General features: G+C 46.7%; 1 protein-coding gene and 2 non-coding genes across 3 annotated transcripts; 2 read left to right on the top strand and 1 right to left on the bottom strand.

The window, feature by feature from the left end:
- Positions 1–29,912: 29,912 nt before the first annotated feature.
- Positions 29,913–143,572, bottom strand: LOC135396155 (guanylate cyclase soluble subunit beta-1-like). Its single transcript, XM_064627185.1, has 13 exons — positions 143,509–143,572; positions 78,027–78,130; positions 68,903–69,131; positions 67,007–67,160; positions 62,085–62,273; positions 57,876–58,079; positions 55,111–55,398; positions 52,377–52,643; positions 43,547–43,693; positions 34,282–34,436; positions 33,106–33,382; positions 31,641–31,761; positions 29,913–31,187 (listed from the first exon to the last, which is right to left on the bottom strand). Exons 2-13 carry the CDS (start codon positions 78,088–78,090, stop codon positions 30,289–30,291), a joined length of 2,994 nt encoding a protein of 997 aa, XP_064483255.1. The 5' UTR covers positions 78,091–78,130; positions 143,509–143,572; the 3' UTR covers positions 29,913–30,288.
- Positions 99,283–99,355, top strand: Trnat-ggu (transfer RNA threonine (anticodon GGU)). The gene has a single exon. It is a non-coding gene; the product is annotated as a tRNA-Thr (tRNA).
- On the top strand, positions 114,584–114,656 carry Trnat-ggu (transfer RNA threonine (anticodon GGU)). The gene has a single exon. It is a non-coding gene; the product is annotated as a tRNA-Thr (tRNA).
- Positions 143,573–144,179: the final 607 nt, after the last annotated feature.

The raw sequence follows: 144,179 nt of genomic DNA, 5'->3' as shown, positions 1-144,179 counted from the left end.
TGCGCGGGGCCTATGCAAGCGCGGGGGTCGCCTTACTCGCCTCCCCCCCCCCCCTATCGCCGGCCCTGCCTCCGGTATGCTTGTGGGAGAATCTGCCTCGGGACTGGGATTGCCGTCGATATGGCTGGAGAAGGGTATGTGTTTTTTTATTAGAAGGGTAGCCAGTTTTCCCCTGTTCTTTTTGTTTGTTTGTTTCATCTTGTGTTTTCCTATTGCCAATCTTCCGTACCTGGCAGACCGCATACCATTACATGGTTGCGGCATCCCGAGTTATACCTACAGTCCGGTGGTCTGGGAAAAGCCATGTCCTGTTATCCAGGCCCTTGCAGCACAAATGTGGCAGGATTGGTTGCTAAAGGTACCTACAGTGCCCTGTGAGCTTGTCGAATCGGCACCCCGACCCGAGATAACAAGGGGAGCGTACCGAAGTTGCTGTGGATCGTATCCCATTGGCGCCTCGATAGTTGCCTGCCTATTCGATAGGACGCCCTACGTTCCCGTCCCGCTCCCGAGCTTACCTCTAACTTTCCGGGCTCGTTCCTTGCAGGACCCGAGCATACCACGAAAGGGAACCGCGTCTGGCGTGTTCATCGGGATTTTCCCCGGTTGAGTGGCCGCTTATCGCTGGACTGGAGTAGTTGTCACTGCCCTTGTTACGGTCCATCGCATTCCGCGAAGGTCGAGCAACAGGCACGAGTCATCTCTGACTCGACGTGTCCAACAAAGGTCAGGTAGTTTTCACCCCATGCCCTGTATGATGCCATTACACGTCGCCCACACCTGCTTTCCGCGGGCGATGCGCGTAATGGCATATCCATAGTCACTATTTCCTAGTGCTCTACATTTTTCCTTAGCTGCTCGTGCCCTTTCCGTCTTCACGGTCGCCCACGGTAGCTAAGCGATCAGAGGGCTGGACATACCCTCTTGGTAGGGAGAGTCCTCCCCACCATTTTCTGATTTTTCCCCCCAAGTCATTTGGTCATGCCCAGAGGTGGGCAAAACTCCTCACGGTCTTTGCCCTCACCTCGATTTTCCTGGACGGAGCTTTGTCCTCACCTCACCTCACCTCAACTACTTTTCGGAGAAGTTCCCTCACCTCACCTCACCTAAAAAAATTCAGAGATTTTTCCGCGCCTGCCCTCACCTCAAATAATTTTTCAGAAAATTTTCCTCGCCTCACCTCACCTCAAAACATTATCCGAAAAATGTCCTCACCTCACCTCACCTCAGCCTTTCCTGAAAAAATCTTTCCTCACCTCACCTCACCTCAAAACCTTTTCAGAGAATTTCCCTCACCTCACCTCAAATTCCGTGAGGTGAGGGGGTTCAAGGCGCCCTCACCTCACTTGCAGTTAGGAGGGTGCCCCTCCCTGCTCAAGGTCGACGCTTCTCACTTTTTTAAATTACGAAAGTACGCAGCGTAAAGCAAGTATCGAGACTAAAGCATCAGGTCCCGACTCTCTGCTTCAGCGGTAGATTGTGACTGTAGGTGTTTGTGGCGCAAGCGCAACAAAGGCCAGAAAGCGCCACGACTGCGGTGAGTACCTGATGAATGGCGATGATAGCTAAAATTATTTACGGATCATGTCCTACGCATTATATCATGGCCGCTCGCCATCAGCTAGTGGGATGGCAGGTGCATTGCTAATTGTCTCGTTCACCGCCTTCGCATGGCATCCGATAGGTTGAGCGCTACAGTGGTGGTCGAATCGAAGCGCAGCTTTGTGAATCATAATCGTATGAGTGTCACGTCATCAGTGCACCCAATGTCGTGCCCCCTACTTTTTGTGAGATGTGCAGCCAGAGTCTCTAGACCCATCGTCAGGACTCAGGACCAGCCAATAAGCAGCGATTATTGATAGTGAAGTGCAACGGCTCGCGTCGTTTGGTTTACAACAGTCACTGAAAAAACAAATAAAGTAAAGAAGACAGCCCTAACAACTACCTTTTGCCAACTTGCCTCATATCACCTAAAAATTTTCGGACAAATTTTCCCTTTTCTTCTCTCGACACACGAAAAAAAGTCCTCACTTCACATGAAAAAGGAATCCTCACCTCAGAAAATTTTAACAAAATTTTCCTCACCTCACCTCACCTCAAAAATTTTTCAGAAAATGTATCTCATCCCACCTCACCTCAGGCTTTCTGGAGAAAAAATTTCCTCACCTCAAAAAGTTTTTCAGAAAATTTTCCTCACCTCACCTCAACCATTGCTCCAAAAGATGCTCCTCACCTCACCTCACCTCAAATTCCGTGAGGTGAGGGTGAGGGAGCCCTCACCCTCACAAGCCCTCGCGAGGGTGCCCACCTCTGGATGCCTCAGCAACGCGGAAAGCGATCGGCGAGTAGCCGCGCAGGATTGACATGGAAGAGCGTCGGCAGGCCCCGAACACCGGCATCCAGAAACGAGGGCTCAGCTGGCCTTGGGAGGGCCCTGAACGTCAGGTTGTCGGGACTTGGACCGTCGTGGAATCTGGTCGTCCGATATTTTGGGCATCGCGCTCGAAGTGATCATCACAACCTCGCCCGCTCAGACAGGAGATGATCCACAACAGGTTCCGCCGCCATTTCAGGGACTCACGCTTCAAGATCGCCATCCCGCGGACCCCGTCATACTCTATACAGAGGATGAGAATCGCCTTTTGTGCCCAGTTTGTCTGGTTCCAGAGTTTCACCGAGGAGCTCATCGTCGCGGTTCCCTGCATCGCGCCAAAGCAGAAGATGCCAGAGCGCCTAGGCTGGCGGAAGGCGACGTTGCAGCCGCTCTCGCTCTTCTCCAAAGAGAAAGCCCGGAACTTCTCCGAGCCCCTGTGGAAGTGTGAGATCTCCTCATTGACACCGACCCGGAGGAGCTCTGAACTGTGCCATGCTTTGTGAATTGGACTGGCAACAGTCTGTGCCTGGTGCACCTACCGAACTCTTTTCCCGCGGGGCGCTTCTTGCTTACCTAAGTTTACCTTTTTACCTAAGTTTACCTTACCTTTTCGGCGATTATATTGCAAATTTGCTCTATCGACGTGGCCACAGAACCTATCGCTACGACCATTGAGAGAATTGATTGCCTATTGTCGCACATCCGATCTTCACGACCGCAAACGCTGGTTGTATTCTCCAGTGTTCCACCTAGATTACCATCCTTCTACACAACCCGTGACCAGAGCCAGTTCCTACGGAATGTGAACCGCAACATCAGTCTCCTCAACCACCATTTCTGGTACTTATCCTTGCTAAACTCCGGAGTGGGAAGCATCCAGCACTTGCGGATGGACCAGTCACCTTGGAATTTCCTGGCTCTGGACGGCCACCACTTGAACCTTCGGGGCGCGAGGTGTTTGGCTTCCCACTACCGTAACTGCATCCTCACGCACATCTTGCAAGACCTCCCACCCCCAGCTGTGACGTCTTCCCCCTTTGAGCTGCGTCTGAAAGATTTCCCCCCCCTTCCCCGTCGATCAGAGACCATCCACTTCTACAACCGACGCCACGACTGCGCGCTATGCCGACGTTCTTGCTCCACTTAACTCGTGCAACGACCAACCAGCCCCTTCTGCTTCCCATCCTGCGTTGGTTCCTACAACCCCTGTGCCCAAGACCTCTTCTCCACAAGCTCCAGCTTCACCCATCAACAGCAGACTTGTGCCCGTTACCGAAAAAAAGGAACTAAATACCGTTACCCGTTACTTCAGAAAAAAGTAACTAAATACGTTACTCGTTACCAACATACAAAAGTAACGAGTTCTCGTTACTCACAAGTAACGAGTTACTTTTACGTTACCGCAGCATAGTTAAAGGAGCCAACAAACACGCCGTCACTTGCCTTCAACTCTTTATTAATGAGGAATTGCACTGTGAAGGAGGACTGTGAAGGAGGACTGATTCAGGAGGAGCTGATACTCGAAATTTGTCGTCCGTTCTTCGTGTTCCGTGTCTCTCGGCCCGTTACCATGAATCTATATCAGTTTGCCTGGACCTTCTCCCTTGTTTCCGAAGTGGGGGTGATCGGAGATTACGAAAACACAATAAAAAAAACACTGGTTTTCGTGCCACAGATCACCAACGGTTCCCCAAAACAGACGAGGGGCTGCGTCATAATTTAGAGCGCTCAGAAGCTTAGCAAAGATAAGAAAAGTCGAAACGCGTTTTTTGTAGCCATAGCACAAGTGGTGGCCATTCTTGGGAAGGAGTGATGGCCGGAGATTACGGAAACAAGAGAAAGGACAACAACACATCCAGTGAGGGACTGCAATAATACTTTGAGTCACACGTCACGCAGGTCAAATCTGCAGGCATTGGGCCACACGGAATGCCGAAATGTGCTCCCCGTGCTCAAGAAAAGGAACGAGTAACGTCAGTAACGAGTTACCAATTTTTGTAACTGATTCCGTTACTATTACAATTTTTTAAAAAGTAACTGAATGGTTACTTCGTTACCAAAAAAAGTAACCGTTACCAAGTAACGAGTTACTTGTAACGAGTTAGGCACAACTCTGATCAACAGTCCCCCGGCCTCTTCTCCAGCCGCTGACAACGTAATCAGCTTCTCTCCTGCGGAGTGTGTTAACCATAGTGCCGGAGTCCACCTGCGATCCCCACTTCACCCCGATGCATCTCCAGGGGTGTCTGACTGTGTGAACGTGGGTTCTTCACCAACTTTTTCTACTTCGCGTGGTGCGTCTGCTCAAGTACGCTCTTCTCCTCCAGCCAGGGCACAGAGGAGAGTTAGCCGTCGCTTCCCTATGACAACACGTAAGCAGTCTAGACAACGCAGGTCCGGCCGGACACAATGACTTGTACAGAACAATGAACGTCATTCAGTGCCCTTCTTGAAAGCGCGTAAACTTTTGGCTAGGAAAGCTAGATTCCTGTCTAATTTTAGTTTTTATACAGATTGTATATCTCAACGTATAATTCCCAAAGGTTTATCATTGTCCATCACGCCGTCTTTTAAGTTCCATTCCCCCTTGAGCTCTACAAAGTGGGCTACCGCTCTCAATAATGCGTCGCTCCAACTAGTTAACATTCTCAGACAGGAAAGTTCTTACGTCTTGAAAGATATTGATAACCAGCTCAAACAGCTTGCGAACCAACTCTCTCAACATGAAGTTCTTAATCTCTCTGAATTCACTGCCAATAAGCTGAAGAAAATTCACGAAATCAAAACCAAAAAATCGAAACGTGATGATCTTATTCTATCTCCCATTTTAGCGCATGGCATTTGTGACGTGATAAATTCTGAATCATCTTCCACGAAGGCTGGCCATAACACCGTCTTTAATCTTTCTGATGTGACCCTCGACGAGGCTGAACTTGGTGTTCTCTCAAAAGGTCTCAGTTTTGTACCTACGGAGCGTAATATTGATGAATTTGAAATTCTGCACGATCTGCACAACTTAGGTAGGAGAATGCACCTGAAAACCTTCTTTCACGATAAACCTAGCTCAGATGCTGCGCCCTTCCGAAACCCCTCTAGCTGGACGCCGGACTCCTCTAGAACTAGCCCCCTTATTGACAATTACATCAAGGCCGTTCACAAGGATATCAAGACAAATTATTCGAAATCTATTGTACACACTGATAACTTGTCTAATTGTGAGAAAGTAGCGCTACGAAATCTTAAAGCCCGTAATGACATTATTATCAGACCAGCGGACAAGGGTGGCGGTATAGTTGTTCTCAATACATCCGACTACATCGCGGAAGCAGACATTGATGACATGTCATTGACATGAGCGACCGCTCATTCTACAGAGCTATCGATCAGGATCCAACCCCTTCCTTTTGTCTTCTTATTAATAAGAAAATTGATGAACTCGTCACTAGTAAACTTATCCCGTCCCATATTTCCAAATTCTTGCGTCCTAAGAACGTTACACCAGGTAATTTTTATCTTTTGATCAAAGTTCATAAACCCAATAACCATGGGAGACCCATTATTTCAGGAATAAACACACCGACAGAGAAATTATCCTTAGTTGCTGACCACTGCATCAAACACATCCCACCCCTTCTCCCATCCTTTGTCAAAGACACAAACGATTTCCTTTCCAAAATTAACGCTGTCCATGACCATTTCAGTAACCATGCTGACATTTTGTTGGCAACAATGGATGTCGTTTCGCTATACACTAACATTCCCAATGACGAAGGTCTCTCTGCTGTTGAACACTTCCTTAATTCTCACCCTTCCGATATTCTTCCCATGCCCGCTATCATCCCCCTTTTAGAACTAGTTCTTAGCTGTAATAACTTCGTATTCAACGATCAACACTTCGTCCAAATTCATGGCGCTGCCATGGGCTCCCGGGTTTCACCTAATTATGCCAATTTATTCGTGGGTCGTTTTGAAAACTCAGCCCTCAATTCTTTCCACCTTAAGCCACTTATATATCTCAGGTTCATCGACGACATTTTTGTCCTCTGGTCTGGTGATGAGGCATCTCTGCAGTCATTTTTTGATCACTTCAATTCTCTGCATAGCAAAATTAAATTTACCTGTAACTATTCAAGGTCATCCATCAACTTCCTTGATGTGACAGTGTCATGTAAATCTGGTAGGCTGACCACTGAACTATACAAGAAACCAACGGACAAGCGCCAGTATCTCCACTATGAAAGCTATCATCCCAATCACCAGAAAAGGAGTATTCCATATGGTCAGTTCTTGCGCCTGAAACGAATCTGCTCAGATCAGACTGATTTTGTAAAACATGCTCAGCAAATGGTATCTGATTTCGAAAAAAGAAATTACCCATTTGAACTCATCCATGACTCGTTTGCCAAATCATCTAGCCTATCCAGGGAGTCCTTATTCACCCCGAAACGCAAAGAGGACTTAAGTAATGTAGTTTTATCCACCACATATCATAAATCACTTGTCAATACCAATTCCATTCTTAGACGCCACCTCAATATATTACATGCTGACGAGCAATTAAAGGAAATTTTTCCCACTCCCCCATTAGTAGCATTCCGTAGATCGAAAAATTTGCGCGACATCCTCACGTCATCATGCATGATGAAGCGCTCGCCGGGTTGTTATCCCTGTGGTAGTACACGGTGCCAGACCTGTAAATTTATCGCGCCGTCCACCATTGCCCGTAGCACTTTGGGTGACTTCTGTATGAAAATTCGTCATTCACTCCACTGTAATTCACCCAATATTTGTTACTTGATATTCTGCAGCAAGTGCAATTCACAATACATCGGTGAAACCTCCAACACAATGAGAAAAAGATTTTATGGCCACAAATTTGATATCCTAAATGCCCGCCAAACTCCTGTCGCCATTCACTTCAATCAACCTAATCACGATTTTGAAACTGATTTGAAAATTATATTGCTAGAATCTGGGTTCCGCACCGACATTAAACGTAAGAATAGAGAGTCCTACTTAATTTCGCAATTCAAGTGTCTCACACCAAATGGTCTGAATCTTAGTCCTGGCTCGTTATATCCGCTTATGTAAATTTAGTAGCTATATATCTATATTTATTTGTGCACAATTCTTGAATCCCCACTTTCAGTCATCGTCTGGTACTCCGTTAGATAATCCGTAACCTTCCCTTTTGTCCATTCTGGGTCACTCGTTTTCCATACTCCTGACCCCCCTTCCGCGAAACTGGGTTGGCGAGCCTTTTTGTTCACAACAACACCTTTTAATGTTCTTAAACGGTTAGAGGTCACCTATCCGTCTGCCCAGCTATTCATTGTACACAGACATGTGGCACCATATCTCCTTTCCTCTTCCCTTTCTTTGTACAGCAGTGTATATGTCTATACTATATATACTTATGTGTGTCACCACTTCACTTTGTACCTGAGGAAGCGTGGACCTCCACGCGAAAGCTTGTACAAATTAAACTTAAACAAAAATCTTCAGTGTCGGCTTCTGTATTTTGTTTATGTGATCTACAGGACTTGACTCCCCTCTTCGTATACGCATCTGTTACCTAAGTTCCTTAGACGCGTCCTGCGTCTGTGCCTTGTGTTTTGATGCATTTCTTGCTTTTTTAAGTTTTGTCTACAATATCTACTAGCATGCTTTCCCCGGTTATTATTTGAACTGTACATTGTTTTTGGGCGGGGGGGGGGAAATGTGGGGAAAACGTGTGAACGATTATCTAATCGCACGCCCGACGACACTACCCAAGCAGCGCAATGTACTGAAAGTCGAGTGCAATAGGGGTGGACGGTATGTGTCTTATCGGTGTTCTGTAGTTTCACGAATCTGTTCAAGGCCTTTCACCTACCCGTCCACCCCTATTGCACTCGACTTTCAGTGCATTTTGCTGCTTGGGATATGATCTGCGCACTGTTGATGTCCGTGACTAAGGGTACCTGTTTCCAGTTGATATCGGTGCCACGTGTTGGCAAAGGGGGCGGTGTCTTACTGCTTAAAAACGGTGACGCGTTAGGCAGAAGGGCTTTTGTCCTCGCGACGTTGCTAGGAGCGGACTGCCTTTCTCTAGCACGGAAAACGGTTTCTTGTACTCGGCATTCTGATGGTATATTACTAAATGAATGTTGGTATGATCAGAATTTGGTTTATTTCACCAGCAGACGGATTCCCATAGAGTGTAGGTACATATTTCGTGTGCTTCAATGAATATACTTCGAATTAAACCGTCAATCATGATATGTCGAGTGATATAACTATTTCTTACTCTGTGTGGGTGGAAAATTGCTAAGTTAGGTAAGTTATATAGCCTTATGTCATCAAGTACACAAAGAGCACATATTTACGTGGACTGTTGCATTCAGGATACCATTAATTTGCGAAGTTCAGTGAGTTTCCGGTTCAGGGGACTGAAATGGGGAGTATTCGCAGTCTAGGGAACTAGAAGCTGCAATTACTCCCCACTTTACTCCCTTTGTTTTCTTAGAGTGATGGTTTACTGTATAAACCATGAACTTCCTGCGTAAACAGCATTATTTTTTTCGCAATAAAGTGTGTTCCAGAGCGCTCGCACGCACACGAATTGCGCCTCATTCGTCTTTTCAAGACCAGCAATAAATATCGACGTTACCTGTTGACCTCACGTGGAAGGAATAAAGTTGAGTGAGCACTTGGAAGTGCCGAGACGTACTACCTCCCTTTGAAGAAAGGTTGGGAATACAAGTCACGTATTTGTCCCTCGGTAGAAAATCACACGATGTTCTATATTCTGCTGCTGGTTCCGAAGTTCCCTGTTTCCAGGCTATCGATTTCAATTTCATTTGATCCGCATGCTTTCTTCGGAGGAATGTCTGCCACCATTGCTGTTTTGGCGCCCGTCTGTGGGTGCGACCCGGACGGGAGGTGTGGGTGCGTCCATGTGGCCTTGGTGGGCTCAGAATTTCAGCACTGCACGATGCAAAATGAAGACACGTTTCTCCACGTGGTCTTTTCAGCACTGAAAGTTGCACACTTTAAAGGAGCAGTCTAGAGGCCCACAACTTTGTTTCTGTTTTTGGTCAGTATGGAATGTTAGGCGGCCGAAAACAGTTTTCCCACAATTAGTGCAACCGTAGCGAAATTGGGACGCCTGCAATAGCTCCTTGAACCTCCCGTGCGCGAAACACCTTCCTTCGCCTTCTCGATAGGCACGTGATGACTGATGAGCGCCACCACGCGCGTCACTATGTGACGCGAGTGGTAAGACGCTCCTCATTGGACCTGGGATCACGTGATCGAGGTGAGCAACATCGTGCAGGCCGGAGCGTCTGCTACCGCTTCGGAGACGCCATGCGTTCTCCGGCTACGTGATGTCCGAAACGGAGGGTTTGAAGGCTGTCCACGACACAACCACGATTTTTTGGGACCGCAGACACCAGGGGAAGAACGAGTGGTGCAGCCCGAAATTAACTGCGCTTGTACAGCGAAAACCCCGTGCTTCCCGACAGTGCGCAGCCTGTCCGACCGCTTTCACCGCGTAGTTGGTTCAGTGGCTAACAGGTGGCGCCACAATACCGCCGCCATCGCTTGCTTTCTGCTACTGTGAATTCTGAGATAGCACAGAAGGCATGGATATATTAATTTTGTGATCGTAATCTTGTTTTCTCAGGCTGCATATATGCTTTTTTTTTTTTTTTTAGAAAACGTGATATAAATCATATACAGAATAGGAGTTAACAACAAACAGCTCGCAATGTTCGTAGCAGACGGTTTTTCCTACGAACGAATGAGGGGCTCTCTACCACCAACGTCACAGTAGAGTCGGTGTGGTCTGCAGTTGGAGCGCTCCGGCCTGTCACCGCGGCAGCGATTTTCCAAATTAATTGCACCGTGGTGAAACAACTGGACAGAAATATTTTGTGGGAATGCTTTTCACATACTGCTTTACAAGATGACAGCAGTTGTTGGCCATGTTAGACACCACTTTAATGCTCCTTTAAAGGGACTATCGCATCCGGGAACGTATGTATGATACTGACAGGGTAATGTTCCTCATCGCTTTAGAGTCCACTTTGCCAAATTTCTCTTCCGAAAACACCTTACATATTAAGTAAACGAGTTTTAAAGGTCCGCATTCCATCTGCAGCCAACACGATGATGACGTAAGCCAGGCGCACGAATGGGAGCGCAGCGCTGGCGATTGTCTCCGAGATCGTCTGCTTGGCGTTCGCATCGCACTATACTAACTGAAAAGTCCTCGGTAAATACGCTGACTTTCGCTTACCAGTGTGAGTGCAGACGTAACCATGTTACGTGAAACACGGCGTTACGCTCCTGGCTGTACGGACACGTTCAACGTTAACCAGAAACAACATTCCGCGAGCCGGTAACAGAGAAGACGCCGTCCCTAGCGTTCCGCCTCGCCCGCCCGCCTGTCGGTCGGTTGCCAAGGCTACCAAGGTCCCTCCGGCCGCTCCGTGATTGGTATTCTCTATGTCAAAGGGCGCGCAGTGATTGGCCTCGTCCGCGTGGCGTTTCCAGAAAAGGAATCCAGGAATGCGTCGTCTGCTCTTGCCAAGTTTTATATCAAACTACACAGGAACGACGCTGCCAATTCGCGTCGGATTTTCGGCGTTATTATCAGTGATGAACGCGGAATGAAAAAGCACTACAGTTTCGGAATCGACCGGGACGGATGCGATAGTCCCTTTAACCGAAGCGAAATTGCTTGCGCAGTGTGTACGGGTTTGCGTACTCCAATGCACCACTTAAACAAAACGAGGCGCTGACAGAGCTGAGCTATGTGTAGTGTAGCTTCATAAGAGTTTTTTTCGTTACTCGAAGCAGTAATGGAAACGAAGGAAAAGTCTGCATAGATGGAAAAATGGAAAGTAAAATACTCGTATCGGAGTAACGGTAGTGGAAAACGATTGCGAAAATACGACCTTTCTCCTTACTTAAATAAAAGCGATATAATACTATACTAAATAAATACTATAAAAGCGACTCTTCATCGACTAGCTCAGCTCTATAGCCTATCATTTATCATAGTTTATAGTTCACAGTTCGTAGTTCATCCCTAGTCCATAGATGGTCATAGATGCGCCATAAACCATCAACACATCATAATCTTTCTTACATTAGAGCTGCCCGTGGTATTCTTTTCCCACCAAAGGATGAGGGGGATAAATTTATTAGAACGAAGGAATAAAAAGGGAGGAAAGGCCCAACCAAATGGGACGTCGGCTTGCTATTCCGCAAAGAAACCACCAAAGGATTTTTTGGTGTACTTTGAGGTTGAGGCATAAACACATTAAACACGCGACGGACACGGCTCATATAATCCTCTTTTTCCTCATCTTTCATCACAGGCCAACAATGGCGCAGAAGTGCTGCCTGTCAGCGTTACCCTCACCTATCAAAATGATCCCGCCTCGGATCTATTTCCCGTTGATCTTAGAATATTTTCACATTCGTTTTACGCGACGTGTCGTCGTTTACGATTTTGTGTCGTCTCGGACTTCATTTACTCCACCTCGGAAACTTGGAATACAATCACAAGCTTAGACTTTTTTTTTTCTGTCCCGCTCGCGCTTACCCTGATAAGTCACGAGCGTTTTTCAGCCCAAACCTAGGTAAAAAAAATGCTTATTTCCATATTTCGTCACTGCCAAGCTTCCCACTAACTCCCGTTTTTGGCACGATGTGATGCAGCTTTCTTTTCTTTCCTTTTTTTTTTTTTTTGTCTTATCTGACAGATCCCCTCTTCTTCCTTTAACTCTCCTTCGCTTTCTTTTCTTCGGCACGAAATCAAAAAGAAAAGTCGAAGAAGAAGAGGAAAAAGTGAAGCAGCGAGAAAAGAAAGGCGAGAAAGTTGAAGTTTGCTCAACTGAATCCTCGTCAGAAAAATGTAGCTTTTTCGTATCTCTATCCTTCTTCGGGAAACTGTGTTATCACGCGAAACGTCATGCGCTCGGTCCCTTTTAATAAAGGCACTTCAATTTTAGTCGCGTCAACGTGTCACACACGGGCCCCGCTCCTCAGGCCGCGTTGTGCGAATGGAAATACTGACACAGGAAGGCACTCTCAGGGAGGTATCGCATTAAACAAGCGAATATCTCGAGTGGAACCTCTCGGTATATTGACGTTTCCATTTTGCTGTTCTGCTCTTATAGGATCATGGTCTGTACACATTTTGACGCCGGTGCCAAGTACCTTTTTAACAGTCGGCCCTTTTATGATGCTTTTGACGTGTAACGAATTTAAAAGCGACGGACGCGATAGCTGATGCGTTTGTTAAAATTAAAAGTCAGGATCCAGAGGCGTTATCATGTGTCATGCCGCTGTCACTCGACGAAAATTGTGAAGGGAAGAAGAAGAAGAAACTATGTAGCTTTCGGCTAGGGTGAGAATCCCATCCTTTTTTTTTTTTTTTTCACTTCGTGTCGGAGCAGCGAAGCAAACTGTGGCTATGAGCGGGGCACAGACGTGGACAGGTGGAGAGAGGACAGCAGTAAGGAGTGGAGGACAAAGGGGATTTGTATGCGTCCTGGACCGACTTCAGAGGGAACTGTGCCGACATTCGCCTGGAAAGTCTGCCGTAAAATCCAAGAAAAACCCCAGACAGCACAACTGGTGCGAGTATTCGAAAATACGTCACCTCCGCGTTAACCGCGTACGATGGGCGCCCGTACTTCCAAATAGTGTTCAACCTCTCCTTATCCAATCCAATCCAAAGGTGTCCAGGTATTCTAAACTCACACGAATATCTTATACTTGTATCGCGGTCACAGGGACACGAACAAAGACCCCAAGCAGCACAATGTACTGAAAGTCGAGGGCAATGGGGATGGACGGTATGTGTCTTATCAATGTTCTTTAGTTTCACGGTTCTGTTCAAAGCCTTCCACCTACCCGTCCACCCGCATTGCACTAGACTTTCAGCACATTGTGCTGCCTGGGACAAGGTGCCACGAAACAACTAAGCAGTTGTCCTTGTTTCACCGTGTCTTTGTCCGTGTACCTTTTTGGCTGCGATACGAGTATGAGTCGATTTTATGAGTCGTTATTTTATTCTTCCGTTTCTCGGTTTCCAGCCCTGACAAGTGTCGGTAACCGCCCCGCCTTTATCCTTTATTGCATCCACGTACAGATTCCGATATTAGGTGCGCGTTTAGTGCGTACGAGATTAGCGCCACGACAGTCATTGGAGTCTGTTCTTAGTAGTAGTAGTAGTGTTTGTTTGTAGTATGGAGTAGTATGCAAAACTAGCGCGCATTGTGTTGATAAAAATGTCGAGATTAACGATGAAGGACCAAATGCTTCATTATTATATGCGCCAAAGTGTCCGTCACGCACTTTAGCTCGTTAGGATATTTAATATAACCAAGTAAACTTGTGTAGTACAAGTTCAATACAGTTCCAATATAATGTAGCACAAACTAATTACACAAAATGCTTACACAACAGAAGTCACACTCTAAGACAAGCTAAAACAAGTGTAGTGTTCCCAAAGAATCCCACAAAAGAACGCCACTAAAGGAGCCAGTGGAAATTCAAGGAGACACGGCTGCGGCGGACACTAATGTACCCTGTCGACCATCTTCGGAGGAACTCTGTCTCTCCAAGTGTAACAAACTGAATCTCCAAGAAAATGACTACCTGCTTGTGGAGCGACATGAGGAGAGGGTACTGAACGCGAAGTCGCCTGCTTTGAGCTACCGCTCTGCATCTGTTCTTCCACAAGACGTACCTTGCCACTGCAACGAGCAGAAGAACAAACCTGTCCCTGATCCGGTGCACTAAACGGTAGCGGAACGGGAAAACCCGGCAAACGAGAGTCCAAAACGTCCTTGCTACAACGCAGTCATCTAACACGTGAGACACAGATTCAATGTTGGGACAATTCGGACAAAGGGAGGTATTGGTAACACCCCATCGATTTAAGCGATCACGCGTAGGTAGAACTCCCCAGGCCGCCTTCCACAAAAAGTCACAGACTTCGCGTGGGAAATTGTCGGGCCGAATATCACCCCACCATAGACCCAGGTTTCTCAAGTTATCCGATCGGGGTTCATCCAAGAGACATAGCAATTCGTAGATTCGTGATGCAGGGACTGATCGAGGATCGACCTGTATGTCGCAAAATCTCTCTGCGATACGTCGATAAAACAGGGACGGGGAAGTGGCTTCAGGGTACCTGTTCCCTGGTCCGCGAGGAACGAAAGTGGCCCATCCAGTACAATGCAAGCGCATGCGCTGAACGCTCAGTATCATCAAGAACACGAAGGACAGCCCGAAGGGCAAGCAGTGTACAAAAAGTAGAAATGCACGGGAGGCTCCAGCCTCCCTGAGATCGCGGCTGTTGTAGGACCGCGCGTCTAACAAGAGCTGTTCTTCCTCCCCAAAAGAAGCAGAAAATCACTGAAGAAACCCTAGTGCATACAGCACGGGGCGGTATAGCAACCCGGGAAACGAACCACAGCTTACTACATAGCACATTCTTGATTAGATATGCACTCTCCTGAAAAGGTAGGTCAAAACCTACTGGCTATTGGAACCTTGCGTTCAACGTCCTGAAGCAGGGAATCCCAGTTTTCTCGTGCCACGCCCCGTTGGTCAAACACTACCCCCAGGATTCGAAGGGATAAGCACTGCTCTATACCGTCCAAGAAGTTGCCACTAAAACCAGCAACTGGCAATGCCTTACTTTTTGCCGGGCACCAGAAACACACGAATACTCGCCAAAAATCTGAAGCCAGGCTACCACTGTCCCTGAGAAAGAGTGTAATGTCCATCATACACAGATAGCACCACCGAACCGCCGCAGGGGAGCGGAAACCCCCGAATACGAGGGCAAGCAGCAAGCCTACGTAACGGTGGGTCTATGCACAAGACGAACAGCATTGGGGATAACGGGCACCCCTGACGAACCCCATGTGTTATTGAAAACGGCTGCGCGATGTTGCTGTTAACGACGTCTCCACTGCCTTTCAACTTACGGGTAAGCCAGTCTGCGATGAGGTTCAAATATGCGCCACAAGGCTTCTAATTAATATTGGATGCCGATTGTGCTGTGTCATAAGACCGTGATTGACGACACTTTAAGCGCCATCACCATACGCTGTTGTGACGGCCCCTGTCTGGAAACGGCCGTCTAATCCCTTCAAGCCCCGCTGTTACTCTATAAGCTTTCGCGGTGCTTCGATAAAGAGCCGGAGTGATTGCACGCACAGACAATGCATTTCAAATGAGGCCAGTTATTCGACGGCAATTCGAGAATCGGGGATTTCTGTGAAATCTCATCTCAGTGGTGTGTGTGTGTGTGGGATAACTTAATTTCATAGCTTGAGTCATAAAAAAATGCCTTTGGTGCATACGAATGACGGCAACAAACGCATGAACGTATTGTGAGTACTTTGTCCTTCGGCCAACTCATCGTTACAGCGTCTAGACACCGTGATATGTCAATGCTGATTTGGGTATGTCATAGCGCTCTGCGAATATTCGGACTTTTCCAATACCGAAACGAACAATTGTATACTCAATTCAAATTCCAAATCGAATATATAATTCTCGTGTATTTCTATATTCAAACGTCGAATCGAAGCGATGTCTTTTCGAAGCCGAATGTATTCGAATAGTAGCCAAGCTGCACTCCTATAGCCCAAAAACACCAATACAGAATATGTAAAACGATGTGAGAGGGGCTTCAGTTCAGATGAAATTCCGTATGCACATATTACATATACATGGTGTTTATTTGCATCCGTTATGTGTATTTTATATTTAAAAAAGGTATGATGATGATGATTCGGGTTTTACGGCTATTATAGCAACACAAAATAATGTTTTTGCAGTCGGGGTTTACGACCAGGCAGACTTCCTGTCGGAAAGCGTATGCAACTATTGGACGACTATAGTCGTGTTCAACTTAAGGAGGAAGAGAAATCTAGTCCGTCAGCTCTCGAAATATTACTGCGCCGCGGGTAGGATGGCAGGGCACAGAAAGGACACCCTCCCTGCTTGCGCCAGATAATGTAATCCATCATACTCACTCTGCATGACCACTACGTTGCGGCGGAAAGTGCGCTCCCCTACTGATGGCGCATAGTGGGGCTGCGGTATTCCTCCTGGCGCGCTACTTTTCCTTATCTCCATCTACTACGGCTATTTTTCCGGTTTTTCTTATCTCCAACGGCGTATGTTTGACGGAGTAGATTTCTTTTCCTTCTTAAGTTGAACACGACTATGATTAACTAAAATTCATTCACTTTTAATGAGGTATTTAACTATCGTGAAACGAGCCTTGAGATATGAATTGCTAAATGTTGCTATGCAAATGAGCCGAAACTGAAACCCGAGCAGGCTCTTTTCGAGCGCAGAAGGAGCGACGGACGTTTGCGTCGTTAAGTCACGCGCTTTGTAGCGATGGAGCCGGTTGGAATAGTTCTGGGCTCGGCTCATTCGCATATCAAAATTTGGCGATTTTTATCTCAAGGTACGTGCTCAAGATTTTTTGAGGCGATTCAAAGAGAGCGGATTCAAATAATGATTGGCCGCCGATTCTGCTGTCTCCTATTTCCCGAAAGACCGCGGAAAGACCGCACTAGTGCACCTCTCATCCACAGTGCACCTCCGTCCCATCAGTTGAGAACATCGACACCTGTTGTCAACGGCTGTTCGATAAAATGCGCGGTGCTCGATGCGCGATCTACAGGCGCAAGCGTTACGCGACGGTCCTGCATTGTACTTTGTATCAGTATCATGCATTGTACTGCAACGGTCCAGTATTCATTTAATGACATATATTGTATGCAGCGACCCATTGTGCACTATTTTTCAGTAGCCGGAGAAGCATGGTTTTTGCTGAATTTATACTGTAACGGTGCTGAATTTATTAAACATACTACAAATAGCGATCAGGCTTTATCACTGCAAGCAAATGTTAGACAAGGATCTCATCACAGGTTCTATCTCACATTTCAAGTTCAAGACAGGCGGGATACCCTTGTCACTACTTCAAACACACCCACCCACACATAAATGGGATGATGATGTGGTGGGTCATTCTCCGCCGTTATGGCGGTACACTGGTACACTACCTCATTGCGCTTGTGGAAGGGATGAGAAAGTGATGATCATTGAAAGGTGTCTGGTTAGAGTTCGTCCATTAGTCTTGCGCCGGAGAGGACCTCAGCAACAGCTCGTAGGCCTTGCATCAGATGTGAGGGGTCCGACCATGGCCCGAGAATTTTGGCTAAGTTGAACTGGCGTTACTCGACGCGTTGGAGAGCAGTTTCCATGAGGGCGCGATCGCAATCGCACTCTCCACAGACCAGGAAGACGTGATGGACGTCACCACGCACACCACACGTGAAACAGAGGCTGGACGCGCCGACACCGAACTTCAAACAATCTACAATGACACATCTTTAAAATGCACTGACAGCTGCAGCTCCTATAAAGGAAAGTCACAAGTCTGAAAGTTTTACATTGAACTGAAACACTAGCGTAACATTACGTCACTACTGAAAGTTTTACATTTGAGTGTGGCAAAAAACAAAAGTGCTGCGCCATGGTTGGTGTAGACGTCGTTAGACAGCTCAGGGTGGACGACACTCGCTGGCTACCACGGAGGCTACGCAGCTGCAGCGGCGGCGACAGGCGACAATTATTTTCCCTGACACTAAATCAGGGAAGAGGCTAACACGACTTCCACTGCTCAAAACTACGATGTGCACGACTTGACAGCCGGGACCGTTACTCGTAAATTGGGAATGAAGGCGGAGAATTCCGAGGAACTGCTGCTGTCAAAATTTAAACCAGTCCAACCAGGGGCTGATGCAGTTTGATCCAGGGCTGCCGGATTGGCTATCCCAAGTTAAGGTTGTGGCCCAAGTTGTCACCCTTTTAAGGCGAGGCAGAGGCTGTGAAGGGGGATCTGAGGTGGACAACGGAGCCGAAAAATCACGTTACTCGACTTTCCTCCGTCATGTGTTATATTTGACTCTTCTAAATATAAGTTGTAAATAAATCCCTCGTACATCACGGGAACTTCAGTCTCGGCTCCAGTGCAGTGAAAACAGATAAGAGGGCAGCAACACCGGGAACGACGATTGGAAAGATATCACCAACGACTCCTCCAGGTTTATCATCGTCGGGGACTCCGGCTGGCGAACATCACATCAGAAAATGGTCATCATCCCATTTCTACTGTTGGGGTGGCGTGCTGTTTCTGAGCGGTCTGCCTACCTTCATGTTGCTCGGGGGGATCTCGCGTCCTGGGCCGACTTCACAGGGAACCGTGCCAACATTTGTCTTAAAGCGTCTGAGGAAATCACACTTTGCCACTAAGCACACCGTTGCCACTAAGCCACTAGATCATTTTTTAAAGCCACGGGACCATGGGAGGTATCCGTCGACGCGCTCGAAATCTCCATGAAGTATAAAGTCGGGCTACCCAGTAGTGCTTCAATGGGGCATATGTATCAAAAAAGGTTTGAAGCATTAATGGCTAAAGTGGCTTAGGAGGCTTTAAAAAAGGTGCTTAAGAACACCTATTTTCACTGTCTAATATTCTGATGCTGATGTAAACATTGTGCTCCACTACCACAGGTCATTTTCCTGTGTTTAGTCTAGTCCAGTAGTCGTGTCTTTCATTACATATAGAATAAAGTATGTAACGAAACGAATTTAATTCAGTATAACTCAATTTCTTTTTATAGTTAACTGTAGTTGTAACTGAGCTACAATTCTCCTTTTGTAATCGTAACTAACATAATTACTCTATGAAAATGTTGTAATCGTAATTGAATTATTTTCGTAAAAGTAATTTTTACAAGCCAGTGAGTAATCTAGTAATTATATACTCTGTGTGAGAGAATGTCCACTCTATCATCTATGCTGCTCTCAGTTTTTATTTTATTTTAAAATTATGTAACTAATAAAAAAAACATCCAATACGTGCATTCCTTACTTCAGCTCTTGTTTAGTCTCCTTTTTATACATATAATAATTTTGTTACTACGCTCTGAGAAAAACAGGTAGTTAATTGGGAAGCAATTACAGCTTCTTGTCTAGCATGTTGCCATTACTCCCTATATTAGTCTCCTGACCCTGAAATTAGCTCCCCAGCATTGCACGTGGACCCTAAGCTTCCCACGAACGTCTGTGCATGTAGTCCCGAATAGGAGGAATGGTTGCATTTCGTCACCAAACGAACTAAAGTTACTCCTTTTTCCCTTAAAATATGTTGTTGATAATACGATAAACTAGTACACGAACCTCGAGTCGTCTTGTTACCAACGTCCCAATCTTGCACCATAACGTCGCCATGTCGTTCCAAAAATTCGGCGAACGATTAATCTGAAAGCCCTAAGTGCCTTCGAACTTCCTCCTTGTTCTATACCAGCCTTACGTGAAAAATTATCTCGTTTCGACGAAGAATTATTTTTCAACTTGTATCGGAATGACAAAACCGTACATTTGTCTTCGGAAGAAACGGACTATTCGTCTTGCCTTTCGGTTCGTTTCTCTGAAGAAAGAAAAAGTCGGAAGTTTGGACATAATAATAATGTCCTTGAAGCTTCAACAGGGAGGTTGATGGAATGGAGGACGAAAAAACAAAAACAACCAGGACGTTTGTTTCGATAAACCGGACGCCCTACTTGTAGCAGGCGAAGTACAGCTGTAAAGTGAGTCTTTCGAAGGAACGAAAACGTGAAGGAAAACTGGTGCAATGATTCGGTGCTAGGCAGGCCAGCGATCAAGGTCTTTGGTGATAGAAGTTTTCTTTATGCCGATAAATGGTCGCCGAATGTAGCGTGAAATATACTGAAATGTGTAACAGGGATTGAACAACTGCTGGGTCATTATCGTTCTTGGTTCGTGCACCTGGCGAAAGTGATTTCACATACCGAGAAAGCAGACCACAAAACAATCGTCTTGCATTATGTTCGTCTATGTGCTACACCTTCATCGTTGCGTTCGATGTTCGTTCTTTCTCATTCCGCATTGTATGCATCCAGTTTCTGCGAACCGTAGTACCATATAGGTACCTTGCCGTACGTACCGCAGTACGTCGTATGTGCCGTAAGCATGTTGCCAGAAGCGGAATGGTGAGAGCCAGATAAAATACAGGAAAATATAGTTTTACAATGCATTCAACGGAAGTACTGCTGACGTTACTATAGTTTTACAACTCAGGGCGATCTTCGCTCGCTCACAAGCTATTGGTATGCCCAACTTCTGAAAGAAATTGCATAAGGTTCTCGCGGCTACGACGCACCCGTGTGTGATATCTCATTTGCTTGTGTCATGTGTGTGTGTGCGTGTGTATATGCCTCATATTTTTTCATCGTCATACCATTCATATATTATCCGACATGCACTGAGGTATGGTACCGCAATTGTTGCGCTGAAACACCTCATCTCATCATCATGCATGTAGTTGTTGTTGTTTCCCGTAGCTGTTCAAAGACACCTGTAAAGCCGGCACAAGGTGCACGTGCGGCAGGTCAGTCTAGCGATATCTTTCTCCTCCAGCAGTCTTGTTTTGGTTTGTGGGAGATTAAATTGAGTCCCACAAGTCGAATGGATAGTAGTTGCTTACTCGCTGATCAGCCCCGAATACCCAGCTCGTAGCACTGGAGCTCACGCCTGTATCGTGCGTCCTCTTCATTCGTTGTTCAGGATCACTGATTGGTACACGTTCATTCTGGTTCGTTGTTGCGCACCGGAAGATATCGACGAGCATCTCCACTGCTTTCAAGGGACCTTCGCTCGAGTAGCTTGCTGTACGCTGTTCAGATGGTCCATTATCGTGTCCCGGCGCCTGTATTCGACTGCTTTGTCTCGTACGGGGCAATACAACATATTGCCGCCTTTGTGGAACTGGTTCCTTGCGAATGCGCGCGCGAGCGCAAACTGCGTGAAGTCCCCCACCGGGGAGCACGGTGTTGTTCTCTTGTAGTTTAATTATTGGCTGCTACTAAGTACTAACCGATGGAAAGAGTGGCGAAGAAATATTCTAAGATCCATGGTGAAGTGGGGGGGGGGCACCATTTTCGTCCCTAAGCACGAAGAAAGTTCACGTCATTCATAAATTAAAATAAGATTAGTAATACTGTGTAACTGGTTAAATTCGCGGGCTCAATAATTCGAGGAGCCAGAATCGGGCAATAATTCACGGAACCTCAATTTTGCGGTACCACGGAGCGTCGACTGCGCAACAAGTGTATTAGGAGCGTTCAACATTGAAATTCCGGGAAGAAGTTAACAAAATGTATCACCACAACTGGGTAGTAACCCGTTGGATTTGTCTTCGTTTTGAGCCATTCTTACTCAGAAGGCTGCGATAAACCGCGTACATAAGTTGCCTCAGCGTCCTGGACCAAATTTATTACGTATTTCGTTCTCGTATTTTTATCTCATTGGTTCGAATGTTTCCCGGAACTTTAAATTCGCGACGGAAAGGACGCTCGCGAATTTCGCAAAATTATACAGATGGCGAAAATTACTACTTTGCAATTTTTCGTTTGAAATATGAAATACGCCTTTCTCTCTTCTGTTTACAGCGGCAGCTGTTAAAGGGAAGGTTCCAGGAGATTGCCGTGTCCGTGTGCAAAAATGCGCGCCCAGTGTGCAAAGAGGGCAAACGGCGCTACAGAGCGGTATCTGCTTGCGGGGCAGGGGAATCTAAAAGAAGCCTAGAGTAGGTAATTTTGGACATATCAGAAGCGTTAAACGAAACCGAAAAAGAAAGAAAAAGAGGGGGAGGGGGGTAATGGCAGGATAGGCTCGCCGTTGTTGGCCGCTCAGAACTGGGCGTCGTCACGACTATAGCAAAAAAAAGAAAAAAAGGAAAGAAAAAGAACACAGAACGCAAAGAAAGGACGGACGGATGGAGGATAGAGGAGGATGAAGGATGGGGATGTGGTGAGGGGGGGGGGGAGAAAGAAAAAGAAAAAGAAACAAACAAAAAGCTATCAAATCCAAGACGAGCAACGTGATGTCAGCCACTGCAAAGGAATAGGGTGCTTGGCGTACCCTGTTTACGTAACTGTTATCGTAAAGACGTTCCAAACTTCCCTTTCAGTAAAAGTTCCCTACTAGTAATTATTGGAAAAACCGTTGTACTCTTTGATGCACTGCCAAACGCTTAACAAACGCGATAGCATTGCGGTCCTTGCGCTGTGACTGTACATGATTTACGTGGTTCGCAACCGCGAACCCGACCATATAGGTCGGCATGGGCCTCGTCCAGACGATGTGTGCGACATCACGTGACATGCGCTATGCAGCCACACTGAGTGATCAGTGGCATGGCTGAATGGCGTCCGCTCGTTGGTGGTAGCCAAGGTCGTCCGCAAGATTTGGTTTGGATCCTGCACCGGCTGTACTGTCTAAGGGTTTCCCTGGGTTTTGTGACAGACTTCCCAGAGGAATGATGGCGCAGTTTCCCTTGAAGTCAGCCCAGGACGTACACCAAAAGCCCCTGTGGCCCCCACTCCTTCCTGCTGTCCTCTCTCCATCTGTCCACGTCTGTACGCTTCCTTCGAGGCGCTAACACGGAATTAAAAGAAATCACGCATTAAGGTGCTTTAGCACATCGAACGCGTTCCACAGAAACAGAACAAATACATAGGTACTGAAATGAAGAAATTAGCTTGAAACATGTCGAAAAGCCTTCCCAGTGTTAATCATCCTTCTACAAACGTATCGGAAACATACGTATCGGAAACACTTTACAAAGAGAGTTGCAAACGCCGTCCTGGCAAGTGTTGCGACACTTAGCGGCAATCTCAAATTTATCGTCAGCGTCAGCGAAAGCGGCTAGCAGTTGCGGCTGGAAATTGCAACACCTTCCGTAGTCGTCTGTTTTTTCTTTCTATTTTTTTTTTTTTTGTGTGTGACTCAAATAGTAACGACAAGTTTCCCTGTGCGGAACATAACACTGTGATTAATGGTGATACCACTACCGCTTCCGACACCACCATGCGGACCAACCGGCCGCACGACCGAGTGGAGGATTAGCTCGCTGGTGCCGCCCACAGAGTCATGCTGAAGAAAGCTGGTGGGTTAGAATGCTAAAACCACGCAGCTGTGCTGTCTTCGGTTTTTTCCCGGAGTTTTTCGGCAGACCTTCCAGGCACAGTTCGCCCGAAGTCGTCCCAGTACACATACTAAACATCCTCTGTCCTCTACTATTTCCTGCTATATTCTCTATATCTGTTCTTTCGTGTCTGCACGGCGCACATAATCACAGTTGCTTCACGCTGCTAACACAGACTCATGACCCGTATGAAACAAATCGAAGATAAACAAGGGACAAAATACGGACAAACAAAGAAACAAAAACTGAGTTTGTCACTTGTGGAAGGTGCATTAATCCCATCAAACACGTCAGATGAACTGCGACGTACGACGTGCCGCGCGTTAAATATTTGTGGCAAGCATCCGTCATGTACAGAGGGTATACATTAGTGACATACATCATAAATTAAACATATCATAATAATATTACACCGAACCGAGCCATTGTTATTAAGTTTCTGTTTGCGTACCGCACGCGCGCGCGCGCGCGGTCAATGTCAGCAACATTAACATTGCAGAGCAAAAAGCGAAAGTGTTTTCTTCGTTTTCCTCATATCCCTGATGGACATCCATGAAAATGAACGCGTAAAAAATTCATCTCGGCGAGCAGCTTGCTTGGCCAGTAAGCCCCGGAAACGGGTAGCGATGGTCGAGTCGCTAAGCCTAGAGATGAGCCATGTCGTTAAAGTTGCTTGGCGGGAAGTGAGTTGGAGCAACAGAAAAAGAGCATGCATCAAGTACCCTTGAGCTGCTGCCGAGCATGTGATGATCGCGTACTGGCTGCGTATATATGTGTGTGGATAATCCCTGCCGGCTTTCGAGTAGTTGTCTTTGTTGTTCCAGTCATCTGGGCCACGTGGAAGGGGTTATGTAGTGGAGTATAGGCAGGATCCTGTCCACGAATTGCTCCTCACTGCCAAGTTACAAAATTTATCAACGTATAAGACAGTCATGGATAGGTGTGCACATTGTTATGACTCATCACGAAACATCGAATCGACGATTTTGAAAAGATGTGCGCGCCACCAAGCGAGCAGCATGGGAACATGCAGCAGAGCAGCATTGGAACTTTGAGGGATACTGCTCTGTCGTCTGCTTCGGCTATGGTTTACCCCGGCCGACGCTGCTGCTGCGCACACTGGGAATGTTGTTGTTCTTCCTCTACCTCCGCCTCTGGCAGTCTCCTAATGCTTCAAGGCGCTCTAAGTTCCCATGAGCCCTCACGTGCCGAGGTGGCGCATTCTTTTTTAAAAAGGTCTATTGGGTCCATCCTACAGTTGGCGATACAAGGTCTATTGGGCTTCGGACAAGCAATGCCGAATTAGTGTGATGGACAAAGAAATTGCGAATTACAAAATGTTACTGGAATCGACCCACCCAATACACATGTGCCTTCTTCAGTGACGTCGCGAACAAATACAAAAGTGTATATGTGTGTGGAGAAACAAAGCGTAAAGAACAAACACAAAAGTGTTTGTTCGTGACGTCATTGGAACAACGAAAATGAGCAGCGAGGCAACATATCAAAATGGTTCAGTCTATGCGTTACATATGTTTAGGATCCTAAGACAAGTTAACTGTGATGAATTTCGAGTATGTTTTCCTTCTTTGTTTGTTTGTTTTTCTTTTTCTTCTTCTTTGTTTCTTTTTTGCTGGGAATAGCAAGCCGCCGTAGCGCAGGCTAACCTTTCTCTCCTATTTCTTTTTTTTTTTACAATAAACATATATTTCAAACCCCTCCCTCAACACAAGTGCAATATTACATTGCAGTCCCATTCAGTCCCGGTATAAACATATTCATTAATTACCCCTAAAGCGTCTTTCTTGTGCGCGTATTCGTCAAATTGGTTCTTCGGGCTTCTTTCCACATCTTGGTAAGTGAGTATCAAGTTTTAGAAAAGCTTTCTCCACTACGCCCACCCTGTGGCTTTCTAGACCTATCGCAGCAAAGAGGACCGTTTATTTTTACAATTATTGCGTAACCATTGCGATTTGTGCCTGATACGCTTGTGTGCTCCTTGCTAACAATAATAGAAGGAGAATGATAAAATAGATAAAATGCAAGCGAGCTCGTGACACATATCCACGACGAAAACCCCCCGAGACAAGGGAACAAAAAGAGGGCGCGGTTTGTGTACGCGTGCCTCTCTTTTTGTTCCCCAGTCGCGTGGGTTTTGGTCATGGACTTAATGGAACATTTTCTCCAAATACTGGAAACACTGAAGAGTGCCTACACTTCGCGCAACACTGCGTTTGATTAAAATTTATTTGCATATACGGATCGAGACTAGTTTTAGTAATTTTTGTCTCTTCCAGCGTTCTTTTTGAATCCAGTATTTCTCCCATAAATAATACCAAATAAATACCCACTAAAAATAACATCGTTTTGGGACACCATCGCACTTCACGTCCCCTGCTTCAAAATGAGTTTTTAATCCCTTTTAAATGACGTCTCGCGTAACGCACTTCCTTGTGAAGCGAATAGGCTTTCACAAGATATGAGTTTGAGACGCATATCCAAGGGGAAGCGTAGAAAGGGAACCGAAAAAGCGAAAGGAATTAAGCTGATGTCGGGTGTTCCGTCTATCTTGGCAAGAGCTTAGAAAATGGGATGTCTGCATTTAGGAAAAGCGATACAATTTACCTGGTATTCGCCATGATGTTTTCCTGTAGACATGTAATTGCCAGCGCTGTGGCGCTGCGTGGCATTACAACGTGGATCATGACGCTCATAGAAGAATACGATCGTATAGGATAGGACTTACTTGTCTTGGCCACACAGGTGGATGAATTGTTGTCTGGTTTCGTATTGTGAAGAATGACTTTTATGTGTTAATTAATACATACAAGTTGTTTTGTTCCTTGCTCCTTTCCACAGTCTTCCAATGGCAACATTTGCGCGCAGGTCGAACAATGTTTCTATTGGGGTGGCTGGAGCTCGTTCGCGCTCTTTCTTTGCAAGTTTTTACAATGTGGGCGATGCAGGTGATGTTAGTACAATCTTTCCAGAAGGGATGTTTTTAACGTCAGTTGCACGTGTGCCAGCATCATAAGCAGGGGAGGATCCAGAATTTTTCTGAGAGGGGGGACCAGCCTTGACCAGCATGGCAATTACACGATTTGGGTCTATTACACATATGTAAAGACAGAAATTGAGGAGGGGGTCACGACATCCTGACCCCCCCTCCCCCCCCCCCCCCCCCATCTCTAGATCCGCCCTTGATCATAAGTAAACACGTAAACAGCGTGAATTGGCGGACTCAGACCACTGTTAGGGACGACACAGATACGTAAGCCTCAAACGGTTTGGTTGTTTGGATTGAGTTGTTTGAATTGGTACAGAAGTAGACTAGTCCATTAAAAGTGTTAACAGTGGGGGGCATATGTTTATTATTAAAAAAAAAAGGAGGGCAAGGTTAGCCTGCGTTACGGCCAGTACACGTGTGAAAGTGCCGGTACACGTGTCCAAAGTACTTGGTCCATGGAGCTCCCCAGCGCATCAGTGCCGGGCTCTCCGCTCCCATTCTGCTTTCATACAAGCCACTGGACTGCTCGAAGGGCTCTAAACAGAACTCCGACCTGTCGTCGCTTCGCGTTCACTATAATTCATCCTCTCATATTAACCTCTGTGAAGCGGGGTAGGATCCTGTGGCTACAACGGGGAAGCATCCGATGTCATCATCACTTCTCCTTCATTTATTGTTATTGTTGTTGTTGCGCTACGGTGGCTTGCTATCCCCAGCAAAGAAAGAAAAAGAAGAAAAAACAAAAAAAAAAAGTGGATCCTATACGTGAGAAGCTCCAATGAGCACTACCATTTTCAAATGTCAGCGGACGATATTCCGATGTAATCGGAAACAGTCTTGCTTCGTCTATCACCAGTTACGATCGTGAACAGTCTACCATTGCCAATCATTGTGGGTCACGCGGGTACTGATCACCGGGTGCAGCGTCTGCGGGCGCATAAGTGCCGGGCAGACGTGAGGTTCGACTCTGTCTGGCCAACTATACGGGTTGCCCAAGATGTGCGTCGTACGGGCAGGTTAGGGCAAAAGGCGTTCAAGGACGTAGATAGAAAAATATAGGAACAGGTCTGTGCTTCAACGTTTGCCTTTTCACGGTCGTGCGAACAGGCCTTTTCACGGTCTGGAGGGTTGCACGGAGGAAGCTACTTCGGCCCACTGAGAACTCTGTCAATGTGCAACACAGAGAAGGAAGTGGCTCGTGAGCTCCGCCATAGCCATGTCAGGAATCATCGTGAGTCATATACAGAGGACTTCGAGGCAGCGAAACTTCCACGAACATGTCTTGCAGATGCAGAGTACTATTAGGCTGGCTAATACTCTGAGCGACCCTGACATGGAAACACAGCTCTCATGTTGGATGACCTCAAGAGTGCTATTGCGCTCTCGTGAAAGAAGTCGATCGTCTCGTGGTCAGGACATATTCAATTACCGTATACGGCTTATACGACTATCCGAAACCTTAACGACAGATGTCTTCAGGAACTATAGTAGAGGTGTACAAGAGAGACGTTCTTTTGCCAGATCCACATCAACGTCCCGTATGTCCGATGGTTTTTGCTTAATGGTGAGAGGGCTGACGCTGTAGATTGTTCAGTATGTAGAACAGTGGAGAATACGAGACATATCGTTATACTTCGCACAATATACGTACCCGAAAAGGGTTAAATTGAGATCTCCCATCTACCATTTGGGCAACTAAAAATTTTGATATCGTGAATGTGGCGTTTGGGAACCCAGCGACAGTGCTTTTTCGGCACTTGCAAACTTTATAGTGAGTTGTGCTGTGGAGACGGTCTATTTAGGATCGTGTACAAGGCGTGTGCTATTGAGTTTCTTCTGCTTTCCACATTTTAGTTTTTTATCATCACATTTTCGTTGCACTTGAAGCAGTTCGGGTAGTCATATGCGTGAGGGTTCGAGGGGCCGTGTTCGGATAACTTTGTAACTTTTTAAAGGAAGATTCACAGCTCAGTTAAAGAGCGGGAGTAGGCGGCACCGTTGTACTAACGTTTGAAAGTACGGTGGATGTGGTGAGCCTCAGTTTCAGGGTCAGATATGAGATGGCGCCTTTGTTCAGCCTTTGGGATCAAAAGGGCTACAAAAGTCAATATTACTTTACAAGCACGCTGCGCCTCACAGCGGAGAGTATTGGAAATTAGATGTCGAGAAGACGCCGCGGGAAGGTTCAACAGGCTGTGTCGCGTCACAAAGGGCGGAGGGTGAATTTAGCAAGCGTCACCAGATTTGGATCATAGACGGGTACAAGAATACAAGACGGGTCTCATTGACCTCAAACTTTGCAGGCTGAATGGCATTTGTCCGAAATTTCTTCTACTTTTTTGTTTCTGCGAAAGTTAGTCTGTTGAAATAAAACTAAAAATCAATACAGATGTGCAGTCAAAAGCATTTCTGAGTCTGACAACCTATCTCGATCGAAAGTCGCTTTTTTTTTTCTTTCCTTTTCTGTTTCTGCTTCAGTTTCAAATCACCGCACCCAACTCAACGCTCAGCAGGAGAACGTTAGTGGATATTGGCTTTCCCTTTGTAACGGGTGGTGGCGTTGCGCCACCTAGTAAAAACAAGTCAATTACTATGAGTCTATCCTGTTTTTGCCCTCCCAATCCCCGGCTGGTTAAGGTGTGTTTTAGCTCTCCCGACATCCTCCTCATCTATGTCCCCACCTTCATTTGCGAAACCCAACGCTCTCCATAGCTCAGTGCCCTCATTTGGGTGTAACTCAAGACCTTTTTGTAGTGTAGAATCACATGTTCGGCTGTTCGACTGTCTCCCCCCCCCCTCCCCGTACACCAGTCACACATTGCATGGACACCCTGTTGAAATTTCGCATAGTGTGACTTAGTTCGCATACGACCGTTCGTGCCTCAAACAGCAGGGCGCTTTCGTGCGAGTTGTCAAATAGTCCTTCTCTCGCAATGTGGTTCTTTCTCTCCCCGTACATTTCCAGTGCTGGTTTCCCCTGCATTCTTTGCCCTAATGCTGTGCCTTTCCTCTTCTTTTGTGCATGTTAGATATATGGCAGAAAGTTCACGGGTTTGTTTTCTTCAACGCGTGTCAATGTTATAGAGGTAGATGTATGTTAAAAATGAGGTGAGCATGCTGCAGCACCACCTGTGTGCCGTGATGTAAGTCCTCTTTCGAGGCACAAGTCAACTAGGCATAGTTTGAAGGTGCACTTACCCTTATAGTAAACCGTAAATAGGCTTATGAGAATAATGTTAGACCCTATTTCAAACTGCAAATAAAGCACTGGGTATTAGCGTGCAAATCGCAAGACAGGCGATAACACAAGGTATGCATCTTTATTTTGAGTGTTATCATCTCGGTATATATGTGATTATAAAAAGGATACTTCTCAGGCAATGTACAATGTAGACGAGGTTATGTACATTTTCAGTGCAAAACATTACATGTACTGGAAAGTGTCCACTATACACATCGTACAGTCTCTTACAAAAATTAGTTCGCCTTAGTTATGCATTTTTTTATCGTTATTTCTTCTGTGTGGCGTCTTGTACATTGAGATAAAATGGTTGTTTCTTGAGAAACGATCCTCTGGACCAAAATGAACGAAATAGCAAATAAATAAATAGGTACTAATAAGTAACGGTAATGAAGTTGTTCAAAACAGCTGAAATCAAATAAATAAAACAATATAAATAAGCCACCTACGTAGGTGATGTTCCACCTGAAATTAGGACATTTGTCTCGGGATCAGGGTCAATGTTCCTTGTACATTACTTTACATAAAATATCTCGCAACTACATTCAACACTATCTCGAGGAGGGCAAGGCAACACGACTAAAGATACTGCTCTTCGATAAACTGTGTCCGATTTTGGGGAAGTGCAGGTTGAAGTGAGGCAGTCCAAATCGCGTCGTCGACTTCTTTTTCACCGCGGCAACGTGCCTGTCTTCCAACGTGTTGAACGAATAACAACTTTGTGTCCTGTTACCCGGCGACGATAAGGCATTGTCACCGAAGCTCGTGGTCGTCATCACTTCCGCAAGTACCTTCTGCATGGGACACCCCGGCGTAGCCGGCAAACTTAATCCATCCTTGGAACTCCTCCTCTTGGATGTCAAATGCAAATCTAGATTAAGACTACTGGTTTTATCGCTTCTCTTATGCCTCCGCATTAATTTTCTCCATCCGCTGATACAGCGTGACTTTGCCGTTTCTTCCGTCGGCGTTGTAGTCGGTACGTTACATAAGGCACTGGTAAGTGTAATCGTGGTCGTTGGATCATTTGCAGCAGCCGTGCTTGAAACGTTCGCGTCGCCTGCTTCATGTTTTGACTCGCACGTCTCTGTTATCGCTATCTCGAGGTACTCCTGGAGGTTTCTGTTCATATCTTGAGCGGTGAACGGACAGACGTTGGAAGACGGATTGTCCCAGTGGCACACTAGACGCGGTTCCGCCGCGTGCCCCGGTGATGCGGTGAAGCTGCATAGGCGTTCCACACTCTTGCGGAGGTCATTGAGATCTTCCTTGGCTATATCAGGCTGGTCGTACCGCGGTGAGTCAACGGTTGACGGAGTCGTCTTGTTGACAGTCCTCTGTTCGACGCAAGGTGACGTCCTCGATGACAGAGTTCCACTGCTTAGCGATGGTTCGTGACTGCTCGCTGATTCGACTTGGATGACACATAAGGCAGGGTCGGTGAAAAGTTCTGCGAAAACGTTCAAAAGTGAATGTATGTTCAAGAACATCTGTAAATTTAAGAGGGCTGTATTCTTATTAAACTATCCTCGGCTCGATCCTCCACTGTAGTTCGAGGCCTGGGAGACCAGGATCTGCGCTTTAAAAATCGACCTTGACTCGAAACGCAGCGGAGGAAGTCCTCCGGGCTTTCCTCGGACTCTACACTCTATCGTCGTTATCTACTTAGTAAAGTCACTGGATTGGGGACTCCAGGTGTCTTCGTACTTCGTGTGTCGCGTAATGCGGAAGGGTCCTTGGTATAAAGTCTTGTTACTTCCAATCCAGTGACATTTCCAACTTTAAGCCCAATGGATCATCTAGTTGAGGAACGCTCGCCTCCTCCGCTCACTGGAGTCGAGGCGGGCAGGGTGTCGAGTGGAGGATCGTCTAAGAATACGGCCATTAGTGATAAGAAAATCACCGTCGGTTTCTGTTCCTTCAGAAGGGCAGGGGAAGGTTGGGCTTGGAGTGTCCACGGGAGGAAAGTTGAAGGCGCGCCGTATTTTTCGTCGTAAGCTCGATAATGTTGAACAGGTACCAGACTGCAAAGAAAGAACGGCTGTATCAGAATAATGCATGCAATCGGCATTTGCTGAAAGTTGCCGAAAAACACCCGCCCAATATATATATTTTTAAATTCCGCATGTTCCGAAAAACTGCGAATTATACACTTGCGTATGGTGCTACATGCCGAAAATGCCGGCACTCGATTGTACTTTTTTCCTCTGGTCCATCACATTTTCTTTTCTTTTTTTCCTTTGCCTCGTTTCCAGGTGGAATGCGGGGAATACCGCCCTGCGGAGCTGCTGGCCTCTAGTTCAGCGGAAAACCTTCCTCTGAAACACTTTGATTAGTGGGTCACGAGGGTTCAGGTATACATGGAACCCTTCAACAAAGGAAAGGAAATTATTTGCGTTCTTAATGTCCTCTACCAAGCTGCTCTCATTCCATATAGTCCTCCTCCATAGTGATTATAGCTGCTGTTTTTCGGCATCTACTTTTGGCGGAAACGTTTTAAATTGCCAAAAATATCCGAATTTGACGAAACATATAAACGCCGAAAAACACCCGCTGAATCTCCGCGGGAATAAATGCCGAAAATGCGGAGCTCAAGCTGTAGTGTCAAGAAAAAATTGACATCATAGATACCCAGCTAGAGAGTCGAGGAAGATTCATTCGTATAGTGCGATCACACACACACACACTTGTTTAATGTGCACGCTTAGACGTGAGCTCTTTGAGGAGTTCGGTTATTTGGGTGGGTTTTATACCTGCGCTGACCGACATTGTGGAATGGCTTTTACTTTTTCTCAATTCCCCCTTAGATGGACCGGAGGCACTCAACGAAAACATTATGATAGAAGAACCTGTCGGGCTCAATTTTAGTTGATCGGAAGCTCTCTATAAAGACGATACGACAAGGGATCGAGTCTGCCAAGCCAAGGACGAGCAGCGTGATGTCAGCCACTACAAAGGAATAAGGCGGTTGCCTTATCACTTTCTCTGAACCATTACCATTGTCGTGAATATATTCCGATCTGTTAGGACTACTACTGCTACTTTCTTCGTTAACATTGCTTCATTAATTCTACATGACAAGCACGAGAGTTTGTGCCATGGCATCCTCACACTTGTGGAAACGAAAATACTTCAGTCATAGGCACACTTCTATAACGTGTTTGTGTCGCTGCTGTTCAGTTTAGATCTGAAACCCTTAATTTTTTTTACGTCGCAATCCTTCTTCTTTGCCACTGTTTCGGATGAAAACAAATGTGAGCATACACCTAGGACAGATAACATAATAGCTTATCACTGTGAACAGCGAAGGCAATCGAAGGGACAAATTTTGCCCCCCTGAGCAGCCGGCACGTTGGACGTGAACTTACAGCAGTAACCAGGTCAGGATTAAGAGGCGACACGATGGGAGAAGAACTGTGAGTTGAAGAGCTTCGGGATCCCACGGGTGTCGGCCTTTCGGAGTGTACAGGAGACCCAGTAGGTGACCGGAAATGGCCACCTCCTCCGTATAGGGCCACACCCAGTGTCGCTGGGTCGCTGACGGACGAATCCGAGTCTGAGGGACGGGTGACGTAGTAACATTTCACTTCCAGGTCTCCAATGTCAGCGTTTTCCGTAAACTGGTAGCCATCTTTGATAAGGTAGCTGTAATGAAGGACGATAGAGTCCTGATGATGATGATGGCAGTAGAAAAAATATCGAGATGTGAGCCCGCCTACCGCGGGACAAGCTACTGAAGAGTTCTGAGTCTTGTACTTGTCTTGTGGCTGTGTAACTGAATGGAACTCGGTTTCGCGAGAAAAATATGAATGGGGACGCTTATGCAATTGACGCGGTCTACTCCACGTACAAATGGCATGCATAGAAAGGGAAAAATGTCAGATCATGCCAGGAGCAACCTGATTGGCACTTCTCTGGGCGTCACGGGCCGACGTCAACCTGACGTCATTCTGTCATTGGACAGCCCATGGTGGATTCATGGTGGAAAGTATGGTATAGTCGAAGTCGTGCACGTTCCAGGTGAGCTATGCTCAGTGTTCTTGTGTAAGAAGCCGCTATATTTGTAGTACAACGTGTTAGAACCAAAAACGAAATATTTATGGAGGGGGCTTGCACTGCTCCGCCCTGAAAGCATTTTTAAGGTTTTTGTACACCATAGGACGTCGATCCTCACTGTGAGACGACCCATTATTCCATTTCACCACATCACCACCAGCAATGGGGTAGAGTATCGCCCCTGGCAATGAAACCCCCCACTCATCATCATCATTCAAATAAAGTTGTTGTTTTGCACTGCTCCTTTAAATGCTGACTACGCTCGTTCTTTGTACCATTTAGTACTGCGGCGATTTTCTTAAATTAATATAAGTCTCCTATAAAAGCTTCCAGGTCGTTAACTTCGAAACCGCTCAGTTCCATACGTTCGTAACCTTCAGGAAGACGACTCGTCATTGTTAGGTAGCTAGGAAATAAAAAGAGTCGTATGATTGCGTAATGATGAAGGAAATTATTATTTAATCAGGAATTAAAATGCAGTGTCCTACCTCTTTGTTGTTTCGCTTATGTTCACGTGACTTGACAGGCCTCTGCTTTCGATCTTGTTCGCCAACGTAACAGTGTGGCCGAAGAGACAATACCGCGGCATTTGTACGCCAACGACCCCCGCCATTGCTGGTCCTGAATGAATGCCCGTGCGAATCTGTAAAATAAATACAATATCAACAGGAAGCAGCATTTGAACATCGATTTCTGAGTCACGAGTAGGTTATTGTTAGGGAGGAAATAAAATTACTGCAATATCCCCCTCCCCCGGCCGCATCGATTCCGACATTTTACATTCACTTGGTCGACACTTTTGAACTACATGTTGAACTCCATCATTTTAACTCTCTCTCATCTCTTTGCACTTTCTGTATGTAAGCGCACTCGGGTAGCCAGTTCGACTTCGTCGTAACTCACTCCCCATTTTTTCTTTATCGCATCACCATCACTGCAATATCATAACGACGTCCGTGAAGTCCACCAGGTCAGAAGCTGCAATGTTACGAGCAGGGGCCAGATGCTGAACTGAACATACCGTTCGCTATCGTTATTATTTAAAGTTGGCGCGCTCCAAGCGTCACATGACGGCACGTGAAAACTGTTCCGGTAGGCTGGGATTTCAAAGAAACGACACAACCGGTCATCGCGCGAGAGCTCGTGACGAATCATAGCGGCTCTGCTGTCTGGGGTTTTTCCTGGGTTTTCCTCGGGCACTTTCAGACATATGTCGGCACAGTTCCCTTAGAAGTCAGCCCAGGACGCACATTCCCCAAGGGCGTTAGTCGTGACGTTGCCCACCTCTGTGAGGCCGACAACGGCGAGTCCTTTCACCACCACCACCACCAGTTACCGCGCGGTAGAGAATAAAGAAAAGTTGAGCATCGAGCCCCGGGTGACTTTTTAGAGATCGTGAGATGTAGAACTTATCAAGAGATAGATAGAGAGAGAAATACATGATGACGATGATATGGGGAAGACTTCCGCTCATTGAGCAGAATGCTACCCCATTACTATTGGGGAAAAATGAGAGGATGGTGATGAGGATGATGCTGACGACGCTGACAGGGTTTTAGAGAGAGTCGATCAGGCCGGTAGTTTGCAGGAATTTGATGAAGGGTCGCAAGACGGACATCTCCTTTCGTGTGTCCCATGGTCCCAAAAAGAGTCTCAGGTCAAGGCGTCGGGCGTCAATCCGCGCAAAGTCGTTTGCCAACAAGTGACGCTCCCTCCTATAAGTGGCACATGCGATGATCAAATGGTCTGCGGTCGCTGGCACACCACACTCCGGGCACAAGGCACTACTGGCACACCCTATCTGGTAACGGTAGTACGGGGTAAAGGCAACATTCAACCGTAAGCGACGTAGGAGGGACTTAATGACGCGCGATAAAGATGTCGGTAAGAGACACGAGAATGTTGGGTCTACAGTTCCCAGTATGGTACTGGCCGGGACATGCCGACGCCATTGTTCGACGGATGAGGATGCAGCCCAGTCACGAAGAAGGGACCGTCTGTCCCCCCTTGGGAGAACAATCGGGACACACTTGCCCTGGTGGTGAGCGGCCGCTGCCGCAGCGTCGGCAACGTGGTTGCCAGAGATTCCGCAATGACCCGGAATCCATTGAAAAGCGATGGTGTGGCCGTGGGCAGTTATGGACTTCAGTAGGCGTAGAATGTTTATCACTAGTGTGGCCAGTGAGCCGCGGAGACCTGAGGTTTTCAGGCATCGAAGAGCTGACTTGGAGTCCGTACAGACTACCCATCGCCGTGGATCGCAAGTGGCCGCATATTGTAAAAACAGCAGGATTCCGTACAGCTCGGCTGAGGTCGAAGAGGTGCGATGGGACGACCGGCAACCCCGGGTGAGTGGTATCGAGGGTACCACAAAAGATGGGGATGACGAAGTTTTCGTTGAGGAGCCATCCGTGAAGACCGTGCAGAACCCGTCATATGCGGTGCCGATGAAATCCATAGTCAGTTGCTGTAGTACGAGGTCGGGGTAGCTCCTTTTGTTGTCCGTGATCCCTGGGACAGAGGCGGTGACGCTTGGCGACGGAACTGTCCACGGGGCAGTGCTTTCAGCGGCGGGGCTGATCACGAATTTCGGAACGCGGGATTTGAATGACATTATACATCCGTGGAACGGCGTGCTGCGCCTTGCCCGAAGTTTCCGGATGAGCGGGTGGTGGCGATGGTGTGCAATCAGGCGGAGATACTGGCGTACAGTTTCTGTGTTTCGGAGAACTTCAAGGATGTCACGGGCTTCCGCAACCACTAGCCTTGTCTCGGCCCCGCGGGGGACACCGAGGCACACCCGTAGGCTCCGTGCCAGCATAGCGCGGATCCTCTGTGCTAAGATGCTGGGGAGATCGTGAAGCAAAGGCAGACTGTAGGCGACTGTGGCACGAATCAAGGCGTTATGCAGCATCAGGGGGTTCTTCTCATCACGTACCCACCTCATTCCAGCGAAGAGACGGATGACAGCGGTCCAGCGCTGAACTTTCTTCTCCATGCCATCGATGTGACGTTTCCAAGAGAGGCTAGTGGTTAGAGTTACGCCGAGGAACTTGTGGTGCTGGACATTTATAAGTGGCCTGTCCCCAATGTGCAGACGGCATCGCTGCTTGGATTTGCGGGAGAAGGCGAGTGCCGCACCTTTCTCCGCTGATATTTCCATCCCTGCTCGGAGCAGGTAAGTGTGAATGTCGTCCAATGTAGCCTGGAGGCGCTGTCGAATGGCAGGGCGAGATGTACCCGTGGACCAGATGCATATGTCGTCGGCGTAAAGGGACAAGTTGACCTTCCTTCGAATGCAACTCTTAATGCCCACCATTACAACATTAAACAGCGGACTCAGGACGCTTCCTTGTGGAATACCCTGAGGGACCGGGAACAAGTCGGTGTCGCCTTGTGATGTGCGGACGAAGACGGACCGTTGTTGGAGAAAGTCCTGAAGCCAACATAGTGTACGATGCGAAAGACCGGCTTGGTACACATCATGCAAGATAGATACGTGACTGACAGTGTCATACGCCCTTTTGACATCAAGAAAAACGGCGACGTATCAAGAGATAAACGTTGCAGCTGTTCCGTAGTTCTACACCTTGCGATGGCCAAACTTTGCAAAATGACAAGTTTTTGCTATAATTTCAGCGGCGAAAGTCTAACTATCTCGTAAAGCAACTACGGCAAGTCTGCCTTCTGAGCTGTACGTATTTATTATGGGCAATATCATACAACGAATGTCGGCCACAGCATCGGCCATATGTGTTCCCGTGAAGTTCTGCTAGAGACGTACCCAAGTTTCCGTTACCCTCGATTTCGTTGTGGTTTGCGAACAGCATGGGACTGGATGGACAACCGAGCGAAAGCTTATCCGCACAAAGCCACGAGCGGAGGTTTTCGAACAGTTTTGCCGTTTGGCCCATATCGGGCACGTGTGCAGCTCAGAAGTTACGCCTTTACTGCTTTACGAGGCACCGATGCACACGTTGTGTTTCTGCCATTAAAATTAGATAAAAAAACCTTGTGCTGAGCTTGACCGTAGAAGGGCACGGAAACGTTGAAGGAAGAGCTGGAACAACTGGATCGGTTTAGTTGTAGACACCTGTACTTCAGTGAAAATTCGCCCACAAATCTACCGACTGGCCATATGTCGCAAGGTTGATTGTGTACAGGAGTGCTTCAATTGAAAATGCTGTGATGAGTGGCAGATGTCAGTGTAGCTGCTAACAAACATTCAGCAATGCCTACTTCGAGAAAAGTGCTGAAGCGGTTCAGAAACTGATGCCGTGTTCACGATTTTGTCGAAATAAGAACCAAGTGTCACTTTGGAATGCCACGCAAACATTCCCTGCATTTCATACGAGGAGAGTTTAGTATGACCAATCCTCAAACACTGTCCTGTTTTGTTTTCAGAATGCTACCGCACAGAAGGTGTCGGAAGAAAGTTTACGTCTGCTGGAGGCTTGCTGCTTCTCCGGATAAAGTTGCTTATAGCGCATTAGTCTGCGCATCACGTCACCGGAAAGTAGGAAATGTCATGTTGTCCCGTGCGACGCACAGAAAAGCATGCACATTGGAGGGGGAGGGATATATTTATTAGAACAAAGAAAAAAGGGAGGAAAGGTCAGCCAAACGGTATGTCGACTTGCTTTTCCGCAAAAAATTAAAGAAAAAAACAGTCAACAGAAAATAACTATGAAATAAGGATAAACTAACAAAAGATGAAAGAAGGTGTCCTCGAGGGGGGGGGGGTATATTTAATAGAATAAAAAGAAAGAAGAAAGTGGAAATGTCAGTCAGGCTAATGCCGGCTTGCTAGTCCAAAAAAAGAAAGAAACTCAAAATAAACAACAACAACAACAAAGAAAGAAAGAAAGGGCTATTCTGCTGTAATCACCAGTATCGGGAAACTGCAGGTTGGCGGGTTCTGTTTCTAAAATTGAATGATGGCAGTCGACGAATCTTTCCATTGCTAATGTTGTGTCAGCTGACGTCAGTCACCATCGATGCAGATAACTACATACTCGTTAGTAGAGCTCTGACTCGCATTACTCAACGGTATAACATGCCGCAATCGCATTCAGCAGAAGCTCTCCTTTGCGGATGCTCTTAGTTGTCGCTTATTCGACGCCACACACACACACACACATACATTGGATGGTGATGAGGTGGGCGATTCGACGCCAGATTTCAATAGTGAATGTGTGTTATCGAAGCCCACTCACTTCACAGGTTCCTAATATATTGTTAATATATCACACTTAATTACACGCTAAATCACTAATGACGCAGCGAAGACAAGCCGGCGGTAATGTTGCTATGTGCAAACTACGAAATATATGCACAAATTGTCATTTGTACATAAACATATCAGACAAGGCTAAAACGTGATGCTCGCAATGCGGTAAAATAAAGTTCTTATTATTTACACTGCTTACATGATCGCAATGGCACTGCGTCCTCAAAGCAACGTACAAATGAGGTTCCTCAAAGCAACGTACCCATCATATAGGTGGGCGTTTTCCTGCGGCCTCACTCATCCTCACCTCACGAAGCACAGACTTTATCGGTCTGACTCACCCTCACCAAATTTCCCTCACCAGTAACTTAGCCTCAGTCGCCCCCGCCCTCACATTCCATTTTAAATTTTACCCTCACAAACCTCACCTCAGGGCATTGGGATCCTGAAAGGCCTTACGATCCTCATCCTCGCATGCCTTCACCTCATGAGGCTATTCACAACCCTCATGGCCTCACGTATCTTCACCTCATGAGGGTCCTCACGCTCACGTCTCCATGAGGGCCCTCATGGCCTCATGAGTCCTCATCCTCACATGCCCTCACCTCGTGAGGGCCCTCATGTCCTCACGGCGCCTCACGTACTTTCGCCTAATGAGGACCTACATGGCCTCACGAAAGGCCTCATGGCCTCACGAAAGGCCTCATGGCCTCATCCGTGAGGTTCCTCACGAAAGACTTTAAGAATGTGTACCGCTTGGACCGCTGATGCAGGAACTCCTGCTAAACTCGCGAGACGGTTTGCAAGGTAGTCACGAAGCAAGTGCATGACGATTGTGAGCCTGTGGTGGTGGTGATGGTGGTGGTGGTGGTAGTATGATGTTCTAAGGAAGAGGAGTGAGGTCTGCCTGCTCAGACAAGGCGGAAAGTTCCACTCCTTTGTGAAAGGGGAAGGCGAGAATGGGGAGTAAAACAGAAAGGATAGAGGAAAGGATACGTTTCTAATTTCTAATTTCTTTTAATTTACGATTGTGAGCCTCGATGCATGGCCCGGATACACCGATTCTGAGCTAAAGCGCGACGTCAGGACTTCCAGAACACGTATGAAGCAGTGATTACGATGAAGTCATCGAAATTGCTTCGTGCGCTCAGTGCAACGTTTCAAATCACGAAGAAATAATCGAACATAGCGTATATAGACCAAACATATCGAAGGAGTGAAAAACGATAGCGAGAGCAAATCCCTCGGAACGGAATGAAAGAAGCATCGCCCACGTAGTATATTTCCCTTTAAAGCTACTGTTTTTGTGGTTGTTTTTTTCTCGCTCCGAACGAACGAAATGGTTAAAAAGCAATCCACATTGTTGACAACAGAAAAATTCAGTACAGGTGCTCTTTCTATTATGTCTCCGTTGATGCCGTATCCGTGTTCAGATGAAAGGGTACTTTCTTCTGAGTATTGTTGTTCAGGAAGAAAGCTTTGCTGAAAGCTAATGGAATCCTAATGTTTGTTCGATGGGTACCAGTGTATATTCGGTCTATTTTAACCGCCGGTGCCGAGTTCAGACTCCAGAGGATGCCCTCTATTTGACGCAAGGATATCGATGTTGGGGGTTGGTAGGAACGGTACGACAGAGGATGTCACGGAAGAGCGTATGAAACAAGCCAACTGGAAATAATAGAAGAGTGTACTAATTACGTGCGTTCCAGTTTGACCGAACTGATCAGACATCCGAAGAAGTCTCAGTTTTTTACAGCCAGTTACGTTTTAAGTCGATAACGAAACGTACTAACAGGGTTGCTATCTAGATTAATTTCGATTATCTATGGTCGGATTAACGTTCACTTCTCCAACGGAACACGATGCGTGGAAGCGGATAACAAACCGATACCGTCCCCATCAAGCACGTACTCGCACTTACGGACAAGTAAGTTTATGTTGTTGATGGCCACAATAAACATTGATAGATAGGCATGTGGATGAACAGGCCTCGCTGATTGCGAGCAAGAGCTGTTTTGGAAATTGTTTTTAGGCTGGAAAAACCTTTCAATTAACGAACCCGTACGTGATACCGAAGTGGCGGATAATCCGACTAGGAAAAAAGTGAAAAGGACGCTGGCTGTTCGCGCAGGAAGAAACGTTCTCTTGGGCATTAGGTTGCCACTAAGGCATAAGAAGCATATACGCGCGATGGTGGTAGCCAATCCCGTGCTGAAGACTGGGAGGTGGTGGATTCGAATCCTATTACTGGCTGTGCTGTCTGAAGTTTTCCCTGGATTTTCTGCAGACTTTGCGGACGAACGTCGGCACAGTTCCCCCTGAAGTCGGCCCAGGACGCACACTAACCCCCCTGTCTCCCATTCCTTCCTATTGTCCTCTCCCCACCTGTCCACGTCTGTACGCCGCTCATAGCCACAGTTGTTTCGCGGCGCCAACACGAAATAAGAGAAAACACCGGCAACTAACCTATGAGGTTTTCCGACACGAGTCCCTATCACTGTAAACATGGAGTGATCCTGTTGCTCCTAGTAGCCATTTTTAGTATAATCTCAATACCACTTGATATGACGTGCATGCGCCGTACTCCATCTTGTGTTCACCTGAACAGTGCCCTGTTACTAGCCCGTGAGCCGACTACAGAACTGGTAGCTGCGACCACGGAGTAATACACCTGTCACACGGGCAGTCTTCAATTATCATTGAAACCAATAGCGATTGAAAATGCGCTTGGCGCCACCAAGTAGGTAACCTGTCAACCTGTCAAGCAGCATTGGACGCAACGCTGTTTGAGACGTTGACAAGTTACCCGCCTGGTGGCGCTAAGCGCATGTTCAATTGCGATTGGTTTCAATGATAATTGAAGACTGCCTGTGTGACAGGGGTATGTATGCCGGGATGCTGTTTTGCTTTCTCGCCCAACTTTCCGCAACTGACTAGATCTCGTCTCTTTAGAATCCCGCCGAATTTATCGCTGTAATCCACGTATCTAACACCGTACTCTCCAAAAATACTTTTCTATGTGACGCGGAAGCAGCAAGTTGTTAATTAATTAACAACAAATTTATTTTTAATGTTGAGAAGTAGGGCGTCATTGGATACGCAATCTGCCTCGCGTATGGCAGCACTGCTCTTGGAAGTTATCCTTCTATTTCGCCACTGCCGCTGGCAGACTTCCAAACTGGGGCGGAGAGCGCGGAGACCAGGAAGGGTGGGCACACGCTGTTGCTGTTGCTAGGAGACGGACGCAATAGTTCCCGGTGACGTCACTTAGTCTTGAAGAATCCGAAACTATGAAATGTTGTGTATTCTTTCGAAAATTCGTGGAACTGCACAATGTTCACCGACAACATTTATAGTTTGCGGCCTTAGTCTTTCAGCGAGGTCCACTTATAATACGAAATAAGTTAAGGTTAAGTATTGTAATGTTTTATCCTGATGCTGGACACGAACCTCCTTGAGTGTTCCTGTTCTTGAGAACTTGTTCTTCATTTCCTCCTCGTATGCTCTCTATGTGCCAGCTGAAAATCCGCCGCTTTATTGCCAACTACACGCAGCTCTTTCGGCAAGAAGCTATATGCACCAATACATTCCTGAGGTCCATTGACCCGCTAATGACATATGATGCGCCTGGCCGCATCCCGCGCACCGAGGAGACGTTGCTTCATCGGCTGCGGCTGAATGTGGCACGAACGCCGCTCGTCCTGTTTAAGATGATCCAACTGCCTTCACCTCTTTGCCCCACGTGTCATGTAGAAGCAGACGTACAACACATCCTCCTTGCCTGCCAGTGGGACGAAGGTCACCGGTCCAGTCTCGGGCGCCGTCTCACTCATCTGGGCTACAGAGAGCTTTCCCTCCCGATGCTACTTGGCCCTACTGAGCTCGCTGAAGTCACGTCTGCGCTGATAAGATTCATTCTGGAGGCTAACCTGTCGGGCACAATCAGATACCTACATGACTGCCTGCACAGCGACTAGTGAAGGACCGGTCTTTTTTTTTTTTCTGTATTTCTCCATAACTGTGTCTTCGTTTCTTCTACCTTTTTGTTTGTTTCTCTTTGCTGTTGGGAATAGCAAGCCTCCATTATGGCTAACCTTTCCCTTCCTTTCTTTTATCATCATTAAACATATCCACCAGCGGGCATGGCCGAGCGGGTTAAGGCGTCGCGCTCGTCGGCCAAGGTCGAGCTGAATACTGGGTGGTGGTTGGTGCGAATCCTACCAACGGCTGTGCTGTCTGAGATTTTCCCTGGGTTTTCCGAAGACTTTCGAGACGAATGTCGGCACAGTTCCCCCTGAAGTCGGCCCAGGACGCATACTAACTCCCCTGTCCCCCACTTCTTCCTGCTGTCCTCTGTCCATCTGTCCACATCTGTACGTCGCTCATAGCCATAGTTGCTTCGCGGCGCTAACACGGAATAAAAAAAAGTAAACATATCCCTCCTCCTCATACTCCTGCTCATCGCCTCGCAAGTATCATTTCTTTAGTAGTTTAGTAGTGTCCCATTAATTTCATCGACTAACCTCAATGGGATGTCCTTCGACTGGAGAAATGATGGTGCGGGTTACTGCTTGCATGGCCAGCCCCATGGCAACGAGCCGATCGGCGTGATCATCCGTCAGTTCTGGTATCCCAGACACGACCACGTATGCGTCCCCAATAGTTTCCACCTGCGAAAGAAAGAGTTGAATATGCGCAATATTAGCATTATTAATCGACACAACATGTTCCTAGTCTACACGGCATTGGAACAGCCGGCCTTGACTACAAGCCCTGTTGAAGCCAACATCTCAATGTCTTTCTCTTTTGTCTGATCAAATCTGAACTAAGAGGTTGCAGAGGCCGCAGTAGATTTATTTAGGTATGGAAATACCTTAACTGGCCTCGAGGAGGCGTTACATGAGGGGGTGGGGGTATGGACATGGGGGAGTATGGGTGGGGGTATGGGTGTGGGGGGTGGGGGAACATGGAGCGTTTCCCCGACGTTTTCCGAGCGGGCGCGCGCGTTCGGTGTGTGTCTGGACGTCGGAAAAATCAGTTTTTCAACGCGCGCGAGGGTGTATGCGCCGGAATCTGTCGGCTACAGATATTATCGCGCGCGTATGGGACGCGTTTTCCGGGGTGTGGACAGAAGGGTGGCTGCCGTGCGATAGACAAGGTGGCGTATGGGTAGCTCGGATAAATTTTTTTGACACTATCCACCACAGTTAATTTACTTCTGCATTTAAACGATACCTGGAATGCCTGAACGCAGAAACCGTAGGAAACAACAGCATCGGCACATTCTAACAGACATTTGTGGTCGACGAATAGAGCAACATCGACGCGCGTCGCTCGCTCTGCACGCGTCCCATGCGTTTCGGTTGATCGTCTCGCAGGCGTTTCTTCGCCGCGCGTGCAAGGCCATGGCGTGCGCGCAACGTTTCTGAAACTGGGAAAACGTCCCATGCGTTTCGGGCTTGACACAAACCAGAATGATAACGTTCAATGAATACCAAGCAATCTAGAGAGCACTTGTCAAACTCTGTAGTACTGACTAATAACTACGGAAGATCATTATATTCATGGACAGTGTATGGGAAAGATGACCGAGAAAGCTTTTAGGAAAAAATCTTCCTGGGAACAGCACCGCAAAGGATGCTGCCCCGACGACCGTGTTACTGGCCGCGTGTTCAAAGACACGTGCCCACCCGTGGAAGGACCGCGTTATCAAGGGGCCCATCTCCAAAATATGAAGGACCGGCTCCCATTTGCCTCCCTCCACCGCGTACGCTGATGGATCAAAAGAGGATGATCAAAAGGATGTTCACGTCTGGGGGAAAGATAGAAAGCCAGCAAGATGAAGTCAGGTCCAAAGGAAGCAAAGACGAAATACTAGTTTGATCTTTCATCAGACACCCGGGTAAGGCAGCGTTCACACGGGGCAACTTTTCCCACCAATTATGAGCAATTTTCGAGTTGCTGGCAGTCGGCCAACATCGGCAACCTCCAGCAACTCGAGTTGCTCGTGCACCGCCCAATAAGCGAGGGGAGCATTGCCACGTGACTTCCGATGGCGTGATGTGATTTCGTTCGTGGGTTCATGAATTCAAATCCTGCAGGTGTAGCCGAGAAAAAACTTTTTTTTTACTAACACCACACAAACATATCAACGACCATTTTTTTAAGATAATAATTTGCTTTAGGCGTAAAAAACGGGCAGAGATTTGATAAACAGCAAAGAAAAGAGCTAAAGAAAAGACACCACCACTAGGATTCGAACCCACATTCACCGGTTGTAAGATCACTTGTGGGTGGAGCTACCGAGTTGCTGCGTGTGAACGCGTTCTCGAAATTGCTCATGAGATATCGGTTTGAGTTGCTTCGAGTCGCTGGAAAAAGTTGCCCCGTGTGAACGCAGCCTCACGCTCTTGAGCAATTTGAGACATCTGCATTCAATTTCGCCAGGTTGGCTGTCAACTGTGTTCACTGTGATTACACTCTAGTGAAATCGCGAAGTACTCCCCTGAGATATTCCAGAACAGGCGTTTGGAGCGTAAACTCTGTATAACCATACTTAGTCAAAGCCTTCTAACAACTCCGAAGCATCAGCAGCACTCGGTGAATCTACTTAGTGATTGCTATAGACGATACGACTCGAAAAAGGGAACGTCCTTATTGTTATTCTTTCTTTTTGCTTGAGCACGAACGTGAGCTGCGATCAACAGCCCACTTACCGCGGGAACTGAAGCGGATCTCCAATACCTTAACGAAGACCGTTGCTCAGTGGCGTATTTCTGTCGGCAGTTTTAGAGACACAAGAGACAATTCTCCACGTGGCTGGTAATCCGTCTGGAGCTGGCCAAGTTAATAAGGCAACGATCCTTATTTGAAGTAGAAGCGGACTCTCTTTTTCGTTACTTTCGAGGCAGCCTCTCGACTCTTCCGTCTTCTCACGGTGTCTGCAAACGATGAAACGGACGACTACGCTCTCTATCTTCCGGAAAATTTGACATATTGCACATTCGCGGAGCGGTTAATGATGTTCCCGAAGTACCCACTAATGAAGAACCTCAACTTCATGCTGCTGCATGGCCTCGAAATGTCACTCTTGTAATGTGGAAGAAGTGCCGCATTGTGTGCGTGTGTGTGTGCGTGCTTACGTGTGTGTTTGGTTCCTTTTGTTGACACCTGCAGCGCAATTTCTTGAAAGTGGTGGCACGCCCCAAGATTACTAGCACGTGTGACACTCTGTCCCGAGTATCACGGGGTAGTTGGTAACGATCCACAGGTTACTTTCGAGTCTCGGTACCATGCTTTGGGGCCAATCGTTAATACCGGACTGCGATGCTGTTCCTTTGAGAAAAGTGAACAGATGTGATGTGATGTGATGTGATAAAGAAAGAAAAAAATGGGGATGTGAGTTTCGACGAAGTCGAACTTGCTACCCTAGTACGCTCACACACAAAATACAATGATGAGATGATGAGAAAACAAAGAGAAACAAAAGTGAAGAGAGATTTCTCTGCTTTTCTTTGTTGCTGTGGGCAGAGCCAAGATCCCAGTAGTTTACAGAAGCTGAATAGGCGGAAGTCGAGCTTTTGTACTGCAGTCACAAGTCTTTCTCTGTGTGTGCTTTTTAGGCCAGGCACTGAGTGATTACATGGAGTGTTCTCCGAAGTCTTTGATGTTGAGCATAGCGGGGGGGGGGGGGGGGGAGCATGTAAGCGTATGTACTATGTAAATATGGTTATAAGTTAGTTATATAAATATTATTAATTTATTAGTAGTATTGTAATAATCTCTACTCCCTTTCTCGGTGGCAACGTCTAGGACCGAATTCTGGCGTCGGCACCTTTATCCTGAGTTATACTTTCTTGGCCGTTGGAAGCTTATGCGTCTGTGTCGTCTCTGCATGGAGCTCACCTCGGCTAATTCTCGTAGCTTACATCAAAGTCGGGAAACTTAAAATAAAGATGTCCTTCAATCACGAGAATAATAAACACCTCGGACAAAAATCTGCATCTGTAAGATCCCTGGGCAATTTTCTTTCTCACTATAACTCAGTCTGCGCTGCAGCGTCCGATTTCAACACACACTCGTAATGACATACGAGTCAGCTTATCGAATAATCCTCGCAAAAGGTTCCAACGAAAAGACATCGAAGTCAAAGGGAGCAATTCACGAAACGGAAGGCGAAAGGCGAAAATCTCGCACTCATTTTCCTCACGGATTGATGCGATAACTCGAGCATTCAACGACGGCAGATGCAGCAATCTGAGAACTTCCCACACAGTATGGGGTGATTGTAACTTCGTGCCATAAAGACCAGTCGTATAATTTTCTTTCCTCGCCCGTCGTCATTTGCAAGGAAGTTACAGAGATAGCGTCTAAAAGTAAGAGTAAAACGGTACGTAGACGGGGTAGTTGGTAACGATCCACGGAGAACAACGTCTCTTTCTGTTGGAGAAGTCAGCGAGATTTTCTGCGTAGAATTTACTTCGGTGACTTCTAATGCAACATAGCTTGATTATTTCATCATTAAAAATGTATTGTTAATTAAAACCGTAAATTCAAAGAACTATAATTTAGCCCTACACCAAACCCTAAGTCCAAAACTAACATTAAACTTCATACGTGCCAGCCTGTGCAAACTATCGGAAAAACATAAATGCTACGTCAAACAGACGCGTCACAGAAAACGGAACGCGAATTCTACGTCGCAGACAACGGAACACAACAATACAGTTCAACTGCTTCACAGCAACGCTGCAAGGCGGTAGGAGTTGTAGGACTGCACTATAATATATAATGTATAATGCAGGACAGTTGGCGAACTGTCTTTGCTGTGTTCCGTTGTGTTTAGTCGCGTACCTGTTCACCATGTCTGGAAGTACAGAAGTAGGTGGGTGCATACACGATGATGCAGTATTGTGCGCTGTTGTTGCAATTAAGATATGTTATTAATGACACATTAATGATTTCCTGCCGGCGCGGGGTTGCCGCGGCCATTTCGCGGGTGCTTTTATCATGAAAGATTTCGTGGGCGATGCTAAGGGGCAGTGAAATGCGCTATGATATACGCGCCAAGAGAGACGGTAAAATGACATTATCGTGTCGTTGATGTCGCTTTTGTGTTTGTCTTCATGTAAGCGAGAAAAGAAATCCAAATTAAAGCGTCGTAGACTTTGATGCTGGTTCAATATTGGTCCAGTATTGGGCATGTATCGCCGATGTCCAGCCAATATTAGGCCAAGTTATTCTACTGCTTGACTTGCTGTAAAACTTCGAATGCTGGACATCGATACATGTAACAGTGTTTTACATGTATCGGGCGTAACTTGGGACAGAGTGTCACCAAACTTCTACGTCGGCGTCAAGTATGTCGTCTTGTTAGCGGGCAAATAATAACATTAATTAAGCCTGAATAGGTGCACACTGAGGTATTGTTAAAAAAATGAGGATCATTAACTGCTGCCACAGCAGCCATGCAGGAACGAAACAAGAATATGCAGACATCGTACATAATGAACGCAATCTGTACTACAGAAGGCCTGCTCGAGGCTAACCTTTCCCTCAGACGTTTTTTTTTTTTCTTTTCAATTCCGTGTAAGCGCCGCGAAGCAACTGTGGCAATGAGGGGCGTTCAGACGTGGACAGATGGAGAGAGGACAGCAGGAAGAAGTGGGGCACAGGGGTGTTAGTATGCGTCCTCGGCCAGCTTCAGGGGGAACTGTGCCGACATTCGTCTGGAAAGTCTTCGGAAAACCCAGGGAAAACCTCTCTCTCAGACATGCATAGAGTTACGACGACGTCCGCTTCAGCCAATCACCGCAAACAATTTCAAACACGGCAAGTCTGTGCCTACGAGTGGCCGTTCATCGGTTTATGGTGGCACGTCTCCATAACTATACACTCTTAAAAAAAGGGTGTCGTTTAACTCCTTTCCTTGCCACATATATAACACCCTTTTGGAGAGTACAATTACGCTCAAAAGGGTGGCTCCTCGCTCCCTCAAGGGAGTCGCATAACACCTTCTTCCTGCCGGGGAGTAATATTACTCTCCAGTAGGAAGAAAGGTGTTATGCTACTTCCTTGAGGGAGTGAGGAGACACCCTTTTGAGCGTAATTGTACTCTCCAAAAGGGTGTTATATATGTGGCAAAAAAGGAGTTAAAGTACACCCTTTTTTTAAGAGTGTACGGCTACGGAAAGCTTGACTGTCATTGGACTTCTTAGGATTATGAGAATTTCGAGTAAGCGATCAGTTCTTGTCAAGTCGAGATTGCGTTGGTAAGCTCACACCTTATGAAAAAAAAAAAAGGGGGCTTCCATCTTTGTGCATTGTGCCCACGGAGGAAAAATAAGGAGACCGATCTCGCCCGACACTGGTTGGAGAAACTATGAAAAAGTTCGAACTATGGAAGTTGGGCTATGAAAGGATCGAGGAATTCCTCGAACCTTTTGTGGCCGTGCCGTGGCGCTCGCGTACCGTGAGAGGCTAGACTCCGCAGCCTCCAGCCTTGCTAATGCACTTTTCAGATTCTACTCGTGCGGTACATACGCACACAAGAAAATAATTCGATAGTAAACGCTATCTTCGCATGACCAGAAAAGTTCACTTTTCTTGTGTGTTTTTTATTTATTTATTTATTTTATTTTATTTATTTTTTTCTGTATGCTTCACATTTTCGTTCAAAACTACACGCTCCTTCAGCACAGGCTGGGCAGAGCGGGGAAGTCTCCATATAGGGAATTTCCTTTCGGCGCAGTGCAGAAAAACAGTGTAAAGGCGTGTGCGTGAACAAATGGCTATCCAGTGAGCGTCGGCGACAGGACGAAGACACCAAATTCAGGTTAATTGGTGATACATGGCTGCATACACGAATGCTCCGAGACACGTCAATACACACGGACGGCGCGACAGATTATCGTGTTGTCCATATCTGTTTCCACGTGCATAGGGGGTCTTCGTAAGTGTCGTCGAGCTAGTAAGTCCGGCAAAGGTTAGGAATATGGATGGCTTGATTATATTTCGCCGAAAAAATGCACAGGAAAATTCACAAGCAGAGGACTGCAGAAAGTGCATACTTATGTATCAGCGGTGCGCAGAGCTCAAGAGAAAGCAAAATTAAAAGATTATGCAAGATGAGTATGGATGACAGTATATGTACAACGGGAATTATTTCTCAGAAGTACACAATATCTTGGCACTGGCGTCCATCATGACCCAAAGCCAACGCCACGGAAAATCACACGCGGCCAAGTACAAAAAATTGAAGGGACAGTTACGCAATTGTAGCGCCATTTTCAGCGTCAGTTATGTGTGAATCAATGTTGTGGTCTTAGAATGCAATGGTTGAAACGCTTCATCATCATCATACAGTGTCTGTCAGTCACTCCGGTCGTGCCTTCGTAACTGACGCTGTAAAATGTCACCCGCGTCCAGATTTCGAACGATAGATCCCGCGCTAATTGAGATAGGCACGTGAAATTTTGATAAGTGATAGAGGGATAAATTTTCTATCATATCACGTCAATATCCCGTTTGTAGGCGGCTTGATGGCCAACGTTTCGTGGATGTTACATAAAGCGTCGTGCCGTTCACAAGAAGCGTAGCACGTCAATGGCGGTCGACGAGGCCAGAGCCAGGGGCATTTCCAATCTCCGTACAAAGTTTCATCTGCCTACAACAAGAAGCGAGCGAGAAATGGCAGTTCAGCGTATTGGGAATTTTCGTTGGGAACGCTCGGATTACTCTGTGAGAAGGTCACGTGACGCGCGTTTTCTGCGGCCGACCACGATATCTCGGGTGGGTCTGCCCTGTACACCCTGTACTGTCTGCACTGTACGCCTGTAAGCCCTGACGCTGTAAAACACTAATTCATTGCCGGACACACGTAGTGCACTACACTGTCATCTTTACAGATTACGTATTTGAGTTGCACGCAATGCACTGCCAACGCGTACGTGTATCTCCGTCAGTGTTGTACCCGTTATCGAATCATGGTATCGCAATACCGATACTCGTTACTTGAGTAAAAAGTATCGAAACACCGATATCGATACTTCTTTTTTTAAGTAATTGAGTACCGCTACCGCTACCAAAACAAAAAAGTAACGCGACACTTTGCCCGATACTTTTGTTGCAAAAAAGAAGTGGATGCAACATAGAAATCTCGCTTACGCTAACACCCCATTTGTATAATAGCAAATTCGGAGATGGCAGTTTTGCAATGAAAAGACAGCATATTTATTATGTAGCTCGGACACTTTGCTTGACTTTCATCAATAGCGGGTTCTCAAAGTCGTCTTCTGCCATCCTAGCAGGCCGTCTCTCCGGCAGCTGACAGACGCCAATATGACAATTACGTTAGTGTCGCGCCCACACATACCGTGGAGTCCAATGATCAAGGAAACCTATCCGAAGTTAAACTACCACAGTATAGCGTGACTCAGTGTGACACGGCAGCTTGGCAGTGGAATCCAGAGCGCATTCTTAAGGACTTGACTTCTGTTCGTTGACCCCAACTCTGTTTTTGAGTGCAGTGTGGTTATCTCATCCAGGTTCGAAGAAAAAAAGTGAACATGTGTTTCGTATAATTCCCGTTGTCGAGCGCTATAGGAGAACCAGTGACAATAAATAAGAGTAAGAAATATGGTCGGTGAAGAAAGGGTGAGGCACTAAAAAAGTATCGGTATCGGTAAAGTAACGGAGAGCGCGTTACCGTCAATTTGTAACGGAAATACTTTTCCGATACCGATTTAAAAAGCTATCGCGGTCCGCACTCCGATACCGAAAAAAGTATCGATTACTGTAACGGCGTTACTGGTAACGGCGTTACGTACAACACTGATCTCCGTGAGCCAGCCTACCAGGGAATGCGAGCGCCACCCCGCGGCGGCAAAAGCTTCGAACAATTATGGGCGTCACATTCGGGCGAAGTTCGGTCTCCTACGTGATTGTGCCTAACGCTTCTAGATGCGGTAGCCTTATGAGGTGGTCACGTGATCATATCATGTGGTCGAACGGTGTCATGTGATGATTGGCCCAATGCAGCTATCCCTTTAATAATACGGAAAAGTTCCGGGAATGAGCTTTACGATCTACACTGCTCTCACGTCGCTGGCACACGTGTTATTGATGAGTATTTAATTATGTCAAAGTAGGAAGGGTTAGGAGCATGTGTTTAGTAAGAAGAAGACTGCACTTCTTCAGAAGTTCGTTATTTGTCCTGAACTACTCACCGTCTGCTTCTTGACATTGCTTTTAGTATTTAATTATATAGATCGCACATGGCAGCATTTTGAACACCTGCGCTACCGCCATTAGAAAAACAAAAAATGTATAACAATAAGCAAAAACATTGCCTACCTTGTAAACACCGTGCACGCCAGTCAACGCGTCAAATTGCACGTACAATCTGTTGAGCAGTCGTACGATGTCCATTGGCTGGATATTCTCGTTGCCACAGAGCGTCGTGAATCCCACAATATCCGAGAAAAGGCAAGAGACGAGTTCGTACATCTCCGCCTCGACTGGTAAGTCCTGGCAGAGATTCTTCGCAACTCGCGCGGGGAAGATGGAACACAACAGGTCTTCTGTCCTGCGCTTGTCTTCCCGTAGCTTGGCGTCCAACACCTAAGAACACGACAACGAGTATTTCATTATCATCTCTTGATATGGGGCGCGTTTTTTGCTTTTTAAATACTTTAATTTATGTAATGAGATAATTCGTCCGACAGTGTTGTAGTTGAACCAAGTTGAGCACAAGAAAACTCAGGCTGATGTGTGGTCGTGGACAGTAGCAAATGTATTACAGACATCTGGGACATGAGAACGTGTTGCCTGTGAATTACACGTGTATCTTCGCAGGCAATGTAACAATTAATTGACAGATCCATTTATAAGAACGTGCTGTTCAGAATATTTCGTAACCAAGACTACAACAGTTTCAAAAGCAGCTCGTTAGAGCATACTCACGAATAAGCTAACCGACATTGCGGAGTACGACATGAAGCTTTATCCAATTTTTTGTACTAAGCTTGTATGGGTTTAACATGGGTGACACTGAACAGCCGGCGCTCTTTCACAAGACCCGACGTTTCAAACAGGGCCTCCAGTTAGGACGTAGGAGTAAAGAACTGATGCTACTGCTAGCTGCTGTTTCTCAAGTACCCGGTTCGAACTTTATTATGGCTGATTTATCTTAATGTGTTGAAGAATTCAACGACATCATTAGCTGCCATCCTAACGCCACCTGAACCATTCTGGCTTACGTAGTCTGTTATCGAGCGCAGTTTCCAGATATAGTCTCATTTCCTTTGAAAGACTTGACGATCTGCTTTGATTAACCATTTCGTGTGACTCTCCTCTGTCAGCAGAACATTTCGTTTTCCAGAACGAGGTTATTAAGCTCTGAGCTTCTGCAGAGTTGAAAATGCCAGCTCATTAATTCGTTGAGTGGGTCATTTCATTCGTGGAAGCGATAATGTTTCTCTTTCTTGTTGAACTAACGTTTTCTTTTTGTTCTGTTATTTTCCCATCATTTAGTCTCGGCATCGCTCGAAGGTTGAAGATGAATGACTTTACAGAATCAATTAAAGGAAATCACCATGAAACAAAAAAAAAAAAAAAGCTTGAAAGACTCCTTTATTGCTACAGCCGAAAATGCATAATATGTAACCTATGCTATGTTTATATAAGTCACATTTGTTCAATAAGAAACGCTATGTTTTCTTCCTTATAGTTGCGATGAAATGATAGCAAGCTCAGGTGAAACGTAACAAGGTAGCAATTGAATTACTGACATAAGTGCAATGCCTATTTACCTTCTCTTCTCCTCTTAAGGATAAATTGGTCTGTTAAAGGAAAATTTATTAAACTCAAGAACGCCATATGAACTGGTTTGAACTGAAGTGGTTTATTACCTGGCGCATACCAATTTTGTTGAGCGAACTCATGATACACGAAGTTGGCGTTTGATACTTCTCTGTATCCGACATTGACTGAACATGTTATAATTTGCACACGGTGGTATCGTTAGAGATGAAGGAATAAATAATCCCATCCCATCCTTTCTCTCTCTCACCCCTTTTCTTTCGATCGGAGCGATATGGCATTTATTTTCACAGGAAAGGTCAGCCAGAACGTTTCGAAACTAGTGCATTACGTTGCGAAATCTTTTCCAATGCGTCCACATCAATGCAAATACCACGAAGCTTTTATGACAGAGACGCAAAGAATTTACTTTTCTATATTTTCTGAGACAATAACCAACACAATTTCGGTCCCCCAAAAAAGGCAGTTCAGCTTTCCATGATTCCCTAATGCAGTGGTGGATCCCGCTAGATACACAATCTGCTTATTGGTCCCGGTCTAGCGGGATTGCGAGCGAAGCCAAGCACAATGGGACATCATAAAAAAGAAAAAGAAAGAGATAGAAAGAGAGAGAGAAAAGAAAAGTACTTACTAAAGGGGCATTGCCATTAAGCGAGGATTACGTCCTCGAGGATCATTTTACGCGGCACTATACGGCGCACTGCTATCTTTCGAAAATACAGGCTCAAAAAGCTGAAAGAAACCTGGCTATGGTAGCTTTCGCGAACACTTTGGTGTTTACTTACAGCTCTTGGCTGGCTGCTTTTAGGGGTTCTTGACCGTGATTGGAATTTTATCCACGCTATTTTGGCTGGCTTCAAATACGTAAGAAAGTAAGTATTGACCTATGGGGTGCTTCTTTGCTTCCCTGCCTCTCTCTCTCTCGCTAAACAACGGATTTTCTGCAGCGTGGGTTTCAACGCTTCAGGTTGAAATAATATTTTGCTATAACGTTCGGTAAAGAACAACAGAACAGAAAAAAATGATTGTGCGATGCACGTATTTACACGCGAAACATTTCACCAGACAGCTCATTTCACAGACCAGAAACATTTCACCAGAAGAGTTCTCAAGCTGAAAACGTACGTTCAATGATTCCGTCTCCCTCCTCCGTCGCGTAACGTGTCATCAGTCATATAGGCAGGCAGATCGCTCCCCTATACCCAACGTCGCCTTCCATCTGCTCTCCCCCTCCCTAATGGTTGTGCATCCGCGTCAACGACCTCACCTTGAGGTTGTTCGAAGCTTCGTCGAGCTTGTCCACCAGTTCCCGCTCCCCTTTCCTATGATGAGAAATTAGGATGAGGTTCCTGACGGGGTCGTGAATGGCCAAGTCGCTGAAGTGCAGCCCTATTCTCAGCATGTCGTCCAGTCCTTTGACACGTGGGGAGCATAGGAAGAGGATGCAGTCGGATTCCGGCACGGACACCATCTGGCCCTTCAGCCTCAATATGCCGTCCGGTGGAGGCTCTAGGGTGCTGTTGAGTCGCCGCAGAATTTTTCTGGGACCCGGTAACTGCAACGTTGCAGATGCATAATTGAGTTGAGTTGGACGCGCTCTCCTCATGAAAAATGATATCGTATGCATAGAAATAGTCATAACCTAAGGAGCAATGGCTGTCTACACCCAAGGGACGAAAGTTAGGTTCTGTCACCACCGAGTGTTATGAGGGTAGGAGTTGCTTCAGAGCAAACGACATCACGCAGTGGCAGGCGTCAGGAGGAAGACTTTTGAAACACGAAATATAATTTGTTTGGATTGGGTTAGATTTATGAAAGGGACATTTGATTTGATTTGAAAGGGATTTGATATGAAAGGGACAAGAGATTGAAATTAATCTTGTGGCCTTCCTGGCTTGGCACGCGTACCCTAGCAATCAAATATAGCATTAATTTGCTGCGCTCAATATCATTGCAAGTTGATATTTCAGAAGTTTTGGCACTGCGAAGGAGTACAAGCAAGACAGGTATGTCTGCCTTGCTTGTAGTCCTTCGCAGTTCCAAAACTTCTTTAATATGAACTTATACCAACTAGCCCACGGTCAAGCTTTGTTCATTGGAAGGCCTGCCGATGTTCCCTGCCCGTTTGTTTCAACGGCAATACATCTGTAACAGAGTTTGTTATGCTCAGACCAGCAAGCGTAGTGAGGAATAACTCACTAGACAGCGACCTGCAATACGGGAGAACTCATATAAATTATGCCGGTCCCAGGATTCCAGTGAGGTCTCCTCAGACTTCTAGTGCGGTATGTTGGATTGGACGGAAGAAGAATAAAACGGAGACGCGGAACCGGCTATTCTAGAGCACATAAAACTGACTGATCAGCGACCCTTGGAGATTGGGGGTGGTCAATGAAGAAATGTCAGGAAAGAAAGTAAGCAAATGAAAAAGAGAGAAAATGAAAAAGTGGGATAGCTCCTACGCGTATACGAGGTTTCTGAATCAGTCCGCTGAGTTCCACCTTCTTACACTACGGGACGTGCCCTGCCAACCAATGCATACTGGACTTTCCTCTAGGTGCTTTAATCCCGCCTGTTACCTGGCGTTACAAGAGGTAGTAGCGAGCGTCAGTAGACCGCTACCGGTGGCCCGGAAGGCTACCGCACCCTATCAACAGCTAAGATTTTGAGTCACGGTCTCTGTCATTGGTTCCCGTAGGCACGGTAAGATAACGGCGACGGCAGTTATCAGCGGTCTACTAATGGTGTCTTCGACTGGTTGCTTCCGATCGCTCTAGAGCGCCCTGGAGCGACGTTTTATCTTCGACTGGTTAAAACAGAGCACTCTCACTGCATTCTACTGATTCATTCGGAGCGCTTTCCTCCAACTCGGAGCGCTCTAGAGTGCTCTCACCAACACCATAGGAGCGGTTGCGAAATCTGGTTGGGTTCCGGTGACGTGACTGCGCCAGCTTCCGCTGAGTAGTGCTTCTGTTCCGCCATGCGTGCCATGTTCTGCATTTTGCGTCGCCGTCGTTTTGACTACGAGGGAAACACCGGAAGTGACGCGAGTTAACATTCCCTCTCCGCTCCTCTGCTCGAACATGCCGCGTTCGACTTCTGCACGATTCCTCCGGATCGGAGCCGGAGCGAGATGCGGTCTGACCGGCTCCAGCTCGGAGTATCGGGACTGCCAGCCGAAGACACCATAACACTCACTAGTGTGTTGCGTCACCAGTTACCGTCAAGAGAAGCGAAAGAGCGCAGACTAGCTGTTACATAACGATTAAAGGGCAAAAACCGAAAAACACGGAAGACGAGGACAGCACGGCAGCAGTAGGGAGTTTTAGGAAATCGTAAGCGGCTCTCCTATTCCGTTTCCGTATCGGTGTCAGTCAACCAGATATCAGCAACGTGACGTCACCCACTCCCAAGGAATCGGGCAATTGGCTTATCATGTCTTCGGAGCCGTTATCGTGAAACTTCTACGTTTTCCTGAAGTTCTCAAGCGTCTCTGGGTTTCTGTTCTTTTACCGTCCAAAAAGCTAGACACGTTCTATAGTTATAGGCTGTAGAAAACCAAAGACTGTGATGGTTAAATTATTTTTGTTCTATTTTCGGCGCAACTACTGCTCCTGCATACATTTTAGGTAAAATTCGATCGGAATGAGATGTGTTATATACGGCAAATTTTGAGTTGACTTAGATGCCAGATTATAGTTAGTTAGTTGGCTAGTAAATTAGTAAAATAAAGTAAACCTTGGAGCTTTCAGCAACCCGCCATGGGTGCTGTCTGCTCCATTGCAAAACCGTGTAGCACACTCAGAATCAAAACCCTGAATAACAGCGGGATCCCTCACATACTGTTTTATTATATTATGTTTGCGTTATACAGACATGCGAAGTTTGGCACGTTGCACAAGAATGGCAATTAGTTTCGACTGCAGCTACCTGTGTAACGTACCTGTCGTAGAGCCTGTTTACACAATTTCACGTCGCAACCCAGCATTACAATTATACTCGTATACGAAGTATATTGATGGTGTTACTTACCACATTACTGCTTGTTGCAACGTGTCCCGCCTTGTGTTCTTTCTCAAGAACTCCCTCCTTGCCTACAACGACGTACACTTGGTTGAGGAACCCCAGGATGCTTTCGAAAGTGCACTCGATGACAGGACGCGATATCGTGAACATATCCGTAAATTTCACGGGTTTTCCTTTGGTCCACATGGACTTGGTGAGTCTCAGGAGACCCTAAAGGAAGACGCCACAAAACGCATCTGTTTACCGGAACTTCCTAAGACTTAGCTTGATTCAAAGCACACTCATGTGCGAAAATTTTTCCTCGCAGAATGAAGGATAACGTTACCTTGATACCTACATAAAAGGAACAGGGTTCATCGGTGGCGTCGTTCGTGATTTATGATCGTTAGAAAAAACGCAATTTGGCGCCTTCCCCGTCTCCCCCTCCTTCACAAGAAGCGCGACAATGCGGATTGGTTCCCTGAAACGATCTCCCGCGATGATTGGACAACGGCGAGCCCTTTCACCATCACCACCACCATCCTCCTCTATCCTCCATCCTTCATCCTCCTCTATCCTCCATCCGTCCGTCCTTTCTTTGTGTTTCGTGTTCTTTTTTTTTTTTTTGTGCTATAGTCGTGACGACGCCCACTTCTGTGCGGCCAACAACGGCGAGCCTATCCTGCCATTACCCCCCCCCCCCCCACCACCACCACCACCACCACCACCACCGATTGTACAAATCGTTTGAGGAGACCAATGACAGCCCGTTTTTTTTCCCTCTCTTTTTCCGCCCCTTTTTCGGCCTTCTTGAGATGGAGAGGGAGAGAGGGAAGGCGTCAATTGCGATTTTCTTTTTTTTCTATCGATCATAAATCATGAACGATGCAACCCATGCCTACCGTTGCTTTTGTGTATGGGTAATCAAGGTAACTTTCATTTTTCATTTTGCGATGCGATTTCTTTCTTTTTTTTACTTTAGTACCCCTTTAAGTGCCTTTCGATCGCGTTCAATAACAACGAATATATTATGACGGTGCTATGAAGATGACAAAAAATATAGCACAAATATAGCAATGTGGGGGAGGTAAAGGTTGCTTTTAAGCACAGTGTGTGTCGGAGATTTTCAGCATCACGCTAAAGAAAAAGAGCTCCAGACGGTCGAAATTATCCGCAGTTCTGCGGCATGTGCAGCATGCAGCCACACAAGTGAAGGCGAGCTCACAGTACTGGTAAGTCTATACTCCCAACTATTTACGACAAAAAAAGAAAAACGCATTTCCTAATTCGTTCATTTTTGTGGTCGCGCAAACGAGGATTCTCTCATTAAGAACTATAAAAATACATCCGAAATCAATACATCAATCAATATTTCGTCAACATTTGAGCCATCTGCCTCCTGCTTTCTTTCTTTGTCAGCTAGCATAAACAAAAGTACTCGACACTGACCTGACTCCCCTCGTTGTATACGCTCGCTGTTTGTCATTAGCCGAAAAAAAAAAAAAAAACCGCTAAGATTTCGGTTTCAAGCAGGTGGAAGGCTAGGCCTCCATATGTTACACCATGTCTACAAGCTTAAAAAAAAGAGAAAAGAATGCTGTGTCACATTTAGTTCGCTTACCTGCCACACTGGCGCTCTCTACATGGCTCAAAGGGCCATTGAGCAGATCGCGATCCTCTAGGGGAAACAGTTATAGCGTAGTACCTCTCACAACAATTTCTTATTTCTGGAATAGCAAGCCGACGTCCCGTTTGGCTGACCTTTCCCCGTTTTTTTTTCGTTTTCGTCTAATAAATATACCCCCCCCCCCTCTCACAACCATGGCAATTGCATGCTGCACCTGCTCCTCAAAGTGGTTTCATGCATTGTGTTCACCACTCATGTGTGATTCGTTACCGCTGTGCCTCCGAATAAACCTCATACATATTGAAATGTGAGGCAGAATGCTAATCTGCCGTCGGCCGGAACGTACTGCGACAGCGGTTGATCACAGCAGACGATGCTAAGTGTCATCACACTTTTTTCCCTATTATATGCACGTATGAATATTCACATATGTTCGAGTTTCTGCTAGAATTGAATTATTAAAGGGGCACTAAAATGCAAAAACAACTTGTTCTCACATGAAAGTCCGTCTTTGAATTAGTATAGTGCAAGCAAAATTAGTTCACACAGCGCTACCATTTAGAAGAAAAACGCAATGAAAACAGATAGTCTTTGGCGGCAATCAGAGGGATCCTCGGAGGAGGAGGAGGAGGAGGAGTGTCGTTGGGAGGAGCCCGAGAGGTCTGCCTGCCTGATTAGGCGGCAAGTTTCTCGGGAAGGGAAAGGTGGTGGAGAGGAGGAGAGAAAAGGGTGAAGTGGAAGACCGAGCGGAATCCGCTCGGGGGGAGGATAGCTGCGCCCATGGGCCGACTTCAGGGGAACTGTACCGGCATACGCCTATTACTCATCTGAGGGAAACCCATGAAAAACCCCAGACGGCACAGCCGGCCCGCGGATTCGAACCGCGGACCTCCCAGTCTCCAAGCGCACGCGTTACCGCTGCGCCACCGGAGCTGGTGGGATCCTCGGGAAGCGAAGATTGCCGGCATCCGATGAGCTGCAGGAGAAGCGCGCGCATGCCTATCGTGTGCGTGCGGATTTGGAAAGGGGCCGGTCGTATTGTTCCGTACATGCGTGCAATAATGTACATTGCTGCATTTTTCAATACCGATTTACTGAATTCTAGCCCACAAGAGTTCTCACAAATGTTCCACTGACAACACACGACCTTCAGACAGGGACGCTAGTCCGCTTCGGGACTCGCGAGCTGTTTTTCGCCGGAACTGCTCCATGGTATGGTACGCTCGTGCACGCGCAGCATGCACTAAAAGCACCCGATGTAGACCCGATGCACGAGCTGAGCGACGTTCACTGCTTAGTGCCGAAACAAGAAAGAGTCCGGTATAACTCTGATTGTAGCTTCGTAACGGAATTAAAGTTTTCAATTATGACAACAAGTGCGAAATCGACATAGCGTGTACCATAATTTGGAGTCAACTTGTTTTTGCATTTTAATGCCCCTTTTGAAGTGTGTACTACAAACCGCTATTTTATTACTCTTAGATATATTATCACAGTTTACACTTATCACCATCCAACAATATCGCTATCGTTGTGAGCCATGTGGCGAGCGCCACTGCGGTAACCAATGTAAACTACGTTTTCTATGGTATCATTGTGAAGCTTTCAGGCCTGGTGTAATACGTTGAGGGCTATCGCATAGTAGCGCATAGTCACATAGCGGGAATATAACACATTACACGGTATAGTAACATAATCCCTGTCTCGAGCGTGGTTGAAGTAACAAAGATGGAGGATGCACGACCCCCCTAAAAGGGAGACTTCGCAAGGATTCGGAAAAAAAGTAGGGGCGCGCGCATCATACCGAACACGAACCACCCCCTCGATACCGAATACAGCATTCGCATTCATTTTGCGCGAGTAATTAATTCGTGAATGACGACAATAGCAAACCGAAACCGAAATGCGAAGAGCAGAAAACAGAGCTCCATACTACGGCGGTTCGTCCGGAAGAGGATACCGTGACGTCACCCGGCATTGTCGTCTGCTTCATAGCCTGCATTCTCCCCTGCCGGATGCCGGATGATGTCAGCAGTGTGTTGCTTTCAGTGACCTCTCGCTTCACAGAGGCGAAGCGCTCGCTTCGTAATAAAGTCGTTTGAATAAAATCTGTGCAGTTTTGGAACGAGATATTTCGTACACATAATCCTGACATCCCAAAGGTTACGGATATACCACAATCTTTTTGGTGATTTTGTTGCGGGGTCCTGCTTATTCAGGTCTCACCGGTGATCGTATGTCAGGGATATTACGTTCTATTATGTCCTGTAGCGGCATATACCGAGTATTTCACGTAAATCCCCCGGTTTCAAGCTCCTGGCCGCTCTGTCATCAACCGAAACAGAAGCTTTTGCTAGAATATCTGCTCTCCGGTACATCTTTGAATGAATTGAATGAATTGAAACTTCATTTCACATTGTAGCAAGTACAATGTGGGAGGCCCAGTGCAAAAAACTGCAAGATTATTGTGGTGGCTTTATGAGTCTGTAACACTTCGGTCGCCTACTCTTCACTGCGATAAACGAAAGCGAAATTTGGAATGTGAAGAAGAAATAAGGAGCGAAATTACTGACGCACCGTCGGGAACCATGCATACAGTAGAGACTTACTTTTCCGACCTGCCTGATGTTAAAGTCTCGGTCAAACATCACATGAAAGGGAAAGGCACTACAAAAGGTCTTCACATCCACGGGGAGGTCTTGAGGCTGCTGGCTCAAATGGTCCGTGATATGCGCTGAAGTAAAAGACGACCTCTTTTGCATTCCAAACGGATTTGGTAGCAGCTCCGGCATATCAACCTGCGTGCATCATTGGGATATGAGGCACTTTATAATCAAGCTTACGGGGATAGCAGTGTGCAGCAGACGGCTTTCGCGGGTGTATAGCAGCGTTCCATTGCTAGTGGCTTGAAATATAACTAACGACAAAAGTGGCGAGGGTACAGGCGCTCTGCGCTCAAAGCTCTTCTGACATTTCTGGACACCATCGGACTTCGATCGTTCTTGGAAAGGGGCTCGTTATTTTATTCCCCCCATTCCACCAAGCACTGGGGTAGAGTATCGCCTGTTGCGATGAAACTCCCCACTCTCCAAGGCCGAAAATAAAGTTGTTATTGTTGGTACATAGTGAAAAAACGGAACCCGAGAAAGGGACAGAGGAGGGACGCGTCGTGTCGTCCCTCCTCTGTCCCTTTCTCGGGTTCCGTTTCTTCACTATAACTAAGGAGATTATTTTCTAAAAGTTCTACGTTATCATGAAAGAACTCGTGCTGGACATAAAAAAATAGCTAACAACAACTTTCTTTCGATGATGATGACTGGTGTTTCATTTAAAAAATTGAGCGTACCGTATTCCAACGCAAAGGCGTGTTGGCAACAAAAGCCAACAAAGACGTTCTGTAAAACATCGCCGCTGATTGGGTGTTTCAAAAATAGCAGCTGGCTCGCGTGACCTGCGCGACTCATTTAATTAAGGTTGATTACTTTTGGCGATTGGCGAGTTCGGGTGGTCATTTCATGTCCACATTTTTTGCCAGATCCCGAGCAGTCATGTTCGCTTGTTCAAAGCGAAGCAATATCGCATGTTCGCGTAGCGCTTTCCGCGCGGCCGGAATTTGCCAGCTAGCACTCTTTTCGCCCCGTCTCAAAACGACCGCGAAACGGGTTGCTCAACTATATCCGGTGTCGTCACATCCGCACTGCAACGGTGGCGAGTGCTCTCATTGGCCCGCACGTTGAGGTTCACGTGGTTTAGCAGAAGACGGGCGACCGCGATGCCCCTAGCGTGATCCAAGTAACTTAAACCACTAGATTCCTGGCACTCATGTTCGGGTGGCAAAGGTCACGTGATCCAGCTCGGCCTCCGACCTAGTAATTTCCGAGCGCTAGGCCGTGTTGCCACGAAATGACCATCCGAATTCGCCAGTAGTCGAAGGACTGATTTTTGCGTCTGATTCGAAGTTACTTCGTGAGGTTTGGTACAACCTCATTCGGAGGTTACTATAAGCTACTGTACATAAGCCACAACGGGGCAGTTACGACTACCTAGAGCTTTCTCTGTGCCACCGGCCTCTCGACCAGCCTCTACGGCCCTTTTGTGTTTATACGACGGGAACCCAGGGACAGGGGAAAGAAAACACGAAACACACACGAGTGCGTATTTCGTGTTTTCTTTCCCCTGTCCCTGGGTTCCCTTCGTATTATCATGCACCAGCTCACCTGCGCCCTTGCACTTCTTCCGTTGCCCTTTTGTGTGTCTGCCTGTGTGTGTGTGTGTGTGTTTCTTTTCTTTCTTTTCTTTTTTCGTTTTCTTTTTATGGAAGGAATAGCAAGTCGGCGTATGCCTGACTAACCTTCCCTCGTTTTTTTTTTTTTTTTTTTCAATAAACATATTCCCCCATGCACGTTCGCCAAGTTGGTGAGGTAGACGATTCTTTTCCGTGTGCGCTGATTGGAGCACGCGCGAGTATTCCGCGTATGTTACGCGCACGGAGGTGAAGTAAGGAGAACGAACTCTGCCGAGCCGCCGTTGAGAAAGCGTGGTCTCGATTCCTCGAGTCTAATTGTGGCCGCGGCGCGGCGCTCGCGCTCCGTCAGGTACTTGCTCCTCTGAAATAAGGTTGCTGTAATGCACTCTTTCAGATGTACTTGTGTGTCCAGTGGCAGCAGAAAAAATATTTTGATAAGTAAACACGCTTATCGTGTATCAAGGAACGATCTCTCTGTGAATATTTTGCCTACAGTTTTTGTTAGTGCAAAGCGAGAAGCTTTTATTTTAGAATGCGGGGAAGCCGCCGTGAAGGGGCCTCCGCGTTGGCTGAACGACTTGAATGTCTCCGTAAGCGTGGTGCTCTCGCAGTCAAGAAGCTATTCTCTTTTTTCGTTTTTTATTTGCGATAAAACACGACACCCGAAGAAGCACAAAGGTTGTTATCCGACATCGTACAGGATGGTACGCGTATTTACATCACCGCCAACGCACGACCACGAGATGTACATTGATAATGGTTTGCATTGATCAGCATTAGTTCCCGGGAGCACCTTGCAGTGTAGGGTAATGATGTCATTAGGCTGGTTAATCCGCATTTGCATTCTAGCTGTTGCACAAGAGCTTTGTCGCGTATGCACAACGCTTTCGGAAACAGGAGCCTTTTGTCGTAATTGTGATGCATTCGCTGGGATAGAGAGTTACATATTTCGCATGCCACCGTACACGAATTTAATACCAAGGTACCAGAACGCACTTCTGTCGCGGGTTTGCACACGCGCGGTACAGGATTCAGTGCATGTACTTCCTGTTTCTCGAAGACGATTTTCATCTTGGTGTACCGGTGGGGTAAATCCCATATCTACTGGAATTAGGGCTTTTTAGCTTTTCTGGTGGTATTGGTGGTATTTCTGGTGGTATATTGGTGGTATTGCAGTATTGTTCGTTTTTTTTTTTTTTTTTTTTTTGTGGTGGTAAAATATCCGGTGCAACGCTTTGAGCAGCATATGCTTGTACAGAAGTAACTTGAAACTGAACACGAAAGCGATAGTGTATAATGTAGAAGTAATGTGTTGTTCAAGATTTCAGTGTTTGTCAACATAAATTAGAGACTAGATCCCGACTTTATTGTGCAGTTCCAAAAAGCGAGCGATTGGCATGCATGACAAGATATAAGAAACTAAGTGCCAGAACCTTCGGAATTGCACCGTGTCCCATCATCAGAGCGTCCCGCCCCTCCTTGCCCCCACTCACGCACACAAAAGTCTCTTAACTGCTTGACACGTACGGAGATAAAACTTTCTCAGCTTATGCAACGACCCACATAACGCGCCATTCCGGAAAGATCGCATCCGGCGACTTTCGATTACACAGCTTCTAACTTTCTTTCTTCCCTCCTGACTTTCTTTCCTCCATACCACGCAAATGTGGCTTTTCGGAACAACGTTTGCTTCCTTTGGGGTATGTTAGCGTGTTAGCGCAGCGGTTAAAGTACGCGCGCACCACAGAGAGAAGAGCACGATACCCGAGACGGCCGGGGAGAAGCGACAGAGGATTCCGTCGGAGGCATTCGACACTACACCTTTGGCAATGTCAGACGTTTATCTTACGTATTAAAGTTTCGTGTGTTTTTTTCTTCTTGTTTCCGATTCATTTTTATCGGACAGGTAGCTTCCATCTATGAGACAAAAACGAGGTAGCAGAAACCAAAAAAAAAAAAAAAGAAGAAAATAGAAAATAATTGTAGCTGACCAGAAAGTATTAACTCGTTACTGGAGACACCGTTGTTTATGCTTATCAAATAAACATTCGTTTTGAACGCTTAGTAGAGTATTCGAGCACAAACGGCGCATTGACGTGCAGGCGATTTCGCGGAGTTAGTACCGGAGCAGAGCCATATATTAAAAGGGAGTCTGGCCATTAATGGGTCATGCCTATACCTGAAGCTCCACCCACTTTTTCAGCTTTTCGACCAATAGAGTTCTGAAATATGGGGCGCTATCAATCAACCTATCCTCACTATTTGTCCCCGTATCCAACATGGGCAGCGCCATTTTGGGTGGCAAGTGGATTGGATGGGATTGAAATGGATACCTCACGCAATCTGCAAAACTAGTGGATTTTTGGTGCAAATTTGATGTGCGCCACCTAGGGAGCGGAAGGCACATCGGGAACTGTCGTCTGCTCCCGTCGTTGTACCTACAATCGAGATCAGTGGTTGTAACACTGCCGGCAGAACCACCTGCTGGGACAGATTCTGTCGTCGGTATGTTTTCTAAACAAATCTACATGAATAGTTTGAATATAAAAGGCAAGAGTGTTTATATCCATGAAATCCGGCAATTAAATATAAGATTGTACAGTACAGCGCCGTTTTTGTTATGGTTTCGTTGTGATAGTAGTGTTCACTAGGCCTAACACGTCGACAAAACGTATTATTTTCAGTTAGATATCAGTGGATGAGCATAAGATGAAACTGATTTCCGAGAAACTTATATTAGGATGTACATTTGCAGCGTAAAATCAGGTTAATCTGTGAAAATTTTTTGTCACGAAATCCCCGCTTCACTGTGTTTCTTTTCGTCGCCATTTTGAGTGGCAGTATGGTGTCATGGCTACCCCCTTGGTAAAAAGCAAACCAATCAGAGGAGCGAAACTGTGATTGACAGGTCGAGCCTCTTTTTGTGACTCCTCCCAATGGCCAGACTCCCTTTTAATATACGTCTCTGTACCGGAGGGAACGCGAGCGCCGCGCCGCGGCCAACAAGTGACTCGATAAATTGGGACGTCGTTTTTCAGCGGAGTTCGGTCTCCTTACTTCTCCTCCGTGGTTACGCGTAACACATTTTCTGCGAGGGTGTTCCGACAGACTCCCCGAGCCAGGCGCTCGCTGTATATTTACTCAAAGTGCATGCGAATGATTGCGTCATTTTTTGTGAAGCGTTCACAGTTTGGCTCACTGTTGTGCACCAACGCCCAAGTTTCCGATTCCCTGCGTGTGCACGCTACTGTTTCTCTAACACGCTTTTTGTGAATGGCACCATACCTTGAGCAGCACTTCGGAAACTTCCATTAAAACGATGACCTTATCGCCTTCGTCCATGATTTTGCACGTATTCACGGTGACCTCGGTGTCGAAGAATTCTCCGGCGACTGTTTTGACGAGACCTTTAACGATGGGATGAAGTCCTCTGCGCTGGCTTAAGACAGAATGCAAAAACGCTTCCCGTAAGTGACTGACAAATTTCATATTACGTATTCAATTCAATTCTGTAATGTAGTCCGAAACTTTCAAATTCAGGTATTACCTTACGTTACGTTGCGTTACGTTACTCTACTGTATTATGTTTACTTTATTATTGTGTGTAGAGTAAGTGATATGTAGTATAATGTGCACGCTCCATGCGTTGGCTTCTGGCACTTATCTGAAATGACCGCGGCTCCATGGTTAATTGGTGATCGGATACCTGGTATATCTCATGTCATAAGCTTATTAACATTTGAACACACGGCGACCCTGACACGTGTCAGAGCTGACACGTCAATAAAAACAAACATTCCCAGGATTGACAAGCAGCAATGAGGAAGTAAAACCTGTGAATGCGATGTGGTGAATAACAAATCGACATGAAAAAAATAAAAATAAATAAACGATGCTGTCGAGCTAACATAAATGTGGCTGAGCGATCATTGTTTTATTGGTAGATAAAACTCCGTGTTTGTCGGTGTTGTTCAACCTGTATTGCGCCACTGGATAAACATTATTTATTTAGTGAAAAAGAAAGATAATCCATCATAAAGGTACTACTAGGCAGCACAATGGCACAAACGCGAAAACGAGGCACAGAAGGCAATATATCGCGTTCATGCAGGAGTATACTTTTAGAGACTGTTAAGGTGACAAAGTAGCCTCTGAAATGCGCGGACATAGTTCATTTCTTTCCTCTTTTGAGGCGCAGTTGTGATTTCACTCCGACATACGTCGTTTCTCTTTCGTTCTTTTTTACAATTCGCCACTTTTCTTTTGCTCGTAAGTCACAAACGTGTAAGTTGATCTACGGCAACATTTACAACCTGCTAGATAGAAACACGACCAAGAAAAGCAGCATGCTTTCTCACTTAGAATAATCCCTTTTGTGACTGAAGCTGTGCATTAGTGTGTTGCTATTTATACGAAGATATCTGTTTGCAGATAAAAAGGTAAACATCAAAAAAGAAAAGGGAAGCTACCACGAAGCGCCTGTTTACCTTGCCACTGTATCTGCGTTGGAGTGGAGACTGACGAATAATTTATGTGCACTGCACGTAAGCTGAAGAAAAGAAAACAAAAAGAGACATTTACCGCTATGCGCAAGGAGTGTTTTTTTTTATATGCTTGTATATTGCATCTTCCGTAGCTCCTTCAAGAGGGTCTTTACGTATATTTCTTCTTATGCACTAGCGGCGTGTTATATGCGGGATTCCTATCGTATAATAATGCCATGCAACAGTAGTATACTACGTAGCGTCTTACCCCGCACCCGGAAGCTTACCATAATGAAACTCTGTGCCCAATGACCCTTGCAAAGGCTTACTCCCAAAAGAATACTTCTGCTTCCGTCTTTATTAGAATGTAAGCACAGGGCTTCAGCAACGTTCACCCATCACCTGCTGTAGCTCTACTCGTGAACGTGAGTAATGTGTATGATGGAACTCTGCTGCTCACTCTATGTTGCTTCATTTTTGCTTCTGTGGTCTGTAACGCATACAAATACCTAACTCATGCAAATCATGTCTGTGATGCAGTACGGCGAGTCGGGCAATGTAGCTAGGAAAGACTTCGAGCGCAATATATAAAATAAGCGAGAAAGGGAGTGGAATAAATAATAGACAAGAAACAAAAAAGACGACGAACAGGTAATCAAAGGAGCTTACACGTGCACTGAATGTGTGGCTAAATTACCTGCAGTAGTGCAGGTGTATGGAGCCAAGAGGCCCAGGAGTGACCCTAAAAGAAGGAGCGCTCATGCCCGGGTAGCTGCCGGCTAGGTGATCGTGCAGGTTATCCAGGTTGGTGAGAAAATCCGTTAAGTTTGAACCCAGAACGCGTAGAATTTTATCGTAGCCGTGCTGCTGGCAGAAGAAGAGGAAATGGCAGCCGAGGGCTTCCAGACAGGAGTCCTTGCTCATTTCTGCGGACAAAGAAGTATATGGTTTGATACCGTTCGTGCGCTTACAAACTAAATCGCTAAGTAAATTGAGAACAATGTGAACTCCATCCGTTTTTTGTCTATCTTCCATCATTTTTGTCTCACCCGTAACAAAGAGGCAGACATAAAATTTGACCACGAAAAAAGAAAAAAACAACAAAAGAATGACGGTAACACACAAAGCCTCAATAAATATTTCAATAAGTGTGAAAGGACCTGGGGTTAGATAGTTCTCGATTGTGTCCGATATGCATCCAAGTGCCTTAATAATTTCTTGACTTTTTAGTTATTTTTAAAATTTTAAATTATTTTTCTTAATAAACATATCCCCCACCACCCCCAAATGCCTGCGTTTCGACACATATTTTAAGTGTAATGTGTCAAAGAGTTTAATCGACAGACAATCAATGAAAAGAATATACGGGCAGGCTGTGCGTCCTGTGCCAAGTTTTCTTCTTAGTGCAGAACCTCGTAATGTACTGCTTGCCACACACTTGTCTGAAATGTTCATTCAAAGATGCAGCTGCCCGTATTGTCTTGCCCGCCCCAGAAGGAGCTGTACCATTATCCTGTTTGAGGGTGGGCCGTATGCCATACGAGTCAATTAGTTCGAAGAAACAATCTTACAAAACCTGGAGATTTCAGACAGGATAAACCACGAGCTGACGATATCAGACAAGTACGTCGCAAGCAATACCAGATAAGTACGTATGTTGCACGTTCCGGGATGCAACGCGGCTATCTCAAACTCCAGATCGTAATACGGTGTTGAGGTCCGTTGTGTTTTGGCACGATGAGTGTGGATGTTGAGCACGCTTCTTTGTCAATGTGAAAACAACATAAACTACCGTTGACGAAAAACGGCATGCAGGTAGAATGAAAATTGTCCTTCTGTGCTAATCATATCGTGTTTAGTAGGTGCCCAAAGTCGACAGAACGGAAATGCTGATTATGGCACCCCATCGAGAGTCGTTAAAGTTCTGGCGGAAAGATCTAAAGAAACCTGTTTTAGCGGAAAACTGCGCGAATGAAACGGAAATTGGGTGCAATTTTCTCGCCCTTCTGAACTAACTCTGCTGCACGCTCAGAAGTTTTCCGTCTTCAACTCAACGCTTACATCGACCCCGTGCACGGCGCAAGGATTTCCATCTGACACACATTGTTAGTGTATGTCTTTCGTTGGTTTCATTTAGTTTACCAGGAAGGAAAGATAAAGTGTGGTTTTTGTATATGTTCCTTTATGAGCAATTCTTTAGATTTCTGTATGCAATCTATTTTGCGCTCTTTTAGTAGGGCTAGACTCATATTTAGGCTATTATGCCTTTGTGCACTGACATTATCTGGCTCTGAGGGCTTCATGTTATATCAAAGGCCAAGGATGTGTGCCCATCATCCCATCACCTAATCGCTTGATCGCATGCTAGCCAGTGCCAGTCTGGGGTAGCGACCCACAAATTAAGTGGAAAACTTCATCGTCACGACGTGTATTATTTGTTGTTGTGTTTAATAATGTATTCGCAGTTGCTCCACACGAACGTTGGTGATGATGATGATGTGGGGGAGGTATATAAAACTATTATGCAGAGACGTTTGGCAAGCACCCTGTTAGGCGCGCAACCTCTTGCTGGTGTGTCGGCGCCTTTTGTCCTGATGTGTGCCCTATTCGCCGACGTGGGAACCCTGCACCTAGAGACATTATGGGATTAAGTTACCCCTTTTCGTCGCTGTCGTCGATACATAACGTAGGTGCCTCCAAGGACATTCGGAGGGTTGTAATCGTGCAAGCGACAGAGTGACGACGGACCAGGGTGGACAACAGGTGTCCAAGGTTAACCCTGCGGGGCCCGTCGCTTTGAAGCGCTGCGACGAAAGTCGCCGCTTGTTGGGCGGCACAACTGTAATTGAACTGACGCAGTGCTCGTGTGGAGGGGTTTCACTTTCACCACACATTTTGTATACTTATACTGACGTCAGTTTCGTGTGTGCTGATTGGTGGAAAGAGATTTGCCTTTCCTTTAAGAAGGCACCCGCACATGTTAGCGGGGTTGATTGCTGATGGTCTCGCTGCCACTTAGGCTAGCAGTTGTAACTGGAAGTTCCCTGTAATAAATGTAAGTTGTTGGTGTTCTACGTCAAGTCCCCGTGGACTACTCCTTTCGTAACGTGTCGACGTAGCGTCGGGCCCGCGAACAGTTCCTACGACTCTGCGGACCCACTTCAAGAACTCTACGAACCTATCTGGCGCAGTCGACAGGATGCTACGTCAACTTTCTACGAAAGGACACCAAGGCAGGGCAACGACAGGGAGATGACGACGCAACAACCCGACCAGAGGACGCGGAGCCCATTCTAGCCACTGGGAGAATTTCGAGTGTCAGGATCATCGGACATCGGAGACCTCAACTCAAGCGCCAGGAGCACACTATATACAGGGTAGGTGCTTCTTTGGTTGCGGACTGTAATGCATACTATGACTGAAGGGCATAGCGAGCGCATAGGCAGGTGCGACATGAGGAGCAGGGAGGAGTTGGAGGTAGATGACGCGTTGATGGCTGCCATCGAGATTGAGTGTGGCGGGACTAGAATGAGGGCGTCGGTCGCAGAGGAATGGAAGTTTCTGGATATGAAACTTTACCTAGCACAACTAGAAGCCGAGACGCGTCGGCTACGGAAGGGGACAACCTGTACAGAAGTGTTCGGGCCCCAGTCCAGCAAGAAATTTGTCGAGGTTCGGGACCTCGTGGAAAGGTTGAGCATGATCCTGCCAAAAATGCCGCAAGACGGTTCTATGCCTCAGTGGATAGAAAAAGTAGAAAATATTTTTGAGTCGGAAAGTGTACCCGATCAATGGAAAGTAGGATTATTGTACCCTGTCTTAAATACACGGGGCAGGCAAATGTTTGCGGAATTGCCTGTAGCTAAGCGGGGTGGGTTCGACATCTTAAAAACAGCAATACTAGAGAGCACGCGGAGGCATACGTACACAATTGCTGAACGTATAGAACCGCAGGATTGTGTCGCAAATAGGTCAGAAATGCTAGATAGCGAGTCAGATGTTGGCGGGAGGCAGCTTGAAAGCCCTGAGAACATACAGGAGGTATCAGCAGGTGCAGGAGGCTCAGTGACGATAGATAGCCGGTGCACAGGCGGTTCTCATTGTGTTTGCGAGTGCCAAGTAAAGGCTGAGCGTACTGACCTTACCTGCGACGTACTGTCAAATAGTACTACGACGATAGCAGAACGGCAGGTTATTGAACCCAATTGCATAGATGAGCGCTCAGACTGTAATTGTAAGCAACCGCGGCAACCCACTAGAGAAAGTGAGGTGTCACACTGCCCAAGTGAAGAAGCACACACGGATTGCGAGCATGAGGTGCAGTTCAGGACGTCTATGGCGGGGGATTTTGAGAATCCCTGCGAGGAAATTGAGTTGGACTCCGTTGGTTACTTGGCTCACACGTTGATGCTGTACAGTGACACTGTACTGGAATGCATACAAACGATCAACAATGACGGAGATAGGTGCCGCTGTAGGCTGCTGCACATTCTTGTGTGCACAAGTTTTGAGCTGAGGAATGAGAATGGCCATATGATAATTGTGAGACATTACAATCAGTCGCCCTTGTTCGTGCCTAAGGCAGGCAGAGGCTCCACAGTTCATACAGTAGGAAGATATGTGTTCGATACCTTGGACTGAACAAGGTGCACGTCTTGCGCCATTATTTCGGTCATGGTGTGCTGCAGTTCGCGATCAGAGGGGCACTGTGCCAGTGTGTTTGTGATGCCGTTGTGCGACTGTTGTGCATCCGAATGTGTGTTATGCCTAGTCTTGTGGTGGAAGTACCGATGAGACGAAGGTTTGCAAGAACATTATGTTTTATCTTTGGAACCGTAGAAGCCCTCTGTCATCGCGTAGGATGACTAAATTCTGTTACCATATGTCTGCGCGCTTGTATGTTGTATGTTTATAAGTGTGATGCATAACGTTTGAAGTATATGCATCACATTTGTGGTGGAGGTGTTAGGCGCGCAACCTCTTGCTGGTGTGTCGGCGCCTTTTGTCCTGATGTGTGCCCTATTCGCCGACGTGGGAACCCTGCACCTAGAGACATTATGGGATTAAGTTACCCCTTTTCGTCGCTGTCGTCGATACATAACGTAGGTGCCTCCAAGGACATTCGGAGGGTTGTAATCGTGCAAGCGACAGAGTGACGACGGACCAGGGTGGACAACAGGTATCCAAGGTTAACCCTGCGGGGCCCGTCGCTTTGAAGCGCTGCGACGAAAGTCGCCGCTTGTTGGGCGGCACAACTGTAATTGAACTGACGCAGTGCTCGTGTGGAGGGGTTTCACTTTCACCACACATTTTGTATACTTATACTGACGTCAGTTTCGTGTGTGCTGATTGGTGGAAAGAGATTTGCCTTTCCTTTAAGAAGGCACCCGCACATGTTAGCGGGGTTGATTGCTGATGGTCTCGCTGCCACTTAGGCTAGCAGTTGTAACTGGAAGTTCCCTGTAATAAATGTAAGTTGTTGGTGTTCTACGTCAAGTCCCCGTGGACTACTCCTTTCGTAACGTGTCGACGTAGCGTCGGGCCCGCGAACAGTTCCTACGACTCTGCGGACCCACTTCAAGAACTCTACGAACCTATCTCACCCGCTCGTTGATGGTAGCCAAAGTCGTGCTAAAGACCGGGAGGTGGTCGGTTCGAATCCTACCACCGGCTGTGCTGTCTGAGGTTTTCCTTCGGTTTTCCGGCAGACTTTTCAGACTAATGTCGGCACAGTTCCCCCTGAAGTCGGCCCAGGGCGCATACTAACTCATTTGTCCCCCACTCCTTCCTATTGTCCTCTCTCTATATGCCCACGTCTGTGCGCTGCTCATAGCCACAGTTGCTTCGCGGTGCTAACAGGAAATAGAAAAAGAGGTTGGGCATAAATAATCCGGACCTGCTACGCAGAATTCCCGGGTTGTTAGCTACTAAAAAAGGGCATCCACATGGTGTCATAGATGAAACCATATGTGTCCGTTTGGTGTGGCACAAACCCAAATGCAACGCACCACATGGTATATGGTATTGACATGATATATGAGAGGCGAGTCCTACATCTGTAATGAAATGTCCAAGGACTTTGATAGTTGAATGCTGTAATGATGGGTTGGTCCATGGACCAAGTAGAACACTAACAACTCACATGCTGTGGAACCGTTGTCTGTTATCCCGTCTGACCTGTACCTTAATGTGTCTGTTTTATTTTATTTTTAACGAAAGGAACTGCTTAATTATGTAATTCATTCAATCCTACGCATAATAGTATGTGGTGTTTCCTTATTGCAACTGTACGTACAACACCATGCCATTACAACGTGGATGTTGTCTGCACTGTGGCAGTAACAAAAGCAACAACCGCGCAGGAACTCAAGGTTACTCATTCAAATACCGCTCATTTCAACAGTTAGGTCACACTAAAATAAACCGTGACGATATCTCTATCGCTATGCTTAGTACGAGCGCTTTCGCCCAAATTCTGAACTGACTATCGGCACTGCATGCGAACACACAGCGTGTCTTGCATAGTACTTCTCCTCCTCTGACCTTACTGGAAATAAACTTCATTCAGAAAATGCAATGACGTCTGTGACTACACTTTGTACCGTCAGTACAGTTCGTACAACAGATGAAATCAGCAAATGACAAGTAAGATGCTGCAAAAGTGGCTAATTTGCGGTCTTAATAATTCGGAATGAGGCACGTTTCGGGAACTATTTCACGGTGCAATGTTCATTGCTGTTTCACAAGGGAGCTCTTCTCAAAGCTGATCCTTGCGGCAGTGTGATGAAGCCCGCGCAGGTCGGCTTCGTCAAACTGGTCTACGCGGGAGTCCAAACCCGAGATAGTGGCATGCGCGCCGGGCTCGCGAACGTGCTCTGAACGTAACATTGGACCTGGGTAACTGAGGATTTGATTTGATTTGATTCGATTTTAAGAAAAAATAAAATTGAGATTTTGGCTTCCCTATAGCGTATCCTCGCAACTCCACATCACTTGCACCAGTTACTTTGGTAACTGGTGCAAGAGACGAAGTGGTAGTATGTAGTGAGGGATTAGTATGCGTCGAACCGAAGCTCAGCAACTGGAAATGTTTCCGAGTATTATGTTAGAATGGTACCAATATTTCGAGAGTCTTTAATTTGGCGATAAAATAGCGGTCGCGACGTTCGCGAGGATCGCTAATTTCACAGGAATTACGAAAGTGTTTTTTTGTCTTAGCGCCGCGAAGCAACTGTGGCTATGAATGGCGTACAGACGTGGACAGATGGAGAGAGGACAGCAGGAAGGAGTGGGGCACAGGGGTGTTAGTATGCGTCCTCGGCCGGCTTCAGGGGGAACTGTGTTGACGTTCGCCTGGAAAGTCCCCGGAAAACCCAGGGAAAACCTCAGACAACACAGCCGGTGCGGGGATTCGAGCCCGTGTCACCACCCAGTCTCGGTGGCGTGGACAGCGGTCACCCTAACCACTGTGCCACGGGAGCTGGTAAAGTGCTTGTAGTGGTCGAATAACGTTAAAGGAGAGTTTACAAAAAAGTAGTGCGCCCATAGTGTACGTAAAGGTATATTCTTCGTAATACGAGGTCACTAAAAAGAAACTCTATTTTCTATTTGAAACGGCGAACGCTTCTCAGAAGTTTTAAACACTTTGGTTGCACTACAGGAATGGCATTTAAAAAAAAAGAAAAACTATGTACTAAAACGCTTGATGATTTTGTCAGCACACCACTTCGCTACTTGTTCGCATTCGCAAGACCGTCCCTCTGCATGGCTCTGCTAGTTCGAAGTCCCCAGCCTTAATCACCATAATATATAATGCAGCAGATGACGTGGGAATGTTTTCTACATCCAAGTTGTGTAATAATGACACCATATAATTCTCAGGGAGGCATATAATATTCTTGGAAAGAAAAAGGAGGGACTAATAATTTCCCTCACAAGTACAAAGGCTCGCTATCCACAATCAAAAACAAAACCAAACAAATGAAAAGAGCACTGAGGAAGGCAAAAAGAAGACGTGAAGAAAACAAAGAGAGAGAAAGAGAATAAAGTCAAAAGGCAACCAACAAAATCGTCGTCGTGCAATGTAGTTAGGGAACAACAATGTCAAATGACAGAGAGAGCAATAACTCAAAATAGAGTGTTTTTTTCCCTAACTCTTTCGCACATGAACTATGTATCAAGTGTCTGCACGAAGCAATCGAAAGCATTCACATTCAGGTTAGTCTTCTTTGGGACCTGACAGCGACAGCAGTCTGGTTCGCAATTCCAGAACGGGAACAGATTCACCGCCTACCATTTATAGCGGAAGCCTAGAAGACGACGGCAAGGTGGACAGGACGGGACAACCCTTAAGCGTCTTCCTATCGATGCACCGTTTGAATGGCACATCCTTTTCTGAGAACGGCGTAAAGTCTATTCTGGTACACCTGTCGATTAGGCGTATTGTTCTTTTTTCTTTCTTTTTTTTTTCTTCCTTTCCACATTTAGGTGTGGGGGCACAAGCTGCGCTTTCCCGAAAGAAAGAACGGAAATTGAAATGGAATTACTGCGGAATGGCGCCTCTAGATGTAAAGTCATGTTATTATGTTCGGGGTACAGATTCAATTTTGTGTTCATGTATTGTTGTTTCAAACTAAAAATGTGGGACTTTGCATTGTTTTCTGGCGTCGGAAATGAGCCGTGTAAAGTTTCTAGAGGTAAGCTGTTTTTATGTACCGTATATAGTGTTTGCAATGCCCCGCAGATTGCGACGACGCAACAGGCGGTGATTGAAGCAATTGGATGCATGTGTCTCTTGGTTGAATAGAAAGAAAGGTGACGGTGCCGTGGGCGGGTGGTCTTATGCGGTATTGCAAAGAGAAACAACTGTAACTCAGAAACAACAGCAAGAGGGAATCCTCATTGATTAACGGAAAAAAATCAAAAATGGAGATGTGAGCTCCGAAAAACAGAAACTCTGTAGAGAAACGAAAAACTCTGTCAAGAGGTAGTCCTCTGTTTCATGCTGTGGAACACTGTATGAAGCTTCCCTCGCGACCCTAAAAGACATACGAAAGCAGAAACCTTCGCTTTCAGCCGGGTTTGATGATCCCATCCACAGCGGTGCCCTACCACATATCGCTTCGTAGACGATATATGTTACTTCAAAAGGACAGAGCCGAAACAGAGCAGTTTGAGAATTATGTAGGAGAAAATCAAACTGCAATAACTGCACGCTTACAAGGAACTGAGTACCAAAATCTTAATCGTTCGAGACAAACGCAGAACTCACGTCGTTATCGTAAAGCCATTACTTCCATGCGCCAAAACCATCATTTTTGTCCAATTTCACAATCCGTGAAGACCTTTTTGTGGCGTAGTTACCTCTCTGTTTTTCTTCTATCTCTCTCCCTTACCACTAGTCTCCTTTCTGAAGGCGCAGTGCTTCGAACGCAATGACGAATACTGATGTAAAGTAGCCAGTTAATAGGTTCCTTGGCGGAATTGAGCTTTTGTTTTGTTTTCCTGCTTTTTGGGCATGCGAGCGCTTCGTCAAAATTGTGAAAACATTACCATCTAATTCAATAAAGAATGAATAACGTTGAATTCAATAACTTTCTAAAACTGTAAAGTGTTGATGATGAACCGAAAATCAATCCTACATCATCAGCAAATTAAACATCCCGCTTGAACAAAGACTGAACAATGGAACGGAAGTATTCTCCACTTCCACACACTCAAGTTCCTAATTCAGAAAGGGATCATAATTACCCACACGTCCTGTAGCACACAATATCTCATCACCACTTCAATACCCCGGAAAACCGATGGCAAGCACGTACCCAAGACTTCTGACGCAGATTGAACCAGCTTCATTGTGACGTCATCCGCGTAAACCCTGTGCATCAAGAAGGATCCGCCATGCAGCTTCACACGACTCTTCTTCCTGCAAAACGAGAAGAAAATGAAAAAGGGAAATACGTAAGCTGGAAGCGTAACACAAAAAGTCTCCGTTCCGCCTTGTCACCGCCGAATCTCGTTAGCGGTCTTTCCGCTGAGATCCTTCACCCGTCGTCTCTCCGCTCGTCATGAGTTACGACGCGAACGGAAAACAAGTGACAGGGATCCCCCTTGACAAGAGAACGACAGTGAAGCTGAAAATTGGATGGTAAAGTTTTACTCTCATCTGACTTCCTGTTTCGAACCGTTCTCGACCTCCCCTTGCGTGAGAGGGTGACGAAATATGGGATCAAGGAATTGGCCAGACGGAAAAGTTTGCTAACCCTTTCGCGGTCGTTTCCGTCTGTGCGTTTCTTTCCTGACCGTATGGGTCTCTAATCATGAAATGTGTGCGGTTCTGTTGGAAATAGAAGAAAGGCGAATTGGGACGTAAAGCGTACAATGGGGAAAAAGAAAGGCAACGTTATGACGGGGCGCTATGGCAGTAATGAAGCACACTGGGAGTTGTCTTGTGTGACTGGCAGGGGGTTCATACTGAAACCAGTGCTGGAGAGCGCTTGAAGTACCAAGTGCTCAAGTACTATAAGGACATTTCCGATTGTGTACTTTGTACTCTACTTTAAGTACCTTTCACGACTACTTCCCATCAGGTACGTACGTACCAAGCTGGAGATGCAACGATAAAGACGCAGAATATCAATAACGAAGTTTTGTGTCTAGAAGCAAGATTTTTCAATAAGAAAATAGATTGCTGTCCTCATTTTTCATAGAATACCGGGAGATACGCAAATGAATAAACAGAGCTCTAACTAAATAAGCACTAAATACAATTAGCACTTGCGGAAAAAGCTTACTAAATGCCAAACAAAACAAACCACTTCATCAAATTTTGTAAACGCACAATATACTTGACGAGTACTTTAAAGCACTTTTCTCAGTACTTTGTACACTCGACCCCCGTTCTTTTCCCCCCCTTCTGCCCCCTTTCTTTTTTCTTAATAAACATATCCCCCCCCCCCCCCCCCCCCGTTTAACCATACTTGACCGTTCCCAGCGAAAATGCCCTAATAGCGGGGCATCCAGATAAGTGAAACACGATATTTTCAGCTGTCCACGGGGTCTGTACATATTTTGGAATGCATATGAAACTGGCCATATTCATTTGTGCAAGAGTACTACAAGTACCAGGTTCACCTAAGCTCTTTATGAGGGCACTAACTTGGGGAACATTATTCTTTTATTCAGACAACACCAAAGCAGTTCTGAGTGCATTTCGGGCCTCTCGGAGTGCCATCACACGTGGCTCTTCAGTGTCGTCGTCTGATTCACGGCTGTCGTCACTGCAACCCACAATATCAATGACGTCTCCATCAGTAATGATGGCACACACTTCCGTGTGCGTCCACACCTCCGTCCTCATCGAGGCACTCGAGACCTGCTGGAGGACTTCCTGACTTTCGGACGTTCCTTCCTCTACAGCTTCAAGTGACGGGGCTGATCACGCACGGGTGCAACGGGAAAGGGGGAAATCCTTGAAGCAGGGTATAGAGCAGTCGACTCTGTCCTCGAGGCTGTCGCTCCCGCTGGAGAAAATGTAGGTCGCAGACTGACTCTGAAGCGAGACCGGTTAAGTGAAGCAGGCAGTTAGGTATTTTCCTATCGTGGTTCCTGAAAATTCTTGTCCGGATCCGGAAGCTGACGCCCGGATAAATGAAGCTAAAATGCATGAACTGAAATCTGTCCCCGCGATTTCTGTCCAGATCGCGCGGGAGCCTGGATACATGAAGACCGGATAAACGGGGGCCGACTATATTTTACTTCAGGCGCATTTACAATATCGTACTTTGTACTGTAGTTCAAGCCCTAATGACGCCATGTACTTTGCATAAGTACAATGTTGAAAAGATGATAATGATGCTAATGTGATAAAAAAAAAAAGGTATGTGAGGGGTACCCCAGGACGCCTACACACGGTGTATGCAAACAGGCGTACATGCAATGAAGGGTACTGAACCGGTGAACAGTGAGGTACTTTGTTCATCACTGACTGAAACAATACTGTTGGACACCAATGCGCAGCCCGGAAATAATATCGATTTGACGAGGTAATATTTATCGTATAATATTAATAACATCTAATACCAATATGTTGTGATACGTTACTCGTATATAACTTTTTATCTTCAATATGAATACGCTATTACATAAAAAAAAACGCATTTAGGCTATCAGTACATTAACGCCAACGTAACAAAAATGCAGTAATGTGTGCGTAATATACGCGCAATATACCATATTGTTCAAATGCCACTACATATAATCTCGTTACTCTGAGTTCCTTCAGCCTTTCCCGGAAGATCTTGTAACTTCGTGCTCGTTTTTATTTGCGACACAAGGCCAGAGTCTCAGCAACTGACTGAATCTGTTCCATTCTCTAGACAATTTTCGTGTGTAAGGACAAGATCATGGTGCATAGCTCGAGTTATTACGTGATGTAAGAGTGACTCGTAAAAGCGAGTGTTATATAATTTATTTGTCCCCGATGAAGCAGTACTTCTCACTTTTCCAAGCGACGATGGAAGCGGCTATTTCAGCCATGCACTGTCTGTTACATCCATCAACCATACTGTTCTATAATGCGCTTGCGTAAGACAATGCACATCGTGAGGTACATAAAAAGATTACATGTCTGACAGTGAAGATTACTACAGAAAAAAAACAAAAAAAACAGCAAAGTTGAAGAAAGAGCATTTGTGTGACGAGGTAACGGACAACATATTACTAGGAAATGGCTTTTCGTAACACCTTGCCAGCATTTCAGGTGGGTATCGACAGCCACCGTTGTGCAAGAAGGATCCCCGAAGAAAATGCGTCGAACCATTAACAGCCGTGGGTTTATCAAGTCCGAGATTATGAAACTGCGTTTGTGCGGATTGTTGTAGTACCCATGTTCTTGAAGAGGCAGCGTCAAGCTACCATACGGAACTACAGTTGTCCACCTGTGTCCAACTTTTCCGTCGTTGCCGTCGTTTCCGTTTAAATTTCGGTCGTTGAATGATAAACTGGTCTCCGATGAGGCAGAGGAATAATAATAATAATAATAATGTGCCATAAAATAAGGAATACAACAACGGCAAAGTGGTATGCCAACGACCCCCGCAACGTGGCATCCAAAAACAATGAACCGCCAAGTATAAAATTCGTAGCCACTGGCCACTAGATCCACACCTGAAGAAGCAGCCAAGTCGGCTCCGAAAAATCGGGACCCCTCGTTTTTGCAACCCTGAGTTGGAGTTCATATTGTCACTTCAACTTTACCCAACCAGTCACACTTGTGTCGAATATGTTGACATTAAAAACGGCAAAGGCTACTAGTTGTCAAACAACATCTTTTTTGAAACATTCAAACTCAAACTCAAAATATCCTCTTCCTCCTCTTTTTTGTTACAAACAAACAAACAAACAAACAATTGTGCGGATGGTTTCATTTGTGCATTTTCCTTTACGTCATTCCATTTGACGCTGTCACACTCAGAGTAATTGATCTTGGCACCGCGACGTAAGGGCAGCAACAAGCTCTCTTAACTTCAACAAAAGCAACAACAGATAAACTGATGAGGACGAATGGGAATGATGGCCATTGAAGAAAAGGTACCAGCAAGTGGGATTCCACCCCAATAATCTGATTGCCGGTTCGAATCCCACTGCTGGCGCTTTTACTTTAAATGTCATCACTCAATTGAAGTATGTAACCGTGCGTTGTGAGGCTTGTGCTGTGTTTGTCCTTCTATGATTAATTGCCTCATCCACTACAACGTACTCGGAACTTCGCCTGTAAAGGTTACTTCCCTGTGAAAAGAGTGTATATGTGGCAAAGCGCTCTTAACGATAACCGCCTATAGTACAAATAGCAACGATCACGTTATATCTTCTCAAGTTGATTCAAAATGAAGTGTCAAAAGAATATGTCGTGGGAATAAATAAGTTGCTCGAACGCTTTTCTTTTTTCCTTCTTTGTTCTTGCCTCTGTGGCGCCTTTTGAGGCTAACAGCGCGTCTCGGGAGACAAATGCAGGTGAGTTCCCCACCGTACAAGAATGATTTAGGGGATGCGAGGTACGTTGCCGCAGGCTATCTTCTTCCCAGGCGTGTTCTGTTTCTCTTATCGTTCTCGTCTCGTGGTTATCGATAGTTCCTTGAGGACTGCACAGTGGTATGAAAACAAAAGCAGCCATGGTTGAAAGAGCAGCTGATTTCCCGTAACAGATGACACGAGTGTCGTCACAAGGCCTTGGGGACCCGAGGAATTTCTCACCGCTGAAAAGGAGAGGTCTGGCAGGTTTCTTAACGTTCCCCCGAAACACATTTTGGCGGTTGATTCATTGGCGGCGGATCGATATGTCGTGTAGTAGACGGGAATGATGAGTAAGAAAAAGAAAAAGTGGTTGGATCAGGCTTGCAGAAGTAGCTTGTAAAACGTGCTGATGATGAAGTTGTAGTTACTTTGTTCTCAAATGTGTTAACGCAGATGGTTGTGTGTGCTAGCATTATCGAGCTGGTCGGATCACAGATTTTGTGCTCATTTTAGATACTGGATTCTAGTGACCGCTTGGAAATCGCGCTTTTAACCTATATTAAAAGCACACATGCGTACCTGTTCATTTCAATAATAATAATAATAATTGGGTGTTTACGTCGCGAGACAACTGAGATCATGAGCGACGCCACAGCGGTCGGTCTGTGGATTGCTTTTGCCCACCTGAGGGTTCTTTAACGTGCAATGAAAGCTCATTACACGGCACCCCGTATTTAACGTCCCTCGCGGAAGACGGCGTGTCTAAGCAACTTGTACCCTGCCACCAAGTTGCTGGCGTCCTCGGCCGGGTTCGAACCCGCGATCTCGGGATCAGAAGGCGAACACGCTACCGACTGAGCCACCGAGGCCGGTCCCTGTTCATTTCACTCATGGTGTTTCTGGCGTCTACCGATTTGCTCCATGCGCTTCAGTAATCTACTGTTTCCCAAAGACCATCGGTGCCTCTTTCGTTCTTTTTTTTTTTTTTTTTTCACCTTCCTTCTGCTCGGCGTGGCACAGCCAACAGGGTACAGCTCAATTGTTTCGCAAACGGCTTGTACAAGGGTCGTTCAACGTTGATCGAGATTTTCATTTCTTTAAATACACTGGAAAATTCGGGAAGCGCCAAACTACGTCAGTATTCACCCTGCGCAACTATAACCACCGCTGCCATCGCTGTGGCAACTCTTTGATGCGTTTGGTGCAGAAATAAGTGGGCTGCTCTCATAGCCACTGCAGGACATCTTTCTGGAGGGCTTCATCTGCGTGGAACGTCTTTCCAGTAATGTGATCTTTAAGTGGCCCCAAAAAACGGTAATCGCTGGGGGCTGAATCTGGGCTGTAAGGGGCAGGGGCCAAAACCTCCCAGCGCATTTCGTCCTGGGTTGTTTCTGTCAAGTTCGCCGCGTGACGCCGGACATTGTCATGAAGAAGATGTCCCTTCCGGACAACATCCCAGGCCTCCTCTTACGAACTGCGTTTCGCGCGGCAGGTATCCGGGAACCCATCTTGCACAGACTTTGCGGAACAGTAAGTGCTCGGGAATGATCGTTTCCACACCGCCGACATTCTACTACGACTAATATTACGCTGGGCTGCAATGGCCAGAACTGTTACTGGCGGGTTCTCGAGGATGGCTTGCTCAACGCGTGCTATGTTCACTGGCGTGACTGCAGTCGGACGAGCGTATCCATGTGGTTCATTCGTCACCATATCCCGTCCTTAGCGAAACAGCCTGCACCATCCGTACACTCTTCCCCTTGACATCGTTTGTTCCCCATACTGTGCCTGTACTCTTTGCAAAATATCAGCTCGTTTGACGTTCTCCTTCACAAGGAACTCATTATGCATCGCTGTTCCACAGCTGCAGACACATTGCTCCCCGCCGTGATAGCTGCCGCTGCTGTACATGGTGCAGGTGCCGCCGACCCGAGGATTGCCCTTCGTCCTCCGAAAGCCTGATTCAATTACATTTACTCACTGATTTTTCTCGAGCAAAAGTCTTGTTCAACCCTGAATGACCCTTGTACATAGCTCATTCATTCACAACTGCATTCTCATATGTCTCACTTAATGTTACGCATGTAATCGGGAAGACTGTAGAGTATTCCTCTTCAGTGGCTAACCTTTCCCTTCTCTTTTTTTTTTTTACTTTGCATTAAAAATACCCCCCCCCCCCCCCTCTCCAGTGGTGAATCACCCCATGTCATATTCCCGAGTGACAACGCCAAAACAGCAGGTGGAAACGCTGTTTCGCTTTGTGATCCATGCTTCAATTGTACGAAATCGTGTGAAAGCGAGTATATTGTGTTTTTATACATATAATTGAATTTAGATTTCGTGCCATGTTTGTGTAGTAATTAAAAGATCCTATAAGATGTGCTGCGAGCGTTTACGTTCCTCTCTTTATTAAGCTGTCCAGGTCTCACTTAGAACTCTAGTCGCGCCCTTCGTCCATATTATTCCGCTCACAGTGATCATAGGTAGAGGACTGCGCGGTCGCGGGTGTACCCGCGCTTCCACGCGCGGGAGGTGCGGGTGGTATGTTTAATGTTGACAAAAAAGAGGAAAGATTAGCCACGATGACGCCTCGGATTTGCGGGTAGAAAATATTGACTTGATGCAGGTGGCAGGTAAAGTGCGGGTGCATCCGCATTGCCGCTGCGGGTCGTGCGGGTACCCGCGCTACACCAGCGTTCATGCTTTTTCGCGAAATAAACGCGCGAGAGATCGGACTTCCTGTGCGTTTTATGATAATTTGATGACCGTACTTTCAGCAGCTATGTACCATGCACTTGATGTACCAAACCTAAAGTACAATTAAACGCCCACAAACGCTATCGTATTGTTCTGATTTGCGCTGCAGTATACTCTAACTTGTGCACGCCGGTACGCCAGTGTAGTGTGGGTCTAGGGATATACCCGCACGACTCGCGGGTGCGGGTAGATCCACCAAAGTTCGTGCGGGTGCGGTGCGGGTGCGGGTCGAGAGTAACATACCCGCGCAGCCCTCTAAGCATAGGCAAAAAACTTCTAAGGAAGAAAGATGGAAAAAGAGAAAGAGGGCGAAATAGCAAGACAGAACTAAGTGGGGACATTATGAGATCATCCTTCCCTCGCTAATTATCTTACTTTTACTGTTGATGTTTACCTTATCCTTAGTCAAAGCAACGGCGCAAAATCAAAGAATATTGTGTAGCTTTTTTTGCTTCGTTTGCACAGAATAAACAAGTTCGATGCGATCAGCTTCTCGCTGACCTCCCTTGGGGCTCGTTTAGAGTGTTCTCTAACGTGCTATTACTGTGCTAATCGTAATGAGCTTAGCGACTAATGGCTGTAAACAATCGAGAAATAGCAGTCAACGCTTTACTTTATTGTTTCAATATGGCGCCAGCCGTTAGATGAGAACTAAAAATGTGCGCGCTGAGAAAAGGGGTTAACGGTAAACTGCTGCTGTTTTCATTCGGCCGCTTTATATATATATAAAAAAAAAACAGTTTGAGCTAACGTGTAGGCAGGAGTGGAGCTGAAAATGCTGCATCAACACCACAGTAAAGGACATTGACTTTTGTTCCTAACAGTTATATTTCGTTACTAGTGTTGTACTTTCGTTTATAACAAATCAACATTTCGGAATTGTACGTCATTCGTTACTTTTATTTTATTTTCTCAGCGATGGTGTGGTTCAGCTAAAAATAAGCATCGGGTTATTATTATTACTATTATTATTACGATATCTCACCGACTTAAGTTTGGAAATCCCCAACCCATTTGTAGCCTTCTACCATTGGACGTAGAATAAACGCCTTCGATCATTTTTGTGCTTTGTGTAACGTATTGGCGTTACGGTATGGTGCAGTGTTAAATTAATTAAATTGATGTAAGTAACCTAATTTTAATTGGCATAATTACTAACATAAAATTAGTACGTTACATTTAGAGGTACGAAGGTAAATTCTACGCACGAGACCTCACGGACCTATGCAACGGAAAGAACAACTATGCATTTTCTTAATTGATTGATTGACTAAGAAATAAAGATATGGAGATGCGCGCCTCGACAAAGTCGGGACCGGCTACTCCAGGACACGTAAATAGAAGAGAAAGTAGAAAGACGAAACAGAGGCCACTCCAAGATTGCTCTCAATTCCTAAAGAAGCCTGTGCTCTGAGTTCGGCAGATTTTCGGAAATTTTGTGAAGAGCCACCGCGAGAGGTTTCTCTACTGGGGCTGACATGCACATGTTATCACGTTGGCCACTTCGCGCACACTATTATAGCCCTAAGATAGCTGTAATCACGCTAATTAAACGCGACGTTATAACGCTTCTTTATGTTTTAAGCTTTACCTCGGTGTACCTGAAGTGCGTTATGCGGTCTCCTTAAATACCTGCTTGGGCAGAAGGGGGTAAACGTAAAAGCTAGAGACGTTTCCTCTTTTGCATTGCGTAAAAAATGAGCCGCGCGTGACAACCGTTTACATTTTGAAAAAAAAAGAAAAGAAAAGGAAACCGAACTGAACACACACAACCCACAGAAATGTCATATACAGTGCAATGTTCGTAACTATTTTACCGAACCCGAACCGAAAATCCTTATTAACCGTTATTTTTGGACGAACCGAAACTGAACCAAAATGAAATAGTCGACGCCATCCTGGAGCTGAACCGGAACCGGTTCAAATAACGATTTATACGGTACTAAGGGAGGAACTCTGCATGTTGTGCATGAACATAAAAACTGCTTTTTTCGTCATTTTCTTTCTTCTTTTATTAGCTTCGTAGCGTTTCTCTTGCTTGCTGAAAAAGTTGTGCCCTGCAGGAATGCTATTGATTTTCTGGAGTCGCGAAATAACAACAACAAAGATGGTATTTGAAAACTGTTATGCCTACTAATGTCTAAGACATACACATGAATATATAGAAGAAGGTAGCATTCATTAAGTGACATATATTATAATAGTATACTAAACAGCCTCAGCTATACAGCATGTCCACCCAAACTGCAGAAATGATAGCTGACACATAGCGCTGTCAGTTTTTCTTTGACGGCGCTATGTGTTAGAGATCAATTCCACAGTTATCGTGGGCATCCTGTATATAAATGCGAGTACGTGGACCATCTGATGGATATGTCGTCCGCTGTGCGACGTTCGGTCTTTCAAATTTTCTCGTCTTCATATTTTTGTTCTTCTTCGCTTCTTTTTCTGTAGTGTATTGCGAAAGAAAATTATCTGAGCTCAACTACAGTATGTGTCCGTGTGTGCAATGCTGCAGGATAGACTCCTATCATGCGTGTGTGAACTTACGTAAGCCCCTTAGAAAGTAGAGGGCCAGCCACCCTCATGCTGGTCAGAATGAAAACAACATACCAAGCTGCTTTTCTTTGTGCATTTGAAATAGAAGAGGTAAAACAACCACACTGACATCGTATTTAAAAATCGCCAATGGGTCGAAAATGAGTCGAACTCTCTGTTTGCGCTTGCTCTTGCCTGCGCTCTTTGTTCCACAGACACTTCACTCTAACGGCGACGTATAGTAGCACGGCGGCGGTCAGTGATGACACGATAACGCGCCTTCTACATAAAGACTCCGGGCTCAGAATCGCACCATTCCAATCCAACTACCACGATGCGTCGTTTGCTAATCAACGTGTATTCGTGTCTCCTGACTGGTAATCAATCATTTCAACTTAGGTCAAGGTAGTAGGTTTGGTTGCCTGTTATATTCCTGACACGATTCAGAGAACAACCTGGTGTGTTAGTTAACCACCGCGACATGAGCTAAGTGCGGAGACAGTCAACCCGAACCGGTAATTCATGGTTATGCTCCTGTCGTAACCACTACTAATCTTGTTTTGCATATCGCGCAAAATCTTTCAAAATGTTGAACGACCGTTGACGCCTTCCTGTCCACTGTACCAGCACTGTATGACACAAACGGAAGTGTGCTTTAAACTTCCTGTTGTGCTTTATTCCCACCCATGGCCCCTGAACCAGTGCGTGAACCGAACCGTTTCGAACCATTGCAGTTGCCTTCCGGAACTAAACCGGAACTGAACCCTTATCGTCGAACCTAAATCCGAACCGAACCGATAAACGTTTCGGTTCGACTCTCTGGTTGAGAGAGCCATTGATCACCTTCAGTTGGTCACAGTCGTGTTTCGTTGTGTGCGTGTGTACCTCTCGCTGTCAAAAGACCCCTAGGACAGCTGCATGGGAATACAGTCAACCCTCGATTTATGAACCTTCGATCTATGAATTCCCTCGTTTTATGAACAGGAGCACGAGGAACCAAACTTTTTACATGCATTTTCCCCTCGTTTTATGAACCTCGATATCCGAATAATGAATGGAATTTCTGGGAACCAACTAGGAGTTGCCCAGCGTTTTTGCCCTCAGTTTATGAACGGATGGTTCCGAGGTCAGCAGAAATGTTCAAAGGGATTATTCCGTGGTCTTATGAATGATGCCAGAACGGACGAATCTTTTTCCAGGTATTGCACCCTCGGTTTTTAACCCCTCGAAATCCGAACAACAAACGGGTTTTCCGGGGACGCATTAGGGACGACCAAGCGTACAGCAGAAGGCCTGGTCGAAAGGAAAATTATACAACATATTGCATTACAAACACAATCCCAACTCACAAATACTGTTTCGTCAGCCGATAGTACTGACTTAACGGAATTTTCGATTTATAAATCCCTTGATTTATGAAAGATTTTTCCGGGAACCGAGGGTGTTCATAAATCGAGGGTTGACTGTATAACTGTCCTGCATATTCAAAGTGACTCAGTATCGTACGTATCAGCTACGTAATTTCAGCTAGTGTTATAAAAATTATCATACTATTCAAGTATCAGCTACGTAATTTCGTGTCCTGGCTCGAGAACGTAGCGATGCTACCGAGCTTACCCATCTAATGAATTAACCCTAATATGTTCAATGCACAATAGTATTCACTTACGGAATACATTCACTGCATATGCGGGACTTGCTTACTTACTTACTTAAAAGCCAACGAAAGCATAGCAAAGCATAACCTACACAAATTTTCACATAGTCACATGTTTAAGGGACAGATCTTAGAGGTCATGGCTGTGCACTCGAAGAGGAGATACTTCCTAAAGAATACCGATGTGGTCCTATTGCTCCATTTCCTAACTTAAAAGGAGCCGAAAAGACGCGGACAAAAACACGAAGTGACACGAACACGAGCTCCATTCGTGTTGTAGTGCTACTGAAGACTAACGAGACCAGACAACAACATGGCGGTGGAATTGCCAGGTCAGAGCGAGAGCTCGGGCTGAGCGAGGCAAGGCTATTTATTATTCGCGCCTTGATGTGATGGCGCTGGCAATGCCGCCACAGGGCCTCCCCCCTAGCCAAGCGCTGGAAGCTGGCGAACAGAAACGAGCTTGGGAGCCCAAGTGACTTGTCGGGGCGGTCTGAGTCGGGTAGACAGCCGAGGAGGCGACGGTGGGGGAAGAGTAGTTGGTGTAGTGAGCGGACAGCTTGCCGTGGAGGGTGAGTCGTAGAGTAGCTCCACGGAGAAGGAGGGCGGCAACGGTGGTACAGCGTCGACGTATGCCGGCTTAAGCCGTTCTAAGGCAACAGTGTCCTCGCGGCCGTTCAGCTGAATGGTGTAAAAGTTGGGTGAACGGCGCAGCACGAGGTGAGGGCCTGTGTAGGGCGGTTGCAGGGGCTTCCGTACAGCGTCACAGCGCACAAAGACGTGTGTGCAGGAGGCGAGGTCGGGATGCTGGAAGGCCGAGGACACACGCGAGGGCCGAGATGTTGCTGGACGAAGGGCGGCCATAGTACGGCGGAGCCGCGAAACGTAGTCAGGTGGTGAGAGAGCAGTGCTGCCTGGCAACGGGCAAATGAGATCTCCGGGGAGGCGTAGGGACGTGCCGTATACCAGCTCGGCGACGGCGCAGCCTATGTCAGGCTTGAAGGTGGAGCGGATCGCCAGGAGCGCGAGCGGTATGACTTCTGGCCAGGGCGTTTCGGGAGCAGCCCGGAGGGCAACCTTGAGCTGTCGGTGGAAGCGCTCCACGAGGCCGTTTGACGCCGGGTGGTAGGCAGTCGTTCGAATCCGCTTGCAGCCCAGTGTGTTGACGAGCCTATAGAGAAGAGGGCGGACTCGAACTGGGGACCTCGGTCTGACGTGATGATAGACGGTACACCGAAGCGCGACACCCAGGTGTTCAAGAGGGCGGCTGCAACTGTGGATGCAGTGGCGTCGGGTACCGGTACAGCCTCGGGCCAACGGGTGAAGCGGTCAATGATGGTGAAGATGTAACGATAGCCGGATGATATTGGGAGTGGTCCCACCAAGTCGATGTGGCTGTCTGGCGCGGGAAACTGAGAAGGATGGAGGCGGGTGTGCCTGTGAACCTTAGTCCGCTGACACGGAATGCAGGCTTGAACCCAGCGCTTGATGTCCTTGTTCATGAAGGGCCAGACGTAGCGCCGAGAAATGAGTTCTTGAGTTGCGCGTATGCCAGGATGGGACAATGAATGATAGGTCGAGAAGACTTCTCGTCGAAGTGCCGCCGGAACAAATGGGCGGGGTCGACCTTGTGACGTGTCGCACGCGACAGGCTGTGTAGCGCCTGGCAGGTCGACATCGTCTATGGTTAAGGAAGACGAAGGGTCACTTCTGCAAGATGCGAGTTCTTGATCGGATGATTGGGCCTGAGCCAGTGCGTCGAGGAGCGAAGACTGACAGGTTGTCCCAATGAAGTTGACGCGACTGAGAGCGTCCGCTACCACATTATCTGCACCACTGATGTGCTGAACGTCTGTGGTGAACTCCGAGATGAATGCGAGGTGGCGGGTCTCACGAGGGGTGTAGCTTGTGCTGCATGAAGAAAATGCGTAGACGAGGGGCTTATGATCGGTGAATACAGTGAATTGTCGGCCCTCCAAGAAATGGCGAAAGTGCTTGACGGTGAGATATATGGCCAGGAGCTCGCGACCGAAGGCACTGTAGCGAGTCTCCTGGGGCTTCATCTTGCGTGAAAAGAATGCTAGAGGGCGCCAAGCGCCAGAGATACGTTGTTGGAGGACGGCGCCGACAGCTGTGCTGGATGCATCGACCATGATGGACGTTGGGGCGTCGTGTTGAGGATGGAATAGAAGGGACGACGAAGCGATTGCCTGTTTGATTGCCTGGAAGGCAGCTGCCGCTTCAGGGGTCCAAACCAGCACAGAGTGTTTCGAGCGCTTGGTGCAGAGCAGAGCCTCGAGGGGACTCAGTTTGGCTGCGCATGATGGCACAAAGCGCCTATAAAAATTCACCAGCCCCAAGAATTGTCGTAGTTTGGTCACGGAAACGGGCTGCGGGAAGTCTTGAATGGCAGCGACTCGGGATGGTAAAGGCATGATGCCCTGGCTGTTGACATGGTGGCCAAGGAAGTCGAGTTCTCCGACTCCGAATTCGCTCTTAGCGGCGTTGATAATGATGCCGCTCTGTTGTAAGCGGGTAAAGAGTGCCCGAAGATGATGTTCGTGCTCTGTTGGGGAGCGGCTTGCGACGAGGAGGTCATCCATATACGCGTAGACAAATGGTAATCCGCGAATGATGTTGTCGATGAACCTCTGAAAAGTCTGGGCAGCGTTCCGCAAGCCAAAGGGCATTCGAAGGAACTCAAACAGGCCAAATGGGGTCGTGATGGCGGTTTTTGGTATATCCTCCTCTGCCATAGGAATCTGATGGTAAGCGCGGACGAGATCTATTTTCGAGAACGTGGTGGCGCCTTCCAGATGAGCTGAGAAGTCCAAGATGTGCGGGATGGGATAGCGGTCGGGGATGGTTGCTTTGTTCAATGCGCGATAGTCGCCGCACGGGCGCCAGTCCCCGGTCTTCTTTGGCACCATGTGCAGCGGCGAAGCCCACGTACTGGATGATGGCCTGATGATACCAAGTTCAAGCATGTGGTCAAATTCTGCCTTTGCCACGCGGAACTTTTCGGGTGCGAGGCGCCGCGGGCGGAAGTGAACTGGTGGGCCACGGGTGGAAACGTGGTGAACAACGTCGTGTTGTACGGGTTTCGTCCAGTCGGGTGGTTGAGTCAACGCAGGGAAATCCTTCAGGATAGAGGCGAAGGGGACGTCCGGCGCAGTGCAAGATAGTACGCGGGATGGTGGTGCAGGGAGGTTAAGGCCGCAGACTGACAGGGACGTTGAGCGATCAATGAGGCGCCTGCCGTTGACGTCAACGAGCAGCTTGAAACTGTTGAGAAAATCTGCTCCGAGAATTGCTTGGGTGACGTCGGCGACAAGAAAAAGCCACTTAAAATCTCTTCGGAGCCCGATGTTGAGGGTTAGAGACCGTTGGCCGTAAACGGGTATGGTAGAGGCGTTGGCGGCTCTTAGGCTGAAGCACTGCTGTCGGGGTCGGCGTGAAAATTTGTCGGCGGGTATGACGCTTACTTCCGCGCCCGTATCAACGAGGAAGCGCATCCCGCTGGTACGGTCAATGATGTGGAAAAGGCGGCTGCTGGTGGACTCGGGCGCTCTTGTCGTGGAAAAGGTTTTCGGCTGTCGCGACCACGAGCAAGGTAGGAGGCAGCGTCGTGCATCGGCGCCGACACGGTGGTGGTAGTGACAAAGTCTGCTGGAGGTTCGGGAGCAGGAACGCGCAGGAACCGATGGGGAGTCTGCGCGATGGTCAGCGCGGCAGGAAGTTGATGATCTTGGTCGGCATAAAAGGTTTGCGACCAACTGGGTAAGGTGACGAACCCGCTGAGACAAGGCGTGGGCGGAGCTTTCGAAGACGACCTGGGACACAGGCGGAGCGGGCAGTTCCGAGAAGCCGGAGGAATTGACGACTGCCATGTCCAGGTCCGTCAGGTATTGTCCAAGGTATTGTCCGGGTCACCACTGTAGTGCTACTGAAGACTAACGAGACCAGACAACAACATGGCGGTGGAATTGCCAGGTCAGAGCGAGAGCTCGGGCTGAGCGAGGCAAGGCTATTTATTATTCGCGCCTTGATGTGATGGCGCTGGCAATGCCGCCACAGTGTCACTGTCTTCCTCACTGTGAATTTTGCTTCCTTAAAGCTATCAGATAGTTCGCTGACATTTCTCGCTACCAGCGCAACTGAGATGAACAACGGAAAGCATGTCGTCACCGCTAACACCCCCGGCAGTTTAACACGTTCTCATTCGACAAATTTTCTCTCGTTATCCGTCGTTTTCGGAGAAGCACAACTCTCTTCGCCGTACCCTGTCTCACGCGCTTTGCCCCGCAGTCCCCTTCAACGCACGCGAAGACGAGCGGAATCGAAAGCAATCTATGCATGGTAAGCGCAGTCAGATTACAATCCGATATGCGAAGGCGGCCCCTTTTGGAGCAACAGAACGTGCGCATACTGCAATTGCAGACGAGATCCTCGACGACAGCCGACGGGAGATCTGCAACCCTTCGCAATTTTCCTCCGCAGTGGTGTGACAGTAATGCGACAAACAGTCCACCCACTTGATTGGAATGACACGAAAGGAATCGGTGACTGGAAAAGAGGAACAATGCCACACGCCGCAAACAGACGTGGGTCTGTCGCTTGAAGGAACTTTTTACCATATCGTGGTGTGAGGCTTGGACCGGAAAAATGCAGTATTCGCAGTTTCGCGAGTTAATTGCGGATCTCTGAATGCAAAGAACGACTGCAAAGAACTTTTCTTCCATGTCTCAGCTGTTGCAACGGCATCACAGAATTCAAACACATCAACAACGTGATAAACAACGACAAATAAATGTAGTGACGAAGAGTGAGGAAATTTGCTACTTAAATTGGATGTCTCACTACCCCCGGGCACACTGGCTAACATGGGAGATGGAATGGTGATGTGATGGGATGAATAATATTAAGATATGAAGCCCTCGTGACCAGATAATGTCAATGCACAAATGCATAAAAGTAGCAACATGAGCCATGCACATATCAGATGGTGCACGCTGTCTGTTAGTAACTGCAGGCGTAGAAGTTGTCGTACATGTAAGATCTTAATAGCCCCAAGAGATATGCTAAAGCCAGAGATGATTGATGCCACGTTTATTGATATCAATCGTGATAGTGGCGTTAGGAGTGAATCTGTAGCGTTGACTCACACGGAAATACCGATCTCGTTGAGGTTTGTGCGAATTTTCAGGACGGTTTTTGTCCCCTCGTGATAATTGGGATATGGTTAAGGGCATTTCTTCGGTGTGTTCTAGCACTCAAATTCCTTTTTTAATTCCTCCGCAACTCACTTTTCTTGCGTGCCTGGGAAGCGACCTCATTGTTCCTCCTCCCAAATAAGCTCAACGAGAGACGCACGTGTCCTTTCCTGTGAAGAGTCTCTTGAAGCGACTGCTAGGAGCGTCCCCTTATTGCTGGCCCGTTGAGCGCAGAGCCGTTCTCTGGTTGAGCGGACACTTCTACGCTTCTTCTCTACGCTTTACTTTATCTCATGCGCAGAGATACACCGCCATAGCATATGCGCTACGACAGTGCGTCTCTTCCGTGGTCTCTTCGCATGAGAGAAAGCAAAGGTTGGAGGAAGCACGGTGACAAACTGACTGTCCACTCAGGATCCACTATCCACTCAGGCCGTTGTCGGCCTCACAGAGGTGGGCAACGTCACCACTGACGGCCTGGAGGAATGTGCGTCCTGGGCCGACTTCTAAGGGAACTAAGGGTGCTGACATAAGTCTCAAAGCGTCTGAGGAAAACACAGGAAGAACCCCAGACAGCACAGCCGACACCAGCATTCGAACCCGGGTACCTTCCAGTCTTGACGTGACATGGCCAGCACGCCAACCACTGCGCCACGCGAGCTGGTAGGCTGCGCGAAAGGCTGACCTACTTGCATAGCGTATTGTCGTTGGTTTAGTGTCACCAACTAGCCGTACGTTGTTTGGAATTAGATGCTCGTAGACACATTTATTTCAACGATGTACGTGCAGTTTACTTTCCATTTAAATGACGTGGCAAAATTTACCAAATAGAGAATATAAGTACTTCTCGTATTTCGGGCCAACACACGATGTCACAAGGACGTACGACGTAGGATGTGGGTTTAAACGTTATCTACACCAATGTTTTTCTGGACCTCGTCCGTGTGCTGCCCGTTCTTTCTGTTTTTCTTTTCTTTTTTTTTTTCTTTTTTACGGACAGTACATTGACTCATTATGGTCTACGCTGCTGTTCACAGATCCGTTTATTTTATGATTACTATTTTCCACGTACAGTGTGTCCGTACCATGAAGCTGACTACATACCCTACTTTGGTCCATCATCCACACTCATATGGGTGGGTGCGTTCGGGAGTGTACAACGATGTGGGGCCTCATCAGGTAGAGATTCTGTGCGAAGTCTACTCATCTAACGTGCCAAGATTGGGCTAAAACGAATTGTCCAAAAGGTTTCTTTTAATTCAGTGTCAGCGCCGCGAAGCCACTGTGGCTATATGAGCGGCGTACAGACCTGGACAGACGGACAGGGGACCCCTGGAAGGAGTGGGGGACGGGGGAGGGTTAGTATGCGTCCTGGGCCGACTTCAGGGGGAAGTGTGTCGACATTCGTCTGGAAAGGCTGCCGGAAAACCCAGGGAAAACCTCGCACATCAGAGCCGGTGGTAGGATTCGAACGCCCCCCCCCCCCACACCTCCCACTCTTCAGCACCACCTTGACTACCATCAACGAGCGGACGCCTTAACCTGCTCGGCTATGCCGCTGGTGTGTCCTAAAAGTATGTAGTAGACAGTGGTCATCTTCGGGAATGTTTTTCAACGTACTACATGTTTATTAAAAAAGTTTGATTTTACTTATTTTATTTAGTACTGCCGTGAACCCTGTCAAGCTGTAACAAGGGAGGTAACGGTAAGGTTTTTTTTTTCTCAAGTTCACCAGGTTAAATAACCATTTCCTATGCCGGAAATAGGAAGACCGTGTCACAAAGGTACGCCTTCTAGCGCGATAGTAATGGTTGCGACAAAGATGCGAAACCCGTCGTTGGGACGCCAAAACAGGCTATTTCTGGAAACGGACCCGCCTCTTCACTTTCCTTCTGGCTGCCCATGCAAAGAGCTGTAGCAGATACTGATAACGGATGTGCTTTTGTCAGCGGTAGCACTAAGAAGGAAAAGGAAGAGACAGATTGGTCTTAGGAAGCTTCCTGAAGCAGTCAGACTATTGTATACGTTCTTTCTTGCTTCCACTACTACCATAGCACAGGAATGGCGTGGTTCCTGGTGATGAATGGAGTAAGCATAGCTTGTGATTCCTGGTAGGTTGTACCTTTGTAACCTGGCAAATTGTAGAGATCAATTTGAAAAAAACTCCTACTTACTAACATTGTAAACCTACTGGTGCCGGAGTGTAAAGTCGTGTAGGTTGGTGCGACCAGACGCATGGCACTAAGGAATACCTTTTGTTTGGGTTTTTTCGTCTAGACAGACGGTAAGTCACATTTTATAAAATGGCGCTCCCCGTCGGGCAGCTCACACTCCAAAGAGCAGGATCGCACGTTCAGTTCGCTCAACAGCTTTTAAAATTTGATGTCATTGCGTCCCCGCTGGTATACATTTCCTATTGTGAAGGCTGGGAAGAGCCGCATTCACTGCCGAACTCGTTCGCTAACCGTGCGAAAGAACGAAGCTGCAGATAAAGCAGAAGGGAGAAATAGAAGCTCGAGAAAAGCTAGAAGTGCCAGTACTGACGCCCCAAAGTGTCTCCCGTATAGGGCACACGGGGTAAATATCGTACTCAGTTGCACAAACAAACTTTCCCCAACTTCCCTGTAAGATTTGTAACCCGACAAAACAAACGTGTTAGGAAGGATAGGAAGGGAAACACGCCGAATGTAGTGGCAAGGATGTGCAGGAGATTCCCTTATCATGGGGGTAAGTTTAAAGCCAATGTAATAATTCTGCCAATAAATCCCCCCTCCCGATGTATTAATAAGGTTCGTCTTGTCAAGAGCTACAACTTAGAACAACCACAGATCATTCAATGGTTATGATTGCAACGTGTGGTCATGTCAGATGATATTCTTGTTAGCAACTCGTGAACAACTCCGTAAAGGACAGTAGTGTTCAGGCCCTTGTTTTTTCGCGTGTTAAGTCATGCACGTGCGATGCACTTTTACAAGAAGAGCGATGCGTGATATTCCATAAAGATAAGACGACAAAAAATCTAAGATCCGCCTAGTCAGAAAGATTTATTTAAGGGTACTTCAGCTCCAGGTTCGTGCATATAACGAGACACTTAATGAAACTTTTGAAAAGCAAGGCCACGTGTCAGATTCCATAGCGCGAGAAGTAGGTCACGTTGAATAGGTAGAAGGATTACCATTAAATGAATAAAAAAAATAATAGAAGACGGTTTGTGGTGTGTCGGTGTGGTTGTGTTTCCACGTCATGATATGCTGCGAGCAGATGGTACGTTATGCTTCGTGTAAGCTCCCGGGTTAACCCTTGCGGACCTAAGGCACAGCTGTACTTTCCACCCTCTCTGCTTCATTCTGTGGTCTACCAAATGTTGCGAGCCCCCACATGACGCAGTGGATCAGAGACTGAAGTCAACACCACACCCAACGTCTGTTTGGAGTGCTCAGCTCGGCAGCAGAACATAATACAGAGCACACGTTCACGCGTCATTCAGTTCGCGAGACATAGGCAGAGTACACTTGACCAGCATACATTAACCAAATCATACAAACTCCGGTCTAGTACCGGTCCACGTGACTGGCTCGTCTAAACGAGTTATGTTCCAGAAGTTCGGTGTTCCTTGCCCGGTAATCAGATAGGAAGAAAAAAAAAACAAAACAAGTTTTTGAGGCTGTGGATGTTTCGAGATAAGGGCATATCCGACTAACTACTCTCGAGCTCGCGCATATGTGAATTATGCCAAAAAAGTAATACTTATTGCGAATTCCACTGGTCGTTGTAGTGCAGAGAATATTAGACTGGCTTGAGTGCGCATGTTACGCGGGTCTCTTCAGTGCAACGAGCGTGGCCGTTCCCGAACTGAGAAGTTTAAACGGATTTTAAGCACGCGCTAATGTATCCGAATTCTAGCTATGCTACATCATTTTAATTGTGCAGCACACTCTAAACCTTTTCGCGAACCGGAACAGCTTCATATTCTTTTCGGTTGAGCTCCAGTACGAATAAGCCAGAGGAAAAACACTTTCTGGTCGATTAGGTTACGCGGTTAAACAAGACTCGTGGCGATTCATAACGGTTTTCGGTTGAGTCAATCCCAGGTTCGATTATCACTGTCATGCTTACCTTCCGCAGAGAACCACCACTATTTGAGATGTATCACCATTCTCTTTCCCCTCGCCCTTTCACCCTCCCCATCCGTGTAGCTTTGCTGCGCCGTCCCGCCAAACCCTTAAGGAATTTTTTTAACACTCCGAAATCTCCGTTTTTATAGAGTTTTCTGCTTTGTGTAACCTTCATGTTTCATAACGCTAGCTATCTACTCTAACCCACACAATGTGTCATATACCTATAACTGTGAAGCTTTGCCGTGGACAAAGACTTATCTAGTTTATAAAAACATGCATGTAGCCCTCATTTTACAACAACAAAAAAATATTTTTATTTGCAAATACCGGATAGCAGTTTTTATTCAAGAGAGAACTGATGTTCTGAGGCTGGAACGACATGGTGGAACGTGGTGGAACGACTGGTTTGTCCAAGGGACAAACCAGTCACTCTCTCTCACTCATCCTCCTTTCACTCTTACATTTTTGCACACTCATACACGCATTCATACGACAGGGATCGACGCAAGCGGCAATTGTTGAACAACAGAGAACTGATGTTCTGAGGCTGGAACAACATAGAAGGGACAATCACCTACAAGGCCTCAAGTTGCCTAAGAAATGTTCCAGCCTCAGAACATCAGTTCTCTCTTGTTCAACAATTGCCGCTTGCGTCGATCCCTGTCGTATGAATGCGTGTATGAGTGTGCAAAAATATAAGAGTGAAAGGAGGATGAGTGAGAGAGAGAGTGACTGGTTTGTCCCTTCAGATGACGCACCCTGGAAGTGGCTGAGAAGGCGTGTTAGCTTAGCTCAATTGGTAGAGCCCTGGACCGGTAATCCAGAAGATGTGGGTTCGAGTCCTACAGCTAGCTAACCTTTTCAGTGACTCCCATCTTTCATCGTTAGTTTCTATTCGTCTTTCAAAATAGCAACGCCCAAACCAACCTCACAAAAATGCCATACAGAAGCTGCCTTGTAAAACTCCAGCTAAACGCAAACCTCACACGTTGCCGACTACAGACTAAGCCAAAGCTCTGCCATTGCGGTCATAGAGAAAAACAAATAAAATACGCTTCTCTTTTTTTTTGTGCTTAGATATATACCAACAACATGACCGCCATAAATAAGGTCGGCCGAAACGAAGCGCCCAGCACATGCCACCGACAGTGCACACACCGTGGTGCACGAAAGCGAAACGTGTCCGAAGCGAAGTACAGTTCGTTCAAACGGATAATGGTATTGGTCGAAAGCTCACGTTGCCTCTCCCATAATAACGGCTGGGAGGGGGTACGAAGTGAACTGTTTTGAGGCTGTGCCACGTTCTCTGTAAGTGGAGCAGTGCCAGACGTGAGTCGGACACGTAACACGAAATGTCCGTGCTACCAGCAATGTACTATATGTAATCCTCAGTGTGGCTCGGAAAATTTATGTCGGTCCCTTTCACGCTGGTGGTACGCCGTAGAAAAGAAGGTTACAAGGACAGTGAAAAGAAGAAGAAAAAGAAAACACACACACAGAAGGGCACTGAAAATCTAGCGAATCGGTAAGGAAATGTTGAGGGAAGTGCCTCAGGACGAGAGGGGCCGATATTGGGAACAGACGCTGTTCCTCTTCTTCTTCTGGGCATCGTCCTCATCATTTGCATGGTACATAAAGGGTTAGGGATGACATGTTAAGGTTCATAGGTAAGTCAACAGCTCGGTGGATAGGAAAAAGCCATAGTCTTTACGAACAAACTGACGAATCGTAAACGACTATGTTGTTTTTGGGCTTTTTTTTTTCTATCCACCGGGTTGTTGACTATACCTATGAACCCTTAACACATGCCATCCCTAACACTTTAAATACCATGACAATGACGAGGATGGTGCCCAGAAGAAGAACAGTGTGTGTTCGATATACTGGCGGCACTCGTCCTGAGGCACTTCCATTCACACAAAAAAAAAGAAAAGAAGAAAAAAAAACGGTGGATAAGTTCAATGGAGGAGGGAAATCGACTGTTCCGATTCAAAGAAACCGATTGCTGAGTAATCGAATCCTCTATCAGCTTCCGAAGCCTGTAACTTTACACGTACAAGCCGAGTTATATATGTGAAATTTATGCAACTTGCCGTGCTGACCTCTTTTACCTCTTTTAACCCTTATAAAGAAGAAGAACGTAACGAATTCCTGCTGGCGGTCCTTCCAAATAATGGGAGGGAAATTGCCGCGTTCCCCAAAAGAAATGAGAGCAGAGAAGCTCTTTGCGAATTTTTCTCATAGTGCGTTTACGCATAATGCGTAGTACGCTGTGGAAGTTTTGTAATACGTAGTACATATACATTTTTAACTGTAGTAGAAGCCAGCTTTTTTGAAGTTCTGGCTTATTCCTTCCTTGCGCACTGCCTATACTATAGTATAAGCAGTGCGCAAGAGTAATTAGTGTGTTCAATATACCACTACTTTCTTACGGTTTGCGTATGTGTTTGGTGACCTCGCTGCGTAAGTGAGGCCACATTAAGGGAAAAGTCATTTTAAAAGCTATAGTTACAGCACGAAAAGGGTTATTTTATTACAGTGACATTTACTCTGATCAAATAATATCTAGTGAAGTAAGAGAAACTGACGTAGAGTGGAAGCAGAGTAGAGTTAAGTTACAGTTCCAAGTCACTTATTTACTTACTTACATTACAGCTAGTTACTTTCCAAGAATGAGCGTACCCGCGTTCTGCGAAATCTTGGTGTCATGGCTGCTTCATTGCAGAATAGGTAACGTAACGCTTACATGTCTCGTACATTCAACAACGGGTCTATCAGTTTTGGGTCACGTGGTGCAGGTATAACTGGATATCACGACTATCGTACGTACGGGTCTTCTTTACGTCAACGACGGGTGGTTCATAAGCCTAAAACACGTAAGAACAGTCATACAAAAAAAAAAAAAAAAAAAAAAACGAATCAAGTATTTCATTAGTGAAGTTTAGTACATCGTACGCTATCACCCCTGCGTACGTACAGGATAGCGTATTTGGTGGTTCTGCGCACTGCGCGAAACTCTGTTTCTGATATGGCTCTGCGCAGAACCATCAACGCTGTCCCTTACGTTCGCAAAGTCGATAGCGTACGATACACTAGAGCTCCCTATTGTGCCTTTCGATACGTCTACATTGTCTAGCGTGGTTCCTGACATGTCAGCCTATAGGCCACATTCTCCCGAGCATGTGCAATCTGGATAGACAGCCGTTCCCTTTGTTATTACAGATGTTGGTGAACGAATCCCCACTGCGATGTTGCGTAGGGAACAATTGATCGAACGGCCGCCACTCTCATACGGTTGTCTGATTTGATAGATTAGATATTCTTGCGGATAAATACCACAGGTAGCTTCCGCTCCGCGCAGCGTCGGACTGCATGCTTCCAAATGCTGTGAAACACAACCGTTCAGTTTACAAATATCTCGGGGTAAAATGGGTACGCAATTGAAACATTTTATTTGAAATATTGTTGGGTGATATAAACTCTTCGCCGCTGGAGGGATATAAAAACTCCGAGCCGGGTCCCCGTTTTGCGGTGGAGTATTCTCTCACTCAAGAAGATGAAGTGAAAGCAGCGAGCGACCTATACTAACGCGTTTGATAAATACATATCGGTGAAAAGTGTGTACATTATTGAAATATCCTCCTCTTCATATTTTTATATCTCAATGAATCAGTCAGTCCATCCTCTTCTTCCCCTTTTTCAGTCGTTCATTCCCTTGCTTTTCATTTTATCGTTAACCGCACCAACTCCTCGAGATCGTCGCGCAGTCAAATCAAAGCGGATTATAGTAGCAGTAGTATTTTATTAGCGGTAGTATTTAGTATTTTATTTTTATTTTTTTTTTGCTTCTAGTACATGGTGACGCATAACGTGAACGAAACATCAAAGCACATAAGAAAGCGTACGAGAGACGCTGACTGACGAGATGGTCAAAATATGCAAGTACAATCGTGTGCTTACGAGATACTCGTAAAATGTCGCCAGCCGCGCGCAGTGTCCGAGGAATACACCCATTGTACATCTCGAAGCGAATTTATCATTTGGAAACGTCCGACGACGCAAGGGCTGCGGGTACGTAGTATGCGACAGTGGATGACAGACCACCATCAGTGTAATTCAAACCACCCAAGCAGCACAATGTACTGAAAGTCGAGTGCAATAGGGGTGGACGGTATGTGTCTTATCGATGTTCCTTAGTTTCACGAGTCTGTTCAAGGCCTTCCACCTACCCGTCCACCCCTATTGCACCCGACTTTCAGTACATTGTGCTGCTTGGGCAGTTTCTAGTTGCTGGCTATCGTCTTATCAACGCACCAAGTCATGCTAGGAAATCACGAGGGTACGCACTCGCCCTCAGTACCTTCTCTCAGACATTGTTGCCAGTCACACCCCTGTCACACCCCCTGTCACACGAACAGGACAGTCTTGAAACCAGTGACCATTGAACAGCGCCGTCAAGCATATAACGCGCCGACTTCTCCATCTCCGCGTCAACACTCGTCTCGAGCGGCATCTTTCTCAAGTAGAGTTGTTTTCCGTAACACATTTTTCGAGCTATAAATTTTGCAGCGATATTTTCCCTAGGCTCTGATTAACCGCGCCTTCGCAATAAAAATGCGCACCGCTAATCACGGCGGAAGTTCCATTCCATTGAAAACAAGTAGAAAGAGAGACACCCGACCTCGTTCGTCTTGTAATCGAATTAGCGCACTGGCGTATAGGGTTACTCCCCCGCGGACGTCGTCTACACTATCCGACCGTGCATTCACACAAGTGTTCATGACGGCTAGCCAATCATATCTCGATATGTGGAACAATCTGCATATAGAGAAAGGAAAAAAAGAAGGATCGACTGCGGACTGGAGACTGCAGGACAGCATGATGAATAGTCTGCTCAGCAATCTCTGTCGCTAACGTGGTAGAGGGTACCAACCACTCCTTCTATCTCCGAGAGAATGCGTTCCAACTCCGCGTTTCTTTTTCTCGTAGTCGCACTCGTTACCGACCAAAGCGATCAATACATGGTCGAAGACTTACTTGTTTTGCGCTAGTTTATTCTCTCGACCTCGTTCGACGACGCAAAAGTTGTGGGAGGCGTCACCAGTTAACCCAGCTCTTTGACATCCCCACGAGGTGTTAATGACGGCCTTGTGTTGTCGGGTCTTGTCTGTTCATAACTGGATGGGGGGTATGGCATGAGGGTTATTGGTGACGGAGGAACAACTTTAGAAGGGAAAGGGTGGTTCTTGTTAAGATATGACAGAATAATAATAGGAAGACTGGATTGGCAGAGGCTGGTGACATTCTTTGTAGAGGAAAAACTTCGAACGCTCGCTGTGGTTTTAGGCAGAGTGAAAGGTTTCAGATCAAGCGTCATCTGCTCGGTGATGCACGGGGTGTTTCACGAAGTTCCCCTGCTGAGTAATTCCTAAACAGGAGGCGCTATCGAAAAGCTATCTTTTCCCTGAACATCCCTGAGACATCGGCCAAGAACTGAGCTATGAGCGGCTCATTTGCATACCCTCATTCATTAAATAAACTTCCCAACTTTTTAAATTTCACTTCGGACGCTTTCGGAGTCTTTCGTTTACCAATCGGAACCTCGAGCGAAAAATGTTCTACTAAGAACGCCACGTCGACATCAGTTATTTTTCGAGTAATTAATTGGTTTCGGTCTACATATTTCTTGCGCGGAAGAGCCTACCGATGCGCTCTTCAGCTCAGCTATCTGGCTGCCAATTTTGTGTTCATTCGCCTAGTAGCTGAAGATAAGGAACAGCCGCAGGACACTCTTCAGAACAAGAGGAACAAACAAGAAAGGAAGAGAGAAGAAAACAAGTGGATGGTGAATTTTGATTGATTGTCTTGTCTGGTACACTCTAACGAAAAAAAAAAGAGTGATTTTACTCCTTTTGGGGCGTAAATGCATTGCCACAAAAAATAGTCCCTTTCGGGAGTAAATGCACGGGAGTCAATGAATCTCACAGAATGGAGACTGCACTTCACACTCTGTTCTAAGTGTCCCAGGAACAAAATTAGTGTGCATGCATGAAAATACTTCCAATAACACAGTCAACAGTGATATGGGAGTGATATAAAATCTTACGACCTACATAGGGTATAATTTGCGAAGAAAGAAGCGCTAACTGTTTCTTACTCTGTCGGGGTGGAAAATTGCTAAGTTGGCTGAGTAATACAACCTTATGCCATCAAATTGACCAAGAGCACATATTTACATAGACTGTTGCATTCGGAAGACCATTTGTGCAGATGAGTGACAATTTGCAGTCCTGGGGACTAAATGTCGGGGTTAGGGGACCAAGATGGGGAGTAATTGCAGTCTAGGGGACTAGAAGCTGCAATTACTCCCCATTTTATTCCTTTTTTTCCTAGAGTGTAGAGGACATGGGCGAATGTAGCCTACAGAAATGCGCATAAATTATACGATCCTTTTAAACATTATGTTCATATAGTTCAGTGGGTGTACCTGATAGAGACGTTGATAACCACTGCAGTGGCGTAGGCAGAGAGGGGGAGGGTTCGGGGGTTCAAACCCACCCCCTCCCGAAGTCCTACCTTGGGTAGTGCATTTGGGAGAGGAAAACGAGGGTGAAATCCTCCTCCCCCATGTAAAGTCCCCAGAGAGCCCCTTCTCAAATATTTTTCCAGATACGCCACTGAACTAGTGTACTATACAAGTTCTCCACCACGCATTGAGCTTTTTTTTTTTTCCTGTTTTCCTATGCTCAGCAGAAATCGCGAATGTATGTTCCCGCGAATATGTCTGTTACCACGGCGCGCTCGACATAACTTACCGAAGGTGAGGCTGGTCCTACGTTTGTGGGTATCCCTTTTCAGTCGCAAAGGAGATGAGCGATCTCCTCTTTCGAAAGTGAGCGGTACCCAAAAGGGGGGTTTACCGCTGTCGTGTGTCTCAGGACACAGGCGGCTGCTCGAATCGGTGTTCTTCTCCTGAGTGGCCTTTTGGGTGCCCATATGTTAACACGATAGAAATCCTCACGGAAGATTATAGTGGAAGAAAAAACGAAAACACTGCTCACAGAGCCGAAGTTTCGTCCCGTGTTATGTCGAGCATTCACACGGTACGGAATAGCGGGAGTGGCATACTGCGCACTTAGCAGACGACACCCAGCAGGCGACACCGTCGGCGTCTTTCCTGTCGTCTCCTACGGAATATCTTGTGGCTGTGTAGCAGGGTGTATTCCCTATGGTTAGCAGTGTACGTGACAGCAGAAAGCTATGATGTTTTTCGCACCTTCCGCTGGAGTATTCTGGGGGATGTCGCTTGTGTGAATACACGGCGAGTGGTATTATGCTGCAGTGTCTCACTTATCATGCTACGCCCAAGCAGCACAATGTACTGAAAGTCGAGTGTAATAGGGGTGGACGGGTAGGTGGAAGGCCTTGAACGGACTCGTAACACTAAAGAACATTGATAAGGCATATACCGTCCACCCATATTGCACTCGACTTTCAGTACATTGTGCTGCTTGGGCGGTCACAGTGGCCGCTATCGTAACCCTAAGACGAGAAGCATACCAAAAAACACCTAACAAGGCGAACACACAAGAAACCAAATGACCAATTGGCTAAGCGACGTCTTTGCAGTAGAATAAAAATGGCGAGCAACATCGAACTCTCTGTTCGCCGTTGTCGTCAAGCAGTCAAGGCACGTCTGCACAATCGAAGCACACTTTCTGCTTGTACCAGCCTGTTTTCCCCAACATAATGCAAATCAAATTTGTCCCCATGCGCTGTATAGGAACGAACATCGTGGTGGTGGTGGCGACAAGCTGTTGGGTTCGATACTGGGAGACAACAGTATGCTACTTCTAAACAGAAAAAATATTTTTAAGTTACAGGGATATTTGGGAGGATATACGGGGTAGATTAAATAGTGAATCAAGGTAAATGAAGCGTCGCATCTGCACAGATGTTGATGTTGATGAAGAAAAAATACTAGGGAGAGGTTGAATTCGTCACACGACAAATTCGGCTACTCCCATAAACAGACCCCCCGCCCCCAAGTTGAAAAAATATAAAAGAGAGCCCCCCCCCCCCCCCCCACACACACACACAGGTGAAAATGGGCTCACTTCCGCATAATCTGTTTGACGTTATTCAGTGTAGCGTTTATTATCAGAATGTACGGGGTCTTAGGACAAAAGATGTTGTGTGTTTAAATGCTGTTTTGATGTCATATGCTTCACTGAAACATGGTTGTGGCGAGGTATACCCAGTTCCTCTTTTTTTCCTTTGTCTTATGCTGTTCAAAGGTCCGATCGCTGTCAAACTCAAAATGAGAGGGGTGGTGGTTCACTTACTGCTGTTCGGTCTCATTTCAATGTATCTCGTCGCTCTGATCGGGAACTTGTACCGGAATGTGTTTGGCTTGAATGTTGCTTTCGTGATAACGACAGAATCTTAATAGGTGTGCATTATTTTTCTCCAGGTTCTAATGTAACTGTTATTGAAAACTATTTACTCGCAATAGGGCAGAAGCTTATGAATGTTAACTCCAAAGTTCTAATTCTTGGTGACTTTAATGTTCCTGGTGTTGACTTCCTTAATGACAGAGGGTCACGTAATTGTTCCGCGTTTCATCTGGGTAATGTTCTGCTTGATTTTGCGCGCTTTCATCAGCTAGCTCAGTTGAACAACATACCTAACAAGGATGGTAATTTTCTAGACTTGTGTTTTTCAAACCTTGATGTTTCTTTGGAGTGTTCCGTTTCGTCCATTGTTCCGGTTGACACTCACCATCCTCCCCTATGTCTTCTGTTATTGTGCGCGCGCGTACATTCATTGTCATCTACCCCTCGACTGGATCTGCGTAAGGGAGATTATGTTGGTCTGTATCACCATTTTGCGGCATGCGATTTCTCCTCTGTGTATAACTGTATTGTTCCTGATGATGCAGTGTTGAATTTCACCAACATTATTAGAAATGCTATTTCTGAGTTTGTCCCATATACCATACCACGTCGGGGCAAATACCCAATTTGGTTTTCTGCTCTCACACGCAGTTATCTTAGCAAAAAGAGATATTTTCATAGAAGATTTAAGAAGTTTGGAAGGGCGTTTGACTATGACCAATTTGCTGTTTTTCGGCGGCTCTTCAAGAAGTCTGCTGACTCAGACCATAATGCGTATTTGGAAGGGATTCAAGATGACGTAAAAAGCAATCTTCGTAATTTTTGGACCTGGCATAAACAATGTAAGAGTGAGAATGCTAGCACTATGTGTCTGTTTGACGGTAATGTGATGCAATGCAATCCGCCTGTCGTGGCAAATATCTTTGCGTCACACTTTTCATCCGTGTTTGATGACTCGGCCAGCACAGATTCTGCCTTGTCTTTTACGCAAATGCACGGTGATCATCTGTCCTCGTTTTTTATTACTGAGAATGATGTCCACAATTCAATTCGTAAACTAAGGCCCACAACGACACCGGGACCAGAGGGAATCCCCGCTATTTTCCTTTAAGTTTATCGTGACATCCTTTCGCCTGTGCTCGTATTCATATTTAATATTTCTCTTAAACGAAATACTTTTCCACAACCGTGGAAGTCTTCCCTGGTCATTCCTGTCCATAAATCGGGCAGCGATAACATTGTTACTAATTATAGACCTATAAGTACTTTATGCACCTGCTCCAAAGTCTTTGAACACGTTATTTATATTAATCTGTCCTCGTTCTTTAAGCGCAAAATTGCAGATAGTCAGCATGGCTTTATGCCTGGGAGATCAACAGTCACAAATCTTGTATCATTCATGTCAGTCTGTTCCCCAGCGGTTCTTTCTCGTGGTCAAATGGATGTAATCTATTTTAACGTCTCGAAAGCATTTGACTTAATGAACCATGATCTGCTCCTTCGTAAGCTTGGTTTATATGGTGTTTCTGACTCTCTTGTATGTTTCTTTGCCTCGTACTTACGGCATCGCTTATACTCTGTGTGTGTGTGTCCGTATCCTACTCTGATACCATGTTTCAAAGTCTGGTGTACCCCAAGGGTCAAATCTCGGACCTCTACTGTTTAATATTTTTATTAATGATCTTGTATCTTGTGTTAAACATTCTACCATGCTACAGTATGCTGATGACTTCAAAATAATGAAAAGCATACCCTCGCCTTCTGATTGCACACTGCTTCAGGAGGATGTTTACAGTGTTATTTCTGGGTGTACTTCTAATTTCCTCAAAATCAACACGTCAAAAACTAAAGTTATTTCATTCACGTGCATGTCTCAAGTAACCCGATTTCAGTACTTTTCTGATGGCGAAATAGCCCGAGTCGACGGCATGCGTGATCTCGGTGTTGTCTTTGATGCGAAGCTTCAATTTCATGAGCATGTGGAGCAATTTGTTCTGCTGCTCTGCGTATGCTTGGTTTGCTCACCTACAGCTGTAAAATGTTTTCTTCTCACACGGTATTCCTTACTCTCTACAAAGCTTGCGTCCTTCCCCGACTTGAATATGCGTCAGTAGTATGCAATGCTTTATGTGCCACCGATATCAAACGTCTTGAAGCTGTGCAAAAGAGGGCACTTCATATGTGTCTATTTGTAGTGCATTGTATTGTATTTGTGTGCGCCAACATTAGGGTCGCCACGACCGTTCTTGGGCACCAATAAAACATTATTATTATAATATATACTATTATTTCCTTCAATCCCTTTCGCTGATGGATATAATCCCATGTAGACTTGCACGTAAGGTGGGTCGATTGCGTGACGACATGCTTGATGTGCCGCAGCTGGAAACAATGTTTACCTCCCTTTTCGCTGTTGAACTTTGCGCGTGTTTCAATCCGCAACTCGTGCATACCAGGGAAACACTAATTTTGCCAAAAGCATTTTCATCAGCATGTTCATACATTTATTGTTGCAATTCATTTCCAGCCTGTTATGATTGCTGGACAAATACGGTGCGTTTGGCAATACAATGCATCAAAAGCACCGTGCTATTAAAAAAGGAAATCCGATAAGCGGTCGACGTGAAAGAAGCGTTTCACCCTGATTAATTTCCGTAACAAAAGGCGAGGGAGAATAAAACAGCGAAAAGAGGATATCCGCTTACGATAAAGGAGAGAATGCTCCATTGAATCTGCTTCGAGGACATCATTTACCTAATGACCACGAAGGCGGTCATTACGGCTAATTTTGTTCTCGCCACAGGACAATTGTATAAGTGTTCTGTAGGAAGCATCTTTCTTATACCGAATACCTTCTATGGCTTACCAGTAATGATCTCACAGGTGACATTGCCAGGCATTTATGCCGATTCTATAGTACATAGCCCCTATACTGTTCATCAAGGAGGGGGGGGGGGGGGCGGTATCGTTTACCTAAAGAAATAAAAAATAAGAAAGACAGAGAGAGGGCGGTCTGCCTGCCGAGACGGGCGGCAAGTTGCCACAGAGAGAGAGAGAAAAAAAAAAGAAAAAAGAAAAACTGACACAGCAACTAGACACACGACACATGCCGATGATGCGTTCAGTACAAAGCTCGGTGGCTGTGCCATCTGTTGGTCAACTTCGGCTCACACCATACAGTTCACCATAATCACTTTCAGTTGGTCACAGGTTCGTTGTTCACAGTTGTCATAGGTTGTTGTTAACTCAGTTCCCAGCGGTGTCTATTTCTTCTTTGCTGTCAGAAAATACCTAGGAGGTTACTCTCCTTCATGAACTCTAGGACCGTGATTTGTGTTGCCCGCCGCGTTGACATCGGTCCAGTAGGGTAAATGAGTGACTCCAGAAGGGGGTCTGGGTGACCTAGGTTCCTCATCAGGTGCACAGAAGAAAGTGTCATTTAGGTTGAGGTCAACGATTCAAAACGTGATTGAGACACATTTACAGCGCTGGATTTAGAGGTCTGATAATGCTGTGTATACCCCGTGATATAAGGCGACTTTTTGATTTTTTGTTTGTTTATTTGTGTTATGTCTCAGTAGCGTGGGATCAAACGGAACTGCAGCCAAGCCGGTGGGATACAGGTCTCGTATTGTCGAACAAAAACCGAGCAAGAACGGATAGATGCGAACCCGTTCAGTTATGCGGTCTGGCTTTTTACAACTATAGTATAGTACACATGGCACAATCTTAATCGTTTGAAGTTTGAGTTTTATATCTGTAGCAAGAGGTGAATCATAAGGCAACGAGGCTGTTTCCGCGTAGCAGAAGGTGAGTCTCGATAACTGCAACAGTGATGTAAACAACTGCGGTATAATTTGTGTAAACAAGTAACGTAACAATGGAAAAATGGCTAGGAAGCAAGCGAGCTGGAGAACATGATGCATAATGTACCTCGAGACTCCGTGTTGTGTCTGTCCTTTCGTGTTCCCTGGTCTCGGGGTTTTACATTATGCATCAAGTAACGTAAGTCGAGACACACTTTAAAAATTTTGAAAAAAAGAAACAAGGAGCATTCGCACTCCATACTCCATAAAAAACAAACTTATATCGATAATAAATTCGATCGAGAATGCAGCAGTAAGAATAACAAAGCCATACAGCACAAGAAACAAGCACACTGGATAGGCAGCCAACGGCATGGCTGGGCGGCCTAAAGCGTCGGCTTGTCGGCGGTAATCAAGGCCGTGCTGAAGACTCGGAGGTGGAAGGTTCGAATCCTACCACCGGCTGTGTTGTCTGAGACTTTTCCTGCGTTTTCTGGCAGATGTTCCCGGCGAATGTCGCCACAGTTCCCCCTGAAGTCGGCCCAGGACGCACACTAACCCCACTGTCTCCAGCTCCTTGCTGCTGTCCTCTCTCCATCTGTCCACGTCTGTACGGCCCTCATTGCCACAGTTGCTTCGCGGGTCTAAAACGAACTTTAAAAAATACTGAACAGGCACAAGAAAAAAAGTCTAGATGACGACTGACTCGTACCTTATTCTACTAGCTACCGCTACGCTGACGACTCAACTTTTAACGGTGCCGTTTTCAAACATAACGGTGTATTATGCCATTTTTCACGGAGAAACAGGAACATTGAGTAAGCGTGCTTTGACTACGTCCTCGCAATCGACAACGGTCGCACTCGTACTCGTACCCGCCAGAAACGAAGACAACTTCAATCAGAAAGGTGTTGGTTCGAATCCCGCCACAGCCACTCGCTAACTGTTCGTCAACTGTCGTCTTTCAGAAGAGAACTTCGTTCCTCCAATGGAATCGCATGAAAAGGTCTCGAACGTGTACGCCAGACAGACCTGTCCGTGGCAGTGAGGAAGGAAAAACACAAGCTTAAAGGGCAGCTTGGGGATCAACACACCGCCAATCGGGAGAAGTGATGAATGTCTCCTCCATTCCGGCTAGACTCAGACTTGTTTGTGGCACTAAATAACCTCGAAGGTTTGTTTACATCCGGCCAGCTCGTAGGAACTTTCCTCGTTTGATACCTAGTATGTGGCGTATCAATGAACCAGTTTCGCATTGAAAGAATGGCTAAAAAAACGAGCTAGCCGGTGGCAGAAATGCGTAATGAAAAACACGTGACTGTGCACAATATTTTTTTTACACCTTTCGGGTACACCTTACACTTTACACGTAGGGTGTGTTAAAGTGCAAGAGTGACGGTCAGAAGAAGAATGAGAAAATACAACTGGAAACAAGCTTCACGTTAGAAAAAGCAACACCGATGGCTCGACAAACAGAAACTGCAAATAAGCAAGAAGTATCACTACGTCCTGACCCTGAGGAGAAAGTTCAACGAGTCAAAGCTACTGTATCCTTCTGCCTTTCTGGTGTCTGCCGTTTTGTGTCTTGTCAGCGCAAGTTTCACCCTATGCAAAAGCGTATTTTGTAACACAGCATTCTAAATGTGGTGGCAGGTATATATTTATCAGAACAAAGAAAAAAAAAGGGAGGAAAGGGCAACCAAACGGGACGTCGGCTTGCTATTCCAAATGGGGTATTGTACAAAAAGGGCACATTCTACAGCACCGTTTGAAAGAGTGTATTCCATTTAAGACACTGTTTCAAATGGGTGTTCTGTGCACACCTTTTTCAAGGCTGTTATTACACCTTTCAGCTGAGCCTGTGGAATAAAAAGGGTGTTTATTTACAAACACGCTTCCTTTTTTCCCTTCCGCTTTCCTTGTCTTCCGTACTCTCAGTTTTTTTTTTTTTTTTTTTGTTACAGTTTTGCATGTTTACGCATGGTAGTGGCTCATACGAGTCATGCGAAGTATTACGTTTGAAGTCTGAAGTCGCTATGACTTTCACTTAAAGGGGAAAGTAGGCAACCAGAAAGCGTCTTTCTGACTCTCTTTCTGAGGCATTGTTGACACCGTGCTTGGAATGTAAAAAAAAAAAAAGAAAAAGAGAGAGAGAGACAGAGAGAGAGGCTCCTCTTTTACCGTGATAAAGAAGAGTTTTGGTGGTACCTTCTGTCAATTACTTGAACTTTCCTTGAGGATATTATAGGTCTATTTTTATTACCCACTTTCTGTTTTTGCAAACACAGTCTTCTCCCCCCCGTTTTTTTACATTCAAACTCGACTCGACTCAACAACAGTCTTCCAAAAGTTGCACTATCTTAGTTTTCGCCGACAGATCATGACATGTGCTATACATGCAGCAATCATCGGCCGCTTTTAGTATATGGTTGTATGACGTGCCACGGTATAAAGTACGGCATACTATCTGCGCAGTATAAAGGTCGCGAAATTTGTGGTAAATTCCAAGAAGTTCCGAGTTCTCGGCGTCGTCCTCTCTTTTCGCGTTATGCGGGAGCACGTGAATAACAAGAAAGGACGCCTCTCGAAGCTTCAGCACAGAAAAGAGAATGAGAAAAACAGAACAGAAAATAAGCACCTCAACCAAGTTCGATTCATTGTATATTCACACGAGCGACATTCCCCAGAATACTACAGTGGAAAATGCGGAATACGTCATAGCTTTCTGCTGTCACATGAGCGAGAGCACTCAACGTCCTGTCTTCACGTATACACTGCTAACCGTGAGATATATCCTGCGACAGAGCCGCAATATATTCCGTGGCAGACGAGAGGAACAGACGCTGACGGTGTCGTCTGCTAATGTCGTCTGCTAAGTGTGCAGTACGCCACTCGCGACATTCCGCAGCGTGTGAATGCTCAACATAACACGGGACGGAACTTCGGCTCTGTGAGCAGTGTTTTCGCTTTTTCCTCCACTAGACTCTTCCGTGAGGATGTCGTTCGTGTGAATACACGGTCAGTGTAATGGCTGTGATACCTGTAATGCCATGGGTTCTGCGGAACGAGGTAGTTTGAAAGCGCGAATAAGAATACGGGCAATGAGTTCCACAACGTCGTTCCAAGCGCTTGAGTGATAGCATTTGCATTATTTATACACACAAACAATGTGTGTGGCGCGTTTTCTATCCGGCACTCAGGGTGGCGCATGCTCACAGTGCATGCCTCGCCCGTCACGGCTTGTCGCATCCATTTGATTAGCATATTGCTTACGTAATAGCGACTTTTAGTAGGTTCCAAGGTGTTCCCGATAAAACGTGAGAAGCCAATCGCTCTGTTTCTTTGAAGCGGATGACATCATGTTGCTAAGCTTGGATTTGGTAACTACTTTTATCGTATCGCTTTTGTGTAGTTCTTCCGATGTACGAAAACCCGCCATATGTACCAATATGACCCATAATGGGGTAAGGTTCCACTTCTTTATGGGAAACACCTCGTGTCAGCATTATCGCATGTACGTTGCTGTTTTTTGTTCTGGGGGGGGGGGGGCAGGTGATGAAACTTCCCCGGCCATCATCCTGTAATAAAGTTGTTGTTTGTGATTCAAGTAAATGAAACAAACTGTGTTTAACATGAGAGAACTGATGTTCTGAGGCTGGAACAACATAGAAGGGACAATCACGTACAAGGCCTCAAGTTGCCTAAGAAATTAACGATGAAAGACGAAAGTCACTGAAAAGGTTAGCCAGCTGTAGGACTCGAACCCACATCTTGTGGATTACCGGTCCAGGGCTCTACGAATTGAGCTAAGCTAACACGCTTTCTCAACCACTTCGACGCACACGCGAATGACGCACCCTGGAAGTCGTTGAGAAGGCCTGTCAGCTTAGCTCAATTGGTAGAGCCCTGGTCCGGTAATCCAGAAGATGTGGGTTCGAGTCCCACAGCTGGCTAACCTTTTCAGTGACTTTCATCTTTCATCGTTACACTGTGTTTATTCTTACTTCGTGCATTGGTTTGGGTGCTGAGCGTTGCGAGCTTCATTTTCTAATCAAACTGACTAACCAATTGCATGGGTGGCCTATAGTCCTTTGGTTGGTATTTCACACGTTTGCTTGAATACGTGTCACTGCAAGGTCCGTATGCCGCGGAATTTCACGAGTGGGTCCAAATTTATGGACTCAATTATAAGATGATATGAAACTTTCGAACATCAGACTCCGGTTCTCGAGAGAGTTAATTGAAACCGAGAGCAGAACCTAGCCGATATTTCGGAGGCGCTGCGGTCGATCATCATAATGAAATCAGCTCCGCAATGATGGACCGAAATTCTAATGAAGTAACATGAGCTTGGAACGCTGCAAGAGGCGCCAGTGACACGTTTCATTGGATGCAGTAGAATATATATATAAATAAAGCGATTTCCCAGGAGAATGATTGAGGTCACTTCACTCTTGCGCATTTTCATGTATACGTACAAGGAAACCGGGCCCCCCTTATTAGCGCCCACTGTCGATAAGCAATAAAATACACATGATGGGATTCGCTGAAACACGACCCTTGGCCTATAATTGACCTCAGAAATATGTGATTTGGGCGCCCATCTTGCGGAGGAAATGAACAACGGACATCAATCGCTCCAAATGGGTCGACATCGTTTGATATCGCTTCCCATCCGACCCAGTAATGCGAATAAAAGGATGAAATTCCAGTGGTGCTTTCGTTAGAAAAGGTTGAAGCGGAGTATAAAGTAGCGCGTCATGTGATTATTAGCCCTATAATACACGACGTCCTGCTGTGTTCTACAGCGTCGGTTTTGAATTATACAATATTCTAGGGGACTGAAACAACAACTAAAGCAGGATACTTGTACTTTGTGATTGGGGCAGGGGATTGGCATTTGATACGCCATTAGCTCTCTTGGTGTGCTCACAACAACAACAACAATAAATGAAGAAGTGATGATGACATGGGATGTTTCCCCGTGGTAGCCACAGGACACTACCCCATTTCACAGTGGTTAATATGAGAGGATGAATTATGGTGAGAATGAAGCAACGACAGGTCGGAGTTCTGTTTAGAGCTCTTCAAGGAGTCCAGTGGCCTGCATGAAAACGAAAAGGGAGCGAAGAGCCCGGCACTGATGTTCAGGGGAGCTCCATGGGCCAAGTACTTTGGACAAGCTGAATGGTCTATGGTCGAGGAGTTCAAGTTGGCGTCGAAGTACCCGGCGTTCACACGTGTACCGCTCACAGTCCTCGATGATATGGGGGATCGTAGCTGGGGTGCGGCAAGCTAGGCACAGCGCCGTGTTACTGTAACCCAGCTTAGCACGGAACGCAGGGGTGAAGGCGACGTTGAGTCGTAGACGCCGCAGGAGTGTCGTAAAGCTGCGAGGGAAGCCACCTGGCATCCTAAATGATAATGACGGGTCCACTGCATGGAGGAGCGACCATTGAGTGATGTCATGCAGCCATTGCTGGCAGGCCAAGGGTGACACCAACGCAGACAAGTAGGAGCGCCTATCCCCGTTGGAGAGGATAATGGGCAGGGCTCTGGAGATACGGTGGGCCGCAGCAGCCGCCAAATCTGCCTCTTCGTTGCCCTGAATGCCGGCGTGGCCGGGGACCCACTGTAGGGTCACCCGGTGTCCCTGTTCGCCGAGAACCCTGAGCGCCGTCAGGATACTAACAACCACCGGGGCCAACGAGCCGCGGATGCCCATGGTTCCTACACATTGCAGGGCTGATTTTGAGTCGGTGTATATCACCCAGGAACGGGGAGGGTACTTGGAGACAGACTTTAGAGATAACAAGATGGCATACAGCTCCGCAGAGGTCGACGAAGTGCGATGTGACAGGCGGAACCCACATGATAGTGACTCCTCCGGTATGACAAAGGCAGCGGAGGAGCCATCCGACGTAGACGAACCATCCGTGAACACAGCCGTGCGGCCTCTGTAGTTTGTATCCATCATTTCCAAAGTAGACTGCTTGAGGACCGAAACGGGGATCTGGCTCTTCGGCCCCAGGAGGCCAGGGATGTGTGTTGAGAGGGATGGGCTCGGCAGTGTCCATGGTGCCACTGAAGGGGCGGTCGGGGCAACAGTGAAGTCAGGGATGTTTCCAGACGTTGCTGTAACACATAGCGAGAGTTTACTGTTCTTCCGCCTACGTAGCTTTTGAACCAGAGGATGACGCCGGTGGTGAGCGAGCAACCGTAGGTAGTGTTGGATGGTTTCTCTTCGGCGGAGGACATCGATGGGTATTTCCCCGGCGTCGGCGATCACCATCCGTGTCTCAGCGCTGCGCGGGACACCAAGGCACGTCCGCAGGCTGCGTGCCAGTGTACACCGAAGCTTGTGCTCAGACGTGGCTGATATACCGTGCAATACGGGCAAGCTGTATAGCAGGGAGCCGCGAACCAGAGTTTTGTGGAGCACAAGAAGATCCCGCTCAGTGCAGCCCCAGCGCACGCCGGCAAAGTGGCGAATCACATTCCCCCAGCGCTGAGCCTTTGAGATGATGAAGTCAATGTGCCTTCGCCACGACAGGTTGCGGTCCAGGATAACACCCAGGAACCTGTGAAACTTGACTTGTATGAGGGGGCAATCCCCAATCCGCAGTTGGAACCTCCGCATCTCTCTTCGAGTAAACGGAAGGACAGCGCTTTTTTCGGTGGAGATATCCATCCCCGCGTTCAAGAAGAAGTTGTTGATGGCATCCAGTGCTCTTTGCAACCGATGTTGAATTGCCGGCCGGGATTTTCCAACAGTCCAGATACACACATCGTCCGCATATATGGAGAGATTTACTCTCCTCGGTAGACATTCTTTGAGATCAACCATGACGATATTGAATAGTAACGGGCTTAGGACACTTCCTTGCGGGACACCCTGCGGAACAGCAGTCTTTTCTGTGTCACCCTCGCCCGTTCTGACAAAAATTTGCCTTTGGCTCAGGAAGTCGGAAAGCCATGCAAGCGCTTTCCCAGGCACTTGCGACCGAAGTAACGCATGCAGAACACCGGGGTGACTTACGGTGTCATACGCCCGCTTGACGTCCAGGAAGACAGCCATGACGATTTGCCTCCGGGCTTTCGCTTCCTCAACAGTAGAGACCAAATCCATCACCGAATCCATTGAACTACGATGCCTACGGAAGCCTGACATTTCCTGGGGAAAAACACATCTCCTCTCAAGCCACCACTCGAGCCTGTGCAGCACCATGCGCTCCAGAACTTTCCCTAGGCAGCTGGTAAGGCTGACAGGCCGAAAAGACGCCAGGTCCAAGGGGTGTTTTCCAGGTTTCAGTATGGGAACCACTAGGGCCTCCTTCCACTGAGCAGGAACTTGTCCATCCCTCCATGATTTATTGTAGATCTCTAAGAGGACCAGAAGGCAGGTGTCATTCAGGTTACGGAGCGCAGCATAGGTGACCAAGTCCGGACCAGGTGACGACTTTTTCCGAGAAAACGCCAGGGCCGCCTTGAGTTCTGCAACTGTGAAGTCTGCATCCATGTCGGGGTCCGATGATAGAGGAGCTTGGCTAATAGCGCGCTGTAGCTGCACAACATGTTCCTGAAAGCCTGAACATTTCGCCGCCTCGGAGCTCGCTGCTATGGTGTGCTCACATCAACGCAGCAATCTGTGTGAAACCAGCGTGTGCGCTTGGAGAGTGTCAGGTTAAGATCAGGATCTGGTCAAGATAAGATATGAAGCTGCTTTGGCTTCCAGTGGGCTCTGATTTCCCATCCTCCCTAGCCCTGTTCGGACTTGCAGGTGGAGGATTGGGATCGTCGTGTGGTGAAGGGTCCTCGGCGTACCTGACTTCCAAACACTGTTCGTATGCCGTTCGAGCGCTCCGATAGGTAATCGTGGTGTGCTTGATTTCTTAATACAGGGTGTGTGCAGAAAAGGTAGCCCCACATTTTCGCACATAGCGTGCTCCCGCCTGCTTACAGGAGGAACTTCCGCACGAACTTCCGGCGACGCACGACGACGCATCTATGCAATGAAAAAAAAAAAAAAATCGTAGTAACTAAACTCTGCGTCGTTAGCCGCGCGAACTTTGCTCCGTGTATTTCCAATGGGACATTGGAGTGTAGCACAGTTGCGTCGCCCTAACGCTGGGGGTGCCACCTATGCAGAAACCGAAACGAAATCTGGCACGCCTAGCGGTAGCTAGACGCAACTGTGCCATGACGGCCATATTGACTTCTGCATAGGCAATTCGGGATGCACGCAGAGCAACGTTTGCATGGATAACGTTTTTGTTACGCAGAGTTTCGGTACAGCTCCTGTCGACCTTAATAATAACACTAGAAAAAATTCGGTTCAATTAAGATTTCCTCATGGCTCCTAGGGTTGCTGTAATCGCGCTCGAGAACGAGACCACTTTTTTCCAGGGTTATTATTAAGGTTGACCGGAGCTGTACTATTTGTTTTTATTTGTTTTTTCATCCCATGAATGCGTCGTGGTGCGCCACTGGAAGTCCGTGCGGCATGCGGGGAACGCCGTACGTGCGGAAACGTGGGGCTACTTTTTCTGCACACACCATGTACTTTCAGATGAGTTTTACAAAAGTAACGTATTGGAATAATATTGCCCCACCAGCAAGTATTGATATTGATCAAATTCATCCGCGCTTTACTCAAGACCTTGTGACAAGGAGAAAGCACAAGTCGATATTCAGCAACAGTTGGTCTTTGCTTAGTGGATACGTATAGGAGCCTTTTGCCCTAAACAAGCGGCTTCGTTTATTTGCTACATCAACATAATCTTCACAAACTGGGTATGCGGGCAGCAGAATTAGCCAAGCAGCTTGCGACCCGTACCCCGATCACTACGCATCACGTTGGAGTTTGTGAATACGTTTGAAAGTAAACTGAGGTAGTTAGTAAATTGTTGCGCTATATGTAGGTATTCCCGTAAATGATACTTCCATGATCATTCCGAAGTGACTAACGCAAAGTTTGTGCGTGTTTCGAGGGACAGGAATGCTTCCTGCGCGGGCATGTTTAGGGTATGGTGATATGGTGCAGCACCACCATACCACCATACCAGCATTAGGGTATGGTGGTTCTAACTCTGAAGGAAGCTTTCCTGCGTTAGAGGGGGGGATATATTTATTAAGAAAAAAGAAAGGAAAGGTTAGCCAGGCAAAGAGCCCGCTTGCTATTCCACACACAAAAAAAAATGAAAAATGAAAAACGGAAAAGCAGAAAAAGAAAAGGAAGGAAAGAAAGCAAAAAGAAAGAAAGAAAAGGAAAGAGACACTATAACAACGTCACATGCGGTTCATCAGTCCTGAGGCTCTGAGGAGAGCGGCAGTGACAGCCCATTGGTTGGGGTGCAGGACGAGGCCAAGGAGAGCGGGAAAAGAAAAGTCGTTCCAGCCAATCTGGAGCAGACGGCAACGGAGGGTGTTCCTATGGTGAAGGTGCTGTTGACAATACAAAAGTTGGTGTGGGATGTCAGCTTCCATGCCACAGACAGTGCAGTTTGGGGAATTTAACCGACCCGGGCATACGTTTCTAGAGAAACCACAGTGCCAGAGTCAACATTTGCTGCTGGTCGGCAAATGTTATCCAACTAATGTGCGACGAGCAGACCTGTAAAGTAATTAATTACAAGTAATTGAATTACTGTAATTAATTACTTTCCTAGTAATTAATTACTTCCTGAATTACATTAGGTTTTATGTAATTGTAACTGTAAATGAATTACTTTTACAACTAACGCGTAACGCATTTTGAATTACTCTCGGAATTACTTTGAACGCTATTTGGGAAGGCCCAATGTTTAAAGTTTAGGTCAGTTCCACACCGTTTCTTTTTTCTTTTTTTCACAGTGATTACCCAAAGACTCGATTCAGATCGGTACATTTTTCGGTACAGATCTTTTTTACATTTGAATGCGGAAGGAGAAAAACTCTTGCGCCTTGGGAAAAGGAGTACGAATTGTTGGTATCGACCCGCACTTCAAAGTCGTTAGAGTTCTTGAAAGATCTTCCTTGTGATGTGCTCGAGGTACAATGTTGGGCTGCCCAGCAGTACACCAGTGGGGCGTCTGTTTTCGGTTGGGGGTCTTGTTATGACAAAGAGACGTGGCAGCCTTACAGACAAGAACTTTGAGAATACCTTACTCTTGAAAGCCAATGGACGTTACAAGCTGCATTCATGATCCGCACTTTGTTCACATACCTGAAGAAAGAAAGCCTTTTGACTGTGATGTTCGGTGTTTCTTTAACATGGCAAAAAACTTGTCCTTGTGTAAGACTTCTCTAACTTGTTTTTCTACCACAAGCACAACTACCACCGTCTTTCAGAACATGTGCAATAAATGTGTACATCAAATCTTGCAGTTTGCACGTCGTTTGCCCGTTGCAGTCAACTTTGTCAATGTAATTCAGTGTGATGCAATTACTTTTTTCAGTAATTGTAATCGTAATTGAATTACAATAGAAAACGAGTAATTGCAACTGTAATTAAATTACTTTTGTGAACATGTAATTCTAATCATAATTCAATTACTTTGGAAAAGTAATTTTTACAGGTCTGGCGACGAGTGATGATCGCCTGGACCTGACAGTCTGAACGCTTTTGCTGCCCCCGCGAGGGAATCCAAAGGAAGAATCTATCCTCCTAAAGAACAATATAATTGTGGTAGGACGAGAGCAGTATGCTTTTGAAGGTGGTGTTGTCGAACTTTGTTTATTGGCCCATCTTTCAGTCTTGTACAGAATATATAGTCATCGTATCTGCGTTCTAAGCCTGCTTTTCCTTTCAGGATGTGAATCAGGGGGTGAACGTTTAAGGGTCTAGGGGTAGGGGAGTGCACCTGATGCGACCAGACACAGCTTACTGTCTCATGCCACAGTCTTCAATGACACTTTTTGCACTGAATGTGGTCACACATCACGTACCGGGTCATCCTCACAGTCTTCAATAAAAATAATCAGTAGAATAAGTGATTTTTTTTTTTTTTTCAGTTGGTACTCGCATTCATCTATTATGGTTATATCGTCAAGATAGGTCTCCAGAACTGATATGAGTCTGGCTTTAAAATCTCGGTAGGATGGTCTCGAGGAAGCGCACCAGGACGCATACTCCGTCAGCACCATGGCCATTTCCATTTCAGCGTGGGCAGGTAAGCGTGCAGTTTCGCAGTTTATGCAGTTTCCTTTTTCATTATTTTTTTTAGCCACCATAGATAACTTTATTATTACACACACAAGGTGTGCAAAAATCAAGAAAGTCACGCGGCTATAAGGCCATGAAGTCACATTTAGGATAGGCCGAAACCATCAAGCAGTGTGTCAGAAGAGAGAATTGGAAACCTTTTCGTCGTACGGTTCTTTATCACTGTGCAATTCATTGCACAGAAAAGTACCGAAGGATCAGCCGGCTGCGGAGCAGCACGATCTGGGAGACGGGGCCTGCTGCCGTGACGTCACTGGCCCCACCACGTTGCAACACCATGGCGCGCCGCTTTGAGCGTGCCCCCTGACCGTCCTCCCTTCGGGTCCGGCTGCGTCACTGACGGCATATTTTTTAAAGGGGCACCAGAGTACGAGTATTTCTCGTCGCGAAATGAAAGATAACGTTACCTTAACACCAACACAGAATGATCGGGATTCTTCTGTTGCGAAGTTCGTGAGTTATGGGCGAAAGAAACCGCTGTTTACACTTTCCTTCTCTCTCTCTTTCTCGAGATGGCCGACAATGCGTAGCGGGCTTTTATGGGACTCCTCAAACGATTTGTCCAATCATACCAGGAGGTCCTTTGGCGAGACCAATCCGAGGCCTGCACAAAGCCGGTCCCGAGGAGCAGCTCAAGTGGAGGGTTGAGCCGAGGACCGTTCAGGCATACGGTTCTGAGTGACGTCAACCTCACTTGTTCTCTTACGGGATCTCAGAAGCAGGGCTAGGTATCCCGAGTGCGTGCAAATCAATGACTTCTTGCGCGCGTTAGATCGTTAGATGTAAGGTAGGTTAGGATTGAAAAAAAACGAAAAAAAACGGAGCGACAACGGAGGCAAAAAAAAAAAAAAAAAAGCAGACAAAGAACACGGTGTGGGTCTGTGTTTTTTGCCTCCATCGTCGCTATCGCCTTCCAGGACGCACCGGACCTTCTGTCTGAGGTTTTTCCTTAGGATTCTGCGGCAGTCTGTACAGACGAATTTCGGCACAGTTTTCGTGAAGTCGGCCCAGGACGCATACTAATCCCCCTGTCCCCCCGCCTTCCTGTTGTCCTCTTGCCATCTCTCCACGTCTGTACGCCGCTCATAGCCACAGTTGCTTCGCGGCGCTAACACGAAATTTAAAAAAAAATAGATGTGAGAGGGGACCACTGTTCTCGTGGAAGAACGCGTGGTATTTGTCGTACAGTTCACCGCAAGCAACTGAGGAAAAACGATCGAGGAATCTTTCGCTCAATTCAATCCTTTACTTTCCCATTCCCTCTTCTCCTTTGCCTCGAAATGTATTCCTCATGTGTCGAACAGATGTGTTGAATGGCAAGTGTGCGTCCCTGGTAAATAAAGCAACGCTGTCATTCTCATTATTGATAAAAAAAAGAAAGAAAGATAATACATGCATATTGATTGATTGATTATTTAAAAGAAAACCAGGGAGAAATTGTCTCCTGACTAGTTCTGCTACTCTCAAAACAAACCAACCAACAAACAAAAGTACATTCCCCATCCCCAGCAATTAGTGTGTTAGCACAATAGGTGCAAGTGAATAAATATCACTAGAACATGCAGAGAAACAGATACACACTAATGCAAAGATACACACTACAAATACATTTCATTTCTTCATTTCATTTCATTCATTTCTTCACACTTGACACGTGGGAAGCATGAGTACATAGCGTAAGGTACAAGAAAGAAAGAAAGGTGTTCAATCGGTTGGGATTAGACCCCGTAGTTGTTTAATCCTTCGACCATGATGCAAACCAACGTTCTGCAATGGCTTTCACCAAACATGGTGATGGGCTTAAGCTGGCCTTCCATGTCCCCGTCTGGCTTCGTTATTGTCGAAGCTGCACCAAATAGAAATTGACGGCCGTACAGATAGAGAGGTCTGGAATTACACCGTGTGTTCTGTTAAGGTTCCACAACGTCCTATACGTCAGCTGGCCGATTGTGATAATGAAAACGGATGGCCTTTATAATGAACGCCCCCGCTTCTAATTCGGAGGACTTTGCCACTGTCCATGCGCAGTTAATGGCGCCCAGAAAGTCTCCCTACTGTTGGAGGTTAGTTACCTTTTGTGTCGTGAAATTCTTCGAGGCTTTGTTTCTGAAGCACGGACCGTGGATCTGTTTGAACGTACATAAACAGATCGTTTGTATTTATCATTCTTATGGGGTGTTTTATTAAACGTTATTAACCCGTGAAGGATTATGCAATGAAAATAGATTACTTTGTTGGAGATATGTCTTATTGCTCATCTTGGAACACTGTCAGTTTTAGGAGGCGAATAATTCTGAAGCAATAAGGACGCGCTGTCTTCGAACATGCTTTGGAGGCTCAAGTACTGAGGCCTGCAAATTTCCAGAGAACTTTTGCAGGGTGGTTGCTTAAAAAAATATTTACCGTGTAATTTGAAATGCCGCAAAAAGAATTCTGAAAAATAACTTGAGCAAAAGCCAGCTTTGAGCATCCTTGGCCTTGGCGGCCTTGGGGCAGTGGGCCGCACCTCATGTGGCGAATTTCCCCATTCATCATCATTAATTTATCTGTTGTTGTTGTTGTTGAGCATCCTGTAATCCGCAACAGTTAATTGAGGGACAGCTGGGGGCTACAGAGTTGTCACAGGGCGCTGCAAGAAGGTTGCTTCGTGAAAATACTGAATTGGCAGACAAAAAAGAAAAAAGAACACACACACACAAGGAGAAAAAAAAAACGACGACACAAAACTGTAAACTAGATCGTCTTCAAGTTGACTCAGATGGCATCATTCCGCCCAAACGCAAACGAGGCACTGTCGTGGACAGGCTTTCTCTTTTCTTTCTTTTTTTTTTCTTTTTTAATCTCGTGCTCCTGTGCGACCACCATCTGCAGTGCCTTAAGAAATAAGAAAAAAAAAGCTTTTCTTTAAAACCAAGATTCCCTTTCTTCAAGACAAGGCCGAGTAGATACAACATTCGTTGGTTCGTAATAGCTTCAAGGTTATGTTTGAAGGCTGGGAAATGGTTGGCTCCCAGTTGTACCGTCTGAGGTTTTTCCTGGGTTTTCCGGCAGACTTTTCAGAAAGATCTCGGCGAAGTTCCCCTACCAACGTTATATATTAATACTAACTGACTCTCTTTCACTCTTTCCATTATCCTCTCTCCATCTGACCCGTCCGTGCACCGTTAATGGCCTCAGTTGCTCCGCGGTGCTGGAACAAAAACAGAAAGCTGCCCAGTGCTCGTCATGACAAAACGGTGCAGCAGCTTGTGTGCGCATGTAAAATATTTAAAAGCTAGAATCCCTAAGGACTTGAGGATGCAGATGTCGGGACAGCAAGTCGGTCCGCAAAAGCCTGAGGACGCGGGCCTTCACCAACCCGTCCCATGGGATACACCAGAAGAGTTAATTGAGCCCTTTGAAGTCGGTTCCACGTTTGCTCCAGACGTCGCTGTAATATTGACGGACCAAACAGTTTTGCGTTTAATTCAGTTTCACGTGGCGTACAAGACGAGCCACACGACGTCTCCCGAGTCAACAGATGTGATTTATTCGTTCTGTGTGCGGACACTTAATTAACCCATGTGAAACGTGGGAATGCTTCCAGCGATTTCTCTATCGATCTCTCTTGTGTTCGCTTCCGGACGGCGCTTTCCGCTCCGTTCCTATAGAGTCACTGTACGTAAGTCCCGGCGACGGCTTTGCTAAATAAACCGATAGTTCTAGCAAAATCTTAATCTAAACAACTCTGTGACCATCATCGTCATTGCAGGAGCGAAACCATTGGAACACGACCGAGTTTTTACATAGCTTTCCAAAAAGTCTATCCTTTAATCTCACGTCTAAAGATCGTCATGCATTTCAGAGGAATTGAAAACGAATTTTATTGCTCTTCTCTGCGGAAAATGATCTGATTCCGGTCTCGTTGTTCACAGACGGTTCGTCTACGTCGGATGGCACCTCCGCTGCCTTTGTCATACCGGATGAGTCACTGTCATGTGGGTTTCGCCTGTCACATCGCACTTCGTCGGCCTCTGCGGAGCTGTATGCCATCTTGCTATCTCTCAAGTCTGTCTGCAACTACCCTCCTCGCTGCTGGGTGATGTACACTGACTCAAAATCAACCCTGCAATGTGTAGAAAGCATGGGCATCCGCGGCTCGTTGGCCCCGGTGGTATTTAGTATCCTGACGGCGCTCAAGGTTATCAAGGAACAGGGACACCGGGTAGCCCTACAGTGGGTCCCCGGCCACACTGGCATTCAGGGCAACGAAGAGGCATATTTGGCGGCTGCTGCGGCCCACCGTATCTCCAGAGCCGCGCCCATTATCCTCTCCAACGGAGATAAGCGCTTCTACATGTCTGCGTTGGTGTCACCCCTAGCCCGCCAGCAATGGCTCCATGACATCACTCAATGGTCGCTCCTCCATGCAGTGGACCCGTCATTATCATTTAGGATGCCAGGTGGCTTCCCTCGCAGCTTTTCCTGCGGCGTCTACGAATCAACGTCGCCTTCACCCCTGTGTTCCGGGTTTAGCTGGGTTACAGTAACACGGCGTTGTGCCTAGCCTGCCGCACCCCAGCTACGATCCTCCATATCATCGAGGACTGTGACCGGTACGCGTGTAAACGCCGGGCGCTTCGACGCCAACTTGAACTCCATGACTATAGACCATTCAGCTTGTCCAAAGTACTTGGCCCATGGAGCTCCCCTGCGCATCAGTGCCGGGCTCTTCGCTCCCTTTTTGCTTTCATGCAAGACACTGGACTCCTCGAAGAACGCTAAACAGCACTCCGACAGTCTGTCGTCGCTTCACTTTCATCATAATTCATCCTCTCATATTAACCTCTGTAACGTGGGGTAGGGTCCTGTGGCTACCACGGGGAAACATCCCATGTCATCATCACTTCTTCATTTGCTGTTGTTATTGTTGTTGTCGTCCGTGACAGATCATGCCAGCTTTTATTGTTACATTAGATTAGATTAGATTAGATTGCAGGAAAAAAGAAAAATGCTGAGTTGTTAGTCCCGATGGTGTCGGCACTAGCTACTCCAGTACTTGTAGTCAGGTAAAATATGCAGGGTAGACCCATAAAAGTTTACCCAAAATGGCTTCCATCCTGATTTTTGGTTGTTTTGATAGATATTTGGACGTTTTTGGTTGTAACTTTGGATTGCGATGTTGGTTCGGTTTGAAATTTATCACGATGAAACGTACCAATTAGAGTTCCACTCGGGCACAGGAATTTTCCACCTGCATCGAGTAATTGATGAGTACTGCGTGCTGGCATGGGTAAATGTTTATAGGTAGCTATCCGGTACAACGACGAGAAAAACTGAAAGAGAAAAAGAAGCTATGGAACAGCAATCCTCGCGAAATCTCGGATGTAGAAAGTCAGCCCGAGGAACACAGAAATGATGAGGTCAAGAAAGCTAAAGAGGGGATGCAGAGAGGGGATTGATAGACAGCAGCCTGAGAAAATCTTCCGGCATATGTACAGAGTATATATTCGACACAAGAGTAGGGTACTAATAAGGTATGTCTGACACCAACAGTAAGAATGAAAATATGATCACAGAATATCAACAAGATTAGACGACCTTAGAAAGTGTACGACTGCGTGCATCGCATGAACTTGGTGATGCTTTGAATGTGCGCCCCACCAATTAATTTATTTACGAGTGCATTAACAGATGCACGTTTGGCACCCGACCGTCTATAGGCCCATTTGTCAGGTGTTGATAAATGGAAACGAACAGAAACTGTATTAACACTTCGTGTTCGGGGTCAAAGTGTTCGTAACAGTGCTCAATGTATGGTGATGACGGTGACTAAACGTTGCGGTTGTTATCATGTGTAATGCAATATAAAGCCATTCAAAGCGTTATTCATAAAAGATATAGGTGCCCTCACGACCCGAACGTCACGGAGGAGATGGTCGTAGTGGCGCGCCTTACGTCTACATTTATTTTTTTCTGTTCTGTATCTACCTGTCTATACATACAACGACTACAACAACTTTATTTTATGATGGTGATTGAGGAGTTTCATTGTCAGGGGCGATACATACATAAAAGGCAATGCTATGTGTTGAATCAAATATAATAGAAGCGCAATTCCATTCTTTTTGGGATTCTCGCAATGAGTAAGCAACAGAACACGTAATTTGCTCACAGCCACACGTAAAATAAAAAAATGCTGTCGAGCATTCAGAACACACAGAAGCAATTTCACCCCCGATATCCACATGGAACGTTCGTTGCGACACATATACGTGCGCACATCGAAAATTCCCACGCATGCGCGGAAGAAGAAGAAGAAGTTCGAACCCGACGGACGTGTTCCTTTTCTGCTCTCTTCTCTGATTTGATTCTCTCTGATTTGTTATTACTGAATCTGCTGGTCTACTGCTCATTCCAATCCCGTTGGATGGACGTGGGCAGAGGGAGACGCCGCGCATCAAGCGCCAGCGGCGACTCCCGGAGGTCTGCTCAGCCGCTTGGCGCCCGGAGCCGGTCACCGGTTGCCAGGTGCCAGAGCAGCGCTCTTGGGAGCGATAACGGGCCGCGGTCATCGACAACGGAGCTTATGCTAGGCCTCGACGGCGCTCCTGACCTGCAGGGCCCAGACAGCGCCTTACGCACGGAAGGCATGCTCGTCGGCGACCTACAAGGTCACCAACAGGGTGAGCCGCCATTTCAAGTCGTCACCCACAAAAAGAATCGCCCAGGGGGCATCCCGGTAGTCTTCAGGTGCAAGAGCGACTCGGATTCCTTCTGGAATGTGAACCCTGATCTTATCGCCCATGACATCCTAACAGCAACTCAGGAGAAAGTGCTCCATCACCGAATCAATAAGCAGGGCACTCTCATCCTTCATGTCTCCTCCGAGCATTCGGCGCGCAGACTGCTCAGCCTGAAGTCGCTCGCGAATATACCTGTCGAACCCCGTATTCCAGCTTCATACACTCGTACCACGGGCAGAATATCGGGTGTTCCCCGCCATTACAGCGAGGACCAGCTATTGGAGTTCTTCAAACCCCGTGGAGTCACCGCCGTTAAAAGAGAAATGGCCTTCTCCCGTTAAAGCGACGGATCTGCCACCGCAATCACGAAGTCCAGCGTCCTCTTGACTTTCCTGCCGGGCCTTATGCTCCGTGCAGAGATTCCCCTTGGGTTCACGTATTACCGCGTTTCGGAGTACATTGACCCTCCTGTTCAGTGCTTCAACTGTCAAAAGCACGGTCACTATGCAAAGGCCTGTCGTGGGCCACAAAGATGTAAAGTGTGCTCTGGCCCACATGACTATAAAGAGTGCACTGCTCGGCGCGAGCCGAAGTGTGCCAACTGTGCCGGACCACATACTGCGACCTTTCGGGCGTGTAAAGTTGCCAAGGCTGCTGCTGCTGCCCATCGTCGACGGGTCCTGAATGGGAAGGCCAGCTCTGCGCCGCCAGACAAGCGACCGTCCCCTGGTTCTGCGGACCACTTCCCGAGCCTTCCTGAGCCTTCCCGAGTCTTCTCAAGCGTTCTGAGGAGTGAACAACCCTTTAGAGAAACAAACCAAGCACCCCGGTCTCACAAGGCCTACGCTTCAGTTGTCAAGTCAACAGCGCCTCCACCTCCTACAGTACCTGGCCCTCGCACGTCCGATGCCGATCGACCCCAAGTATCTGGGCCTTCTGTAGCAGGCTCCTCCCAGCTGCCCAAGGGACAGGACACCCACTTTGACGCAATCCTCCCCATGCTCTTCGCTGCGCTGCGCGCCATCGTTCACCAGTTTCCTGCGTCTGCTGGTCTGTCAGCAGTCCAAGTGCTGCTTGCTCTAGAGCCACTGCTCAACAGTTGCCTTCGTGCCCCTGCCACCCATAATGGATAATTGGATGCACCACTCGACGTCAGTGCGCTACGAAACCACGGCCATCTTCCAGTGGAATTCCAGAGGGCTACGGTCGAAGATATCGGACTTCCGCCAGTTTGCATGGCGTCATAAATTCCCTGTCATGTGTATCGCAGAATGTGGACTCTCGCCTGACTTTCGACTGTCTAACTATGTTACTCACCTTTCGGAGCCCCATGGTGCACGAAGCCGCGCTGCCATTTTCGTTCGCTCTGACACTCCGGCCATTCAGCGCGACGTGCAGGCGCAAGGCTTCGGCGAGTACGTCTGCTGTTCAGTCCGCCTGGGCTCCCTGGATGTCACATTAATATCTCTATACCTCCCGCCGGCAGTCAACTACAATGTCGATGATCTGGCTGCGCTCCTCGCCAGCCTTCCCCCGCCGTACGTGCTATGCGGCGATTTCAACGCGCATAATGCCATCTGGGGTAGTACCCACACCGATGCAAGAGGAGAGGGGCTCGCAAGCTTCTTTGCAGACCACAGTCTCTGTGTCCTCAACGACGGCTCACCCACGTTTCTCTACGGTGCGTTCCTCTCGTCGTGCCTGGACCTCACTGTCACCTCAGCGTGCTTAGCGCGGCGGCTGGTCTGGTGCGTGGATGCTGACACACTCGGTAGCGACCTCCCCGTTTTGATCGGCGTCAGGGGCATTCGTCAACTCGCCACGTCCCATCCTGTCAGGCGAACGGACTGGCAGAAGTACAAGGCGGCCATCGACTCGGTCCCTCTGAACGGCACGCTGGAAGACGAGCGCATTTTCCGGGACACCGTGACCAACGCTGTACAGGCGGCTACGACGGCTTTCCGTATACCTGCGCAGTCCTCTGCGGTGGACAGCGAATACGCTAGACTCCGTGCCCTACGTCGCCGTGCTGAGAGACGAGCCCGTCGAACCCAACTCCCTGCACACCAGCAAGACGCGCGTCGAATCCAGAAGGCCGTCCAGCGCCATTTACGCAAGCTTGCGCGGGACCGCTGGCGAAGTTTTGCGTCCTCTCTCTCCCCCCGCACCCCCATGACCCGGATCTGGAACGTAATGAAGGGACTATCTTCTCCTGTCACGCTCCCGCACCCATTCCGTGCCCTGTCCCTAGCCACCGCACGCACGGAGCTGGATATTGCTACGGAATATTGCGCTCGCCTCGCAGCCGATCCCTCAGCCGACCAACTATCGGCCCGCGGCATTCCAGTTGCTTTGGCTTCGTCCGCGGAGCCGGCTTTGGATCTTCCGTTCTCGTTTCTGGAGATGGACTCTGCGCTGCGGGACTCCCCTCAGCACACATCCCCCGGGCCGGACCGAAGTTACCTATAAAGCGCTTCGGAACCTTCCGGATTCAGGTCGTGCTTGCCTCCTGCGGATGCTCAACGCCAGCTGGCAAAGGGGCCACGTCCCTCAAGTCTGGAAGACCGCTATGGTTGTTCCCCTTCTCAAGCCTGGCCAATCACCCCGCAACATTGACTCCTTCCGTCCGATTGCCCTTACTAGCTGCGTGGGCAAGACGTTGGAACGCATGGTGTTCCGCCGCCTGAGTTGGTACCTCGAGACCGTGCGATTCTTCCCCGAAGTAATGCAAGGCTTTCGGCAGGGTCGGTCGGCGATAGATAATGTTATCGACCTAGTGACTGAGACGCAGCAGGCAAGAGCTGAAGATCGCATGACGGGTGCCGTCTTCCTGGACGTAAAGAAAGCGTACGATAGCGTTTTTCATAGCGCCATCATCGCGACACTGCAAGAAAGTGGTATCGGAGGCGCTCCCCTTCTTTGGATCCAGGACTTCCTGAGCGACCGCTTTTTGTTTGTTCGGACCACTGAGGGGGACACTGACCCCCACCCTGTTAGCCGAGGCGTTCCTCAAGGAAGTGTGCTCAGCCCCCTGCTCTTCAATGTCATCATGGCCTCTCTTCCTGCCCTGCTGCCCCACCACACGCGCCTCACGCTATATGCCGACGACATCTGCTTATGGACATCTGCCGCTCGCCGCGACACCATTCAGCATCGACTGCAGGGAGGCTTAAATATTATCGTCGCGTTTCTCGCCGACCGCGGTCTCTCCGTTTCACCCAGCAAGACTGTGGCCATGGTGTTCACTCGTCGATCATTCACGAGGTTCCCGCTCGACATTGAAGGTTCACCACTGCCATTTGTCCCGTACTGCAAGTACCTGGGCGTGGTACTCGACCGTGACCTTTCCTGGTCTCGCCACATTAAGGCTCTTACAACCAAGATCAACAGTTACGTGGCGGTTCTTCGTTGCCTCGCTGGTTTGCGATGGGGCCCATCCTTCTCTGACCTCCGTCGTGTCCACCAATCCCTCGTGCTGGGTTCTCTCCGGTATAGCCTTCCCATCCTGCACGGTATCAGCCGAAGCAGAAATCGAGATCTGCTCTTTAGCCAAGCCAGGAGCCTCCGCGTCTGCTTGGGAGTCCCTTCGACCACCGAGACATACTCTGTCCTAGCCGAGGCACGTGAACCGTCGATCGATGTCCTGCGGGACGGGGCAACCCTCAGTGTTCTCGCACGGTACCTTACGCGGCACCCTGTCCACTACCTTCGCCACGTCGACGAAGACTGCCCAGCCTCTGACTTCGGTCGTGCTCTCGGTCGCCTCAAAGGGTCCGTCCCTGAACAGTTCTCCCTGCCCTTGCACGCCCCTGCGATGTGGACGCTTGCAAGACCCGAGACCTGTGCCACTATTCCCGGCCTCCAGAGGAAGAACGATGTGCCTGTGACAGTAGCCCGCCAGCTCGCGCTCGAGCATCTCAGTTCGGCCTATCCTCTGAGCCGCGCCATATATACTGATGGATCGGTAGCGAATGAGTCATCTGCAGCGGCCTACTACGTCTCGCAGGAAAACCGTGACCTCGCCCTCCGACTTCCCTACACAGTGTCCTCCACGGATGCGGAGCTGCTCGGACTGCTGGCCGCTCTGCGGTATATCGCTGAATCTGTGCCTGATGCGTGGGTCGTCCTCACAGACAGCAAGGCGTCTTTGGCGCTAATGTCCACATACCACCCGAGTGTCGTGAGCGATCTGCGTACCATGGTACTTCAGGAGTACGCCCAACTCTCCTCGGTCGGCCACCGTATCTGCCTTCAGTGGGTACCCGGGCATACAGGGCTACACGGCAACACATGTGCTGACGCGGCTGCGAGACGCGCCGCGCTTGATGCGGCCACGCCGGTGCCCCTACTACCGCTCCCGGTGTCTGCGTGCCGCCTGCTTATACGGCGTCTCTGCGGCGACGGCACCCGCCAGTTTCTTGTAGACGCTATCCGACCTAATGCGTTCCTGCAGTCCATCGACCCCTCACTGGAGTTTGTCATCGGCTGCCGCTGTACCCGCGAGGAGGAGACCCTTCTACATCGTCTCCGGCTGAACGTTGCCCTCACCCGTTCACTCCTGTTCAAAATGGGCCGCGTCTCATCTCCCACTTGCCCCTGCTGCGGTGTAGAAGACGATATTTCTCATCAGCTCCTCCACTGTCAGCGTCACCACCATCATCGGGCCGTGCTCTGGCAACATCTCTCAGAGCTTGGGTGCACGGACGGACGGACCGACGTTTCCCTCGCAACACTCCTTGGCCCTGTGCAGCGAGCTAACCAGTGGAGAGTCACAAAAGCGGTGCTCCGCTTTCTGCGTAACACGGGTCTCCTGGGCTCCCTGTGAGCCCTGTGTTTCTCTCTCGGCCCAGTGGGCAGTCACCACAGCGCTCCTCCTTCGAACCTTGTCACGCCTTGTGATTGTGTGACTGTGTGTGTGACTTTTCAGTTTTAGTTTTGTGTTTTAGTTTGGTTTTTCTTCTCCTTTTCTTTCTTCTTTTCCTTTTCTTTTCTTCCTTTTCTTTCTTCTTTTCCTTTTCTCTTCTTCTTCTTCCTTCCTCTTTTCATTTCTTCTCCTTTCCTTTTCCTTTGCTTTCTTCTTCTCCTTTTCTTTTCTTATTTTTCCTTTCTTCCCCTTTTCTCCTTCTTTCTTCCCCTTTTCTTTTCTTATTTTTCTTTTCGTCCCCTTTTCTTTCCTTCCCCTTCCCTTGCCTTTTTTTGTTTGGAATAGCAAGCCGACCTTCGTCTGGCTGACCTTTCCTTTCTTTTTCTTAATAAACATATCCTCCCCCCCCCCCCACGCATGCACATGCACTGTTTACAACCCGTGTATCATCTCTCTTTTATGTTGGTTTTTCGTGACTGACACCAGAAACAAAAAATTCTTCTGCAACGAAATGACAGGGGCAAAAAAATCCGCGGAGCCATCCGCACAAGAGCCATCCATACACGGATGGGTGAAGTGAACCTTCCAGCTTAATCCCATCAAGTTTGACGTGTTTGAAATTTCTCCCAAGACTGGTTCAGGCAATCTTCGCATCTCATATAAAGGACACGGGTGGATGGGTTGTTTTTATTTTTTGCGTTTACAGAAATCGCTGATTTTGCTTGTCAGTGCGTGTGTTGTGTTGTACAGAACCTGCCTGCCTCCTGGCCGGCATCAGACTCATCTCATCATCATTTGTTTATGGGTGAGAGAGAGAGAGAGATACATGATGACGATGACATGGGGATGTCCTTTATGGGTGAGTGTGTTGTGTTGTGCATGAAGTTTTAGGTTTCAATTACTCGAACAGATGTCTAATAAAACGGAACTGGCGCTAAGGTAGGTTATCGGGTTTCAATTCCGGCACTGGATTGAAAGGGGACTCCTCTGGTCTTAGGAACAAATTACCTATAATAAGTCCGGTCCGTACGATGAAGGGTCGATCCTCTTACGTTCTGTTGCCTTTGTTGGACAACATTTGCTGGACGGCATTTTGTTTGAACCCTTTGTGGACCATTTGTTGCCTTTGTCGGCTTCAATATCGTTCGAATGTACCTAAGAATAACACAAGCTCTTCTGTAGCCGTCTGAATTTACGCAGAATGTAGTGGTTCCATACGTTACTATATGTCTCACGTTTCTTTCCTCGTTGTTGTGCAGGCTTGAGTCATTAACAGGCGTTGACAGGGGATTAACATGACTAGGAATTCGTTGGTATAACTGGACAGCTGGATTGTACCGTTTTCGACAAGGTTGAGTTCAATTCCTTTGGCAAAGATCAACGCAAAACTGCACATTTGATTTGATTTGATTTGATTTGATTTGTAAAAGGAAAAAAGGGAGATGTTAGTCCCGAGCCACTCGGGACTGGCTACTACAACAACAACAACAATAAATGAATAAGAAGTGATGATGACATGGGATGTTTCCCCGTGGTAGCCACAGGTCCCTACCCCCCTTCACAGTGGTTAATATGAGAGGACGAATTATATGGTGAACGCGAAGCGACGAGGTCGGAGTTCTGTTTAGAGCTCGTCTAGGAGTCCAGTGTCTTGCATGAAAGCAAAAAGGAAGCGAAGTGCCCGGCAGTGATGCCCAGGGGAGCTCCATGGGCCAAGTACTTTGGACAAGCTGAATGGTCTATGGTCGAGGAGCTCAAGTTGGCGTCCAGGAAACTGCACATTTCGTTTGAACCAGCTGATTGTGTTCCGTTGGAACTGAACTCATCTTCGGGGTGGGGATGATAATATCGTAACTTACTAAGCTATTTGTCGTAACTTACTAAGCCTGCTGACTTGTGCACATACTGCTCCGGTGCGATCGCTTCCTTGGGCATCGCATAGCCAACTGCGACGGCTTTACGCAGTCATGAGTCACACCGAGTCCGAGCCAGCAGATGCGATTCAGTCGTTCTGTGTGTGGACATTTAATGAATCCGTAAGAAACGAATGCCTGCAACGATTTCGTTCTCGATCCCTCTTGCGTGCGCTTCCAGACGTCGCAGCTCAGTTTCAATAGAGTCACTGCATCTAAGTTTCTACAACGGCTTTGCTAACTACATTGATACTACACTAGAAATTTTTTAATCTAAACAAGTCTGTGGCCATCATTGTCATTGCAACAGCGAAACTACTTAGAACAAGCACCAGTTTTACTCTTTTAGCTTGCCAAAATTTCTTTCTTCTAATCTCAGGCGTAAGTATCGTTATGCATTTCGGAGGGATTGAAAATGAATTTTAATGCTTTTTTCGGAAAAAGAATTGCTTCTGGTCTCGTTGTCGTTGTCCGTAACAGATCATGCCAGCTTTTAATGTTAGATTAGATCAGATTAGATTGCAGGAAAGAGTAAAACGTTGAGTTGTTAGCCCTGATGGTGTCAGCACGGGCTACTCCGGTACTTGTAATCAGAGAAAATATACAATGCTGAGAAAAACTAAGAGAAAAGCTAGAACAGCAATCTCGGATACGAGTAGAAAGCCGGCCTCAGGAACACACAAATGATGACGTCATGAAAGCGAAAGAGGAGAAAGAGGAGAAAGGGGATTGATAGAGAGCAGCCTGAGCAAATCTCCCGACACGGTCGATACAGGAGTAGGGCACTAATAAGTATCTCTGACACAAACATTTAGAATTACAATAAGATCGCAGAATATCAATAAGATTAGACGACATCAAAAACTGCACGACTGCGTACATTGCAGGCACCTGGTGATGCTTTGAGTTTGTGCCTCATCAATCAATTGATTTACGAGTGCGTTAATGTACTCAGATACGCGTTTAGCACTCGAACGTCTAGGCAATTTGTCAGGTATTGATAAATAGGAACAAACAGAAACTTTATTAGCGCTTCGTGTTCGGAGTCAAAGTGACCGTAACAGTGTTCAATAAAACGCAATGTATATGGTGATGGCGGTGACTAAACATTGCGGTTGTTACCATGTAAATGATGTTACCATATAAAGCCATAATAACGTTATACATAGAAACTAAAGATTCTCTCACGACCCAAGCGTCACTGGGACAAAAATTTTCGGAACACGGCACTTGCGTATTTCTTCATCGAAGCTGCTCCGTGCTAGCTATCAGGAAGAGATCGAATAAGAAATGGGTTACCGGCGAGTGAGTGACACAGATACACACACATCTCTCAGTATGTGTGTCCGCTCCTGCCCTTGCTGCTATAGTGTCGCTCCATTGGAGATATGCGACGCCCTGGCGTTCCGTAAACATTTGTCCCGAGTTGTACAAGCACATTTGCTTTCTTTTTGTGACTTGTGCAATGAATAAGTGTGTGCATAGTTTCTTCACAGTCACACGTAAAAGAAAAAAAAAACACGCTATCGAGCATTCAGAACACACAGTAGCAGTTTCACCTCCGGTATGCACCACGGAACCTTCGTCGCTATACACACAAACTGATACTGAAAATTCCCACGCTAGCACATGCAATGTTTACAACTCGTGTGTCATCTTTATTTTATAATATTCTTTCACAACTGACGCTAGAAACGAATGGAAAAGACGAAAAATCCGCGAAGCCATCCGAACAAGAGCCATCCACACACCTTGACACGGATGGGTGAACAGAACCTTCTAGCTTAATCCTATCACGTTTGACGTGTTTGGAATTTCTCCTAAGACTGGTTCGGGCAATCTTCGCATGCCATATAAAGGACACGGGTGGAAGGAATGTTTGTGTTTCTTGCGTTTAGAGAAATCCCTGTTTTTGCTTGTGAGTGTGCACGCGTTTTGGCTTTCAATTACTTGAACAGAAGTCTAATAAAAGGCACCAAGACAGGCTATTGGACTTGAGTTCCGGCACCGGATTGAAAGGGCTCCTCTGTCTCAGAAGCAAATTACCTCTAGTAAGTCCGGTCCGTACAGTGAAGAGTCCTCGCACGTTCTGTTACTTCTGTTGGGAGGTGAAAATTACAAAGGGCTTCAATGTCGTTCGAATGTGCCTAAGGATAACACAAGCTGTTCTATAGCGGTCTGCATTTAGGCAGAATCTGCGTCATTACGCATCAAGTTTTTTTTTTTTTTTTTTGCTATTTCATTCGCTACTATACACTTTTTTTGGACGACGCCACATTGAGAGCGCAGCGCCGTCTAGCCCGGGGAGCACGTAGGGAACAGTTTACCGCACAAGCCAGGAAGAAGGAAAGCACACGGGCCGTGTGCTTCCTCCCTGGTATCGCTTTCCTCCTCTCTGGCTTGTGCTGGCTGCAAAAGCGCTGGGTGTGAGGCTGGCTGGAAAACGTTGTATATAATAATAATAATTCGGGGCTTTACGTCGCGAGACAACTCTGATCATGAGCGACGCCATGGGTCGGTTCTGTGGATTAATTTTGCCCACCTGCGCCGAAATCTCGACACACGGCACATCACATTTAACGTCCCTCGCGGAAGACGGCGTGTCTAAGCAACTTGTACACTTCCACCAAGTTGCCACCGTCTTCGGCCGGGTTTGAACCCGCGATCTGGGGATCAGTAGGCGGACTCGCTACCCACTGAGCCACCGAGGCCGGCACACGTTTCTTTCCTCGTTATTGTGCAAGGCTTGAGTCGTTGACAAGCGTTGCCACGGGGATTAACCTGCCTAGAAATTCATTGGTATAATTGGACGGTTGACCATTCATTGGACCGTTTTGCATTCCTTTTGCAAAGATCAACGCAAAACTGCACATTTTCTTTGCATTCGGATTGCGTTTAATTGCGTTTCTTGGGGGCGGTGGTGGTAATTTTGTAACTTACTAAATTGTTTTGCCTGCCGATGTGGCGGCACTCTGCTCTGGAGATCGCGCGCCTTGGTCCGATCGCATGGCGAACTGCGACGACATGACACAGTTAATGTTCCGTGTCGTCGCAGTTCGCAGTTTCTCTGAGAATACGTATTTATTGTCATCATTGTAACACTCCGTGGTCCTTTTACGAAAACTCAGGTGAACATGAGTGACAAGGGGAAGAGGTGCAAGTGAAATAGGAATGATATGACCGTCATGTCTTGCACCCGAGCCGGCACAATATGGCTTGCACACTTGCACAATGCTTGCACTTTGGTATTACGATGCTATGAAAAGAACATGTTTCAAATCAAACACGTTTCAAATATCATTACTGCAGGTTTCCATATTCTAAATGTGGTGGGCGTAGAGCCCATTATTGCTAGGCCTTGAATTTATATGCCGAAAAAGGCCAACTGGAAGCAGAGTCTGCAGTTCAGCAGATCACTAGCAGGGTATAGCAGACCACTGCTCTGACGTGCTGAATATGCAATGGCGCTCGTCGACGAGTAGACAACGGAATAAGAAAATAAAATCACGTCAAGCGAAGCTGGCGCAGAATGCCCTAGTATAAGGCCGGTAGTTATCATGTAATATCATGCATTAATATGTGTACTGTACTATAATGAATTAATTAATGTATTAATACGTAACTTAATCATGCCGGTGACGTCCTGACTTGAGACGTATAATAACCGCACATGTGAGCAACATATTATTTCCATAAGTGTGTTATGCCTGATAGTGCGGTATAGAACAATACGAACATATATCTAGAGAGAACTGATTGATTGATTGAATGATGGGTAGATTATGGCATCAAAATTTTCGTGCCAATGTGCTAATTTTCAACTATCGAGAAATTTATTTCAAGTTTGAAGTTTGATTTCACAGTAGACAAAGTTGCTACACCTCTTGTCGGACAAAACTGTGCGTGTGCCCTGCTACGTCACAGTGCCTTAAGTACTAGACGAAGAAATAGTATTGACATTAGAGGCGTACATTCGGTACGTTGCCTAATCCAGAGGTAGCGCTTTGGAGAAAAACAGCATTTCGCGAATGAAATGTGTTACTGGACGTTATTTTTGGCCCGGGAAAATACTAAATTTAAAACGATGGAAACAGTCAAAGTAACACGAAATTCAAATGAAAGAGAAGTAACACCGTTGGACATGTTGAACCAAGTTGCCTGGTTTTTCTCTAAACCTTAATCTGTCTACTAGACCGTAAAAGCCCTTGACTATTTTCTGCAGCAAAGCAACGCTGAAAAGCAATGCTAATATGGACCGCTCAAAGCATTACGCACCTCTAATCAGTTAAATGTATGCTGGAAACTTTGTCGACACTCAACTTCGTACGTGCTGAAGAATTTGGGCTTATTTGGTATTCGTGCGTCAGTCGGTATCTAGAGGCGAACATTTCACTTCTTCTTCGTTGCGCTTGCGCTGGGCGGAATAAGGGTTCTAGCGATGGCTTTAGGGGCATCTTCCTGGCTGCACCCTTCAAGCGAGGTGGTGTGTGGCTACAGTCTCTGAAGGAAAACAGCAATTATTTTGCTGTCGAGATCGTAATCTCATGACGGCGGAAGAGGTATCTGGTAACCATTAGTAGAAGACGAAAACGAATAGGGAAGATGAGATGATTTTTGAAATTCCAGACGAAAAGCCTTTCGTGAGAAAGATCGAGGGAAATGATTTGTTATGCATGTCGCAGTATGGTGATTAAGGCCAAAGCTATGCGAGAAGTAACAAGAAATGATAAACTCGGTGGGCTTCCGCAAAACTACGCGCCTACGTTGCTCCTTTTCGCGAATTAATTGGATTTTTTTTTTACATATTTGATTTTGTGGTTGTTTCATGAATTGAAAGTACCGCTTTTGTGGACGAGCTAGTTCTCGTCGACCAGTCCACGTCTGTCGATCGGTAGTTTTATCTCAGAACTGTCAAAGCTTCACCAGCATCCGACACCCCGAGGCGGGATGCGGGAACAAAGGCGAGGTCCATATGAGGTAAAAAAAATAATAATAAGTTTCTGGGCGTGTTAGGCTGCAGGAATGGTACACTATAACAGCAACTTTTATTCTCTTTTTGTGTTACTTGTGTCGTCTTCTTCCCGTACGCTCTTAGAACACACTTCACCACACAGCACATGCACAACTCATTTTCTCCGTGCTGCACCAGACTTCCAATGAGGAAGTACGAAGATGGTCTCTCACGGTAATGCCGTACTAATGAGCGTGCTTTTTAGAGTGAATGAGGAGAATGCTAAAATCATTTGTTTGCTTTCGAGAGCTGAGTTTGTCTGTATAGTCAACTTGAACTGTTTTGATTTGTTTATTTAACGTATCGATTGATTATGTAAAAGAAAGTATCACTATTGCAGAGCTTGAAAGCTTTTACGTTGATTAGTCAACGTTTGCGAAGCAATGTGATACTGTAGCACCGAAACCAGCATGGTACCCCAGAACTACCTGCTGGAAACGCGTTCTACAAATATCTCGAACGACACATATAAAGGGGGAAAAGAAAATGATCGAGGTCTTAAAAACATGCATTTTCGCATAATATTGCTCGGAAAACGCAGGCGGATTTTAAGAATATGACTGTTAGAGCTTGCAAGCTTTTAACGTTTGTTCTAAATATGTAACAACGAGCTTCGTTCGTCTCTTTGTTTGTTTGTTTGTTTTTCCACGTGCTCAACTCATTTCGCTCCGCTCTCATATCTAATGTTTCACATATCATAGGGCAGAGTACTGTATCCCCCCGGTGAAACACCACATGCCATCGGCACCATCTATTTGATGTTCATGATGATGATGTTGATAATGGTAGGAGAAAAAATATGGAGGTGATTTGATGTTGTTATTCTATGCGAGCATGTCTAACTTTAACTAACTAACTAGCATAAATACATAAATGAGCTAATGAAATACATATTTATCTAAACGCGCACTTTAGGCTGTGCTTTAGGTTTTATAACTCTTCAGCAATATTTGCTTACGGTCTCACATCAAGCCATTTCTGCAATAATCGATAGAGCACAAAAAGAAAGCCGCAGTAGAGAAAGGTTCTTCGGAAAGGAAATCTTCGGGCCAATGAACGTGAGCCGGCGTTCGCTCAAGACCTTCTAATCCCGCTTTCGGAATCTTTGTGCTCAAGATCTTTCCAATCTCAAACTAGGGCAAAGAGCCACGGTGAAAGTCGATACGGGAGTCTCTTGTGGGGCCTGGGGATTCAATAGGCTAATTAGTCAGATACCTCTGTCTATGCCTTAATTAAACTTAAGCCCACAGACACACGCACCCAAAAAGGAATAATCCCCGATAAGCTTCGATAGACTGTAGAAAGGCTCCAGGTTGGAATATCTTCAATTTAATTAAGATGACCGGCCTAAAGGAGTCAAAGCATCTCGCTCTGCATTTCAATGAGGGCCCATCCCACCGTTCTCTTAAAAGGATGGAGGGATTTGGGAGAAAGTATTTTTCAATCAACGTAAAAGGAGAATAATCATGCTGATCTTGCCAAGTGTGAAGTGTTTCCTGTTCGGTTTTATAGTGGAATGCGCTAAAGTATTTTAAGGATTGTTTGGAGAGCTTTACGTGCCTTTTTTTATGCAACGAAACGATGTGTGTGCTTCGCGCATTGTATAAAGCATGAACCGCATGGCCTGAAAAGCGTCCGAATTCTTTCCGAACCGAATTCGGGACCGAACCTTTTTCGGAGTACAGAATTCCGGGCCGAATTCGGCAGGATCGGGCCAAGCCAGATTTCTCCTCCGAAATGAAAAATGACTCCAACCGAAAAAGTAGAAAGCATCCAATGGCTATTCAGCCGGAAGCAGAACCATAGCAACAATGACGTAGCAGTCGGGTCAACTGTTGCCGTGTGTGCGACTTATACCGCTGTGAATACAGGGATTATCTCATTGAGCTCGATGGTTGAAAGGCGATGTGCCCCAAGGTCAGAAGTCTTCGGCCGAACTTCAGCTTGCAGTACCATGCGGTGATGCACAGAAAAAAGTTCGGTCCCGATTTCGGTTCGGGCTGTTTTCTGATAGTTTTTCGTGCCATGCGGTTCAGCCTTTGCACAGCGCGCTATCTTTTCACGATACTTTTACCAGCTACATGATGTCCTGTGGGCATTATTTCTATTGACCGTTTTCATGGCTGGCAGGGTCGCGCAGAAGCAGCTCTCTCGTATCGGAAGCGGACCAGTATTGCACTGCTGAGAGGAGACCGTCTTTCCATTCTGCGACGTCTCGTGACACCCCTGGCTTCCCGCCAATGGGAAACCGACATTCTCCCTCATCTATGCAGAGAAGAGTTGATCCAACGCTCGCTTTCCGCGTACCACGAAACACCTCTCGTGAAGATGCTGCATTAATTCATCGAATTTGACTCGATGTGGCTTTTACAGCTCAGCGGCGTTACCGCTTGAGACAAGATGACTCTCCCAGATGCTGTAACTGCGGTGCTCTAGAGAATCTGGAGCACATTCTTCTTATTTGCTCACCCTGCCAACCTTGCCGAACTGCACTCTCCGGGTCTCTTGGTCAGCTGGACTCTCGTCCTTTCTCCCTATCAAAATTGCATTGTCCCTTGCCGACTCCAGCCCACCAGCGCTGTGCGCTCAAGACTCTTTTGGCCTTTCTGAACACAACCTGACATCGATCGTTATTGTGAAGGGGCTCATTATTTCATTCCCCACATCACCACCAGCATTGGGGTAGAGTACCGCCTCTGGCGATTGAACTCCCCATTCATCATCTTAAATACAGTTGTTGTTGTTTAATAGTCAATTTTATTGCACCGTGAAATCCGCGTGCAAACAACAATGGATAAATTAATTACGATGAATGGGGAAATACGCCACATGAGGTGCGTTCCACTACCCCAAGGCACAATGGACGGAATGAGATGTGACCTGATGGCGAGACGATGAACGACGCTGAAGTGAGTGGTCGGCAGTCGGCGGAGTTGCTGAGTCAACATTAGGGGCGGCGAGAGCATCAACAAAACGCTAGGCAGAAACACAACGCAGAAAAACACAGCATACGGGTACAAAGTATGTGCCATAACGCCGTCCTCTCTATACACTAGAACATTCTGAAAGAAACGTAGCAAAAAACTCACAGAATTTTTTCCCAGGCCTCTTCGCCGAACTTGGTTCGCACTAAATCTTCCAATGCACAGTGGACGAAGCCGTACTGGAATTAGAGAAGAAGAGATCACCGTTAGTGGAGAGGAAGTTAGAAACATTGCGGGGCAGTGTTTCTGACATGCAGCACTTGATTCTCACGTGAGAGAGGATGTCATTAGAATAGATTAGAGTATAAAGAAAAAAAAAACGTCTTCTTCTTCTTCTTTTTAAGTGTTGAGAGAGGTCAGCCAAAATTTGGCTTGCCCCCAAAAAAATTCACACACACACACACACAAAAAAAAAAAAAAAAAAACATGAGAGACACACGGAAATGAAGAGGCGCGGAAGCACACGTGCACAGGTCCCGCAGGACGTCATAATGCTCGTAATACGGTTGCACCTTCTTACCGTGAGGGACACTTTGCCTCTCAGTCTTTTTAACGTTGCGCGATTCAGACTGCTTTACGGAAGTCGCTGACTTATGAGGTGGCATTCCCGTAGAGAACGGCGGTTAATTAAGCGTTAATCAAAATAAGTACGCAGCCTGGCGTTGCGAAACTCAAGTACTGTGTTTGTTCTTCGCTGCTTCGTACAACTACGTCACATTCCCTGTTGCCTAAGAGAATGCAGTTACTCGTGTGCGAAGCGTAATATAATCATGGCG

This window comes from Ornithodoros turicata, chromosome 5 (assembly GCF_037126465.1).
Source record: "Ornithodoros turicata isolate Travis chromosome 5, ASM3712646v1, whole genome shotgun sequence".
NCBI classification, from domain to species: Eukaryota; Metazoa; Arthropoda; class Arachnida; order Ixodida; family Argasidae; genus Ornithodoros; species Ornithodoros turicata.
Note: the sequence above shows the minus strand (reverse complement) of the source record. Positions and strands in the feature narration are given on the sequence as shown.

What these genes read in the sequence shown, in the direction of transcription:
- LOC135396155 (XM_064627185.1), bottom strand. Translation starts at nt 78,090, where the DNA reads ATGCACAGGGTTTACGCGGATGACGTCACAATGAAGCTGGTTCAATCT. An exon ending in TTTCCGAAGTGCTGCTCAAG is followed by an intron (nt 62,274 to 67,006) that starts GTATGGTGCCAT and finishes TGATGCACGCAG; the next exon opens with GTTGATATGCCGGAGCTGCT. An exon ending in ATCCTGACCTGGTTACTGCT is followed by an intron (nt 31,762 to 33,105) that starts GTAAGTTCACGT and finishes CTTTCTTTGCAG; the next exon opens with TCTGGTACCTGTTCAACATT.